Source organism: Labrus bergylta, chromosome 23 (assembly GCF_963930695.1).
Source record: "Labrus bergylta chromosome 23, fLabBer1.1, whole genome shotgun sequence".
NCBI lineage: Eukaryota > Metazoa > Chordata > Actinopteri > Labriformes > Labridae > Labrus > Labrus bergylta.
In genome coordinates, this window is record NC_089217.1 from 11,505,803 (window position 1) to 11,627,698 (window position 121,896).

The 121,896-nt window shown below is 39.6% G+C and overlaps 5 protein-coding genes and 1 long non-coding RNA gene across 7 annotated transcripts; 3 read left to right on the forward strand and 3 right to left on the reverse strand.

Moving 5' to 3' along the window:
• Window positions 1–53,326: 53,326 nt before the first annotated feature.
• pus7l (pseudouridine synthase 7 like) lies at window positions 53,327–58,568 on the reverse strand. The gene is made up of 10 exons (XM_020644051.3): window positions 58,370–58,568; window positions 57,368–58,193; window positions 57,086–57,245; window positions 56,751–56,970; window positions 56,218–56,316; window positions 55,578–55,662; window positions 55,228–55,393; window positions 54,906–55,032; window positions 54,038–54,091; window positions 53,327–53,952 (listed from the first exon to the last, which is right to left on the reverse strand). Exons 1-10 carry the CDS (start codon window positions 58,421–58,423, stop codon window positions 53,584–53,586), a joined length of 2,160 nt encoding a protein of 719 aa, XP_020499707.2. The 5' UTR covers window positions 58,424–58,568; the 3' UTR covers window positions 53,327–53,583.
• A 4,044-nt stretch (window positions 58,569–62,612) lies between these two features.
• On the forward strand, window positions 62,613–69,572 carry LOC109991689 (tetraspanin-8). 2 transcript variants are annotated; one of them, XM_020644034.3, is made up of 9 exons: window positions 62,614–62,763; window positions 64,801–64,866; window positions 65,302–65,418; window positions 65,517–65,591; window positions 65,884–65,979; window positions 66,101–66,193; window positions 66,763–66,831; window positions 67,744–67,827; window positions 69,064–69,572. In XM_020644034.3, the coding sequence occupies exons 1-9, from the start codon at window positions 62,704–62,706 to the stop codon at window positions 69,196–69,198; spliced, it is 795 nt and encodes a 264-aa protein (XP_020499690.2). In that variant the 5' UTR covers window positions 62,614–62,703; the 3' UTR covers window positions 69,199–69,572. The 2 variants fall into 2 exon arrangements, with proteins under 2 accessions (XP_029135216.2, XP_020499690.2); XM_029279383.2 differs by lacking the exon at window positions 66,763–66,831 and having other exon boundaries at window positions 62,613–62,763.
• A 1,985-nt stretch (window positions 69,573–71,557) lies between these two features.
• Window positions 71,558–74,854, forward strand: LOC109991698 (uncharacterized). The gene is made up of 3 exons (XR_010665178.1): window positions 71,558–71,726; window positions 74,530–74,646; window positions 74,775–74,854. It is a non-coding gene; the product is annotated as an uncharacterized lncRNA (long non-coding RNA).
• Window positions 74,855–79,499: 4,645 nt separating this feature from the next.
• On the reverse strand, window positions 79,500–86,554 carry LOC109991701 (tetraspanin-8). The gene is made up of 9 exons (XM_020644049.3): window positions 86,291–86,554; window positions 85,293–85,358; window positions 84,672–84,785; window positions 84,482–84,556; window positions 84,243–84,341; window positions 82,908–82,994; window positions 82,044–82,103; window positions 81,777–81,860; window positions 79,500–81,051 (listed from the first exon to the last, which is right to left on the reverse strand). The coding sequence occupies exons 1-9, from the start codon at window positions 86,369–86,371 to the stop codon at window positions 80,947–80,949; spliced, it is 771 nt and encodes a 256-aa protein (XP_020499705.1). The 5' UTR covers window positions 86,372–86,554; the 3' UTR covers window positions 79,500–80,946.
• A 1,214-nt stretch (window positions 86,555–87,768) lies between these two features.
• Window positions 87,769–94,316, forward strand: LOC109991709 (ras-related protein Rab-19). Its single transcript, XM_020644058.3, has 4 exons — window positions 87,769–88,743; window positions 91,858–92,041; window positions 93,283–93,386; window positions 93,468–94,316. Exons 1-4 carry the CDS (start codon window positions 88,549–88,551, stop codon window positions 93,654–93,656), a joined length of 672 nt encoding a protein of 223 aa, XP_020499714.1. The 5' UTR covers window positions 87,769–88,548; the 3' UTR covers window positions 93,657–94,316.
• Window positions 94,317–94,719: 403 nt separating this feature from the next.
• Window positions 94,720–120,497, reverse strand: lrrc17 (leucine rich repeat containing 17). The gene is made up of 5 exons (XM_020644057.3): window positions 120,088–120,497; window positions 109,027–109,410; window positions 107,418–107,916; window positions 100,283–100,438; window positions 94,720–95,665 (listed from the first exon to the last, which is right to left on the reverse strand). The coding sequence occupies exons 2-5, from the start codon at window positions 109,300–109,302 to the stop codon at window positions 95,223–95,225; spliced, it is 1,374 nt and encodes a 457-aa protein (XP_020499713.1). The 5' UTR covers window positions 109,303–109,410; window positions 120,088–120,497; the 3' UTR covers window positions 94,720–95,222.
• Between the last annotated feature and the right edge of the window lie 1,399 nt (window positions 120,498–121,896).

Consider the following 121,896-nt stretch of genomic DNA (forward strand, 5'->3'; position numbering starts at 1 on the left):
GGGGTGTAAATATTAGGCCTTGAACGGGCTACAGATTCATCTTCTGGGTACCATGAATGTCTGTCTTTAATGGAAATACATCCCAAAAGAATTGTCCAGTTGACAAATAAAACCAACGTCATTGCTTTCCATAGAGCCATGATGCTTGAAAGGTTACCATGACTTTCATGAGGTAGTCCTAAACTAGACAGCAGCTGCACTGAAAGGTAGCTTGAGGTACCAATACAGGAAAAGACTCTAACTAGACTTACATCAAACGCTGATTATATAAACCTCCTGGGGTCAAACAGGCACGATATTGGACATTTTAATTTAATGCCCTTTGTTTTTAAGCCCACTTGCACTTATCAAATTTGTCCCACAATCCCAATCAATTTAAATAAAATCACAGTTGATGGTAGCAAATGTGCAAACACATGCAAGGGCTCATGGCCAAAAAGTTTGAACTTGGCTGTTTCATAGATAATCAGACCAGACACCATCCGCAACACAATTTATTGCTTCACATCAGTGCACAGTAGCACAATGTTCTCTCTCTTAGGGTACATGGAAAGCCTGGTAAATTCATCAACCTGCTATGTGTATGTGTGTGTGAGTCTGTATGTGTGTGTGTGTGTGTGTGAGTGTGAACAAGCAGCAATGCTGTCACAATGAATCGGCTTAAGCTTTAGTAAGTAAAAGTTTTAAAGTTTAAGTACGAAACAAGGTATATAGATTGAACCTGGATGTTTTTGTCTTCTCCTATGTATTTCACTTTGTTTTGTTCTTTTTACATACTTTAGCTACTACGGAAGTAGTTTTGTATCTTCGTGTATTTTTTATTTTTTTCAGTGTCTCATTTTATCATACCCTGTCGTATGGTATCTTTGACACACTCCGTCAAGTGACTTAAGGTCACGTTTTATTTTCTGATTAAATGCCAATTTCATTTCCTGTTTAATTTTGAAATACTCAACCTTGTCGTTGTCTTCAAGATCTTTCTTTTGTCCTGTGTTTTCCACCGTGAGTCATCACATCCTGATTGTACTCACCTGCGTCTCATTATAAGTAAATGGATTTGATCCTGTATAGCAACTTTCTAGTCATTCTGACTATTCAAGGTGCATTTGACACCACAGGTCACACCTGCCCCTTCACACCCTGATGGCAGAGGCTGCTATGTAAAGTGTCCATCACTGTTAATCACACATTCAGAAGCCGCTGACGAAGCACACAGAGCAACTTGAGGTTAAGTGTCTTGCCCCGGGACTCGTGGCTACAGGAGCTGGGGATCGATCTTATAATCTCTTGTCATATTGCATCACATAGACATGACACGTACAAGGTTTTCTCTTTGACTTGGAATGGACAATGATGTCTAACCTTGAACATTTGCTAGAATGAATGACAGTTGAAGAAAAAAAGAAAGTGAGAAAGGAAAAAGAACATTCTGTGTTAGAGGTAAACTAGTGTGGATGAAACTCATTGAAGAAAAAGAGAAACATTGATGGGGAAAAAGAAGCTAAAGCCCAATTAAAGGTACACATACACAGATGCACAGACACGCTTACTCACCTTGCACAAACAATCCTCCCAGATTCCTAATGAAAGCCTTCATTATGCGTATACGGCCACTACTTACAGCGTCTCGCAGACTAATGATACCTGTTTCCACCACTCTAAACTCTGACACCAAAGACTTCCACCGTAAATCACTCGCTACTCATTGCACTAATTAATAAAGCCATGCCAGACTTTGAGACTCTGGGTGGAATTCAATAATGTTCTCAGAAAAACCTTCAAAGTCAAACTCGATTTATTAAAACGAGAAGCAGCCACTGAGCTTGTTTTTGCCAACTCAGCAGCGGGGGAGGGGCACCTTTGTGGGTATTTTGAATGTGTTTTTGCTTGTAAGTGTGTGTGTGTGTGTGTGTGTGTGTGTGTGTGTGTGCATATGTTTGTGGCCTTGGGGTGCCGAGTCTCAACTCCTCGCAGTGGGAATGCACCCTTGTTACTGCTGGGGTCAAAGCATTGTGACCCCCAAAGCTAGGAAGGGCTCAAAGGTCGCCAGTCCCCAGGGGAACCAGTGGAGACACCCTTGGACCCTACAGGATTCACAGTCTCGCCTCCGCATGAACTTGACAGCCTAAACTTTCAAAGGATAACATCCAAGAAAAAAAAAGAAACGTGATTAATTTAAACAGATTTATAAGTGAAATCTCCATCTTGTAGAAGTTTGTCCGCTAAACAATCAGCTCTGAGACCCCTCAGACAGACTTGTGACCTCTTTGCCCCTCGTCGGGCTCATTTAACCCGCTATTAGCCCGAGGACACAACAGAGGGGGACCTCAGTTCACCACAACCAAAACAAAGACCTTCACAAGGTCGCGTGTGTTACATTAAACTGTTCTGAAGTGTTTTGGAGCTGAGAGGAACTTGGAAAAAAATATACTGAGGCAGCAGTTTTTGTCTCCGTTTCTCAAAATTTAAAGGTTTCTTTGCAAAACTTTTGACATCCACTCTGGCAAACTGGGTGCTCTATAGCTTACCTAAGTGTTCCTTAATAGATTATCATATTTTAATAGTGCGGTGGCCGTATGATATTTAATGTTGGTCTTCCAGTCAGTAACACTTTGGTTCAGACTGGAATATCTTGTACCCATTGCCTTTATTTTGAATGACCTCCAAGTGCCAAAAATACAGAAACACAAAACAAGGCTAGTTAAAAAGCATCACGTGCAAATTAAGTTTGGAAGTGTCCCATAGCGAAAGTCAATCAAATTAAGCAGAATTTAAAGTGTTTAGTCAGAGATTAAATTGGTCGTCTGTTGGTTTGATGGATGTGCATTTCCTGCCAAGCACTTCCATCTAACACAAAACCATACATCATGTGTGATTATGTCCCTCTTTGTGCTGTCCAGCTACTCTCACACCTCCACCAGTTCAAACCGATTGCGACCAAGAAGTGTCCCAATCACAAGTCTGCAGCTTTTAAAGTCACATTCTGTGCCGACCAACAGTCTGGTAATCGCATCACAGACTTCTAATGTTGTTAGTGGGCTCCCTCAAGGCAACCTGAAACACAATTCCTGTTTCATGCACGGCTAATCTTGTGATTTGGAATAAAAAAAAAAAAAAGCCATGGTTTTGATCAGTAATTCACTTCTGCTGCAGTCTGCACTTGAACTGAGACCACCATGGAGATATTTTTAAAGTTGATCCTTGCAGCAGCAGCCATCTATGTGGAATAAAGACACTTATTCATTGACTTACTGGCCCGATTACTGTTGACTTAGGCAGAGGGGGGAGAAAACACGAAAACATATGCTGATTTAGAAGGCTCCAGAACCTCCATCCCTGCCTCAGTGAATTTAAATGTGAGTTCTGAGTCAGCTCTGTAGCTCTATGTAACACAATTTGTGACCACTATCCATTTCAACTACATCAGTAAAAGCACTAATGCATAAAACGTGCAATCAGGCAAAGTAAAAGCCCACACAAAGAACGGATTCTGTCTCTAACACAAGATAATCCTTTCTTTTTTGACCTCTCTGCTCTATGGTATGATCTTTAAGAGTGTGTAAACCTCTCTCCTGTCCTGCACAGTTTGTTCCTCACACCCTCTGATCCTTTGTGTACTGCAGATCATCTCTTAATGCCAAACCGTGTCCAAAAAGCCAATGCTGGTTATTCACGCCCGATTGATTCACAATGAAATCCAACGTTTCATTGCCAAGCACAGAGTCCATATAGCAGGACAGCTTCTCTCACCAGGCCCAGAGAGGGGGGGGGTTGTAATAGAAGGGAGGTAATGTAAAATACAGAATGTATCCTCTGCACTGTCTTTTAACTCCATTGTACCTTACCCTGTTCTGTCAGCTGGACAAAGATAAACACGATGTTAAGTCTTGATGAGTCAGTGAGCTATGGAAGTTAAAAGCTGTATAATGCTCTAATATGCCTTTTAACTTGAGTGCTCTGTCAATCTGTAAAAACACATGATATCCATGAGGCCACTTCTTAGTTTTATACAGATTGGTCATATTGCAGCGTGACATAAATAGATTTTTGCACAGCACTTCTTTCTGTTCAACTTGGCCAAACCTGAATCAAAAAAATTCCCAAACGTTGTGTTTTTTTCCTGCCACTAGTTCAGCTTCGGTCACTCTGCGCTCTGCATGCTGCAGAGTCATGTCATATCAGTTTGTTCAAACAGACAAAATCAGCCTCTCACCCATAGCTTCGATCAGGTTGCTATCCATCCTTAACTAAATGCACTACCTACACTAGTAGCATCATCATCATTTGTATATTTCCAGATCTTCACCAGTCATAAGTGGAATCAAGACGAAGTTTCAATCCATCTCTGTCTTGCTTGTCTTAGTATGTCAGTTTAACATCTCGGCGAGGGCGACATTTTTGTGGAACATATGTAGCTATGACATTAGTCTTTAAGCATATTAACAAGAAGGCTATGTAGTCATCAACTCTAGGTTTTTTTTTTTTTATAAATGTTTGGGCTTTTATGACTTTATTTGGATAGGACAATGGAAAGAGGAAGAAATCTTGGAGATAGAGTGGGGAATCACATGCTGAACAGGAGCTGCAATGATAATTAGGAGAGATTAGAAGAATGTAAAGCCTAAACAAAGTTATGAAAAATTGAATCTGGCAATTCTCAGCACTACAAACTTTGATCAAGAAGGTCCTCACAACAATAACTGCAGCTGAAGGGGGGGGGGGGTGAATCTTGCTAGCTTGATTAACCTCGTTTGCTTGAGTAACCATGAGTGTGTGCACGCAGAAGCACGCCGTACATGCATGAGTTTTCTCTTTGTTCACTGCCTACTTACAGTAGACTTTCCTCCATGCGCGTACATGTGTGTTTTATGTGTGTGTGCGTAACAACCTGCGGTTACAGAAGCGTTCATTAAAGACGGACAAGTGCCTTGGCCCCCCTGCTGCTCATAGCTTCATGTAAATATAAGAAGCAGGCACTAACAGGGCTGTTTTACCCTCACAGTCTTGAAAGCTCTTCAGAAGTTAGCTGCCATGCATGAAGTTAACCGCACATCCATCACATAAAACAATGTCACATTTATTTATAAAGCTTCTTTTTTTTTAAATAAACGGGTTAATTACAAGGTCTGCAGACTAACAGACGAGATCACTCCACAGCCTGCAGGCTGACATCGACCACATTAAAACAACCATTGTGAGTGATGTGGCTAAGGTTTAGCATGTTTGTGAGAAAGAAGTAAGAGTTTTATACGGTAGATTCATCATTACAAAGAGGTTCTGTACGTTAACAAAGGATGCTCCAAATTCAGCAGAGCCACAGAGCCACAGGATTAGCCAGCATGTTGTTTTGTAGGCTGATCTGTGCATTCAGGATGAATTGTGCCATGCGTTCATTATGTAGATTTAATGTAGGCTGTATTGAGTGATTAACCAGAGGTCAAGAAGACACAATGACTGAAGTGTTTATCATGGTCTAATCCTTGTTGTTTACAGTTTTTCCCACAAGCGATATAGGTCAGAGTGCAGCCTCTTAACTGTGTCTGTATTGGTATAGCCTACTACCATGTACAATATTCACAACTTTTAAGGCCTACTTTAAACAATGGCTTTGGGAAAACTAACAATGTGATACATTTTTACAATAGGTTGTCTTTTGTTTTTGTTTGTTTCCTGTTGGAAGTCGAATTGATTTACTCCATGCTATACCGAAACAACCTTTATTTGGTCGGTGATACATTTGGCTGATGTAAGACACCAGGATGACATTTTTATGGTGACTGACAAGGGCATCTGACCTGCAATGGTGAAAACAACCTTGGTTTGGAGAAAAAATGCAACAAATTTATAAATGATATTAAGTCAAAATCAAATGCAAAAGTCCATAACAACGACTGAAGGAAGGAAAGTGTCGGGAAAAAAAAAGAAAAAATTGCAATTACATCAACCGCACTTCAAATACATAAACAAAGCTAAATCAAAAAGATGGATATTAAGAAGGTAAATGCTACAACTCCCGTCATTGTCGGAATTTCCCGCAACTGCTCTGCCTGAAACCCCCCTCAGGTCTCTGGAGAGAGACACTAACATATGCAGGAGAGAGACAGGGAAGTGAATTTATTCTCAGACCGCGTAACAATAAGCACAACTGAAGGGAACATGCCCCACTGTCTACTCTTCAAAAACAAAACTTTATTAAATATTCAAAACCTAACACAGCTTCGAGAAATGGTGTATGATCTACAGCTAGCTCTGCTAAGATAGCTTCACAGCTAGCAGTACTGTAAGGCAGTACCTTTTTTTGCCATCAGGAATCCCAGGGTAAATCTCTTGGCTAGTTACTAGTTACATTACTCCCTGTCATAATCATCAAACTGCGATTTTACCCACGAGTGCTGCCTGCCCCAGGCTTGACAACTTCAATCTCCTGGCGGTCCGAGTCCCATGCCCACCTTTGGCATAGTGAGCTTACAGTACTGTTGCCGTTCAGTTACCCTTGTTGTCCACTGTATGGTTTTTAATCAGAAAATACTATTTACACATGGACAGGAAAAAATCAGCAAAGACATAAGATTGACTGCTTAGTCAACAGGAGGCGGCCAAAATGGACACAAACCAAAATTTCCTCACAGGGGCTTTAAGGAGAAACTGAATGATCCCAAATCAAGGATTTAGAGAATATCAACTCCTGGCCATGTTTACTCTTATCCTAGATTCTGAAGTGGGTTCAACCTTGTCATTAAGAAAAGGCTGAAGTACAGTGGAATTATCAGGCAGCAAGTTCTCATTTTCCCCCCTCACCTTTACCTTGACGTTTGTATTCCTAAACCTTGTGGCAACTAGCTGTCTTATAAAAAGATCTTGTAACAGTCACATGCATTTTATAAGACTCTGACGAACAGCCACTTCTTGCCAATAAAAGCACCAGATCACACAAACCTAATAACAACTAAATCAGTTCCCTACCTATTTATAATGTGTTTGTATTAGTTGGCTTCCTACTTGCATGTGAAGCCCTTACATGTCAAATGTAAGTGTTTTAATGTGCAGAATGTGCTGTGGAGGAGTTTCACATGGGCCACAGTGTGTGTCAACATCAAATGAATCCATCCAGTCACATGTTTGTCAAGATCAAATAAGTCCATAGTATCACCATGAGAGCGCTGAGGCCAATCAATCAGCTCAGTAATGTGAACTGAGGATGGCAACAGGACAACACACTGTCCCTCTCTAGCAACACGTCCAGTTGTTGCCCTGCAGAAATGAAGAAATTATCACTGGGATTATAGGACAAACCAAGCTGTGTGTGTTGTGCTTTACACTCTTTACATCACTGTCATCATTTCCTCCACCACGCCCAGGTATTAAAGTCTTGCTGTTCCCAGTTAACTACATCTCAAATTGGCAAGATGTCAATATCCCGCCATGGTGTTTGCATTGCCAGCTCTGTGACTATTTCTGGAGTCACGCTGGGTGTGTTGACATGTATTTCCTGTACTGACTGACTGTCCGGACAGCAAGGCGACTCATCAGGAGATTTATTGTATAAATGATTATCATTGGAGACATTTTCAATCAACCTTGAATGTTCTTTGTCAAATGTTTATCTATTAGAAGATTCTGACCTCTCTTTGTTTTTGGAAGCACCTGCCAAATCTTACACTTCTAAAATTAAACATAAGGGGAAGATCTTTGTTTGACAGAACAAATAGAAAGCCCAGGCATGTAATTTGGTTTATTTCTTAATTATCAGAACACACAATAGTAGACGTCATATGTGCACAGTAAAGTTCAGGGCCTTGCTGACTGCTGTGCAAAAACAAAACTTAATAACTTGGGATAAAAAAAATCAACACAACAACTTTCTCTTTTCATTGAAACTAGATCAGATTGTACGGAAAAATGGTTTTGTGGGCAACTAGTTGTTAGCTTGTTAGCATAGTTAGCCATGCAGTTAGCAGTATTAAAAGCTAATTCTCCCACGCTTGGTCATTTTGGGAGAGCTTGTGCTAACTCTTACAACCAGAGGAGCTGCACACTGCTGGGACCAGATTTATTTATTTTCTTTAATCCATTTACATCTAGTGCCCCCTACAGGCCTAAGTGAGTACTTGCATTGAGTTGATTATATGCATCTTTTGCGTATTAGCAGCGCTTTGCCTGGTAACGCTGTACTTTGGCCGCAAATTTCTGTCGTCTTTTAAAAAAAAAAATTGTTTGTACTGTTTCTGCTGCATGTTTCTGTTCATGAAAATCGAATGGAGAGTAGCAGAAGGTTTGCCATGACAGCCCTCAAAGTTTCCCTCTAACCTTTTAATTACCTCAGTGGCAGTTCAATGCCAAATTCTACAATAAATTCTAACGGCGTGCTCTGCCCAGCCAAACTCATTGAGCTGGAAACCTTGTTGTTCACTTTCAGCCGTGGCCTTTCTGGCCAACTCCGCAGAGATTTACACATTATGCAGAACGACATGTCCCATCGATCATCAGCCAGACAGACAGACAAACTGACAGACAGACAGACAGGCAGCTGTGTCTGAACTCTGAGTGACTTCTCATTCATCCTCCAGCTAAAGCCCATCACTCTCAGCTTGTAACTGTCAAACTGCAGTTTTACTCAACATATTAGATGTTGAAATGTGTGTGCACCTGTGGCAATGAGAGTTTATTTTAACAGACTTTAACCTGTGGCACATTTAAAGCCTTTGAACTCCCGACTGTTTTATAGCTTTTAGCAGAAAAATTCTAAAAATACCTGTATGGTTGGTGCTCAAATTGCCACTGCTGTTATTAAGATGAATACATATGTACATTTCACAAGACGTTTTAAGCCATAGAGGATGTTTATGCTTTCACTTTTGAAATACAAGTGATGTAACTGCAAATGGCATGGATTGACAAGGCCTAAGGCAGACTTCAATATTTTCATAATGAAATGAACAATTCAAAAGTGCTTCCTCTTATTAACTTTGACCTTTTTTTATGAATAGACATCCTGCATTAGCTTAATGCATGACTTGTCTGACCACTGTGGCCTTTATACAAATCAGTTGTGACGGGCTTCACTGACTACTCATCTTATTACCATGTTCTGTTTGGTTACTCTCCAAGAAAGTGGACTCCAGGCAAAAATAACCAAATCTCACTTACTGGAAATGACATGCGCTACCTGAAGCATGGCAAAATAAAAGCTCCTAATTAGGTTTACCCTCAGACAGAAATATTGAATCACAGTTTAATTGACGCAAATAAAACGATGACCACTCCTCAGGTTCCACGTTGTCATGGAGAACAATTTATTATGCCTTGAAAAATGAGGATCCTGATGTTATTGACACAGCGCAGGAGCATGACGAAGTAGGAATTGGCCCGCGTTGGGTAAGAGATTTGAGAGCAATTAAAAGTTCAATGCAAAACCACATTTAACACGAGCCCAGCCCACACTCATGCACGTGCAGGAGCCTTATGTACACACAGAAAATAAACACAGAGATACAGAGAACCAGATGACAGTGAAGAAACTGCACAAAGGTAACTTTGTCTCGAGATATGTTGTAATGTCTCTCCACCAGGATTCATTCAGTAGCAGTAGTGCAACTTTCATGTTAGGCTCCTATCATCATGCAAAAAACTTACAGCAGCCTTCAGACAATCATTTACCCCAACACTAGTTCAAATATTCCTCCAATTTTAGGATTAGCAGCACCTTTTAAGCTTGATGACAAATTACCCCTTTTTGTTGTAGACTAAACATGCAGACTTGATTTGAAATCATGTGACGTGTGCAAAAATTTTCCACAGCAAAGACTTTCTAACAGATGTCCAGTACGAAATCAGTAAAGGAATCAGACATACTGCTTCAGTCAACAGCAGGCTGAAAATCTAGACAAATGGAAAGTTCCTCACAGGTAAATAAAAGTAATTAAAAGCTTTAAAGCAGTTCCTGATTTGGCTCTTGTTCGGGAGAAGGGCAAAAAAAAACTGGAAAAAGTTAATTATTTTGGAGAACTGTAATTTCTTGATGACTAAAAAACGGACAAAATACATACAGTGGGTATGACTTCCACAAGGGAGGGGAAATTTCCTGTCCTTAATACCCGTTTCCTTGTAACATGCAAAGAGCAGATTCCCTACGAGTCCCTGGAGCTTTGCTGTCAGACACAACTGAAGCAGCACTGGGTTTAAAGCGCCCCCCTCCTCCTCCACAGCAGGCCTGTGTCTGCTGGGCCCCACGAAATATTTCCAACTCATAATGAGAAATCCAATATGGAGGGGAAAAATGTCAAAACTGCTTTTATAATATGACACATGTTTTTACATTGTCATTGGACGATACCAAACTGAGTCTAAGGCATGAAGTCTATATGTTTTAATGAGCTCGACAGCCACGAAGAAAGGACTCTATGAATGAATATAGTTCTCTCTGTCCTATATACTGCTTCTCATTATTACATATAACACACACAAAAATACACAGACTGTGAGCAAAGAAGCGTCCCTGCCCCTCCTTCCACTTACATCAAGCCTTACAGTTTACAATTACTTGTGATGCCAAACATCCCGTACTGTACAATTCCCATCCCCCCACCCATGATAGTTTTCATGTGAGTGATGCTGGGTCAAACTGATGGACCAAGATTCTATAACCCCTATATTTAAAGTTTTTAAGACTTTTAAGGCTTAGAAGATGCTAAAATGTCTTGAATTGAGTGGTGAATGAGGTCACTTCATCTGGATATGTTTTAAAAAAGGTCTAACTTCTTGTTAGACAACCCCCCCCCCCTTCCCATCCCTACATCATTATCTGCCCCCGTCCCTCATAACGTACAGACTGAGCCTTAGCCTTAATTTGACCCCGTTCCCATTCCCATCCTAACCCAACCCCCACCCAGCCTGTATATGTCCAGATGATGTGGGGCTGCTTGGGGAACAATTGTCAATTTTAGACGCCTAGTCTGCGCCGTCTCTTTGTTTGCATCCTGCTAATTATGTAACACGTGATAGATCCTATCTCGGTGTCACAACAAATAATGTCCCAAAGGCTGATGTCAGAGTTTAGACAAGTCTCATGATATATATATATTGAATACATTGTAATATATAATAACCAAAGTTTGATTGAATGTCATGCTCTATGGATTTATATTGATTTAGTAGACCTTTTAGTAACATCAACATTAAATAAGCTCTAATTACTTTAAAGGACCTGAAAAGCTGGACGGCCACATTTTTATCCTTAAGAGATGCAATACCTGGAAATATTTGGTTAATCTACTTAACTTTGTATTGTAGTGACTTACTTGTTTCTGTTTTTATTCAATTGGATGTAATATAACTGATTCTACCCATCCCACTGTCAATGACTTAGAGATACTCCCTCAGAAGATTGTTGCCCTTCACTTGTACACACAGAATGGGCAGCACAATGTCTATTTCAGGCCATTGTTGAAAATTGTTTTAAATACCCATAGTTCGTCGATCACTTTGTGTGATCAATTTGACAAACAAGTAATGTGTGTTGCTGCTACAAGCTTGGTGGACCTTGGTTTTAAAAAGGCAGTTTCATGCAGGGTTTCCATGTCATGCTGTCAAACAAGTTACTGGTTTCTCTTACCAGTCAGCAGTCTGCAGGGTTTTGACTCATTCAGAAGCACGGCTGAGATGATGCCAAAAATGTCCCTAGTTCGACGTTCTATCAACAGATTTTGCCTATGGAAAACAAACAAACGGGGCAGTCAAGAGTGTTTAATCCAATTGAGGCCTTCTATGCAGTGGAAATGAGGCATTAGATTCATCAGATAGAGGCAAACACAACTCCAAATGAATCCCAATCCTTTCTCTTAATATCTCAAACCCAAGCCTTAAAAACATTGACTCTCACAACAATAAATGTGGCCACACTTTCACTTTACAGATAAAATGTAATAATTCAGTCTCAGTGAACAGTATGGATAACTGTGGTGCCATGTGTTTCCATCTTTATATGATATGGTGACCACCAGACAGTCCCTAGCATATTTGTTTTACACAGACGTTTATCTCTCCAGTCTCTCAGTGGACCCGAGATATACGAGGAGAGAGGTTGAGTTGGAGAGTTTTTGGTGACAGGGCTCTCCATCTGTGTCCTCTCTTCCCGACCCCCTGGAGTCCCACAAAAGTAAAAAGAAGGGCCCCAGTTGGAAGCAGCAGCTCTTGCTTGAAGCCATACTGCACACATGACACAAGCATGCACACACTATGTTTTTGCCATTGTCAGACATGCACTCCTCTTGAGGCAAGTATATAAAACATTTCATTGCAGGCTTTTCAACGCTGGGGATAAACCTTGAGTGTTTCAGCGCAGCACAGACATATTTTTTGGACAGCTGGAGGATGTATAAAAGGACAAGACAAAGAGAGCAAGGTAGCAGAGAGAAGAGAGTGACACACGGTTTTATGAAAGGGTGAAGAAAAGCTACATGTATGCTTCTCCATGTCAGGTGTTATTAGAGTCCAGGAAAGACACGCAGGACAGATTATAGTTTGAATTGAGCCCATCTGCTCTGGCTAGTGCTCTTACTTTGCCGAAAAGCATTCAATGACATGTGTGGATCATTTGTAGCATAATCCCCAGATGATCCACTTTACAAATTTGGAATGTGCTGTTTAACAGATCGCAGGACAGCTTTTATGTTTTAGGAATGGTAATCAATGACAGGCGATGCATGTCAGTCCAACAATGTTGGTTTGGACTGAAATATATCAACAACTATTCCAAAAATCTCCATGACATTTGTAACAGACATAATGGTACAAAGAGGATCGATCCTAATGGACTCTGGTGGTCTCCTGAACTAGAACAGGATCATCAGGTTTAAACTGCGTCATGTTAATAACAAAATCAGGTTGGCTCAAAAAGATAAACAAAGGGGACGCATCCAGATGGGGACCAAACACAGTCCCAAAGACCAGGGTGGTCAGTTTGAAAACAAAGATTACAGTACAGGTGTGGTTTTTTCATGCCAGATTTGGCTACTGGGACTTTTGGCCAACCCTGGCAAGCCCGAATTGAGCCCTCGACTCGTGCCTGATGCCCATCATGTCTTTATCCTCACAGCACAGTCAGAGTTGGTTGAAGCTGCACTGAATCTCCATATGTTACTGTCCCTGTTTACATCCCTAGCCTTAAGCATTCCTGGCAATGTCCCAATATCTTGGCTAGTTATCTTTGAAGTCTGAGGAACCCCAAAATCTTGTGATAAAAGACAGATAACACTGAGGCCGCACACACACTAGACCCAGTTGCCCCTTAATGTGCTAAGCATGATTGTCCCTTCACAGTCCCCCCCCTGGCTTGCACTCATACTGGTCCAGAACCAACTAAACTGAGCACCCTTACCTATTGTACATACATCACTTCATAATAATAGACAGTGGCTTACTTTTCCAAAGACCTCTGAGTTCTTGCTGTTTTTTTCCAGCTGACTCAGAATGTTCAAGCCTGCCCAAATTTCAAGAAAATGTCAAGTCAAACAGTTGCATCAAATAGGCTATGTGTCATGTCCACGTTGCGCACCCATGCTTGTGCTGGTGCATAAGCAACCGTACCGTGCTGAAGCCCACCTCTTCCAACCATAGGGCCAAGGAACTGTACAGTGCTAGATGATGGTACGGAGCACTCACACTAGTCAAACGAACTGGACTTTGGGGGTCATGAGTGCTTGGGCACAGTATGGATTGCCTAGTTTGAGTGCCCTCTAACGCACTCCCAGAGGTCAAGAACCCCAGAGTGAGCTACCAGTCATGCTACCTGCACAGCTTACTGAGCCTACTTATTAACAGCAGCTATACATTAAGCAGCAGTGCTTACCTTTTATGTCCTACAGAAACTGTTAGCATGCTAAAATAAGATGGCACTTAACTCAAACATGCTAGCATTGCAAGCAATGTTTGCAGGCTGTTGTTAATATTAAGCCTTTGGCATCACAGAATTACTGTCCCATCTATTTGTGTTTGTATAGTTAGCATTAGCATGTTACACACTTTTTTGCTGTGTAGTAGCTACAAGGAAATAAGTTACTTGTACATGTATATCAATACTAATCAGTGAAACAGCGGCCTAATTACCAACAATAGCTCCTGAATGACCAGTGAACATTTTCAGAAGCATGTGAATGTGTTTGAATTAGCATTAGCTGGTCTATATACGTATGAATGGGGTTTTTTTTTCTCTGCATGTAGTGTGCACTGTAAGTGTTTGGATACAGAGAGAGGTTGTTCTCAGGCCCCTGTCCCTCCCCATTCCTCTACAAGTCCACATGTGTTTTATTAGCAGGCAGGCCCACTGGACTGTAAATTCCAACTGTGGGCCAGCCTGAGGATATGCACAGCCTGAAGATTGAGGAAAAAAGGGCACAGAAAATAAAAATAAAAACAGGCAAGAAAGGATTAATCTCTCCCTTTTCCTCTTGCCAGGGTAGTCATCTCCTTTGTGTTACCTCCTTTTTTGGACACTCTCTGCTCTAGACCACATTCATTTCTCCTTTCTGTAACCAACTCTTCCCTCATTAACTTTATTTAATTTCCGCCTCTGTTTGCATGCAATTCTTCCCAGCAATTTATCTTTCTGTGTCTTACCCTGTCATGTTTTTTTTTTCTCATATTGTCTCTTGTTCCATCTCATCCTCTTTCCTTCTCCCCCATCTGCTCTCACTCTCCTCATCCCTGTTTCTGTTTGTGTTAAATGACGTTCTTGTTCTGTGAGTCCAAAACCACAGCATTCCCACAACAGCAAACACTTAAAGACAAGAACTGTGGCTTAAACAATGGTTTCCGTTTGCCCCAGGACAAAATAACTCACTCTCCTCTACCCCTACCACTACACACAGACACACACACAAACACTCTCTGTTTCTCTACTCCCCCCCTACACACACACACACACACACACACACACACACACACACACACACACACACACACACACACACACACACACACATACACAACAATAGCATACACACTCATAAGACACATTTCCACGGCCCTGCACCTATTGTTAAATTTGATGTTAGCTTGCTAATTTTCCAGTCTCTTTCCTCTTCATCAACGTGACAATCACAATTAAAGCATGACAGGGCAGGTCGTGACCTGAACCCCTCTGATGGCCCCTGAACCCTGACACTCTCCTCAGGGGGCAACACCGTGCTCTCACTCCAACTGTACCAGTGGAGTGAGTGGGAGATAAGTGTGAGTGAATGGATAAATGGTGGAACCAAAAATAATTAGAAAAAACAATTGAGTACCTCTGGGATAAATCACAAAGGATGCTGTTTAATTACTTAGCATACAGTCTGGAGATATGTGGAAAAGGGGACTTAGTTTACACAAAATCAACCTGTGAAGAGAGAACTGTATTTTGATAGCGTTTTCAAAAAAGTTTGGCGTTCAGACAGCCATGTTTTGGTAACAACTGTCGTGCACAGGGATCCCAAAAACAGCTTAATATGCCATAGTACACAATGCCAGGCAGTTAGCAGTGTGACTTTATAATGAAACAACACGCATGCGCACATATTCCTCCCTCTGCAGAGCGGTGAGAATTAAACATACAACAATGGCTAACTGGCTGAGCCTATCTGGTGTACAGGTGGATTCAGTATTTGCCGCATGTAATGAAAGTGTCTCTGTTAATCGATGTGATGTTGTAGTAACGCTTCCAGTCAATAGCCATGACTGTACATCTGCATAAAAGTTTGCACTCTGGAACCCGTTTTTAAAACTTTGCCTTTTTAGACACCCAAAATCCGAACTTTTCTTTTTTCCAGCTGAAATCATTGTCAACAGGGCCTAAGTGTTTCTTTCTCTATTCCATTCTTTAAACTTGAAAACAAAAACATTAAAGCTGCAAAAAAAAATATTTTTGGTAACTTTGTGCCGGGTGATCACGCATTGACATATTATTGAATCGTGATTATGTTAGCAAACCATTTCTTATGTGTGAGTCATGCACAGACAACATATGTATGTATTTGGTGGACCAACTTACACTCCTTTCTGCTTTGTTTCGTTAGTTACCAACTCTATAAAAACAATTGTCTGCAGCTAAAGCCTATTCTATAGTCACCAGATATTTGTACGCCTGGTTTTTAAGTGTGCAGTTGGTTTGCAGACGCTTTACTGTGAGATTTTAGACTATGTCTGTGGGCCATGTTACTGAAATAATGAGCTGAAAGACACTAAAACATATCACTGAGCTAGTTAAACCATTGTCAAAGAACACAGCCATTTGACACTAAATATTACAAAGTGCAGCTTTAATAATATCATCTAACATCAAACATCTGTGATGTGACATTATATCTGAAAGAGCAGGAATCTTTATAAAAAATATTCAATAGATCAATTATCATGTGTTTCAATGGCTGTATGTCTTTGCCGCTTGAAATGCTATATTTCTTTCCAAGACACCCGATATTTGGCCACTGTCAACCTTGAAATCTGCTTCCACATGGATATTACAATCAGTAATTTGAGTCCGTGCCACTTAAGGCAAATTTCAAAACCACTGACATTCACTAAAATCCAGAGTAATTCTTGAGTCCCATTCTGGCAGATTTGCAGAATATTTTTCTGCAAAACACCATAAAAAAATCCTCATAGGGCTTCACTGTGTTGACTGAAATAGCTTTTTGCAAATATTTCAGATACACCTGCCAGAATTTGCACTAAACTATTTAAACATAAAATAATGGTTTGGAATGTAAAATACCTGGTGGATAAACTCAAGATTAAAATGAAAAACAACAGTTAAAGTGGAGCAGTCCTTCTCTTGTCAGTCTACCTCCAAAAATGCTTCTTTATCCAGGGACTTAGTGGGCATTGCGCTTATTTTTCCACTGTACAATTAAAAGTAGCAAGCTAAATCCTGTCACCTAATTCAACAAAATCCCTTTATACAGATCTTGGATATAGGGGAGTTGATAGGGGGGGAAAAGGAAGAGTTAGGAGCTAGAGGCATCTCTTGGAGAGTTTACGAGTGGTGACGCCATTGTGCTGTGCAGTTTAATTACATCTCTACCAGCAGGTCTGGTTCCCATTATGTCTGCTAACAGCCAGCTCTCCTCTGCGCTGCTCTCCACCCCGCTTCCTTGTCCTCAGTTGGCATCTCTTTCAACACAAAAATACTTGTCCCAATGAGTATTTCACTCCAGCATTCAGTTTAAAAATCATCTGTCCATTGCACTAATTAAAACATTTACTAGTTCAGTCGTAGAGCTGCACATCTGTCAGTCAAACGAAGTCGTTTCCAAGATATTTTCTGTGCTACATGGTGTACTGATGTAAAAATGTCAATCATATTGGGACTCCAGCACTAGAACAGTCATGCTGGCTTATCATGTTTGGTTTTCCATATCACAAACTTGGCGCTTGAAAAGGTGTTGCATATTTGAGGCTAAATGTTTGACAGATCATCGGCAGTCACCCATAAGATGTTATGATGGACATTGTGGTCTCCAACATATGTGCATGTGAACAGCTCCCTCACAGCTTCAAAGATAGGATGTGGAAACACTGTCGGACCTTTAAGCTGAAAACAAACAGCATTGAAGAGTGAAATAAACCCAAAGGGATTTAACAAAAGCCTTTAGTATGGAGAGGATGTGGTCAGAACATCCTTCCTCTGAAACAAATTAGTATTGTCCCATACAATACCTGAATGACACATGTATTGCTGTTTGCTGTGCCCACTCTAGAGAAAGATGTTTTTGTTTTTCAGAGTTTGGTTGTTTGAGACAATGAACATCTGTCGAACTTTTTATTCATTGGACTCATTTTGTCCAAGAAGTCTTTTTACTCAGTCTATTGGTAGTTTATTAGAACTTGTACTTTAATGAAACTTAAGGTTGCAGTCGCAGAGGCGGATTTTTTTTATTTTTGTTAAATATCCTGATCAAGTTTTGTTCAGACATCGACAGTCCCAAGATGATATATCGTATTGGCTTTGTTAAAAGCCAGACTTACAAGGTTGACGTTTTATTGTTTTTGTAGATTATGCTACCAACCAAACGTTAGAGTGCAAATAAGTTTGGTCCAGACATTCATGGCTCCAAGATGATATATCAGATAGATTATTGTTATGCACCATGAAGTTGGGCTAAAAGTTTTGACAACCCAGGAATAAAATACTATGGAATTTATTGAAGGTTCATTGTCACCCGAGGATAAAACATCATGACATCATTGATATTGTGACTTTTTATTTAGCACTTCTAGCACATCATATTATTCACTAGTGTCACAAACAATCTAGTCACTCTCAGAATAAATTGTAAAAGCTTAACAATAAGTGAAATAACTTCAACATCAGGTCACATTTATTAAGTGGCCTTATACTTTTGCTTTGGTTTGGCTGTTGTAACATTGAACATGTATATTAATCTATTAACCAAGTTATTGTAGCGTTTCAGTTAATTGTGCTAAAAAAAAGTGCAAGACAGCTAAGATTTTCAAAGCTTGGAAACTACTGCAAGTTGTCAAGTATTTGAATGAAACTGGAAGCACTGGAAACTTGAAAAATGGCCCGTTGTCCTGTTCAGATTTTGATTTGACAAATGACCAAAAACACAATCAAGAAAAAACGTTGAAGTTGATCTTTTAGTTTTTTAGTGACGTATCCTTTACCAACCAATGGATAGATTACAATGGATTTTGTATAGATACTGAGGGTGTCAAAATGATTTATCTTAATGAAATTTGGAGATGCCCTGACTTTTCTTTAAATTGCACCAAATGCTTGACAATAATTTAACCTTCACTGTCTTGGTTAAAATGTTGTGACAACCATTGAATAAAAACGGCTATGAAATCTGGTTCAGATATACATGGTCCCCAGAGGATGAATCCCAATGACTTTGTTGAACGTCTTACTATTTATTAAGCACTGCTAGCAGTTGAGAGAACAAATCGTAAAAGCTTAAGTGAAGATCTTTACCTGAAACAGAAGGCCAATCATCATCAGGTCAAACTTTTGTCCAAATCGTTGACCTAATACCAGCACCAGTGCTCTATGTGTTGAGTACTGTTTTGCCACTGTTACAATGCTAATACACTCCTTGGTGCTGAAGGCCGCCACTTAAAGCAATTAGTTGTAAAAATGTGGTCACCAACTTGTATGTGACAGTAGCCAAATGCTACCAGCTAGCAGGCACATTACACTGGGTGACTGCCAAATCACATACAGATATGCACATTTGTGTTGTCATTGGGAGCAACACCTTATCTTTTTTCATGCTTCACTGCACATCAGATTCAAATTAAATTCATTAAGCAATTTGTTCCTGTAGTGGGAATTGTGTTGGTGCTAAGATGTCAGTATGCAAGAGATGTATCTCCAAACGTCCCAAAATAATTTTCCTTTTGCTTGTATGTCAAATCACTTTGCAAGCCTGTGTTTTAAAAGGTGCTATATAAGTATTTATTGTTATTATTATCATTATTACTAAAATACTTCTCATTAATCTGTTTCTCATTACATAGCCTCATCTTGAGGGAAGCAAACAATAAAATGGTGCAATTGAATAACATTTCCTCAGGTTAACACAAAGGTTAACAAACTGGAAGGAAGCCACAAGTGAATACACAGCAGTGAAAATAATGAATCCTTTACAGCTAAATTTTACAGAGTAGGAAGGGATGTTTGGCAATGAATAGCGCTTGCAAGTATCATCCCCTGCTGCCCCTTTAAGAGGTAACACCCCTTTGTCTAATTACCTGCATGGCTATAGGGGGAAGAGGATGTGGTCTGCTTAGCAAGGATTTACTCATGTTTTCCCCCCAACATGGTTTGCAGTCTCCAGCTGTGGACACAAGTTCATGTTCTTCTATATGTACACACACACAGAGACACACAAAATTAGTCTGATCAGAAAATGTCTACCAAAAACACAGACCTCAGAGTTACATGTTGAGGTGAGATGATTAAAGAGATAGAAACCAATGATTTACATGTGGAAGAGGGGAAAGGTCAATTAAGTGTTATTACAGGTAACAAAAACAAAACTACATTATTTACCATATTCACATGGCGGCCATTTTCTGTGTCAGGATGGGAAGCTCAAGCGCTTGAATAATGCTGTACTGCTATATTCAAAGTTGATATCATACTAGACAGGATATTTGACAATAGTTGTCAAATAGCTGTTAGCTTTTTTTAGACAACCGTAAAGAGTAGCTAACAGTAATTTCTTCACTAACGCCACCTTAGCTAAAAGCAATTACTTGCTAATATTACTGTATTTCAGGAATGTATGCGTTTTATAATTTTAACACTACTATATACCAAACACTACTAAATAATAATATTTGCTTTCAGTCACTTCCTAGGTAATACAAGTGGTAGACAGGAAGTTATAAGGCGCTGAATGCTAATGTTGTCTGACTTTAGCTTAAAAGGCTTTCAAATACATTGTTTTAACTGGAAAAATGCCCAGATTTACCTTTCATATCTAACTTTCAATTGTTTCATCAGTCTCTTATCAACCAAGAAGCCATTATATGATTTAGATTAATCAGATAGGCTGCTATAAATAATAATACTCCTATCCTTTGGTTGATAACAGGAGAATGGATGCTCTGAATATACAGTAGTCAATTATTCAACCCTGAATGAGTGATTATCAGTGTGAGCGGGTGAGCAGCCATTAGTTGTTGTACCTTTGCATTACAGAATGTCACGGTGGGGTCAGCCAATATTGTGTCTGCTGACGCAAAGGTTTAAATTATGCAGGACTACTCCTACATGCTACACTTAATACGCTTGGATTTACACTGGGAACGCTTGGATTTACACTGGGAACACTTGGATTTACACTGTAAATCAGAGTGTCACAGGGCATTTCCTGGCTCCTTTTCAGCTAAACAGCAAGACAAATGATTGGGGTAAAAGTGGAGAAAAGGTCAGGAGAAAGGCAACAGAATCTGAAGTGTAGGACGTGAAAAATGGGATGTTAAAATGAGCAGTGCTGTGTGGGAAAGAGGGTGGGGGGGGAGGAAGACAAAGTAATGAGCAGTGCTTAGCCTTAGCTCTCTTTGTAGCTGGTCCAGGCTGTCTCCTTATCTGGGAGCGGGCCGCATTCCAGACAAATGCAGCACCATGTCTCCTCACTCTGTCTCTGGGATGCAACTAATATAGCCATTATCTCTGTGATTTGGTGATAGATGTCCAGCGACACTCGTTCTTGTTAATTACTGACTCGCCAATCTTAGCCAGGTATGGAGTCTTGTCGAAGTGGTGGATCTGAAGAAAGTAAGTCCTGCTACAAATGTACATGTCAACAGAAACCAAACTCCCCTAATGTGAATTATAAGTTGCGATTTGTATGCGTCATTGAATATGTTGCCAAAATTGTCTAAAAAGGTCAGACGTGCCAAATGTAATATATTTTGAAACATCCGAGAAGTGGAGCTAAGTGAGAAATATTACCTCGGTGTAGGATTGCAATTACATTCAAGAGCTCATCAGTCATTCCCAAGAGGTGAAATGTAGCCGTGGGCAGGAGGACCAGCATGACCCAGCAGTCATCTGAATAATGTGCCGAGTGAGAAATGTCTGGTCTGGTTTGTTAACACTCAGTCAGACAGGGGGAGTCAAAAAGATATCAGTGGGACAACAATGTTGATTAATATCAAGAGAAACCGGGAGAACCAAAGAGTGAGAGACAGAGGGATAATGGCCTGGAATGGGCTGGAAGTCTGCAGGTAGGACTGATACCATCTCTGGCAGGCATTTTCCTCACCACAGTGGACAGTAAATCAATCACCACTGACTCAGAAATGCCTGAGGATGTTGCCCTACATGAATGTTCAACCTTTCGCATCACTCTGTGTATAAAACAGCCTACAAAATATGAACAGGTTGAGGAACCCGTCTTGCACTCCCTTGCATACTTTGTGTTATGGTGACTAGTTTGAGTGTAAAACTGACAAGGTCAGAATCTAGACACAATTTGCTAAAACTGCATTAATCTAATTTAAGATAAAAATAACTTGGCCTACGACATTCAGCAGCTGGTTGTCTTTGACATACAGATCTTGTGTTTATTTGATTTCTTGCTAAGAGTATAATTAAATTGATACCTCTCAGATGTGTGCTATGTTTAGCCTAGTCTAGCATAAAGCATGAAACCAGGAGAACAGCTAACAGGCACCTTCCAAATTCTGTATGCCTACCAGTTAGTTCTGTAGTTATTTAATGAATATCTTATACTGTATGCTTCAGCATTCAACAGAAATCTGCTGTATGGAATAGGCTAATTGGCAAACAAAAGTCAGTAGTTATATCCAGGGGCTAAATGCTTGTTTACTCTTGCTAGCTTGATACCATACTTTGTGGAGATGTGTGGAAGTAGTTTCAATCTTTTTTTAACTATTGAAAAGAAACTCACAAAGCAGATTTATCTATTCACCTATTCAATGAATAGTCTTCACTAGAATATTTGATAATGCTAGCAATGTTCTGCAAGGAAATCAAGAAGGCGTTTAGCCTGTTTTAATATTACAGGAACATAAAAAGTCTGTTTTAGGTTATTCACTGTAACTGCGTTACACATAGGCTGACTGAAACTGAGTATTTAATTAATACTGGTCTTACATAATAGAATTCAAGCCTAAAAACACTGAAATTAACACATTAAAATGAAAAATAAATGAAATGTAAAACAAAAACAAGATCCAACTTAATAGGAAACCAAGACTTTTGAAAATGAGATTGGCTGTGGATGGGTGATATCATCTGATGTTCCAATCTTTTTCTTCAACTCATAATCTTGTTAATCATTGACACATTAGCTGAGATTCCCCAGTCATTTATCAAAAGGAAGTGTTTGGTCTTCTGCTGACTTGATGATGGTGTTGCCATGAGTGTTAGGTTGGCCTTGGGTCCAGCAGGCGCCCCCTTTTCAGTATTCAAGAGATGCCAGTGGGAAGTGTAGTCTCTATTGTTGTTGTATGGCTACTTCAAATCTATAAGGAGAGCAGGATATATCCTACTGACATCGTTTTAGAATTTAGAGTGAAAAGATCAACCAAGGTGGCTGACTTTTCTTTGAGAAACGAGGTCAAGTTATAGCACTGTATAGAGAATTCCCATAGTAGTCTCAGGGGTTGATCTCACCACAGGATCCTGGCTCCACACCAGTTTCTATTGTAACACATAAGTGAATAAGAACACAGTTGGGTGACCAACATGTATGTGTTTTCTCAAGACTCATGACTCGCAGGAAAGAGATGTGAAAATGCTTTTTTGCCTCGGCGCAGACCTCTTGCTGCTTTTGTGAGTAAGTGTGGAAAGCCTCATTGCCAAACACTTAGGAGAGCAGTATTTCTTCCTGTCAGTGGGCAGTGAGCGCTTAAGTTCTGCCCAGAAGCTGTTTTGTAAAATTATTATTTTTAAAAAAGAGGAAGAGAATAACATGGGAGAGAGTGGATAAAGAAGAGAGCATGTAAAGAGGTAAAGTGGAAAATTAAAGCAGCCTACACAGGGAACTCTTTATTGCTTTGATTTAAGAGAGGGTTGCTGTCCAATGGGAGGAGGATGTGGTTTTTATAAGACAGGGCTGTAAAAGTGAGCTGGATATGGGAGAGTACTTTAAATCAATAAAGAGATATATGTGACAGAGAAGGAAGGATGAGGATGACACTCGTGGATGATGATGGTAGAGCTGGAAATAATAAGATCAGACCTACAATTGCTTGTATAGAGGTTAAACTACAAAACTGACATGTATCGTTTAGCTACAAAAGAGGTTTTTTTTTATTTAAACTGGTTTTATTTTCTAAAACAACTTTTTCAAGTAAGACCATGGTGCACAAGGGAACTTAGAGTGAAGAAATGAGGCAGTAAAATGAACAGTAAACATTGCATGCTCATACAGGGTGATAGTAGTACAACATAAAAACACCATCTGATTCATGTAACATGGCTGTAGGCACGTAGCAGGACCGGGTAAGACATAGAATGTCAGCTGCACCTTCCCTGTGTGTTGTTTTATAGCTTCACCATTCATCCTCCCATTCACACAACTATGCACCACCATTTGTCTCTGTTATGGTGGAGGATGTCATAAATCTGACCACTGTGTGTATGTGTGAGTGCGAGTGCTTATGTGTGTTTGCATCTCTGGTTTAAGTTACTCAACAGGCATCATATGACTAAAAGTGCTTCTTTGGGTGTTTTGAGACGTTTTTTTTTCTGTTTTTCTCCTGCGACTATCAGACAGAATGACATTCATTTGTCCATTCTAAGACAGCCGAGCGAGTAATTGTTTACAGATGCGGCAATGAATATCCTGCAGGCTTTAATGAGCAAATGAGGATTTGGGAAAAGAACGGAGGAGTTTGGTTGAAACTTGGAGAAAGAAAGAGCCACAGAAAAGTTTGATTGGTGGCATTAAATAGTGAGCTAATGGTGCTTAATTAAATAATCTTGTGAAAATGGGAGAAAAGGTCTGGCTCTTAAATCCTTGGCTGGCAAACAAGCTGTAGATTGGATCATTAAATGCAGCTATGAACATTGTTTTTGTATTAAAAATAGATCACATATGTTTGATTGTTTATGGGATTGGGCATATACCCACAGAGACTTGTCATTGGAGAGCAGTGCTGCAGGATGTGGTTTACAGCAACAAGCAGCTCTATAAACTCCACTGTATAGCAGCCTGACAACAAGCAGAGAGACATGCTGACCAACTATCTGATGAACAAAGTGGAACACTTAACTGCTTAATAAGCACATATTTCCATCTGGACATGGTGGAGACCAAGCAGCTCAACCTCCGGTGTTGAAACCAATGCTTAAGTGCAAGAAACTGCAGTTTGTCCACAAGGAATCTCCATTAGGTCCCATTATAAGATGCAGATTTTTACAGCAGAAGTAAACATGTTTACAGCCTGATTGAAAACATTTTTTTGGTCTAAAATCCTTTATTGGTTAAACCTGTGGAGGGTGTGAATTTTTTTCATGATGTTGAGTGTAGGAGTTTTGCATACATTTGCATTGGGGCGGGATTGAGTTGACTGACAGGTGGGCACACTGTGGCCGTTTGCCAGAAGGTTTAAGACCCACCTCAGCTCCACCTCTTTGCCTGTTTCTAGATTGATCAAATGTAAAGATGAGACAGCATTTCCAAAATGGTGACCATCTTCTTTGGGCTTCTACAGAAACACGTCTACAGAAACCAATCACATATGTCCTGGCTTTTGTATGGTCGATGTTTGAGACCAAAAAAAGTCAGTCTTTGCATAAATAAATACATTTTTGTTGGATATTATATTCTGTTCCCCATTATCCCTACCTCTAAATGTGTCCATGTAACACACCTTAAATAAATGGGCTTTTCAAAGCCGTATTCAGGATCAATTAATCTGAAATTGCTGGCCCTGCATTTAGAAAAGAAAAGATGCTCACAGAGTGATTAGTTTATCATCTGATATAGAAAATGAAGAAGAATGTCAGCAATTGTTTGGTGTATCTAGTTCAGAGTGGGTGTAATCTCCATCTGTATCTGTTATATTTCCTCCCACCTCCTTGGATCTCTTTTCAATTCTGGCCTATTAACACTCATGTTGCAATTACTTTTCATTTGCTTTGGCTGGGACCATGCTGCTCACTTTCAAGTTTCAAGTTAGAGAGTAGGTTGATCTCTTTCTTTCTCTTCTGTCTTTCTCCTGTTGCTTCTCGCTCTCTCCTCTCTCTCTCTCCCCTGGTCTGCGTGATCGTCTGGTATGGCAGGAATGTCACACATCACACACGCAGTCGCAGCAGCCGTCACGGCGACCACACACTCTGGAGGTTTTACGGTCAGTTGACAAGTGGATTATCGGACCTTGAGGTGCAGGGACACCAGGCACATACCCGCACACACACACTTTAGAAACTATCTTTCCTGAATATAAAATAGTAGAGACATGGAAAATTTTGAAGGTTTTTCACAGCAGATTCCCAGGGTCACCAATCCCTCCTCAAGGCACTTCAGATGATGACTATCTCACTCTGAGTGTGCGTGTTGGCTCACTGTTACACCCCAGACACACAACCCCTTTGGCAGGTCAGCAGACAGGGGTCACAGGTCAGTCTGTGTACCTAATGAGAGACAAAGACTGATGGCGTTTCAAGACCAGATGGAGTTTGACAACAAACAAATACGTCTTCAGCAGAAATGTTCCCCTAGATCGATTTTTGAACAACGATGTTATGTTTTCAACATTTTTGGCAGAATAATCCTGAAATGTTTGACTGAAACATGCACATGAAGGGTATTTCAGATGTTCTCTCCTTGGTTGGAGTGGGACCAAGGCCTCCCAGTTTGAGCTGATCACCATCCAGTCATGGACTTGTGTTGATCTTGGATTCATCCAGAGGAAATGTCATAATGCTTTTTTAGGATTTCAGCTCCCATCAGATGGGGTACATATAGCCTCATGCAGTGGGGTTAATGTAATTTCAAGAAGCACTTCAATAATATAGGAGTGGACAGAAGGATCATAGAACGACGATGGAAGGATAGTAACAGATACAAGAGAATAAAAAAGACTAATGTCTATGGAGAAAGCTAAATGAAAGAAAGTAGAAAGAGAAGAGAGGGAAAAAGACAAAAGGACATGGGGAAAGAATTAAAGGACAGGAAATGAATTTAGAGGGACGGCAACAAACTACAGAGAATGACAAAGTGCGGCTGAAGCCACAATGACATTTAGATGAGGCAGTGTCAAATGGTTCGCTCTTTCAATACTGCCTTTATGGCTTTGTCTGATATTGCATTACATATTCCCTAATTGCTCATCTCTTTTTCCACGGCAGACGAATTACTTGATGTTTTTCACATCAGACAAATTCCTGTAAGCCATGGGGCATCATCTGTGATGCATCATTTCCATTGTTGCCTAATGGACTCAAACTCAGAGGATGTAGTTGGAAGGAGACGGCATTTGCATTTTATTCTCCTTAGCGATGGCAATCAAGTCGATAGTAAGATAGAATGCAACAAAAATGTTTGGATATTCATTGTCCCCTGAGAAGGGATCCTAATGATTTTGGCCACCCCCTGCTATGAATTAGGCAACACACTCTGGTCTATACCAAATGATAAATGGACTTGAGCTTGTGTCGTACTTTTTTAGTCTTCTGACTACTCAAAGAGCATTTTACACTACATTGTATTCCACACACTGAGGGCAGAGGCTGCGATGTAAAGTTTCCATCAGTATTAGCTAATCCATTCACACCACATTCACACTCTGATGATGAAGCAATTTGGAGTTCAGTGTCTTGCCCAAAGACACTTCTACATATGAGTGCAGAAGCTACAGTAGGGATCAAGCCCCAAAATACTTAATCCACATAGGCAAAATGATTCCAAACTTTCATGGCCCCATAGAGGATTATTAAAGTCAGGATTCATCCTTAAATTTGATCCATCACCACTTAAGGTGTGGTTTTATTCCAAGAGAAATACTCCAACAACCAATGGATGGATTGCCCTAAAATCTGTTAACCATTTGGGTAAATTGTGGAATTTAATCAATGCTTGTTTGTTGCTGGGGAAAAAAATCTAAACTTTAATTGTGTCAAAAAGTGGTTATAAATAAATTACATTACAAAAGACAAGACATGTCTTGATGATACCAGATAAAAGACTTGTTTTTTTTTTCTTTTCTTTTTTCAGGTGTGTTTATATTTGATGAATGTCAGCCTGTTACACTTGTGATTTTGTGTTCCTGCTCTGTTCCTCGATTTCTCTCTGTAGGCCTATGTGATGGAGATCTTGTAGATTTGGGGCATTTGGAAGAGATAGAATAGTATTTCATTGTTGTGTGTGTGTCTGTGTGTGTGTGTCGTCTTCAGAAAACAAAAGATAGAATTCGGGAAAAAAACAAAATCACTAAATCCCCACCATGTGACCAAGGTACAGGGGCGGCTGTGGCTCAGTGAGTAGAGTTGGCCGTCTCTCAAAACTGGAAGGTTGGGGGTTTGATCCCCAGCTCCTTCAGTAACATGTCCGCAGTGTGTCCTTGGGCAAGACACTTAACCCCAAATTGCTCTTGCTGCTTCTTCTGATTGACACTTTACATAGCAGCCCCTGCCATCAGTGTGTGAATGGCCCAAGTCCATTTACCATTTTACAATAATTCCTTTAGTTATGGCAAACGCTGAGAGAGTTATGATCTCCTTTAACAACACCTGTCATTTTTTGTGTCAGCCCATGACGGAGAAAATCAGTGCCTCTTTTTATGGTAGATGAATTCATTGAAAATAAATAGTTTTTATTCACCTGGCTCAAAGGGGGAAAATAAAACTGCAGGCAGAGATATGCCCGCAAAGAAATATTCACACACTCTGTCCTTCTTTCAGGGGGAGGATCTTTCAGTCTGAGTGTCATCGTGAAATGATTGATGAAGGAGGAAGAGAAAGTCACATTTAGGGTCTTGTCATTCTTTGCTTACAGGAATGAAAGAAGAAGAGAAAAGGAAAGAGAAAATAAGACAAGGAGTTGGTAAGATAGTGAAAGGTGTGTGTGGGGCGAGGTGGGGAGGAGGGGGGGGGGGGAGGGGCTGAAATAGCCTTGGGGCATTCCTCTGACATCTTTCAAGGCAGCAACATATGATTCACGGCCTCGCCAAGACTGACTCCCACTTAAAAGAAAAACCCCCAACAGCTGCCCAGGAAAGACACTGACAGACAGACGAGCCAAAACCGGTCTCCCCCCTCCATCTGAAGTTTCTTCAAGCCGGGTCGAAGAAAAAAAATAATGAGTGGCAGCGGTTTATAACTACACTGACAGAGAGAGAGGTCAGACAAATAAGGAGCGTCATGCCGAGGCTTACAGTTAAAAAGATGACTGATGAGAAAACAGAAAGACACACGGAGAGGGTGAAGAGGTGACACACTTCACTCTTAATCATTCTCATGGCATCACACATGCTAAAGATATAGTTAATACTGTCTTTAAGGTCAGCGTTTTTTTTTCAGAATCTTATGCTATATCATGTTTTGAATGAATCGAATGGTAGGTTTTCATTTAGAAAACTGGACAGTATTTCCCACCACCACTAGGGGCAGCAAATATGTAGTTTTCCAAATGTTACTGGAAGCTATGAAGGTGCGATGAGGTTTTTTTTTTTTTTTTTAAAACAAAGTATTTATTACATACACATTAAATGCATGTCTTCTTCAAAATATATGTTAAAGAGAATGTTTTTAGCATTTAATTGATGCACATTTATCATCAGTGTCTGTTAGCTCAAGGTTGCATTTATGTCTGCTAAGTGTTTAGGTCAGAGACATTTTTTACTGACATGGATGTGTCGTCACCTCAATTTGTGCTCATCATTTCTCTTTTTTCTGTCTAGAGTAGACACATCTTGATGGGGGCTTGATGCTCTTGTATAGTTTGACTTACAGTGGGAGCAAGTATTGAGTTAGCTTCAACTCTTAGATTACTGACCTTTCAGCCAGCCTGAGAAGTGAGAGCATATCAGAAAAAGGAATCAGTTTTTTCCCCATGACAACAGCGGAATAGGAAATTATCTCTATGCAGAGTACGTCTACTTCAGAACTGATAGAAATGGCAGAAAAGTTCCACTAAGACAGTAAAGATGATGCAGAGCAAACAAAAGGAGGAAAGTGAAACAGAAGAGGGAGAACAGAAGAAAGAGTTAAGCCGAGAAAAGCCACAGTCAACACAAGCATGTTGAAATGATCAGATAGACCCTCTCAGCAGACATCTTATCAATCAGGGACAGGAGACCGCAGCGTGTGTGTGTGTGTGTGTGTGTGTGTGTTTTAAAGAGAGAGGGAGCATGTTATGTGATCTGCAGAGAGATGTTTGTCTTCAGGCTGAGTACAAAGAAATGCTAACAAATGTTGTGGCAGAGGTCCGACTCGATTGTACAAGGACTGAAGCTTTACAAACACACACACACACACACACACACACACACACACACACACACACACACACACACACACACACACACACACACACACACACACACACACACACACACACACACACACACACACGTGTATAGGGTACATGCACATGGGATATTGCCCTCCGTAGGTCTGCAAATTTGATAGAGATCTTGCAGATTTCGGGCACTTAGTCTTGGCAGCTGAACAGACAGAATGATTGCATCTGTGTCTGTGTGTCCACATGTGTGTGTCGTCTTCAGCAACAGGAAGATAGGATGAGGAAAAAAAAAAAAAAAGAAGATAGATGCTCCCGATGATCTCACAGCTGGAAACATGCATGAAGTCAAGGACAGGCCCTCTCTGTGAAAAACAACCCTGCTCCTTTTCGTCCTCCCAAAAAACTCCTTTACCTTCCTCCACTATACGTGTCATCAACACTCACGTTTCTGAAAGAACATCCGTCTTTTTAGGGGAACACAGACAAATGTGTCTTCCTTCTTTCTGGGTATGTGCTCCCTACCACTTTTGGATTCTATTACTCTGACTCAGCAAATAAAAAAAAAAGAGAGATTTATTCCTGGGTTTCAGGTTTTAATTGGAAACCCATGACTTTAATTGATAACAGTTTGGGAGCATTTAACACTGAGTTCATTCTTCAAGGAGGGGAATATTTTCAGAGTGAATGTCTGAAATTTCTATTCAGCCTGAATACCAAGTTTCAAATGAAGCTTTACGGTAAACTGGTTCCATTAATGCATTTGTAATGAAAGACCATCCTTCTCTTTGGTGGTCTCCTATGACACATCTTTCATAGAAGACAAATAAGACGATTTTTAAGCTTAAGGGAATGATAACCTGTGTCTAAACCTGCAGTTTTTGTGTATTTTCTCTATAGGCAAACACATAATGCTAGTAAGGTAAGTCCCACAGTATACAAAGAAAGCCCTTAAACGTATGGTGTTGTCATACTTGCACAAAAACAAACCAAACACAAAGTTTTAAGAGTGAGCTGCATGTGTGAACGCAAAGAGTCACATTTTTTTGCTCCGTTTTTTTCCCAATCTTTTTTCCTGCCAGCTCCCTAGTAAATTTCCCACGTGAATTCGAGGGACCTGATGTGAGAATGAAGCAGGAAATATTTAGGAAAATGTATTGGAGGGAACAGGTAGTGAGTGATGATGTTTACACGTTTATACTGCTACCACCACATCCATACTGTAGACTGTGTTCACCAATGCAAGCTCAGTGCATGTGATGTACCTGCTATATTATGTGTTTTTTTTTGTTTTGGTTAATATTCTGTTTTTTTTTATTCCGGATTTCTATTACATACATATACAATGATAACTTGTGTGTGAATCAGAAATATGTTTGTTAACCTTATTTTTTCTAACTTAAAGCACTTCAACCCAATCTTTATGAACAAAGGATTCAACATTTCTAGATTGCTCTCATGTCAATACAAATTTAATGGGCATGTTAAATTAGCATAATCCCAGATATTGGATTTTCCTTAGTGTCTAATCATCAAATCAAATACAAAACAAATCTAATTTTCTATTAGCCCCAATCACCTTGAGAATATTCGTTCCAGCGTCAGACATGTCAAGCTAATTAAATCATTTTTCCCCTCTCTCAGCATATTTTATCAGCGTGTCCGACCACGTCTTACCCTTCTGCTGATTGATTTTTGCTGCATGGCCTGTAATGATGGCATCCATACTAAGTAGATGGACTTAATTTAGTCCCAGATGGTCTCTGATATGTGGCCTATTATGGAGCGGAATAACACTGTAAGAGCTTCCATCTCTCTGTCACATGTTTCACCTTAAATCCAGAATGAAGTGATTCCAACAACAAGCAGACAGATGTAAAATAACTACAGTGATGAAACAAAACAGTGCTGTGTTTGTGCTGAGTTACAAATGTGCGGAGAATCCTTGTCGTCTCCAGCCAGGATGTCACAGTTTATAGAGGCCAGAGCTGTTGACAAAATGCAGGACTTTGATTCAACCATCTGCAGATCAGACTGTCTGTATTTTCCAGCGCTCACGTGGATCCTGCAATTCTCTGCACAGCTAAATGCACCCTCATGTTCCCCCAAAACCCTCTCTTGTGTCACCCGTTCCCCCTATATTTTTCGAAAATTGCAGCCATATGTCTGAGGGGACCCCAGGTTCAAAAGCACACCTTGAGAAACAACACTATTATCTGCAGTGTATACAGAGAGGGAGAGGGAGAGAGAGTAATCGTTCAGGGAGAGGTTGGAAGAAGAGATTAAAAAAAAAGAGAGATGGACGAGGTTAAGAGGGGTGATCTGTGTGTTTTTGTGCATGCTTGTGTGTGTGCTTTTGCCCCCCTGCAGTCGTCGAGGAAGATTGATTGCCTTCCAAGTATAATCTGTCCCAGATACTTCTCCCCTCCTCCTCCTTCTCCTCTTATTCTCCCCTCTTTTCCGTCTCCCCTTTCTCAGCCGTCTCCCCTGCCTGCCCTTTGCTCTCCCAGTTGCTGTAACCTCCCCATCCTGTCTGAGCACCCTGAAACCTTCTGCCCCTCATTTATTAAGCACTTTACTAACCTCCTCTTCTGATAATTATTTGGACACACGTTTACAGAAGAAGAGAGAGGGATCCGTCACTTCATGTTAAGCTTCAGCTGAAGCAATGATTTTTGTAACAGCTCCACCCGTCTGTCTTTAACTTTCTTTGTCTCCTTTGCTGTCTGAGTAGCTAAGTATTAAACTCTTCCCATGCTGAAGTCTCTTTAATAACCCCTTGATTTGCTTCCCTCCATGCCCAGCCCAAACCTTCTTCTCAAGAATTTATATGACCTGCTGCGTAACCAACCTCTTCCATCTGGCTCTAAGATACAAAATGAATAAAACATCTGACAGACAGACAGAGAGGCACCTTTTTTTTTTACTCCTCCTCTTCTTGTCCTATTTGTCCTTTTCACCCTGCCACCAATAAAGAAATAAAGATGACAAGAGGACACCTTTGGGTGACTCTCAAAGTCTTTTAGTGCATTTTCCCATCTGGAATTCAATTGCCATCAAGTCTCGGGCATGCGACCAATGTCTGAGGCTACGCTATTGCGCTAAATGCTAACACTTGATTTCGGTTTGCAGTAAGAGAAGTATTGTCCAATGAGGTTTTAGCATGCTTTGTTGTATGCAGGAAAATAAATTGTCTATTTGGATTAAAGGAAGTAGATTGAATTGGCAAAAAAATGCTATAATGGAATCCATTAGCTGTAGTCAAATAAAGATATTAGCATTTTTATCAACTCGATTTTTGTTTTAGGGCAATACACAATATTACTAATGTTCACAATTTAAGTCTATCATGTTAACATGCTAAAGTTAGCATCACACATTAACTTCACAGAGGAAAGAGTCCACATACAGTCAAAAACAAGCTAACAACGCTGCGGCTAAAGTTAGCCCCATTGATTTAAAAACACTGGACAAACACCAGCACCAGACATGAGTGCTCTCTTTAGCCTTGTTCACACAAAACTAACCTATTTTAGTTATTACAAACGACTTCATCGGCTCACCTGACCTTTTTCCTTTCTACACTTTTGCACCTTTTAGCTCACAGCAGCTTATCCCGCTTCAACTCATTCTGTAGCTTTATTTATTTTTTGTGTGTTTCTGTCAACCTCCTGAGGCATAGTTTGATATAAAGAAACAATAAATTAGACAACAGGAACTGGTCAAACCAGCTCTCGTTCAGTCTTAATTGATCTTAAAACTGCACTCCAAACCGAAAACCTCAATCACAGCGAAGGGCCTCAGCACTTACAGCACAGCTAATTGTGAAAATGATGCCCTGCTTCCCTTGAACTCCCCCTGAACCTGCACACAGCATTCAAATGATGCCCCTTGCATTTTTGTTTGACCCCTGCATGGAGAAAACCACCCCAGTTTTCCTCAGCAAATTGCAGGGTAGAGGCAGAGTTAGCCGGGAACCCACATGGCTGTCGACTGCCAAAGGCGTCTGAGTATAGAGAGAAAACACATTGTTGCCATGAGCATGTGACTCTGCTGTTTAACAACTGGTTGATCTGTTGTGACATGCTCTTCCTTTCTCCGGTTGATCTGTGACAGGGTTGTTGCAGAGCAAGGCTTCTTTCAGATGAGCTCAGCAAACCACAAAGTGTTGTCAATTAGATCTGTTAAAGCTCCCGTGAGAAGTTCTAAACTGGTTATACAACAAACTGAAACCAAGAACAGTACCTGTTTACGAGGTACAAACGCAAACAAGACCATAAACGTTAAGATTGACTAGTTCTTCTTATTTTTTTATTTATTTTTGGGCTTTTTATGCCTTTATTGAGAGACAGGACACTGGATGGAGTCAGAAATAAGGGAGAGAGAGAGAGTGGGGAAACATGCAGGAAAGGTCGGATTTGAACCCGGTCTGCAGCCTCTGTACATGGGGGGTTCTGACTAACTGCTATTCCACCAGCGCCCCGGATTAACTACTTCCAGAAAATTATTTTTAATGCCTAAAAATTGCTTTTATGGGGAAGGTTTCAGATTAAGTCCACTACAGAAACAACCTTTTTTTCAATCTTCAAAGGCAAAGAATCTTGTTGAGTGATGCACTTAAGTCTGAAAATAAATCAGGGAGGGATTTGGGGTTTAAAAAAATACGACTGAAAAATGTACACAACATAATCAGCAGAGAGAAAAAGGCTACCGCTTTGTCCAAAGGGTCACTCAAAGAAAAGATTCCTCACTTTATAGGGAAATTATTAGTTATTATCAAAATTAGTTATTTGATTAGTTGTTATTTTTTTACAGCAAGAAAATGTTTCACTGTACTTACTGTCCTTTTTTAACCATTTTTTTTAGCAGGACTGGATTTTTTTTTTTAGGTTGACACACCAGCAGGAGTTTAGTATGTGTTGGTGATAAACAATATGACTTTCCCTGCAGTAATGTCAATGTACACATTTTCAATTGTAACGAAGATGTCAGACCTTTACTTGATATCTAAAAAATGCAGATAATAAGTTGAGCCTCATCTCGTGTGTCAACATATATATCATCCCCAAGTGTAGGTGTCACCCTTGTCAGAAGGGGGATATCTTGTGTTGGGATTAAGCTGCATTTTGTCTAAAGCAGACACGCTCAGAAGCCTTGAGCCAGGAGTCGGATCTCAAGATAAAGCTTTGTTTTGGCCTCAGTCTGGAAATCCTGCAGTCAGGATACACTGTAAAAATATCATATTGTATTACTCTTCCAACTGATTTTTATTAAGTCAATTTCTATTGCTGATGAGAAAACAATCTGGGTGGAGTCATGGAGATATGACCAATCAAAATCTGAATTAGTATTTTAAAGATTGTTGGGGGTGGGGGGGAGACAGGAAGTTGAACCAGCAACCAGTACGATAAGGATTATAGCCTTTGTACATTACTATATGTGCCAGCACCAGCTGAGCTAAACCAGCACTCTGAGAGTGCATTTCAACATTTCAACACATAGTCTTTCTGAATTAAATCTGCTATAGTTAATATTTTATGAATAGATAAAATGATGAAATGCATACATAAACCTGCCACTTGTACTGACAAACTTGTAGAATTATCACAGAACTTTTCAGTTCTACACAAGAGATGCTAACTGTGCTATGAGATGCTAACAGCCCTCATGTTGTGCTTATAGCTTTGCAGTTTCTAAATCACTTCCGCTGCTGTCAAAGGCAATTATTTTTATCACCAAAAAAAGTTTAAGTAATTATTTTGCTACATGCTTGCGCCACACTGCGGGTAGTTTGAGTTAGCGACTAGCTGATAATATCGTGGAGCCTTTAGCTGCTAAAAAGCTTGAAAGGTACCTCATTAGGTGGTGGAGACCAAATCAGAGCCAAAATTAGATTGAAAAGCGGACTGATATTGGTCAGGGGGCAAATAAAAAAAGAATGCTCATTTTACAATGGGTCTGTTTAAATAACAATTAGCAATAATTGATAACACAATATATGGATTTTGTTAACAGCTTGTTTAATGGCCCTGAATTGGCCTAGAAGTCAACACAGCAGGTTTCGTTGATACTGCTTTGGTTTTTATCAAATCCTATGAGAACTCCCAACAGTTAAAAAAAATATATAGTATATACATGTGTTTTTTGCAGTGTAAGGAGGGTTCCAGGCATTAAGCCTTACCCATCCCAATTCTGTAAAACATGACTTGGCAGGAAATTCTCCTATTACTCAACAATAACATCCATTAGTGACGGAACTATTAACCTGATCCAGTTTGTATTGGCTCACATGGCCAAAAAAAAAAAAAGTGGAAAGGAAAAAAAAAGGAAAAGGCATTAAGGCACTATCACACGCTAATTTAGACGCCATTCTCTAACTCCTGTCTTATGGGGTTTAGTCTGGGATATTACTCAGCTCCTTTATGGAGATTTAATCCAGGGTGAAGGTGATGGCCTGTGACACTAATAACCTGCCACCCAGTGACACGGACCACCTCTTTAAAAAACAAAAAATTGTTACAGTTATTTGACAGTTTGAGATCACTTTATATGTTTTCCAGTGCAATGATATATATTTTTTTTAATTGGTTCTTCCCAATGGAGAGGAGGCCATTGAAAACCAAAGACCACCATCCAACTGCTTCAAGGGTGGAAGTTTTCAATCAGGGAAGTGGTCCCTTTGGATTAAAAATGGTCTGATGACCAAAAATATGGAAATTGTTTTCCATAGCCTTAAATCTCCTTATTATAAAGCAGAATGATTCATACAAGATAGTTTCGCAAGACAGATTTAAAGCCTAAGGTACATATATAATACAATCACAGTGTTACAGTATCAGTAACATGGAAATCCTATAAAACCAAAGGCCTTTGTGGCATTTTGACAACGGTTTCCCCCTTTTTTTTTAACGTGAATCTTTCCTTTTGTTACCAGCAGATCTGTCCTTAATCAGTACTGTGCTCTGAAGGGCTGTTCAACAATACTTTTTCATGATGAAACCGTACTCTCCGATGTAAAACCTCAAGCCAGAAACAATAAACATCACAAACACATGTTTGTTTACTCACCAGCCAGCGCTCAACATGTGGATGTGGTGTTGTAAACCGGTGATACTGAGCTGCAGAGAGCCCGATGCTTGTGGGAAATGGATTAGTTGCAGATTTAGTGCAAGTCCTCGTTCTCTTTTTCCTTGAGAGTAAAAACCTTTAAAACCTTAAAGGCATGTGTGAAGTCATTCTTTCCAACTGTAAAACGGTCATTTGTCTGTAGGGTCACGTGACAGTGCTTTCACGCTCCTTTCTCACCCTTTAACTTTTTCGACCTGTGGAATATGAGTACCATGAGTGTGTTGTTAAAGCACATGTAGGATATCCACACAAAAAGGTCACAGTGAGAGCGTAAAGATCACACCCCTTTCAGCAGTATGATTGGACGTGTTGTCAGTCATGGAAGGTTCATTGTCTGGGTTAACTAAGGTTTGATATAACTATCTATCCCAGAGGAAAATCTATAACCAAATTGCTCAAAATGACAGTCAAAGAAAGTTGCATTAATTACAAGAGAAATATCATTGATGAAGTGTTTAAGAATGCAAAGAAAGTATGCCCTATACGGCATTAATTCAAGTAAGTAAAGGGTAGAAAAAGCAGCAACAGCAAATAACAGTGTTAATGAGTGGTAATAAAGAAACCTAAATTGCATGTTTTTAAGATTCCATGGAGGGGATGAGAAGTGTTTTCCAAGATACTGAGCATCCTCCTCTCAGACACTTTCACTTGAATCTCTAGTTCCAGAACCAGCTTTCTCAAAGAGCCTGTTGAGCCTGTAAGCATCATTTTCCTTCAACATGATGCCCCAGCACACTTGTCCAGTGGACTCAACTTTATTCATGTTGCACATTTGAACCCAACTTAGGTAGAGCAAAGTGCTTTGCAGAGGAAAAAATATAAAACATAAAAAGAACGTGTCGCACATTACAAAATTATAGAAGAAAGACATTATAAAATGATCATTCAAAATGTACAGGCAAGATGGTAGGTGATGCTGGCCACCACTGAGTGATAGAGCAACTGCAGATGTTGAAAGATTCCTGAGAAAATACAGGCAGCTCTGACCTTGTTCCCAGGAATGTCAAGGACTGCTTACACCGTCTAAATGTCTGAGGATTCTTTTCTTGAAAGGAATAGTTCCACCTTTTAGGGCATAAGTGGTTTTCTTTTATTACCAATAGTTAGTAAAGTTTTGTTTGTAGTCCTTATTTGAAGCTAAGATTACAGCCCTCTAATAGCTTCACATGTAATGGGAGAGTTGGTGATGGCCTTGTCCAAATCTTGTAAGAAAGCTGTTTTTTATGCACTCCCTGATTTACACTTTTGTCTACATTATTGTCCTGACATCCCATTTGTATTACATAAATCTTTTTTACGTTTTTCTAGAAACCCTTCAGCCTTATTCTCCCAAGAATCTGATAATCATCTTAATCCGGCCGACAGCCTGAGTTTATCTTACCTCCACGTATGAGTGCATACTTTTCATCTCTTGCACTTTTTCCTTGCTGTGCACGCCTACAGAGTGAACATGCATAAGGTCATCTCAATGTGGATCACAAGAGTATGTTTCTTTAGTGGGCCAGTTCTGGCAGAGGCGACGAGGCACGTGTGTGAGGGCAGATTACTCCCACCCGTACAAACCTCCCACGCTTGACTGGGAGTGTGGGAATGTGTCATTTGATATCATACCTCAAGCAGGACCTGTGAGGACAGTGAAGGCAATGCAGCGTGGGGCAAGATGGGGCGTGTCCTTCTCTGATCAACACAGATTTGAAGCTAACAAAGTGATATTTTACAGTGCATTTCTGCTTTATCATACAAAGTAGTTCCTAACTTTAGAGCAGAGATAGGTCTTGTTTTTTTGCAAGCCTCACTAAAGCTGCCCAGCAGACTTAGGAACTTGGACTATGTGTCAATTAATAGACACACTTTCAATAGAAGTAGCAGCTGCTCAGGTAGTGCAACCTGCCTTTTCAGCTGCAATGGAAACACCCTCATGGCTGTCCCAGACCTCAACCTGAACGAACAGCACTGGGATCATTCCAATTACTGTCACACACTTCATACTGAATCAAGGCCAAAGTAAACTGAAGCAGTTTTGGCAGTTTGTAATGACCCAGCACTCTATTAAGACACATATGTAGGTGTTTCTTTAATTTAGGGATTTCCTTTAGTCGAAATCAGCAGGCCTCATTATTCGTTTTTTCCAATATGTAGGTGTAGTGTGCTTCATGCACAGTCTTATTATATAGTGTGTTTGTCATTAGAGAGGGTCTATCAAAGTGTTAGTGACAATAACCTAACTTTGCATGTGTAACCTTAAAAAATGACGTACTGGCATGAAACATGTAGATTAAAATCAAAAATGCACCAAATTGATGAAGTTGAAATGAAAAACTTTTAGGAAACAAGTGCATACACATCTAGAAGGTCCAAAACTCCTTTAACACTAAAGTGAAGATACCTTCATGGCAACCAGGAGAATCTTTGGTTTCATTTTTATTTTGGCTCTGTTTTGATCTGCACCAACTTTAGAGAGAAATAGCTTGCTTTTTAGCTGTTCCACAATGTTGTCACTCAAAAAGCAACACTTTGTCAGCCTGGTGTTTAGTACTGAGAAGCACTCACTGCTAAAAATTGCTTAAAAACACACACACACACACACACACACACACACACACACACACACACACACACACACACACACACACACACACACACACACACAAATGGCTATTTTTCAAAGCAAGAGGAAACCCTTATGAGAATTTTGGGAGTAATCGACAGTGGCAGTAATACAAAAACTATGGGCAAAAAAACCCACATCATAAATATGTGTAGGTCATCATGATTTACAAACCTATAAAATTGCACAATATTTAATCCATGAAAATCAATAAAATTTTAAATTAACAGAATAAGCTGTGCAGCTTTAAGTATTAGCTGTGTTGCCAGGCAAAGCAGATGGATAACGTATAAAGTAAAACCACAGGAGAGTTTACTTTCAAATCTAATTTTTCCTGACTGTATTGCCGGATCACTTGATACACGATATCCACATGAAAAGGACTACATCTGTTTGAGTTTGGTCATTTGACATCTGAGCCCCTTTGTGGACTCGTGATGAAGTCAAACATTTTGTCTTGGATGTCTTTGTGGAGTCATAATTTCCACTTTGTTAGTCCCATAACACAGCCGTGTGACAACACCTCAAACCCAGCCTGCCTGACCATCACATGCTCTCCAAACCACAGAGGTCTGGCTTTCTTAAAAAAGCCGTTCAAAGTCTATTAAGTCACTTGCTGAGCAGAGGGGTGAAGCAAAAATAGAAAAGACAAAAACAGAGCGAATGAAAACAATGAAAATCTCGTGCTAGGAAAAGTGTGAGTAACTAGAGTTGAAAATAGGAATTGAAGGGAAAAGTTAACTTCACAGTTTTGACAAAAACTATGTTTATGAAGGGAATCGAAGAGGATGTTTGGTGAAACCACCTTTTTTCTTGATTTTTTTTTTGGTTCCTAAGAGGCCATCAGCACCACTAATCCCAATTCAGCTCTTAGCTGGGGAGCAGAATTAAAGAGTCCAGTTACGTAATTGCCCATAAGCGCACTGTTTGCTTTTTCCAACCCTTATCAGCATTATCGTTTAGATAATGTTTCTTTAGCCATTGAGTCTAAATATACCCAAGTAGGGTAATTTCCCTCCCTCTCTTCCTCTGCCTTTGCTCCCAGAGGAGCAACAAGAAAGGTTGATGCAATAGCCCAAGTGTGAAGTTAAAAAAATGTGTCATAAAGTTTGTCCCCTCACGGATGTTCAAATGCATTCATGTCACAATCTTGTCTGTCCTGCAAATCCTGAATATTTTTACCGCAAATCTGACCCCAATCTGCTCTGACAGATGATGCGTTAAAGAAAACTTACATGAAGGAGATGATTCCTGAAGGAAATCAAATAGGTCTTCATCCACCCAGCCCTTATTTCAATAAATCACTCAGACTTCACAACATATCTGAGCTGCAGTCCTGAGTCATTCCTGAAAGCCTGGCCAGGCTCACAAAATATGAGTAGCTTTTTCCACTGCCATGCAAATGGCATTTATAGTCCTACAATTGATCTGTGCTTTGGGAAAAGGCTGAATTTCACACCCTGGTCCATTGTAAGTATTTTGTAAACCTAAATAAACATTCATATATTAAATGCATGGCATGTGTAAAATATAGAAAATTACATTTTGGAGGATGTACAATGATCTGCAATAATAGCCAGATTCATTTCTTAGATTATTCGTTATAGCTTCATGCTACATATATTTTTTCACAAAGCATGGGCATAGACTCAGCAGTCCTTACAGTCAAAAGCCAGTAACAGCAGGTTTAACACTTTCACTGATACAATGTTACGCTGATGACTTGCTGATGTTTTTGTTGTCATACTTCTCACTGTGACCATCTTGGTTTTTAGGTGTTAGCATTCTAATGAGCAACATGTAGAAATGTTGCCAGACAAGGTGTCATTAAAACGAAATAAAATGAATCTGACCTGATGAAAACACTATGATATTTGAGAGGGTCATCAAGTTAAAAAATAATTAATCCTGAAGGAAAGCAGCTGTACCAAATATCATAGCAATCCATCCAAATACTTATTTAGACAATTCACTAATCACATAAGTCAACCTCGAGAGTGGCTCTTGTACAAGAGAACCCCGAGTCATAATGGATCATCTTTTGGATACTATGTGTGTGAAAGAAATTGAAATGTGTTGCAATATAAAAAAATTAGTTTGACCTAATTGTGATGCTGCATGTTTAGGGATCAGCACAGGCACCAGGATGGTTAATTCTCGAGGGATTTCATACGAAATATCATGGTGTTCCAGCAGAAGTTTTCTAGAGATTCTGTCTGGACCATTTTGTTGAACCTATCAAACGTAGACATACAGTATCTAGCAAACATCTGAAAAACACATTCCTTAAGACATACAGTATCTGGCTTTTTTATACAGCAATCAAGAAACTAAATGATATTGGAGAAAGACAGCCAACAAGACATCTGGTGAATCCAGCAGTTGGCGATGAAGGACTTTTGGCCAAGACTTTTGTTTCTATTTTCGAAGACATTGTTTATAGTTCGACCAAAAATTTGAGAAGCAAAAATGGAAATGGTTTTGAGAAACAATATCTTAATGGGTATTATTAGCTGCTCTATTAAGAGAGAGGGGGCCTGAAATACTTGTCTGTGTATTCAACTCCCCACATGGACAGTTTATCTGTGTACAACCAAGGCCTGCAAAAACAGTACTACTACTGGAAAATAAAAAGAATTTAGATACAAAAATCAGGTGCTCTCCGGATGCTGGTTAGCAAAACCCACCAGCTCACCTACTTTGCCAGACCGATAGTCATCCTTAAGTTAACTATTTAACGAGCAAAAGCTTTTCTTATGAACAGCTATCATGATTATCTACCAGGCTAAATAAGTGAACCTTCTTTAGGTCTCAAACATCCAGTCTACAGAGGACACAACGTCCTCTTCTCGCCCTCAAATGAGACTTCTTTTGACAGGTTGACTTTGTTGATAAATCCATTTGGGATAAATTGGCTGTGACGGATGTTCTCATGTCTCTATCTGAATGTGTTGAACTCCCATAGGAGATCAGTGAGACATGCAGGCTTTGTGCTGCTCCAAAGAACCATGTCAGAGAAAAACAAAAGAGGCCATGGCGGTCCATTGAGCCTCTGTATTTACTCAAATCATAGCAACAAGCTTGATAAGAGAGTTCAGCAATGGAGGGAAAGGGTGTTTTAGATCAGTCATGGTATGATTGTGAATTAGAGTGGTTATGTGTTATCATTTTGAACATCTACAAAAAGCAATGTTCATATCTGTCCCTCCCTGTGTGGCCTAAGCCGCGTAACATCCCATCTGTTATACTCAGTTGTTTCTACTCAACAGAATTCCACCAATTCAATGGTTTCATGTTCACTTATGATGAAAGATTCTTCTCTTCCTCTATTTTTCTTCTCCTTATTGAACCAAATCCATTTCCTCTGCTGAACAACAGATTTTTAAAAGAACCACACAGACAGATGCATGTCAGGTTTTTCCAGATGCCCCCAAACAATGGCTCTATTCTTGGCAAATTCCCCTCATACTAAATTGAATTAGACAATGAGCTGTTGCAAACTCTGTACTTTGTGTTCTTGCTTCTCAACCCGTTAGGTTTTTTTTTGTTGTCCTCTCTCTCTCTCTCTCTCTCTCTCTCTCTCTCTCTCTCTCTCTCTCTCTCTCTCTCTGTCTCTCTCTCATTGAGTGTTTGTAAGCATAAGGGCTTACAAACACCCATCCCTTTGGTCAATTCATGTGCTTCTTTAAAATTCAGATATGAGACTGAATATACTTGCTGCAAAACAGCACCAAAAAAGAACAAACACTGCAACCATAAATATTTTTGCTCTAATCTGACACCACTCAAGTGAACTCACATGGGGTAAGTTGGCAAATTCAGCACAGCTACCTCTTTATCCACTTGAACTATTTTTTCCATGTGCTTTAGTACGCCCCATACACCAATCAACAGGCTGTGACTTTCAAAATAGGAGGAATTAAGGTAGAGTTTGTGATTTTATCCAGTGTCTACTATCTGTATAACTGTTAAAATGGTATTTACACACTGACAACAATCAGTAAGTCACCTTATGTGAGTGAAAACTCCAACCTATCACTACCGTGAGGTTTGGTTTGAAAGTACCAATCAAATGCCTCCATGAGGTACAGTGCACGTCTACCAGAGGATGGAAAATAAAGCTCATCTCAAATGACCACTGCCACCGTTACTTGTAACCACTCAACCCTGAGGATTACCAACCTTGCCTTTAGCATATAAAGCGACGCAAAAATGTAAACAGGGTAAGAAAGGAAGTCAGAAGTAGATTAGGCTGAGGTGAGAGAGTTTTGATAAAGCAACTGGACAAACCACAATAAACATCGATAACGCTGTTCAGCGAAGGTGACTACCAGGGGGAAGTTAAAGCGTCTTCAAAATGGTTGCTGACTTTCTGTTGCCATGTTTGTTTTTTAAAATTCAATATGATAATACATTGTGTCATTCAGTGGAATGAAACCTGAGGTAATGCAGTTGAATAAGGTTATAAGCAATGTGTTGACGTCCTTTCTCTGCTCTGTTAAATATATATATCCCTATGTAACATCCTTCTTTCATGCCTTAGTGAAGTTATCAGCCTTCTGGCCATATCTTCATATTTAGCATAAAGGCACATGGTTTCAATCTCCTAACTAAGAATGCTGATAAGTGTTTCTGTATTTCTTTAAGCATTTGTGGCAGTGTAGATATGGAGCATTAGATTTTTTTTAAAAATATGCAAGAAGAAAAGAGAAAAATAACAGAGAATAAAACTTGAGTAAAAAGAAAGGGAGTGGACAAACACAGGAGAGATGTATGGTCCATAGGCCTGACGCCTGACTGTTTGTGTATACAAAGAGGGAGAATAATGATATTAAGTGTGTGCCATATCCAATTTTATCCTGCTATAATTTCTCTGTTTGCCTACATATGTGATAAATGGGGCTTTTACTTTCCACCACATATTATCTAATGGTCTTAACATGGCTGGTTGTGAGATATTGTGCAGATAATATGGTGTCTGGAGATATCAGCTGGCAGTGTATATACAGTGCAATATGTGCCATGCTTAGATAAACAAGAGGAAGATGGGGGGAAACGGGGCAGTGGGCTTTGTCAAGAGGAGGGTGAAGGACTGGGAAAGTGAAAAAATTAGGGAGAGCGGGTGGGTGGATGTTGCGGAGTGGAATATTTAGGAGCATCAGGAAATAACGATGGTCCCTCAGCGCTCTTCAATAACCTCAACCAGGACAGGAAGCTGCTCCATCAATCACCATGAGGACAGCTCGCTCTCTCTCTCTCTCCTCCTCGGGCACCAAACCCGACGGACGCACCAGTGCAGCTGCTCCAAAGCGGCCTGCCTCCCATTTACATTCCTATCAGTCTATGAACACATACACACAGACATAGTTTGCAAATACACAAACACACACACAGCTGGGATTTAGCCAACAAAGTAATTATAGGACGTTTAAAACCAGCAGGACCACTGACTGATGGAAAAGAGAAAGGTTGATGGAGAGGAAGGGATACAGGCCACTTCCCTTCCGGGCGGTTCACTTAACGCCTGCATGTTTTAGTGTAGGTGTTACTTGAAGGTAAAGAATAGTTTGATATTAGCTTTTTTCTTTCCTTTGGCTGCAAATTCATGGCTGCAAACCAAAAACTCTTATTAGCTAAAATAATGAAGTAGCCATGTCAAGCACTTCTGCATCGGCAATCAAGTCTTTATGCTAAGTTAAGCTAACTCTGATCAAAGATGTGCATAAAAAAATGGTGTGTCCAAGCACAACATAATTTAAGGTAAAGTCATGTGTTGTAAACGATGTCAATAAAAACCATGTTGGCGGGGGGATTATATTTACATTTGCTGTGGTAGTGAACTTTGAGGAGAAAAGTGTCACTGTGAGCAAAAGAACAGAAAAAAAGGTGTCCCAGGGCTTTATTAATCAACTTAAAACCCCTTTCTGATGAGAGGTAAATGACAATGGATTGGAAAAAAAGGACAGAGCAGAATTGGTGAATCGGATGCTAAGCTCCTGCACCAACACGGAACTCTCCTCTGGTGTTTATGTTAGCTATAGCTAACAGCTAACATAGATACAGATATGGTAAGGCACAAATTCATACACACTACATACAATAAGCAAAACCAGACGCACACAAAAAAATCTATCTACAGGCTACTTAAAGTTCATTGGACCAGGTGCAGTGACTTCCTGAATCCATGGGATTGCTAGGCAACCAGAGAACACATCAGGAAGTGACTGGTCTTGGCTAAGGACTAATAGGACGTAAGTCATAAAAGCCACAGCTAGTTTACAGATTAAATTAACTTTAGACAGATAACTGCAAGGTTTTTCCCGCTGTTTCAATCAATTAAGCTAAATTAGCGAATCACTTCCTGACTCTAAATGTAGAGGAATTAAAGTTGTGTCGACCCTGTTAACCGGCCGTTTGCTTTAGCCAGACCTTTCCTTTAACTCAACATTGAAACAATTACTTGCAAGAAGTCTTCAATATGATTCATTTAGTGTTTATAGCATCTTTAAAAGTGAAAACTTACAATTTGTTTGTCAGTTAGAAATGATTGCAGCATTGATGTGCATGCTTGGATTCACAGTGGTTATATTGTTGCTCTTGTTGTGACATGGTCTCTCTCTCTCTCTCTCTCTCTCTCTCTCTCTCTCTCTGCCTGTCTGTCTCTCTCTTTCTTGCAGAGAAGCTATTAAAAATAATGAGCTTTCCTCCACTTCCCTGTGCTTTGCAGCCAGTTGACAGATTCCTCCACTCTGGCACAGAGTGCTCACTGTACCCTGTCAGAGGTTTAACAGTTTGATTTTCTTCACTTTTACAGTGTGAGAAAAATGTCCCAGCTATAGCGAGAAACCAATTACAGGCTCATGTGCAGGCAGTTTACCACGAGTCCCCCCAGTGTTGTGCCTGAGCGTGTTCAAAGTCTGCTTGTTCGTTGGGTCACAAACAGGGCAGGAAATTAAGCTTTCCCACTGACTGGACAAAATAGTTTGGATCCAAAAGTCGACCGCCATGTCCATTCTGAGTGTTTTATATCATAATTACAGATACAACATTTTAGGATATATTATTTGGCTCAAACACAGGACTTGAACTTTTCATGTTTTGGTTTCTTATCCTCGATCATGAAATTTCCAGGGAAGGTTATCTGAGATCACAGCCTGTTTTTCACACAGTTAGACACACTCTCTCCTCGGGGCGTTCAAGTGCAACTGCTGTTTTCTGACGCTGGCATCAGTACCGCTTTAAACATCTGCTTCTTTTTTAAAACGTTAAACATTAATTCAGAAACTCCAGATTGATCCCTCAATTTGACTGAATGGATATCACCATCAGTACATCTCATTCAACTGTAAATGCTTCCTATTTGCTCTATAGATAACACTGCTTTACATTATGTAGAAAGCACTACAGCATAACTTTATCTGCTAATCAATCTCATTTGACACAGCATTGTTTGTTTTATTTTTCCACTAGTCAATAGCTCAGCTGCAGTTATTAGGTCAGGGGATCTGACACATGCAGGCCTCTCACAATGTGGGACATGGACTCGGGCGCACTAAGTGGGTGACAGAGCAGCCTCTGGGCAGCTCAGAGGTCTGCTGGTTTTTGTTTTGGAATGATGTGGTCCCTGAAAGGTCAGAGGTAAAGTCCTGTACATGGCTCATGTGTTCAGCCATAATTCAAGATTTAGATTCAAAGTCTTTTTTCAAGAATGCATAATATGTTGCCAAGGGAGCGTGCACAAGTCTACTGTATGGAATGCAGCAACAGTGTATTTACATATTTTCTTGTTTCAAACTTTTTTCACATTTTAAGCATCAATTATTGTAATCACAGTACCAGAATTCATTCAAGAAGCTATTTGAAAATAAAAGCTTGTGTAAAAATCTGCAATGTAGGAGTAGGTGCTCTGAAGATAATAACGACTAAACAGAAGATATTTGCATTCACCAAACAGTGGGATTAGTTCTCCATGCTTCCCTTCAACCTGTCCTCACCATGCTCAGCCACCTTTTTCTGTGTACACACACTGTCACGTCTGGGCTACACTTGGCCGTGGATCCTGCAGAAACAGGGCTGACAGGGGCCCACAAAAAAACACTTCTTTTTTTTTTTGGCTTTTCCTTGCACAGGCACAGACATGCTCACAAACACACGTGCATGTTCGTTTTTCAAGAAATTCCCACATGAACGGTCTCATATCAGCATCTGCTGTAGGAAAATCACAGTGAAACCGCCTGCCAATCAACTGTCTGGAGGACAGAGAGGTCAAAGGTCGCTGGGATGTTTATATGTCTAATCATGAACGAGGAGCTGTGTGTCGTTTGAAGTGTTTTCATTACCATGAGCTCTGAAGAGGCTGATCAAACCTGAACATATCGATGTACACAGCAGCAAATGACGGTTATAAGTGAATCAGTCTCTCTGCTTTTTTCCATTTCCTTTATTTCTTTCCTCAGTCTATTCCCTCGTTAGCTCCTTCCAATTACATGTGCAGCTAGCTGTTGTTATCTGCACTTATATTACTCTGCAGAGGGACGTAACTAGTACAAATACTTCATTTCTACTTTGATCAATTACATTTTAATACAAATATATGTATTCATCTTCAAAACAGGCTTGTTACTTTACCTTTAATGCTCTTGACGTGAATTATGGATTTTATTTTTTGATTTGCTTCATTGTGCAACATCAAAACCTAAATTGATGGGGAAATAAAAGATAATTACTTGGCGTATTCATCAGTGCCAATTTAACACAACATTGTTAAAATGCATGAAACAGGGGCACCGGTAGCGTAGTGGTTAGTGCTTGACGTAAATGTGAGGAGAACTCATGTGAATGTGTGATGTCTGTTATTTACAAGAAGAAGTTGCCACAGTGATGAATGCAAACAGCCTCTCAGATTCACAGTATTAACATATTTACTATACAGCTGATTTGCACATTGGAGCAAATAAATAAAAACTATATTTTTCATTATTTGATTTAAATTTAAAGTAATGTAAGTTGAATGGTGTCAAAAATATGACATGAGGTTCTATTAAACTTACCCACACACACAGAATGATGTCCTCAGGGTGTCTTTACTGAAGTTAAAGTAGGAACGACAAGCTTTAAAATGTACAGTTTTAAATTGAACAAATCATAATTTTTTACAGTCTTTTTTTTGCACAAGTGTATTTTCTTCTACATAAATCAATAACGTAATGCCCTCTCACAGCTTGGTTTCCGTTGTCTTTATAGCATTCAATATGAGAAGTAAATATACAGAGATCAAGTTTTCAGAGCAACTCTCAAATTGACACTTAAACAATGTTTTTCACCTTCAAATAGCTTCATCTTGCAAATAGGGGGAGCCATGGGTGGCATGGGTCATGATTTGCCACCCCAGATCCTAAGCTGTGATTGGCTATGTGCCCTGTCACATGCAGGACTTATGTTAAAACCAACTATGAGGGTTTTTTTGTTTTTTTTTTGCAGAAGGCTGCTAGAAGTTTTCATATCAATGGAGCAAATTTTTTTTGTTTGTTCTTTAAATTATAAATAAACTAGATATGATTGGTGAAGTTAGAAAGGGTTAATACGTCACACTTCAGGCCACCCCTGCAAAAGTCACTGCCTAAGTTGGGCCACCCCAGGCAAAAAAGTCTGGACACGCCCCTGGTTGTGGGCACTATTTGGTCAACTTCAACCCACTGTGCTTGCAAATGTAGGAATCTACTGGTATTTCTGTTGTGTTTGTGGTAAAGTCCATGACACCCGATTTTTTTTAACAGAGCCCTCCTTACTTTAAAAGTAGTGAAAGAACAAAAAAAAAGAAGTAACATTCTTATGTGAAACACCCAAACTTTAGCAGAATATTTCCCTCTGTAGCTCATATTGAGAAGCTGATTGAAAAAATGTGTTTTCAGGACCTTAAAGGGCTGGGGGAATAAAACAATGGCACTTGGCCAGAGAAAGCTATATGCTCCCTTGTTCCATTGTTAATGTCTTTCATAACCTCTGGCTTCTTCCTCTTCCTCCATCTCTCTTTATTAGGAGAAGCACTACATTACTCTGCGTCCATGGTAAATGTCTTTCATAAACCCTGACTTTCCTCTCGAGCCTTTGCTCTGCTTTTTTTCCCCGGCTATGAGATGTGTAGTAACGTTGTCATCTTTGCTGCTGAAGTGGGTCAACATTTATCTACAGACGGATGAAATTGGATTCAGCCCGAGGATGGGGAGGTCACTCATCTACTCCTGCATGCGTAGAAGAATCATGTAACATATAACCCTGTTCTTTTATGTCTATAATGTTGAATTAGAGCAATTATACTGGCCAATGCTCTTGTGTACTGAAATAGTATATTAAATCTGTCTTACATTAATTCCTTTGCTTTTCATAAGCCAGAAATGGCAAATAAACAGGTTTTTTTTTTTTTTTTTTTGCAAAAAGAGGAAAGTATACGATCACTTTGCAGGTTGCGGTTTGTGTTTCCGTTCAAATGTTTTGCAGGATTTGGGGCGCTGGTGCGGCAGTGGTCCTCCAAGCGGGCGGCTCAGGTTCGAATTCCACCTGCGGCTCCTTTCTCGCACGTCGTTCCCTTCTCTCTCGCCATGATTTCCAACTCTATCCACTGTCCTATCTCTCCATCAAAAGGCACAAAAAGCCCAAAAATAAATCTGGAAAATAGATTTTAAAACACCTCGATGAAAGTGTAAACATATGCTAAATGTTTCATTACTTTAGATTAAGGGAGGATTTTTTTTTACAGGAGTGTATTCAACAGCATTGGTTTAGCTAGGTTTACCCACAATGCAATGCACACAGGTAACGTGTACAGCTGGAGGAATTTTAAACTACTTATGGGTGTGTAAAATTTGTACAGGGTTGTGAGACTGTATTTGGCTCAATATCTCAGATGCAACATTGGCTTTACTTTGTAAATCTAGATTTCGACCACCATAGAAGTAGATGGGACATTTTTAGGTTTAAATTAATGCAGATTTGTTAAGTCAAGTGATCAAAGAACAAGGTTTGGGATTATTTATTTTTTTACATGGGAACTGTCTAACAATGAAAACAATGACGGACCTTTAATAACTTGATGTTTTATGGAAATGTGGTTATGGTAAGAAAGTGGTCAATTAGCTTAGCATAATGACTGGAAATGGGCGGACAAAGCTAGCCTCAAGCCTGATTTATACTCCTGAGTCAAACCTACGTCATAGCTAAGCCACAGTGTCCTACGCTGCTGTGAGCACAACATACATGTGCGTTGGTGTGCCTGCGTAGCTCTGCAAAACTCCTCCGATTAAGCCTTTTGAAAAGGTCTGCCATACATGTAATGATGTAAATGCAGGAAATATGATGCTAGCTATAGCGGAAAATCACAGTCTGTGTCATTTCAACACGTTGTCACATTTTTGAAAAGGTACAAATCAGGCTTATGTAGGCGTCTGTGTAGGTACAAGCTACATAGAAGTGACGCACTCGATCTTGATTTTGTATGGACATCTACAGAGAAGGTTATGTAATGACACTATAGAGGATTCACCCTGCACACGACTCCTGTTCTGAGTGTGAAAAAAAAAAAAGAAGAAGAATTCATCTGCCAGGATTAAGTTTGACACCTGAGGCAAGAAGCATTAAAACTGTCAACACACAGTATAGGATTAAATCTACAGATGCTACTGCGAGGATTTCAATTATGCACTCTTCCCAACGATGGATAGTGTGTCATTTTGTAACCAAACTCTTAGAGCAGTGAAGAAACTCATTACTGCTAATGTGTGTCTTTGGCAGAGAGTTTAGCTCACAGGCAGGTAGTTTATCACGCAGCGCCGTGACAGGCTGCGTGTTAGAACCAAACTCCAACCAAAACACGCACATAGACAGTCCATATTTCATATTTCTTATAAGTAACAGGTATTAGAAATATCCCAGAGGTATATCTGCTCTAAATTATTTATGAGGGGGGTTTAATGTGCTGCTGTATTTGATTATTATCATCCAAATGTATCATTCACTTACAGACAATGGTAGCTCAATTTGAATACAGATTGGGAATCGATCATGACATTTCTCCGCTTCATTGTGTTTATATATAAGATATCTGCTGCTACTGCTGATGGAGGACATTTTTTCACGTGTGGATTGCATGAACTGGCACGCTGGATTAAGATTTAGATTAAGATAGTGATAAAGTAATTTGCCTTTCGGTCATGTGGAACAGGTGTTGTTTTCTATGAGACATGGAACTCAATGTCATGCTATAGGCCGAGGCTAATCATGTAAAATAGCAAAGATATTGAACATTCACAACTATGCAAGATTTTTTTTTTATCCAAACTTTCTGTATTGGTTTTTGCACAGAAATGTACAGTGTTACAACAATCATCAAAGTTAGTGCAAAAAGTTCTGTGGTCCAGATCCCTATCCAAACCCACCCCATCCCTTATAACCATAGTTCACAACCTACCCCAGTGTCTCCCATCTGCACACACACACGCACACACATACATATTCATAAAGAAATACACAAAAAATATATATATTAAAGAAGACTAAATAGTCAACTACGCAAGTTTAAGCAGAAGACATTCAAATGACCAACAGCAACATACAACAGGATCATTATCATTTTATTGTATTTATTCAGGCCAACAAACCCCTTAATTCTAATGATTCTGTAGATGATAGATTGACAGTCATACTGATGACTGACAGTGGTTTTAATGACATGCATGTTTAAAAAAAGAGTCCAGGCATCCTATTGACCTTGATGTACAGGTATTGATGACGTCCAATATTTTGAACCCTATAGTCTGTGTTTCTATGTCTTCTATATGTGTAATGTTTTTAGTTTGCTGCAAAACAAACTTCCCCCTCAATCAAGTTTAAGCTCCAGAAGTTCAAAGTATTGAAGTGGAGGCTCTGAAATCCTTGCAATGTAGGCAATCATTGTATGTTGTCTCCATCTAGTGGGCAGTACAATACTTACATGTGAAACTCTTGTTTAAATTATGATGCAGCATGGCCGCTTTCACGTCAAAACAGACTTACCACACCGCATAAATGGCTTACCACACCAAACAAAGGGCTCCGCCACGCCACAAGGATCCTCCACCACGAGGGGAAACGGATGGAGAGAGAAGAGACTCAGGTATGGCTACACCTGTATATAATGGTGCGCATGGCACCTCCCCGTAATTAGAGTGCCGGTAAAACTGGCACAGTTCCATACAGCGGTGTGGAGGGAGAGAACCCCTCACTGCACTGGGACACTACAGTTTGCACGCATAGATCATAGAGAGATTGAAATGTCTGCATAAATAATTTCTGTCTGTTCGGCCCAATTATGATTCAATAAAAAAATTCATCCTGTAGTGTTTGGAGAACATTTCTCTGATTTCTCCTCAGCTTGAGAAGCTCTCTTAAGGGCTAAGAAGCTTTGTGAATAACTTCCATTTTTACAAGGATCTAGTTCACTCTTACTTTAAGGATGATAACGTCATGATTCTACGATTTTTCTTAGAAATTTGTCACTAGGAGCAACTCTTACTATCTAGGAGGCTTTGTGAAGAAGGCTCCTGTTTTTCAAAATAATGTAAAAAGGATTGGAAGTAGAGGACACTGATCTCTATTAACTTCATTGAAAGAAAAATGATGTTGGGTGAAATCCTTTTAATTCAGGGCACAAAACACAAATGTTGTTCACGCGGTGTTACACTTAGATTTGTTCACATTCATTAATTGCTCATTATTCTTTTTTTAGTTCCTTTGCTCATTATTTTAACAACAAACCAAAAAAAAAAAAAAAAACAGACTGATAATATGTCACAATATTGGATTACAAAAAAGGTATTTACCACTAAGAATAATAGTTTGTAGAAATACAGCAGTAACAATGTCCCTCGACCTCTAGGGGTCACACTTCATGATCTCTCGGAGGCAGATAGTCGCGTAGCAGGACGAGTCAAGGTCAAAGTTTAAGGTCAGAGTGAGCGAGTCCTCCTTCCCTTCTACCGGTGTACCATTGCGCTGCCCGTCATTTCTCCTGCTACCTCCTGAAACTTCTCCTCCTTCCTCACAGCCTGGTCGATTCAGCTTGTAGCGGAGGTTTCGCGGGCAGGCCAGCAGGGGGCGGTAGCATCCAGGCAGATTCAGCTTGAGGCTACCGACTCTGAAGCGACAGTCGCCCAGTCCGTCGCTGGCCAGTCTCTCCTGGAACCAGGACCCCATGGAGTTTTCTGGATACTTGACAGTGTTTCCTGGCATCGGAAGCAACACCTTACAGAAAAAGAAACTAGTGTGAGAAAAGCAAAAGACAGCCACATTTTATTACCGTGTCTCAAAAGACTTTTGGACTGCATACCTGTCCCAGTGTGTAAACTCCCTCCTGCTCCTCTTGATCTGTCACCACATGGATCTGGAAAAACAAAAATGACAGGATGTTAGAGAAATAAGCCCAATATATAAATAATAAGAAGTTGGAGTTACAATTAAGGAATTAAGGAATATTTTATTAATCAAATGTCAAACAACAGCACCAATGGCATGAACCATCCCCCTAATCATAACACTCCAAGAGGTAACACAGCCCTGACAACACAATACACACACTTATATAAACAAAACAAATACATCGACTTCATCTTAGCACATCACTTCCAAACAGTTTAAATATGATCCAGAACAGAAACCAACACATCACATAATAGAGTCTAAGATCTGTTGTCCTCCTTTCCCCCACCACTGCATTCAGCACCCAATATTCACAGTTTGTATAAAGAGTTTAAACTGACTGAGAGTTAAGGAAAGTAAATGGTGAATGGAATTTGAGGTTTTCTAGTCTTCAGGACTACTCAAAGCGCTTTTACACCGCAGGTCACACCTACCCATTCTCACACTGATGGCAGAGGTTTCTATGTTAAGTGTCCATCAGAAGGAACTAATCCCATTCATAGGAAGCAGCGGGAGCAATTCAGGGTTACGTGTCTTGCCCAAGGACGCACCTACTCTACCAACTGAGCCACAGCCGTGTTATGATATTTAGTCAAACCCAAAATGAATCCACCATGAGCAAGCACTCTGAAACATTTGGCACCACTGGCGGAAACCTTGAGCAGAAACCGACGTATTGGTGAAAACCATTGGCAGTGACTGTGTTGACGGAGAAAGAGGAAAGAGACGATCGAGACAAACAGAGCAAACACAACAACAACAACTTTGGCCTCTCTTACCTGAGGGGAGCTGGTTTCTCCTGTGTCCTCCAGCTTCTTTTGTCCTTGCTGGAACCACACCAGGTCTCCTCTCCTGACGCTGTGGCCCAGAGTGGTTAGCCTGTGTGCCACCGCCTCGTTCCACACTCTTGACAAACACAAACACAAAAGATGAGCACAGCAATCTCTGTTATTTAAAGTAAAGCATTCAACAAGGAACCATTTCCAAATGAAGCATCTTGAAATCAAGTCAGAAGTACACTACGTTTTGGTTCAAATTTGGTGAGTTTGTTGACTATTGCATAGCCATTATCATAAAGCATCAGTGTGCATTAGTGCTGACCTGCTGCAGTAGGCGTGTGGGTAGAAGACTCTGGTGCTGTGGGGCAGGCTGAGCCAAGCCTGGGCACAACCATCTGGACCTGTACCGTAGCGGTTCAGGGCACGGAGCATCAGTCGCTCCCTGGCCTTTGATAAGGGCATCAATGCCAAACACTCCTTAGCGTTACCTGATACAGAGAAGCGCAAAGAAAAGAGAGGGGTACACAGATTCAGAGTAAAGGAAATGATTTCATTTGAGCAATTGCTGGCAGAACTGGACACCTTTAACTCACAGGTCCTGGTAATCAGCTTTCATCTTATATCATCGTCGATCATTTCGAGGGGAAATAAGAAACAGTCAGTCGCTCTCACCTGTTTGCAGGAAGTGTCTCTTTGCCTGGTTCTGAGGATCATCCCCGCCTTCCTCAGGAGTGAAGAACAGACGAACAGCCCCGACCTAACCCCCACACACACACACACATTACATACATTCAACATTATCCAACGACACCATACGAGAGCCTGACCGATAAATCAGCCAGCCGATAATGTCGGCCGATATTAGCAAATCTGTGACTATCGGTATCAGCTACATTTATCGCAGACATGCGCTGATATTACGAGCTTTATTCACCAGTCAAACAGCATTTCATTTTAGTATCATTGTATTTCAATAGCAGTTCTCGTTCACCAGCAGAGGGCGCTATAAGGATTACAACAAGCATTATCACCCTGCATAGTATCGAGCGCATATAAACGTACATGTGCAGTTACTTTACAATCTTGTCTTCATTATTTATCTTTTTCCACAAGTGTTGGATAACTATATTTTAAGGATCAACACAATACATGTGTATCTCTATATCTCTCTCTACAGATCCAAGATAGATCTAAGAAAGGTATCGGACAACTCTGATTTTTTTCTCTCCCTAAAATCGACAACGGATCCAGAAATTCACACCGTGTGAACGTCATGGTCATCATGTACATAATGGCTGTCTACTAGACTTACCATGTCCTCTTTGAGTAAAGCCAGCCCTACACAGTCAGACTGAACACTCTGCACGGCCCCAAACCTCTGTGGACCATAGTAGTTGACAAAACCTCTGGCCTGCAAAGAACAAAAGAGAACATGAGTGACTTGTTTCATCACTAACACACTTCAGGTACTACTGAGCAGCAGTGACAAAGAAACAGCAAGCATCCCCAATTTAAAGATCCAACTGATGAGTTGTTAATGTTCTTTACTGGTACAGAAAATCAACCACACGCTACTGACACCCCACAGTGGGCTTAAAGGCTGAATACTAAGTGGACTTTTCACTTGTGAAAGACAGAAATGAAGAGAAAAAAGGATAGCATTTTTGTTAACATGTGAAATACTTATTGTGCTGGTGCAAAAAACCTTCAGCTGTGATGTTGGAAAAGACAAAACTGTTTTATATTTCAAGCTCTCGAGTACAGGCATGCATGCGACGATGAAAGTAAACAAGAGTTCAATGTTTCAAGTCTCAAAGGGTCAAAGGGTCAAAAGAATTTAAATACCTTCACGTTCTCCACTGCTTCTTTTATCAGGGCTGCCAGGCGAGTGTGTGTGTTTGCACCAGGGGAGTGCGTGTCGCTGGCCCCGTGTGCTCTCAGGTCTCGGACCACCAGGTCAAAGTGGTTCCCCTGCAGCCGCCCGAGCCTGAGAGGCTCGCCGACCGAGATGATCTGGGACAGACGCATGCCTCTCTTCTCAAACTCTGCTGCCTTCTCTTTTAACCTAGTGATGGGTCAGTGAAATAAATATGCATGTTAGGTCGTCTCCGGATTTTGGAATGGGGGGGGGGTCGGGGGGGGGAAGGTTCCCAAATCAATCAGAAAGAAAACAGAAGTACCGTTGAGGCGAGACCTTTTTGACCACCATGGACTGGTACGTGATGGCTCTCTTGTCTTTGATCCCGGCGTAGGTGAAATCTGACGGCAGGACCCCAAGAGCTGCAGCCATGTAGCTTATAGCCTCCAGAGTTTCCAGGTTCTCCTTACACAGAGTGAAAGCTGGAGGAGACACACACAAAGACATCAGAGCAATTCAATTTTCTTCAACTGCAGCATCTTGTGTGCTTCGATTTATTTGTATTCATTCAGAAACTAATGAATACAAATAAACTACTTCATACCAGTATACACCTCCTCTTCCTTTCGGTCCTCAGTTGTCCTCTTCTTCGGCCTCCCTTGCTCTCTCAGCCTGACGGTGATCGCTGTGGTCCCCTGGTCGTTAAAGCTTTTCGCCTCCACCAGCTTCCCGAACCTCCTGCTCAGGAAGTGGTGCACCGTCGTCCTGTGCTCCTTATTGTCGTCAGGCCCAAACGTATAAGACGAGCCCCTCACTTTGGCGTCGATGAACCTGAAGAAGTCCTCCGCTTCGTCTTCAGTGACGAGCTGGGAGAGCTCCCTGTAGTCCGGGTCTTCCCTCACCCTGATCTCCGGCTGGATGGTGACGGTCATGAGGAAAGGGAAGCGGTGTCTGACAGCCCGGTGGACATTAGCTCTGTGGTGTTTGTCGGAGAAGTATCCCAGAGAAAGCTCTTGCTTGGTTGTGTTTTCATCTTTGAGAGTCAACACAAACTGCTCCAGCTCCTCACTGACCGCCTGACCTAAAATCACACTTAGATCAAAGCTGCATGGACTGGGAATGGTGACATCTGCACCATAATCAGCATCGTCGTCATCGTCCTGTGAGACTGAGTGTTTGTTTTCCCAGCGCTTTGCACTGGTGTCATTGTATTTGTGAGAGGAGGCACAGGCTGGCGGCTGTGTTTCTGTGTTAACACACTGTCCACTGATGTCAATCTCTGTCACCACAAAGTCTTTGATTAAGTTTTTGATGCTTCCCAGGAACCCTTCGTGGGTCGATATGAAGCATGCAGGGACGTTTGCAGCACCACTGTCCTGCTTCATGGTCACTTCATCCAAACACTGCAGAGTTTTCACTAAATGCTGTTTCTGAAAAGGACGTGAAAACAAATGTTTCAGGCAGTCAGAATTGAAGCACAACTTAAAGTAAATTCGAAAGGTTTGAAAAGATGAAATGCGTCTTATTTCTGCTTATTACCGGGTTATGCAGCTGAATAAGCGGTGTGTGTTTGAACAGTAATTTTGTATTAAACAATAAATCCTACCTCGTCTTCGCGCGGTACCTGTCGTAACAAAGAAAGTAACTCGCTTTGAAGCATTCGAGTGGGATTGAGAATTTAAATTTGAAGGAATGACAATAACGTGTGTCTTTATCTCCACTCATTTACTCTCTATGCCCGCATGCGGCACGCAAACGAGAAGCTGTTGATGTAAACACAACAACGCTGAAACAATTCACTCCACTTCCGCATCATGTGACCGTCATGTGACTTTTCTTAAAGGGGCCGTTACTATTTCGAAAACCTCTTTTCGACCAGAGGCTGTATACAGCAGGGATGGGCAACTTTGGTAGCAGCAAGGGGCCACATTCATTTAATTCTCGCTTGCCAGAGGGCCAAATTAAACGATTACAGTCAATTATGTCTCAAATTAACTCAACATACGCCAGTGATCAAATATTATGATGGACATATTTCTGGTTTTCATGATTTCATGGCAGATTTCGTCATGTTTTCTTCATGTTTCCATTTAATTGATGTGTAAAAAATTAACCTGAGGGCCACGTTGAGGGTTGATGGGAGCCACATGTATACAGTATACATTAAGCATTATTTATATTAGATAGCCTCAATAGGAAACAGGGTTATGTCCTTCATTTGTAGAACGGTCTACTTCACCAACACTACAAAAAGGGAAAGCCTGGAAATACAAAATATGAAAATGACGTTGAAAATCCTAATATTGTGTAAATACATGGTTTATCACACTGCTTATCTTGCCTTATTGCACAGCTTTATTGGAAGATAATAATATAAATTGTTTCTTTTCCACAATGATAATAATTTGCATATAATAAGACAAGTTTAATAGCTATAGGTCCATTAAAATGCTGCTGAGCTTTAAATCATTTCTAAGGGAGCCTAAAAACAAGAAATGTGAAGATGTCAAATTTTGTGACAATTGCAACAGATCATTTTGTCAAAAATGGTATGATTGTCCATACACTGAAATATCTTGGCTCTGTGTTGTTTTGTTATAGTTTTCATTTACCCTCTTGATCTGCAGTATTAATTAAATATGCTCTATTTAGAATCACTATTTTAATTATGTCGATAGTGAATGGGTTTTAAGTGAAGACATTAACAATGACTTATATCAGCAACTACTAAGCAAAATCCTCTTCCTGATCTATAACTGGTTATATAAGCATTGCCGTTAAGACAATTACTACAACGAGAGCGTTTCCTGAGAAGTAGGCCAACCCCGTGGATGTGTGGTTTACTGGCAGCACATGTTTTTAACTTTAGCCCTGTGGCTGAGTCTTATGTCATAAATCACTTCCCTGGAGAGTGCTTTTGTTTCTCTGCACACACTGTCATCTTGAGAATGATACAAGTCTAACTTTCACTATGACACAATATTCAGAAGCAGGCTGGCTGATATTTGCTCTGTATCTTGTCAACCTGCACAGTTAGTTATGTGCGTAACAGCCTTGGCCTCAGCTTTCCCTGTGTTTTCTTGGGCCAAGTTTTCAGTGCAATCCTAACACAGACGGTTATCTTGTCAGCATCTAATCACAATTATTAAGTTATAGCTTTAAACTGTGCACATTTCCTGACATTTTTAATGTCAAGACTTTTCTTTCAAATCAGTTAAAGGAAGTCAATATAACCATTGACCTTTTATGTGAATAACCTTTTTTCTCCTTATCTTGAACCTCATCTTTTGACCTTTGATGATATAACATTTTTCTTTACAGTAATTGAGATTTGAGTGATCATGAACTCCTTCAAGAAAAGATGACCATATGAGGAATGTCGATTAAATTTGTCCAAGATAAACACATCCCAAATAACCAGAGGATTGGGCTACAGTATGTCGTTCTTAATGCTTCTTAAGAAAAAAAGCGCATCATCCGCTTTTTGTTCTGAATGATTCCTGACAGACAGCAAGACCAGAGGCGGTGGTCACTTTTCTATTGAAATCCTTGTATCATTTCTAGGTCGTTTAGTAAAATATTTTTCATAACTTCCTGCACACTTAACAAAACAAAATGTTACAGAGTGTGATGTTCTTTGTTTGAGGTCCTGAAATGCCCCGTGACAGTGATTCCAAAGAATTCAATATGGAAGATGATGAATCCTTTAGTTGACACAGCTGGAGCATCAGTATTGCTAACATGCCCCAGAGGTAAAAGAGAATTCATAAACACTGGGAGTTAGGGAGAACACTAAAAATGTCTGCTTGTGTATCTCAGAAATAAAATGCGTTAAAAAAATTCTGAGGCTCTAATATTACAGCATGTAATTTGACTCGGATACACATAGCTCGTCGTAATAGGTTGAGAGAATCTTCTGAGGGTAAAATAAAAAGATCTGTGTTACAGGGTAAAGAATGGAGATTTAGCAGCTTTAGCCTAGTTTATCTTAGCTTACCTTTGCATATGGATCATGCCTTTTTTATACAGCATTGTGTGTTGGAGAATAGTTGAGAAATGGCTACTGAAAAAAAGGCAAAAGTTGTTGTTTAAGAAAGGAGTTAAACACCAGCTCATGTTTTTTTTTTTTTTTTTTTCAGGTTTTATTGCCAGGACTTTTGTGAGTGTTATTATGAAATACAAGGTTTCTGTCAGTGCTGGATGTTTCATTTCAGTTCTCCCTGGACATGACATTCAACTATAATCCTCTATTCATCAAAATGTTGCAAACATATCTCTGGATTTTGAATGTGGTTGTGCAACACTTATTCCAGAGAACAGACATGGTCCGAGCAGTTTCAGTAAATCAATGAATTTTTGGCCACTTCCCTACTTTCCGCCCACAAACATCCTCTGGCCCACAGCCTGCCTTTGTGCATTCATTCTTCGATCACCATATCTCCCTGTAGAGTTTAAGCCACAATCTTCTGACAATAATTCACTATCACACATGAAAAGTAAATGTATGTATCTGTGAATCATTTACTAATCTTTCCTGATTAGAACAGAGGTGGATGGATAGATATTAGATAGATTTTGAATGTGTGGGTGGAACCCTGAGGAGAGGCAATGTGATCCAGAGTGAGACAAGTTCCATCGTTCTTCCAGCGGCAGACAATAACGGCTTTATTGGGGTCTACACAGCAAGTTGAGTCTACACAGCTCTTCCTGTTAAAAGAAGTTTTCTTTCAAAGCCGTTGTCCAATCAGTCTCTTCCTCTCTCTGTTTGTTTGCATTTTTAAGACTTCTCTCATCTGTAAGCCTTCTCCTCATCTCCTCTTTCTTTACTAATTTTCCTCACATATAAAATAAAGTCAGCAGCATAAACTCTGCTCAATACAGAACGATGCATCATGTCCTTTTGTGTCCTTATTGTCCATAAAGACGTTTATAGTTTTGAATGTAGAGTACGTCTGCCCAACATCATGGGAAAAATGTGCATATACATTTTTCAATATGCTACGATGTATAAACAGGTAAACAATTCATAATAGCAATAAGTCCAAAAATTCCTCCCGCTGCTTTGGCGGCGGTGTATCTGTGTATGAATAGAATTAGTTACATCTGATGGTCACTTTTCATAGCAGCCATGCCCAGTCACTCTATAGGAGTGACCTGTGGTGTAAAAGCGCTTTGAGTAGTCAGAAGACTAGAAAAGCACTATACAAGCTCAAGTTCATTTACCATTTATATGCTTGCTCATCACCTTTAACACAATACTCATGTTTGGAGCAACTTGAAACAAATTCAAATAAAACCAAAAGCATCATCACTAAATTAGCACCAATTCATCTGGGTATAGGGTATCTGGGCTTTAGTGCTCAATTCAGATTTTTTTTTTTTGTTGTTTGGAATTGGCTGTTCACTTTGCTTTTTTTTTTTTTTAAATGTGGCCTGTATCAGACTCCTGTGGGAATCCACATATGTATCCAAAATTGAAATTTGAAAAGATCTGATTCCATGTTTCTTGTGCTGTTCACATTGTCGTTAAAAACGAAATAAAAAAAACATAACATTAAGGTCACTTTTACCTTCAGTGTGAATGCAGCCTTTATACTCAGGACTCCATCCAAGAGTTAAAATGTCAAAGTGAAGAAGCAAAGAAAGTCATCACTCATGTGTTCATTGTGAATCATCCCTAGAGTAAAGTTGTCGATACGTTGCATTTATTAATATGTAGCTACAATGTGAGTACATAAACACACACACACACACACACACACACACACACACACACACACACACACACACACACACACACACACACACACACACACACACCCAGTTCCACTGCCCACAAATGGGAGGTCTCATCTGTTTCTTTCTTCATGTTCATGCATGTTATTGTATAACATGTATAAAAACTTGTGAACCACCGAGCGCCACTCATAGTGAATCGCGATGGGGCGAGTGAACGTGTGGCTGAAGAGGAGTTACGTTATCACGTCAAGTCTGATCGCGGTGAGTGGTCTTCTTTGAGATGTCTTTTCGGATAGGCTGTTTAATTCCACAGATCAAGTCGCGCTCAGTGAACGTAAATCAAGGAAAGTCGTATCTTGCTTTCTTTGTTGGGTTTGGCTCTGCAGCTGCACCATGTTGAAATAAGGAAGGTTACTTATTTCAGAAAGTTCAAACGTGTGGGGAAAAACCTCTGGATGAAATGATACAGGGAAAATAAAAAAAGATGTCTACAGGAAATCATAAGCAACATGATAGAAGTAGGCCTATTTTTAAATTCAATTAAATACAACTTTTTGGTCCCTGGGGGGCAATTCAAAGGCACACAGAGCAGTAAATTATCTACAGTGCAGGTAGACAACAAAATTCAACTAAAAGTATAAAGTGTCAATTTAAATACAAAAGTTCAAATACAAAAGAACAAAAGTTCAAATAGCCTACAAAAAATAAAAAGAGTAGCGATAGAAGTGGTGATCAGACAAACAGATGTGAACAGAACTATATGCAGTAAACGGGAAAAAAATATATATATACAGAGTTATGTGCAAGCAGGCAAGTAGTCTACTAAATGATGAAGTGATAGTGGTGCATTGCGAATAAAGAGGAACAGAACTAAATAAATACAGAGCTGTATGAAAAGATAAATACTGAATGAATAAAGTGATAATAGTGCAATGGTGGATTAAGATACAACAGGAATAGAGTGTAGCCAGAGCTGTGTGAAAACTGAAATAAAACAGAATAAAGTGATGTAGTGCATGAAGACCAAATAAAGCAGAAGTGTCCAGTCCCTTTGTCTTCCAGTTGCTATGCAGATTGTTCTGTTACATAGCAATGGCCCTTTTTATCAGCTTAACAACTAGAAAGAGGTTAAAGGTAAAAGGAGGTAGATAACTAAATGGCTAATAAAACAAGTCATTTGCTAATAGTTCATCATGTAGTGACCACAAGTAGACTATAGCTATTTTATTTAATAATAATGAATGTCGCACTTCTAGTTTTAAGAATCCTGAGCAACTCTGGAACAAATTCAAAGCTGTTCAAACCAGGCCTTTATCAGTGAAAATGCTATAAATCAAAATAAGAATTGGCAATGTAGTATTAACCTTAAACTCCTCTTTATTGCTCAAGCATGTAATCAGTATATCTGTTCCGTCTGTCCCACCTTATCTTCTGACGCTTATCTGCCTGCTGGCTTTGTAAACAATAACTGACCTTGATTCAGTTCAGAGGTGCAGAATGTCATCGATGAATTAAGTGGTGCCGGACTTCATGGAATAGAAATCAGCTTTATCGCGCTAGCTGTTCACATTCATCTGCTTCCACTTGTTGTTTTTTTATTAGATCTTTCTGTGAGTTATCACCTGCTGTCTGGAAAAGTCCTCACATCCCCTCCACTTCATAAAGGAGGGGATCTGCTTGTTTGAGTAACCATAGGCCCAGACCTAATATCTGTTCTAATGGCAAACATTCACTTATAAACACATTATGATACACTTACAAAGTGCTTTACAATAAAAACAAAAACAAATCATATAAAGCAAGGAAGGCAGAACAAAAAAAACTGGTAAAATCAACGAAACTTGTAAAATCGAAGGGTCAGTTCGAGTGAAATTTAGGAAACGCTCTCTGGAAAAAAAGTTTTTTTCTACTGATCAGATTTTTTTTCAGGCAGCTTGAGTCAGCGCTTCGATGCTTTTACTCTGAATATTATGTCACTCCTGGTTTTTAGCGTTGACTCAGTAACACATTAAAGACCTCTGCCCGAGGATCTCAGGCTTTGTATCAGTGTAAACAATATTCCAATACTTTTTGATCACTATCAGCTGTTGGACAAACTCCATGCTGTCAGCTTTTCTGCTAAGTATTGTGGTTCAACTCTAAACACCACAACAGAAAACACAAAATGTGTAGTGATACACAGTTTAGTCACAATGAATTGATTGATTGTAGAATATTTGTGGGATATCAGTAATGAAAATAAGTGGCAGTTTGAGCTCTGAAACTTTTGAATGATAATAATAATTGCTGTTGTTGCAGATCATCAGCACCCTGCTGTTAGGCTTGGCTGTGTTTAGCCATGGAGCCCTCCACAAGGATGAAGAGGTAACACATGCACCTACATCAAACCTCAGTCTCACACTGTGACTGTTTATAATCAGCTTCTGTTACATGACATACAACTACAGGAATCTTATCTGAAGGATTTGAATTTTCTAGTCTTAATTATTGGGTCGACTCAAGAAAGTAAGTTACAAGCGTGTGATGCCTGATTTTCATACTGCGGCAATGAAATGAATGGAAACAAACGTAAAGTGCTGTTTACCAATATCTATGGTTTTTGTACTTGTGGAGTTGAATTAGCTTTATTTCAATTGCATGCATGTTATGCTGACTTTTTAAACCAATGACATCAATTAAAAAGGTGCATGACGTACCAGGCACATTTTTTGCACAGTGCACGCATGTCAGCTCAGAGGATTGGACTCTTCCCTTTTTGTCAATCCCTCTGACCTGCTTCTGTGTTTGTTTTCTCCGCAGCTAGAAAAATTGCTAGCAGGCCTACATGGCATGTACGCTGTTTCCCTCATTCCTCTGCTCTTGAGTATCATCGGTTTGTATGGCGTCTGCAAACAGAAGAAGTGGGCGCTCATTGTGGTGGGTCAAGAATTAGAGAAGTTATTATTTAAGTGGCACTGCCCTTAATAAAAGTATAACTCTGAATATGATCGCTCATGCTGACTTGTGTGTTTCAGTTTGCAGTGGGATTTATCGTGGGCATCCTGTTCCTGATTTTTTGCGGTATTGTAGCACTGGTCGAGCTCCCTGAGGTATTTCAAAGTTAACTTGCCACTGCAGTATCGTTAGTAACATAACTGAAACATCCTCTCTCAAAGCAGTTGTTCTAGTTCTGGTAGATTTCCTGTCAGGATAACGTTTGCTGCTTGAATCTTCATGTAATTATCATGTAATTATCAAAATGAAGACCAATGTCACCTACGAAGACCTGCAACAGCGTTTGTTTCTAATGCTTTATGATAAACAACAAAAAAATGCAACCCTTCAAAAAAGAAAAAAACGTGTTCAACTGTGATAGTTGTCTATGTCCTTTTGTTCCTGCAGATGGCTGAAGATGTAACAACACAACTCCAGAGTTATGTGCCATTGTCTGATGCAAATGATCGTATTTCTGACCATATTAACGCATTACAGACGCAAGTAGGTAACCCTGTTTGTGCACTCCTGTTGACTTCATGGTTATTCACTTTATGTAGGATGAATTAGGATTACAGTTTCACTCCATGTCTACTAATTATCCATCAAACTTCTTTCTTCTCAGTATCAGTGTTGTGGACTAGGTCAGGGCTACCTTGACTGGGGCAAACACATTCCAAATTCCTGCCTGTGCACTGAAGAGTCCACTAGTCCATGTGTGAGTACTCTATTACCAAACTTTGCTTGACCCATAGACATACAGCATTCATTGGTAAAACATATTTTCAATAGCATATGTATAAATGCTAACACAAAGTAACTAAGCTTGTACATCCTCCTGGGGATCTAAAGAGGAATCTGTTACAGATGTTAGGCTAAGACTTTCTGGGAATGGAATGGGTTTTAACTTCCAGATACAATCTTACAACACCTGAATGTCCCATTAAATCGAAACACATTTGGTATTAAGAATTCAAATTCTGAATAATTACATCATAATTTCCAATGCTTGACCACAACAGCCGGCTGAAATTTTTAAAGTAACAGAAATGTTCAAATCTTAATAATCTGTGAAGATTTTCCTCCAGTGCATGATGAATGAACAAAATCTTTAATGCCCCTAGGGGAATTTGCCTTGCGCCAAGAGCATAAAAAAAACACATTTTAAAAAAAATCTTGGATTTTATTACTCCTGTAGCCTCAGCCTGACCTTAATGATGTTCTCCTCTGTTTGTTCACTCGTACCTATTGTCATTCATCTTGTTGATTCATGCTGGTGTTTTCTAGGAGTTAGTACCTTGGAGTGGCAGTCTAACGCCGAGAGGCACTGTCAAGCCCATAAGGATTTATAAAGAGGTAATGGAAAATAAACGATTGAAAATGTCGATTTCTATGGTTTTGATTGATCATATCATTAATGACATTCTGAGAACTGAATCTCAACTGCAATGCAAGAATACGCTTGTCTACATCTATGCATAGATACAGTATCTGAATTCAAGTCACAGTACTACATTTCAAATGCTTTATTTCAGGGGAATAAAATAGATAAAAACCCATAAAAAAGGCCCTTTGTTGAAAATAGATGAACGTTATACTTTAAGTGAATGCAATCAAAAAACCTCAAGATTCAAGACTTGGATTTGAGAAGTGTCTCTTTGGGATGATTCTGACATCAAATGGTTCACAAATGACGACTACTAAAAAATTCTTTAGAAAAGAAAAGTGATTTCCCCCTCTGATGCAGGACAATATACTTTAACTCCTCATCACTTGCTTACATGCTGTTACCAGTTCAACCACATGAGATTATTTTCTATTATTGATTTGAAATTTTAAGTGTGGAGTAACTCCTCCCTGAATCTTACTGAATCTGCCTGAACTCTTTTTTTTGTTAATCGACAAATATATTTACATGGATGATCTATCTCAACAGCTGAACGGGTAGAAAACTGATCGTGTGTTGGGATAGGGATAAGGACCCCATGAGGATACTATAAAAAAAACTTGATGGACTAGTGCAAGTGAACGACTTTGTACTAAAAGTGTTAACAGGCTGTTATGAGAAACTGCTGACAACCAGTCATCCCTGTGGAGACACTGGTACAGCTGTATAATATTGGTGGTGATTTGTCTGTTTGTCTTTTGACCTTGTTTGTTTTTATCTGTTTTCTAATGGACTCCTGAGTCTGCCAATAATGATGATGATGATGTAAATGTAGATGTTGTAAAAAACATTACACTGATTAATCCACTCTCCTGTTTCAGTCGTGCCTTCCACATCTGATCGCTCAACATGCAGTTGCAATGAATTATACTTTGGGCGTAATGCTGGGACTCACATTACTTTTGGTATGTACAGTCAGTCTATATGAGTCAATAATTATTGTATCCACCTACCCACCTTTCTACCTAGCTACATACCTCCACTGGCTGGTATTTATCCACCAGTACTTTTCCAGCTCTTTTGCCACTCAGATGTTTTATTTACTTACTATTTACTTTGCTCTTATTTTTCCAGCTAACCTTTATTCATTCATTCAAAACTGAGGTTTAGGGTTTAAGCTCAGACATAGCAACACTTTCACCTTTTACTGTGTTATTACTGTGCGTACAGAGTAAAAGGTTAACCTTCATAAGCAGCAGCAAGGGGTGAGTCAATAGCTTGACATTTTGCACCCTGGGTTTTGCCTCTCAGGTGGTATACAGGCTCCTCAGTCATATTGGTAAAGTTTGTTGGGACTAAATGACACCATAGACTGTATTAAAAATGGACTTAGCTGCTTTGATGTCATGTCACCCATTGGTCTGTCAACTGTCTTTTTCAAAAGCAGCAGCCGTGGTTGTTTTTTGTGGAGCTAAATGTGACCATATTTGGACTAGAAGGTAGCGCCTTTGAGAAGCGAGGGGTGAGCAATATACAAGGTTATACAGTTATACAGATGTACAGTCTCTGAGCAATGGCTAAATGAAAAGCTGGAGAATTTACTAGTTTGTTGTCATTTTTCACTCATAGTAAGATTCTTGGTTGCTATAACCGTCTCCAATTTTTTGGGTTATTTTTTTAATGTAACGTAAATAATCTCTCTTAGCAATACTTCAAGACATAACACATGAATAATGTGGATACAGGCGACATCTGTACATGATTCAAATGAAGGCTGATATGAAATTAAGAAATTTGTGACTGACAGAAGTAAAAACTTAACACTCCCACTTTTTCTTACTCTTTCTGCTGTCCTTATAATTTGAATACGGTCTCTAACTCACACTCAGATTGGCCCTGATGGACTGTGTTGGTCTTGAACTGGCTAGGATTTAAACCAAGCATCCTATCTTACCTTATTTGACGCCAGCTATACGGCAATAGACCTGTTTCACAGCAGACATTTTGACACAAGTCTTAATAAAATAAATGACAGCTCTGCAGCAGCTGTCATTTATTTGATTTTGATCCTCTGTCCCTGCTTTTATCTGGCTGTTCTGCCACCCTCCCTCCAGCTCCCTTCAATAATCTATAAACAACGGATGAAACACCATGAAATGCATTGGAAATAAATAACCATGTCTTCTTTATTGTCTTTGTAGCTATTGTCAGTGGTGCTGTGTATCCTGATCTTGTGCCGGCTTAATCAGAAAGAGAAAACCCCGACAGTGGTCTACAGTCCAGAGGCAAAGTCAGGAAACTACATCGTGCTCTCAGACGCTGCAGACACAACCTGAGTTTGATTTTCAGGCTGCTTTTCATGTCAGCAAATTTTGCCATGATGGTTTTGGGAACCATTGGAAACGATGGGATTGGGGTACAATGTGGCGCATACTCAGATACAGCAAGTTCCCTCAACAAAGTTAAATTAGTGGAACTTTATGTCTATTGGTTGTTTGTTTTTCAAGCATTGAAACCTTGATTTCAGTCATCTCTGACGACACCTGCTTTTATCCACCGCACCAATGAATGTGAACTTTGGGATTTTGTAGCCCTGATTTAGCACCTTTTGTTAAAATATGTATTGTCAAACAGGTAAAGGTATGCACTAATACAGGCAAATATTTACTATTTGAATGTGTAAAAGCTTTAATAAAAATGTATGATTGCCTCCTGTGGTCTTGTACTTCTGTGACTTTTCTTTGGTATTGTTTCCAACTTTTTAATTACATGTTTTTTGAAGAAGTTACTGCAGTGTTTTGGGCCATTTTATTTTTTATAATTTGATGCTAATATGATTTCAGTGGAACATCATATTAGTGTTGCATGGCACTATTATGAGGATGTTCTTGTGTTCTGTTCAGATGCAACTTATTATAGGCTAATTGTTTTACAATTTTTGGGGGTGCCAAAGAAGAAAATCAAAATGCATAAAGCGCTCTCTCTCCTTCTTAAACAGCATTTCTGAAGCTTGACTTCAGGTCACTACCTCATCCCATACATAAAAGGAGAATATAGCCTTTAATATGACTTAATCAGCTGTGTAAGCTCTATGGCAACATCACACATGCAAAGGTAGGCTTTTTATATTTGTGATGTTTGTATTGATTTTGCTAGACATGATAAAGATAAGGAACAAGGATTTTATGCATATTATTAAATACAGGCTTCACCTAAAATAGAAGAGGATTGCCGCATTTTTTCAATAAAAATGTATAATTTCGTTAGTAAATAAAAAAAAAAATGTTTTGCATTTAATGAGTATGTTCATACAATGAAAGTTACGGTGTCATAAAAACATGCAGCCTAATGTCAACAGTCATGCGTGGAACTAGTCTACTTTAACATGAGGAACGTCTTCTTCGCTGTTTTTTCCATTATAAACTTTATTTAAATCCACTTTTAAAACATTAATGAGACATCTATACCATCCTCCAAGTCTCTAGCCCCACCCTTCGAATTTCCAACTTGAATTGTTTGTCGACAGTCTTCAAACTGGAAAAACGTGTTGGGGACTTTCTCCTCCCATTAGTGATGTGAAAAGCAGTTCTTTTCAGTGTACTGAATCAGTAGAATCAGTTCAGTAAAGTGATTCGTTCAAAAGATTCGTTCACTGAATCGTTCAGTACTTCTCTGCAGCTCTGTCTGTGAATCAGAATTTAATAAGCTGAAATACAGCCGAACGTTTAGTTCTGCTCGCGATCGTACTGAGAACAGCCGGTGGTGAATAATAAGCCAATGAGCTGAGAATTTAGTTGGATAAAGCTACAGTTTGCAAGCTGAAAGCTGCTAAAACAATCACATTTATTTTCCTCGACCGTTCTGTTCACCTCCCATCAACACTGACGGGAAGCTACCCTTTCTCCAGATCTGGGCCCTTTCCGAATTGTCACAGTTCAGTATGCAGTACGTACTATTCAGTATGGAGTTTCAGTATACTGAACTTTCGTGGTCATTCAGTATGCATTTTTTGGGTCCACCTCAGTATACTGAACATTTCAGTATGCATACTACCTTCCGGGTTTCATGCAGTATGGATCGGATGCGTGCTTTCAGGAAATTAATTGTGTTTTACCACCCACAATGCTGTGCGAAATTAAACGTAAATTGTCACGTCACGTCCGCCTCCAAGCGGACTAATTGAATTGCGTGGATTAATTGAATCAATTTTTAATCTAGAGTTAAAGTCCCGACTGAAATCACTACTTTAAATTAACAACAGAAAATATAACAAATATCTGCATTATTATAAAACCTTTCCCCCTCTATTTAAATAATGATTTCACTGTTTGAATGTGTCTTTATTGGTTTATTTTATATTCTGTATATTACTGTCTTTCATTTGTACTTTCCTGTATGTACTGTATGTTATTTAGTTATTTAATCTGCCTTTTACTTGATTTACATTGTGATATTGTTTTTTGTTTACCTGACTGTATATGCGCATTACTCTTCTTTAATAAAGATAAACAAAAAAAACAAAAAAAAAACGGTGGATGCAGCCGGTTCAGGAAACGTAAATGACGTCACTTCCATACTGAATGAATCAGAAGAAGTTGGCACAAATATCTGCTTGGTAGGTACTAACAGTATGCAGCACGGATAGTATGTACTGCATACTACCTACTGCATACTGAAAGATTCAGTATGTACTTGACAATTCGGATACGGCCCTGGTTTCTCTCTGTCTCTTTCTCTTTGTGGCATGTGGATGTAATAGAAGGGAAAGGTTTCAAAATTATTGCATCCATTTCTCTCGACTTTCTCTGAAACGACATGGGGAGAGTAAACGTGTTGTTGAAGCGGAGTTACATTATCGTGACAGGTTTGATCCCGGTGTTTTACTTAATTTTACATTTTAAATAAAGACAGAATCGATAATTGATAAAGGCTGCAGAGAGTGACGCATCAGATGGTCAATGAGGGGTCAGCTGAAGTTAGAATCTGCTGGGGGGGGGGGGGGTGAAAATGATACATCATTGGACAATTATAGTCTAATCGCTACATATGTAGCCTTTCTTTAATAGCCTAGATACATTTCATCAGATGGGTGTGATCGCCTTTTATTATGGTCACATTCATGCCAACTCCCATATTGGAAACAAACAGTGATGTTCAGATTCTAAACTCAACCTAGTTCGATTTAAGATATCTTGCTTTATTGATTCATCTGGAATTAATTATTGCTTGAATCCACGTCTAGCTATACTCTGTCTGGTTCCAGATGTCTGCTGGTCCGAACTGATGCCTCTGTAGCACTAATTCTACATTATCAAAGAAGGCATTAACATTGACACGGTTAAAACTGCTTGCTCTGGCAAGACTAGTGGACTCTGGCTTTCTCGATGACAGCATTGGATGCCTCCTCAAAAAGGTTGTGAACCACTCAGCAGTGGCTTGTTGTGGCACTTTTAATTGGCACGCCACAGCCAATTTCCTGACCTCTCTTGGTGACAGCCCTCAGTAGATGTCAGCTGACTTAATGATGAAATGAACCTGTTGGATCTCCCAGTCAGTTGGGAAAATCTGCCTAGGCTGAACATAGCCCACCTCTGATGTTGGCATCGTCATCTGACCCTCAATTTCTACAGATGTCATCTTTTGACAGTCCTGTAATTAATGCTGAACTCTTTGGCAGTACTCCTTATTGACTTATTTTCAAGTTTTACCTGCCTCACTGCCCTTAACATTATGTCAGCTGGTGTACTGCCATTGTCGGTCTTTCGTTTATAATTTCGAACCATTTTAGCAGGCTTCCCTTCTGTCCTTCTTTATGTTCTTCCCTCTGCTTGCATATACATACAAAAAAATCATTTTTTTGTATGTATTTACCATTTTGTGGCCACATCATTTATAACAATTGAATTTCTACTAATAATACTTTGTGAAGCAGTAGCCTATATCAACACACACATTGTTGTTTACATTGTTGCATAGCAAAAAATAACTTTAACAGCTAGAAAAGTTGGCTTCTGCAGTTCTGCAGTTGGAAAATGTTGTAATATATGTATACTGAGATATACAAAATCACTGAGACAACTTGCTCCAGAGTGACACGTGTGCTATTGCTAGCTATGCCGCAAGCTAGCTTTAGCGCAGGACTTTGGTTCAGGTATCAAAATAAACATTTTCTCTCCTCTATTCTGTGTAAAATATACCCAATTGAGCATACTTACTAATCAAATGTTTATGGCGTAAAATGTACAATTAAGTTTTTTGACTTTAATGTTGTAAAAATATCAAAATTGTTCTCACCTCAAATTTCAGTGTAAGTAGCAGAATGACTTCAGAACTGTAAGTTGCACATTCAACGGTTATAATTCTAGACAGCGCCACCTGGTGATAGAGATATAACCAGTGTGACAACATGCCCCGCTCTCCCCTATATTTAGTATAAAATATTAGAAAATAATGGGGGGAAAAAATCCCTTTTGTAGGATTGATAGATGAATTTGTCATGGTTTTGAATTGCTGTTTCTGAAAGGCAACATGTTCATATCTGTAACTGGAATTCTACAATAAAGCTTAAAAAAATCTTCAGAGATGAATCAATTATCAAACAGCCTCATTTCTGATGAGTTATATTTTTTTTCTCTTTTTTCTCTTAAGGTCTTATATCACCAGATAACATGAAAGCCTAAATGAAACAAGCAAAAAAAACATCAGTGTGTACACCTATAATTAAGCCTTCAGTCTTCCTCCTTGTTACGTGCCGCAGTTTTGTTTTTGTGTTTTCTCTCTCTGCTGTGTTGCTCCTCAGCCTCAGAGTGCCTGTGGCTAATTACTAATCAGGGGCAAACTATAAAGAGCAGGAGAGAGGAGGCTGCCAGTTGCCAGTGGGCCGTTTGACTGAGCGTGTCTTTGACTAGAAATTTAGTGTGATCCTTCTGTGGAAGCTTTGTGTTCCGATTAAGGCCTAATTGTTCATATCTTGAGTGTTAGTTTTGAATTGGCTTCTCTTTTGTTTTGTGTTTCTCAGAAGAAGCTTATTTTGTGTTGCACATTTTGATTTAGTTTGTTATTAAATCATTTTAAACTTTGCTTATATTTAGTTCCTATTTCTTTTCCCTGAGTTTTAATTTATTATTACTCCCCTCATCCCTTAGCCATCTTGAGGAACGTAACACTCCTCCTCTTCCTCACTTTGATTTTCACACGGTGCCGTTTATGGGAACCTTATTATGCAACATGTGGTTTGGCTTGTTTGTGTGTCCCTGTAGGTGTATTATAACTGTACGCAAGGCTGCACGTTGCCTCCCTCTCGTATAATGCACACGTACATTGATACACATGCATTTCCAATCGCCTTTTTTGAAGCCGGACAATAAAAATAAAGGATTTAAAGTCAAAATTGGACCACCCATATCAAAAAATGAAGGCTGAAACAGTCATTGCAAGTTTGCATTGAAAAAAAAAACATGACAAATACTGCTCCATCTATGTCAAGCTAAACTCCCCTCCACATACACGATAGTCCAACTCCAATCTGGACGTCAGTATCAGCTGCAGGATTTAAAGATGACATTTCAGCCACTTTGTGCATAGTGCATTCATGCCAGCTAAGATGATTGGACTCTTCACTGTTTACCAATCCATCTGACCTGTTTCTGTGTTTGTTTTCTCCACAGATAGAGAATAGCCTACCCTTCCTATATGGCATGTACACTCATAACCTCATTCCTCTGCTCTTCGGTATCATCGGTGTGTATGGCGTCTGCAAGCAGAAGAAGTGGGCGCTCATTGTGGTGGGTCAAGAAGAGAATAAAACAAAACCTTTAACTGTTCCTCATAATTAATGTTGTAGAACAACTATACAGTACTGTGAATGTGAATGCTCATGCCCATAAGTGTGTGGGTTTCTCTGTGTGTTCAGTCTGCAGTGGGAATGATCCTCTGCAGCCTGCATCTGATTGCTTGTGAAATTGGAGTACTGGCTGTGCAACCTAAGGTATCATGAAGTTCAATTTGAAAGGTGTTCTTCATTTCTCTTTTTAGACCCTGTACTAAACTCATACAGAAACAGACACTGAAAAGTAATACATAACTACCAGACAGGAGCTTAAAGCCTCATTACCGCTCTACCGTTGATATAATTTCAGCTAGCAGGAACATTTCATGCTAACCTTCTTTGTCTGTCAGTTACAGTTGCTATACTGTACATATGATAAGCCAAGGGCAAGGATTCTCACATTTTCAATAACTGTTATAACTTAAGGCATTTTAGATCTGAAATACTGTTCAATTGCCCATTTTTAACTTTCTGTTGTTTTTGGTTTTGATTTGTGAATCAAAAATGTACCTAACAAAATGAACCCTTTCTGTTCCGTGTTAATTAACGAAAGGTATTTAGTTCTGTTTTATTTGCAGATGTCTGAAGATTTAAGGATGAGATACCTGAGTTGGCTGCCCTTGTCTGACGCTACAGAAGATGTTCTAGAAGTTGTCCAGGAAGTAGAGATGGAAGTCTGTAGCCCTGTCTTAGTGTGTGTATGCATTCATTCAGTTGAAAATTATTGTTGTAGAGCACTATGGCTTTCAGAAGCAGTTTTGAGTACCTCAATTCAGATGCAGTAATAGTTTGAATAAATACATATATATAAGTATATATTTTCTTCACCAGTTCCTCTTCATTTATAGTTTCAGTGTTGTGGACTGGATCTGGGATACCTTGACTGGGGCGACAACATCACAGAGTCCTGCCTGTGCGCTGAAGGGTCCATCAATCCATGTGTGAGTGGGGAAAAAAGAATTTTGCGCCAAGCTTTTTTTGTAGTAGGTCCCATTGATATATAGTTTTCATTGGTAAAACTGTTTATCATTGTCATCACCCATTGGTTTTTGAGGAGGTGTTGTGAAGCCCAATGATGGTAGCCCCAATTTTAAAAACAATGACTCCAACAAACCTTTGCTAAGAGGTGGAGTCATATAAATACCTTGGCTGCTAAAACACATCCACATCCTGTTGCTCGTCATCTATAGTTAGCATAATGAAAAACCAAGAAATGGCACAAACAAAGTTAACGGTTAAAGGTCAATAAAAGGATTAAACAAAAGTGAAGTCTAGCCTCCTGGCAAACAGCTACAAAGCCACCAACCGTCAGTCAAATCATGCAATCGATGCATTATGCAATCAGAATTATGCATAATTATTTACCCTAATACAATCAAAACTGGAGATTATTAAAGACAAATCATCATCCCCACTACAGTTTTTACGTATAAAGAAATGAGCCATACAGATAAAAATCGTTTCTTGAACCAGGCTTTAGACATGTTTATTTCTGCTTTAAGATAGACAGCTTCATATGAACTCCAATGGGAATAGTTTGACTTTTGAAGCCAGCCTCAAGTGGACAATTGAGGGACTGCAGTTTTTTTTTTGCATTGCGTAATTTTTCATCACCAGAGGTTGTTACTTGAGAAGAATGCTACTACGCAGTAACTAAGCCAGAAAATACAGGAAACATTTAAATTTCTTATCATTATGGTAGCTTTAAATATTTTTATCTAAGGTTGGGATCAGACTACTGAACTCAGGGATTTATTCCAGATTCAGTTTTCTTGAGAAACTGAACATATCTGGTTTGGACTCTTGAAAGATGTTTTGGCCAGGTTTTTCAGATAAAGTCGGGGGTTCAGCATACAGATAGATAACTTTAATATACAGGATTGAAAATCTTCCTTTCCTTGCCAAACTATATCAAGCTGATGGTGTTGGAAAGAAACAGTAAAGATTCTAGCACCACTTACTGTAGATAGCATACTACATTTGACAAAAAGAATCACAGGTCATTTCTTCCCTAAAGACAGAAGCCTTTAATTTTTGTGCTTTTGTTGTAGTGTGACTTGTTTACATCTCCTTTACTGTGAGATTATGTTTAGTTCATTCAGGAGAGACAAGTAAATGACTCAAAGATGAAAGTTTTTTTTTTACATATGTGACATAGAATGATTGTCAGAGAATCTTTGGCACTCGAACTCTACAGGGTGATTGAAGATGTATTCCCTGATCGACAACAACATCTAACCCCCCTAGAGTCCAGACACTGGTGGTGGAGGTGTTAGCAGATGATGTCGTCTGGGTTGATGTGATGAAGAAGTTGATTGAACTGTGAAGACTGGAGTTGATGAGGAGATGGTTAATGATGTCATCTGAGGCAAACTGCGAAGACTGGGGTTAACCGGACGATGGCTGATGGGATGAAGGAGGTGATGAACTTGCGAAGGCTTGGTGGTGATGGGGAGGTGGAGGGTCGCTCGTAACGATGGCATGAATGAACTAGTGGAAGAGAAAGCCATTTTTAAACAAGACAGCGGTAATGTGATAGGCTAACACTGAGGGAGTGGCGCAGTGCTATTGGATAGATGTGACCAGGTGATGATTACGAGACATAATGAGTGAGCATGCGTGGAGGAGTGATTTGACATGGCATGAGAATAAACAATAAAACAAGCATGCAAAATATAGTCTGAACTTTCGCTAGAGCTACATTTCTCCTGACATGACAGCTGGAGAGGTTTGTGGCTTCCTGTGAAACACACGTCTATCTTCATTATGTTCTGTAGCCTGTGATGCTCAGATTATTCAAATCTTATTTGTGTATGCATGTTTGACATCAAAAAGAAAAGACGTTTATCCTTGTGTGCATGATGAATCCCAATAAAACTGAGCCTGCTGTGGCTTCCTATGAACAACACTGATTTACAGTCTGCTGGTGTCCAGCCCGTCATGATTTTCGAAGAGATAAATTCAAAATGATCATTCTGAAGTATAATAGATGCCATATCAACACTGAGGTGCAATGCAAGAATAAGCTCATCTAAATCTATGCTTATATAATCTGTGAATTTAAAACCTCAGCAATGAATGTCTGTTGCTGAATTTTGTCATAATTTAATTTGTAATTTAGTACAGAGCATATAAGGGGTAACAGACACTCTTGTTGAAAAAGGACAAACTTTATATCCAAAAATCTGAACAAATATCAAGTATGAAACTTGTTTTCCATTCTACAGCATTTTCCTATTTTCCTCTTTTGGATGCTTCTGACATCAAGCAGTTAACTGAAATTGATAGTCAAAGCATTTCCATGAACTATAAACTCTATAGAATAGCGAAGTGATATCACTTATCTGTTATTTCCCTAGCCTACATACAAATCATGAGGAAAGTCCATCCTCTCTGTCTTTTGCCTTCTCTACTATTCAGAAAATGTGATCTCAAACTGGCTGTTTGGAGAGTTTCCCTTTGTGACATCACAAAGGGCAGTAACCCCTCCCCCAGGTGGTTGACACTCCCGCAGCTAGGTGTATGTTCTGCCTTCTCACCATAAACAATAGGGCATGGTGCAAGAAAACCTAAAGCCACCCACAAGCCCTTCCAGAGAGGGGGCGTGGTCTAACACAACTTATTTTCATTTAAAGCTACACACACAGAAACAGCCTGTTGTAGGCAGGGCTTTAATTGGAGGGGTTTGCAGTACAGGATCAGAGTGGAGTTTTAGCAATAAAACATACAGTGTAAAGTGTCCATCTTGAATCTTGTTGAGTCTGCCTGAACATATTTGTGTAGACGCTGTATAAAACATTAAGCTGACTGATCCACTCTCCTGCTTCAGCCATGCATTCCTCATCTGATCGCTCATCAAATGGTTATATTGAATTCTTTATTTGGCGTTATGCTGGGAATCACATTAATCTGGGTATGTACAATCAGTCTACATTTGTCAATAATGATTGTGCCCACCTACCCACCTTTCCACCTAGCTTCATACTTTGAGTAGTACTTCTTCTCTTTTTATTGACCAATTTTTTTCCAGTCTTTCCCCACTCAAATGTATCTAAGCTCCTTTTTTGTCAGACATGTTGGTTTCTTTAGAGCCAGATGTATACAGCATTATTTAGACCAGAGAGTTTAAGAAGATCAAGAGGTTAGCCAAACACAAGGTTATCAAATCTCTACAGTCTCTGAAGCCTAATATGATTTATTTTGTGTGAGTAATATAAAACTTCAACCCCCTACAGTTTTTATGAATAAAAACAAGCTGTAGAGACCAATATGGTGCAAACATGCTTAAATCTGCTGTAAAATTGAGCATTTTAACAAGGGTCCTTGAGACGATTAACTCACTTTTGTAGCCAGCCTCAAGTGGCCTCTTGAGGAACTGCAGAATTTTGTCTTTATTTCCCACCTTTTGTGTTTGATGCTTGTATGAAACTAGAAAATGCATTTTCAGACTGTTTGAATTGAATATTCTCTCTCAGCATAACCTAAAGAAAGAAACCTCTAATCATCAATGCCCATGACTAAATAAATCAGGCAAAGCGACAGCGTACTAATTAAACTAGTTGAAAAGGAGTATAATATGGGACCTTTAACTCAAGTAAAGTACAAGTACCATTATACTTGAGTATTTCCATTTGATCTACACTCTTTATTTTTACTCCACTACACTTTGAGGGGACATTTTTTTAATATGTATATCCCCATTTAATTCAAAACACTGTTAAAGACAGAACCAGTGATTTTAAACTGATTCTAAAACAACATGTAATTAAAGTACTTTTTTTAACTCATGGAAATGATTTCATGACATCATAGGAACAAGAATCACATATTTTATTCCTGCTATTTACAAAATATTATATACCTTCATCCCCATAAATAAAAATAAAAACAGTGTGACAGAAATCAAAACACCAACAACTTTGCAAACACATATTTGAACATATTTTAGGCATTTATGGTTAAAGTGCACAGGTAGACATTGGATCTGCTGTTTCAGATGAAATTCATTCGACAGGATGTTAATCAAAGAGATGTTAGAACCGCAGGCAGCCCATGCAGGAAGTCATGTGAGAAGTGAAGAAGGCTTCTCCAGAGAGATTGGCATCAGTATAGGTGACCTACTTTCCTTAAAGAGCCTCTCAAACCTTCCTGCAGCTGCCTGGCCGACATATCCCATAAAATTAAAAACCACATTTTGGAAGCATGAACTGAGGATTTACTGCATGTCTACTGCACGTGCAACCAAACAGAGTCTTCTCACCTCCCATTGGACATCATTTAACATAATTAACTCATTAACTGTGCTTCAAAAACAGAATAAAACAGAAGGATTAACGTTCAAATGTGCTTAACAAGGCATCAAGACATTCTGGTGTCCCAATGAGAGCCATGGCTCACTCCTCTGTCTGACCTGATTATGTACCCAAGAAAATACATCGCTCAATTATAAAATCAATTATTACATTTCAATCAAACACTTTGTAAACACTGTTTAAGAAAGGTGCTACATACGGGTTATTAGTTGGATTATATATCAAAGATTATTAGTTGCTCTAATGCTGGAAAAATGAACGAGTGAGCTTTAGATTACGACAAGCATCTAAATATATATATATATATATGTGTAAAATAGGTTGGTCCACTTATATTTGTTAGTCTTAGTGGTGTGCATCAAATATAGACTTTTGTGAATCATGGAGACACTGACCATAAAACATTAAAGGAAACATGTAGCTGCAGCCCTGCACAAGAGCAAAAAAAGGTAGATGTAGATGTATGCATATTTCAAAGTTTTATGCCAGCAGATGCATTATATTAGTATCTGTCACTTCAAGGTTCATTGAGGAAAATATCAGCTCGATAAGTCAACACTTACTGCCAATGATAAAATACAGGAAAGGTTCCAGCAAAGAAAACAAACATCTTTCTAAATGCTCTCTTAGGATTATATGCATTTTCGACAAAAGCATGTGAAAATGTAATGAATATTAAATATTACATTTCTTTCAAATTGCATTGCTTTTTACAGCAGTAAGGCAAAACAAGACTTTTTTTTAATTGGATCTATGCATGTAGATTAATTTTCAATATCCGTTACATGCAATAATGTATTATAAAATGATAATATTAACATACGTTGCTATAGCACAAATTAGCCAGGTTATGGTGTACAGCATAATTAGTTTATATGTGCAAATTCAAATAAGGTCTTTTTGCTTATAACTTGGAAGTGTGTATCAAAAACCGTACGAGGTGACTAGAAGGCACCAGGAACATATCTGTTTGATTGGAGGAGAGCCATGAACTCCTGTTTCCGTCTAATCTGGCCCATCAGCTTGATGCTCATGACGAGTAAGACCACCTAAAAGACAAGCACAAGAGTTAGCTCTGATTGGTGTTCATCAAGGCCTACAGCTCGGTTTCACATGATTTTTGCTTACTTAGGATCAAATATCTACTAGTGTCCTCGTGAAAGATGTCAACTTCATTACAAGAAATATGAATTTGTAACAAAGAAGTAGAAGACAACTAGATGAATTATTCAATGTATTTGGTGTCAGCTAAGACACCATAGTCTGAATTTGATCATAAAAAGCTTTATATAGTTGCATTTCCACTTTTAGTTCCAGGAACTACTTTTGTAGAAACTGAACAGTTCCTGCTGCCAAATTAACTTTACCAATGTTCTTTGTGTCCAAATACAATAAATAAAGCAATGTCATTTGTTTTTGACTGCAATTTTCTTTAAATGGTGACTGAAACAAAATGCGTCAAGCCGTCAACCAATGAAAAATGTTCAACACTGCAAGCCCCACCTAAAAGTACCTATACCCTGGGGGAATACTCCCCCTAAAAGCAGACAACTTTGTTAAGTTAAACAGTGATTTGTAGACCTAAATTTAGACATTGGTTCCTGCGATGGAAATGCAGAATCTAACAAAGGTTCCTAGTCTGAGTAGAAAGTTCCTGCAGGGGAAAGTCAAGTCAAGCTACCGATGGAGCTGGTTTTCAAAAGCATAGCTGTGTTAGGTCCAACCTCACAAATAAATATATGGGGGAGCCGGCGGGAGCGGGGGGAGTGCTTACCCAAAATACTGCACTTCCAAATTGTATACCCATCGCCAATGAGAATGCGAGCTTCAGTTCAGAAACATAAATTGGAAGACAAGGCTGTAAAAAAGAAGAGCAGGTTGATTTAATCATGATGGGAAACAGAAGATACACGGAAATAGATAAAGTTAATTCAACAAAGACGGATAAGCCTACACCTATCAAAGTATATTTAAAGTTAACAGAAACATCTTACTTGACCAGTAAACCTGTATTGTTCTTAAAACTCTTCATTTCATGTACCTCTTGATAAACATACTGGTTCTTTGGAGCCCCGAGAGTGGCACTGCCCCGTAGTCGGATCTGGGGAGGAGCAAATCGTCCCATTATGATACGAGTTTAAAACAAAAAACAGTTTTCTAAGTAACAGACATATATCAACATCAATTTAATGAAATCAAAATACAACTTCTAGGGCCCATTTAAATATATGAATATACACTCTGAATGTTGATACATAGCAATATGTTATCCCTTAACCCTTTCTTAAAACACAAAGTTATGTTCTGCATGTCTTAAACAAATGTACCAACACTTACAAGTGTGAAGTGCCTCTTCCCAGATAACTAACAATATTAAGGTTGTGGTTCCACCTAGAGGTGCTGACCTGTTACTGAAGAGACATTCATTTGGCCCTTCACATTGCAGACATTTTATTCCTTTGTTTCAACGGTAATGTGGTGCTTTGAATTTGGTGGGACAAACCAGGACATGTTGATCGGACATTGTTGATTGGGTTCAAACAATAATGTCAGATCTTCTTTTTTCAACTTTTAAAACACTCTTTGGATGATCTTTTCTCACTTTGTTGTTTACTACGCCAGTGTCTATCAACATTATATCATATATTATGATTTTATTTGTAAGATTCTATATATTTTCTATATTCATTTATATGAGCAAAATATATTTTTACCAATTTTGGGTTGGGTATGCTACTGGAGCTTTTATGGAGTTGCTTAAACAATATCTACATAGCCACATAGACACTTCAGAAAAACCCAGTGTGTGGAGCTTTCTCCAATAAAATCAACCCTGATAAATGTGTGGCTTCAGAAATCAGAATGCGTTATCTTCTCTCCTTTTTATATAAAGGGAAATACTTACGCATTTCCCCGGATATTGACAGTTACAAGAGGGAGGGATGGAAGAGCCCCAGTCTTTGTAGCCTTCAATGAGACCACAGCACTCAAACTGGAGGTGACAAAACAGACAGACACAGGCCAAATAAAACATCAAACCAAAACAACACAAACACAACAATATGTACTACAGACACAAATCTGCATCAATGATTGATTAATCCTTAACAGGTTACTACCTCTTCAAGGAAGGATACACCTGCTTTCCAGGCCACATCCCAAGTCTAAATATACTGCAGGTGTTTTCATTCCAATTCAATTGTGCATTTGTTTCTTCTTGTGTTAGGCGTGAATTTAGACTGCAAAAATCCACCAAACTCTTCAGTCCCAAAGTCCCAAAAAGGGCTGCTGAGCTGCTTTATCGGCAAGCTCAGCTAATCACTCTTTGCGAGTAACGAAAAACAGTAAGAACCATCAAAGTATGGAAAGCCAACAGGGACAACCTTGTGTGGCTGTGATACCATTAAGAGTGCGGGTTGTGTTACAGAGGTTTTCAAACTGTGACGTGGCCTCACCCAAGGGGGATGTTCTGAGTCATAACTCAGTCAAATCTGAGACGTGATCCCACTATTTTTAGCTTCAGTTTGACCTACACTTTCTCGGAGAATATCACCAAATACACCACGAGGAATTCATACAGACGTCATAGAAAACTCCAAAACTTGCTTGAGGATTGTGACATTTTTCGGTTTTTGTTCACTTCCTATGAAATTCAGTGATATTTGCCTTTATGTCCATGGGTATATTGTAAACAGGAATGGCTAATGGCTAATTTGGCACGTCTTAATGTTGCTAAAGTGCCAAAATGTAAATAAATGGCTGGAGAGAAAAATCAAGGCTCAAAGTAGAGGCCAAGCTTATCAAGCTTATACTGGCAACATCAGCCTTCCTGTTTTCTTTCCCTAAAGCATTGTGGGAACTGTGACAACACACATATCCCTAAAACAGGAAAAGACTAAAGATTTACCATGAAACAAGAGACAGAGTCCCCTTTTTTTCATATTCTTTTCAAGATATTTTGACATCCTACAGAGCAGAGAGCAGATCTCTACGTAGGGAATAGATGGGTTTTTTTTGTATTGAAAAGGAGTTGAATTAAGAGATCCCTAGAGATGTTGAACAGACTCATTCTCCCTGAATGTTGTAACTGTGCTGATGTTTAATTTCAGAAATAAGCCTAGATAGATGGACAAATGAACACAAAGCATGTGGCAAACAAAAGCATCCTACCCTATCCATACCCTTTTGTTTTCATAAAGACTGTTGTATAACATAATGAAATAAAGAAATAGCTGCTTACTTCTTCTTGAATGCTATACAGCAGCGTCCTGTTGGCTTTGCTGGTTCCACTCAGTGGCATCATGGAGAGCAGCTTTGCCTCCTCACGGGCCACACGTTTCTGTGCAGAGACAGAGAACACAGTGAGCACATTCTTTGTGATATAAACACATACTGTTGTTAAAGCTGATCAGACACACGTTATGTTGTACAACAGGATTACATGACATACTGATAAAGCAAGACATCGGGGTACTATACCTCGTAAACGTCTTGGTAACTGAGTGCTGTTCTAACAATTATTGTTTGGCTTGCTGCTGCCATCCCTGCTGCATACTGCACACATAAAAAAAAAAAACAATTAAGTGAGGGAAACATCATTTACTACAACAAATACTATTCAGTAACACACACAAAATGAAAGCAGGTTTTTTTTTTTTTTTTTTTTTACCAGTATGAGACACCATCTTTTTCCTTTACAGGCTCCAAACACACCGAGCACTGAGAGCAGCAGGCAGCCGATCTCCATGACGTACATGATCACCACAGACGCACTGGACACCAGCTGAGGAGAAAAAAAAAACACTGGCATTAAAGGGGACTGTTCACTGGAAGAAAAAAAAACCCCATCTGAAATAAAGATTCATTTTAAGAACAATTAATCTGACATTTCCACTTCGTCTTAATATGAATGGGATTTTGCTCCCACAGATGCATTCCCGAGATAGCGCGGCTACAAAGGGTCCCACGGGTCAGGGTCAGCCGCAGAGTGGTACCCAACGGCACTTGAAGATAACTCAATGTCTTGCCCAAGGACGCTTTAACTGGCAAATACTTGTCAACATAAGGGCTTGAACTCAGGTCTTTCAGAGAAGTGCTGCTGTGGTGCTTTTAGGAAATATTGATGGCAGCCATGCATTAATAATTCCACAGTTGTTTCTTGTTTACCTCAGCAACTCTTTTTGCTGCTTTAAAAACATCACAAAACAGGGGCTATCGACGCCCCTCAAATAAACAACTAAACCTCTACTACGGAAAGGTGGGTCAGAGGAGCGTGTGTCGTCAGTCTTACTTTGCCCGTTTGGATGAGGTCTCTGTGCCAGGCTACTGTCATGGTCAGCATGAAGAAACACAGCGCCTTTGGAGATAGGAACATGATTAATAAGATACATTTTGCACACAACTGCAAGATCAGAAACAAAGACAAAGTGTTTCAAGGGTATAGAGACAACTAAGGGAGAAGATACCATCACTTAAATTTAAGGTCCTATAAATAATATGATTACAGAGGCATGTGTGGGGTTTTTTTTAAGGCCACTGGGTATTTGAATGCCTGTTTGAAATTGTTGTGATTTTCCTATGTGCTGTTTATGTTGTTTTTATAAATGAGACGTCCTGGTTAAATAAAGAGAATCGTCTCATAAAATAGAAATGGGTCGGGATTTCTACTTAAGATGTTGAAATTGGAGCTTTGCCTGCAGAACTCGTCCTCTTAGAGGAGCACTTTGGTTCATTTAAGGGCTAATGCTATCCCGGATTAGCCTACAACTGGAATAATACCCTTTTTTAGGACAGTGATAAGAGCCAAAACGAAACCTTTTTACTGCACACGGCTCTAGACTCACAGCTAAGAAAGCAAAAAAAAAATAAAAAAAAAAAAATATATATGACTTGATTGAAAAAGCAGATTTTTTTTTAATGAGGAAAGATTTGAAAAAAAAAAAAAAAAAATGATGGTCATCCCTTATAATAATGATATTCAGTGTGTTCACTTTTGTGTTGTTTCTAGAGTCGCTCTCATTGCTTTTCTGTCATGGATCTCTTTGTCTATAACCTAAAAACATTATGATAGAATATATACTGCAGCAGGCACATAGTGCATATTGTGATGGGAGGGGACTCGCTGCAGCATGTTTGCATGAGAGACAGACGTATAACCTACAACACGAGTCTTATTTGGGTTAATAATAGACTGACTGACTGATTATTTAGGTCAAAATAAAGACTTGATAAAAACATGACAAAGCTCTGAGGATGAGTTGAATTCAAAAGCAGAAAATTTCCCCCTACCATATGAACAGCATTTGCGAAAATAAACGGCCTTTTCAGGCTCGTTTTGTCCGCCACCACGACCACCGCGCTCCGCTGCATGCTGCTGCTGCTTCTCTGCCGACCTCCAACACGATCTTTCACATACAGCAAAAATATTAAGACCGTAGAGCTACGATTCGTACAGTGAGGGCATCTATCTGTGCATCTATCTGTCCGCACAGGACGTCACGACTGTGATGTACGGGATGAGGATGCTTCCGTGCCGCGTTCAGTGGCACTCGGAATTGCCGGAATCAAAAAAAAAAAGGTTAGCGCACAGGGATGATGCACGGCAGTGATTCATATAATTCATTCAAGAGTATGGGTTGCATTAATGGTATTGAGAATTAAATGCAGGATTATATTAACTCATATAGACAGATAAAGGCCCTATTTTTTATAAATTCAATTGCGTTTTTTTTTTTCATATTTATGATGGATTATACATTTAATGCATCCCAACAAAAGGCTTTAGATGTCATTTTCGTCTGAGTGGAAAAGCAGTCAAATCTAAATGTGTTGAGTCTGAAATAATTCCCTCAAAAAAAAAACAACAACCTTGTATTCATCATACAGCTCTCAACATAAAGCTGTTGTCAACACATTCTTTCTCATTTCTACAAAGCCGGAGTTCATCTAGGCTACTGAAATCCAGATGCTTATAACTGAGTATCAGTTAGGATGGATATTGTAATTCCGGGTTTTTTTTTAAATGACCTTTCACAGCATCTTATGTTTCATGTTCAAACCAAAATTTAGATTCTCCTGCTGCTTCTGTATTCTCCTGAGAGACGCTATGAGGTTCAAATCAATCAAACCTCATTTAATATTCTGCTTAAAAAATGTAGAGCATCTTGATTATGTCTGCACTATTTGATGTAACTTATATGTCTAAAATATTGCCCTGTCATTGTGCAGCTGTAAAGGTATAACACAGCTTTAATGAAGTTAAATATGCGTTTGTACAGCTATAGGCTACAGTTTGAGATTATATTTACATTAAAATATAGAGTAAGGATAAGAAAATGATTTTTATCGTAGCCACAATAAAGTGGAATTATTATTATTCTAACAAGAAATGGAAGAATGTAACCAATATTACACTATCCTTTTCAAAAAATGTTATCTGAAATTTACTTCTTAAAAGTACACAACAGAATTTTTGTTTGCTTATAAGTAGTGATAGTCGTTTTTAAAATCTGCATCTTCAACTATTTATTTATAGTTCCTTCTTGTATGGCTGTATCACAGATTTGGTATATTTTGTGAGGGCAGCTGTGAAACCAAATTTGAATTAAAGTTCTTTGAGTCTGAACTTGTTGTGATTCAAATGTATAATCTGGCTAAATGACTTCATTTCCCATGATCCCCCAGCAGCAAAGAAGGGGCAGGGCTCTTCTTAAAGAACAGGTAGGGCAAGTTTCTATTGTTCTACAGGTGCTAGAGAGAGAGAGAGAGAGAGAGAGAGGGAGGGGAGAGAGCGAAAGAGAAAGGTGTGAGGCTGGAGGTTTGTAGAAACAGGAAAAGACTGAAGAGAGATAAAGAGAGAGCTGACACACACGTGTGTGAAAGGAGAGAACAGGTGGTTTGGACAGCTATACCTGGACTAAAGACGAGCATCTTCTTAAATTCTCTTTTATCTAAAGGGAAGTAACTTTTTTCCTGCTTGACAGACACCACATGAGGAGTGTAGAAGGAGAAAGAGATGGGATGTGTATTCACGCTGTATTTTGCTATGGGCCATTAAAGTGGGTCAACACCTGAGAAGGAGGTGAAAGGAGCAGCAGAGACTGACTGTTTGGTCCAAGGGGAAGACTGCAAGACGGTATAGAAAGGCTGCAGATGGGGAGACATTTTTTTTAAAAGGATTTTGGATTTGAAAATGTCCCCTCAGGTGCTTTCTAATCTGTGAGTAGCATCATTTTACATCTTCACAAATACATTTTTCACAGCTCCAAACTGGTTTTTCAGGCTGCATGTGGACAAATGTAACTACATTTACTTCACTGTTGGAAATCTTTCCTGAGGGACTTTAAACATTAGGAGAAACAGTAACACACTGTCAGTTTGGGGATCTTTTGGAAATGAAACTTTTCAACTTCTTAGAGTTTTTCTTTTTTATTGGAGCATAAAGATAACCCAGCATCTCAAGGCCTCAACATACCATCTGACCCACAGTATTAGGGGGGAATCATTTCCTCCATTCTCACTCAGCTATAAGGAACAAACTCTCCACCATGCAGAGCCCGGGACCTGAGCATGATGACTCTTTTGATTTCCTGTTTAAGATCATTCTGATCGGAGACTCTAACGTGGGAAAGACCTGCGTGGTCCAGAACTTTAAGTCAGGGATTTTCTACGAGAGGCAGCAGAACACCATCGGAGTGGATTTCAGTGTACGAACCTTGGATATCGAGGGGAAAAAAGTCAAGGTTAGTAGTGCAAGTGGTGGATTTGGATATGAACGTTTGAGCGGATGTAAAAGCGTGGACATTTAGAGATATATGCTTGAGTGTGTGTCAAGGTGGTACTTTAAATATTAAGGAAAGATCATCACATCCCCCATATGCAGAACTTACACTTCAACCAGCAGATTGTGTACCTTTCAAAAGAAATGAAATTCATGTTATACTATTTCAATGGCTTCAGTACAGAACTACATCAAAACAGCTTTACTGATGCTGCTAAGGAGGCAGAAAAATATGTTAAGCACTGAAGTCCAAAATCTTTCCTCATGGGGACATCGTATCGCATAATATTGCATCATATCATATCGTATCGTATTGTATTGTATCACATTGTATCGTATTGCAGCGCATCGCATCGTATCATATTGCATCATATCGTACCGTACAATTCATCCATTCAAAAGAATAGAGTAGAAAATACCTCATTGTCTTCTGTTGCATGCAGAGGTAGAAATGTGTCTTTCAAATGTGTATGTCCTTGTATTTCGGCACAAATGTGCACATGCATTCACAAACTAGCAAATTTAAAACTCACAAAACACAGTTAAAGACAAAACATAGAGTATATGTAATAAAAGCAGAATAAAAACAGACACAGCAGAGCTATTCAAAACAAGGCACCAAGTTGTTAGAATAAATACTGAAGGGGTGTTAAACAATAACAAATTGTAAGTAGGGTGAGGTAGCAGGCTGACTTCTACATGTCCTTAAGGATTTAGATATTTGATGGCAACTGGGTCAAAATGTGTTTCTTTGCACAGACAACTGCATACCCTTTCCTTCTGAAGGCAGAAGTTGGAAGTGGTGATTTAGTTATTGATTGATTTAGTTAATGCACCTTCAGGCTTGGAGTGAGAAAATAGTTAAAGAGGGACTTTAAAACATAAGTTGTGCAAATCATCAGGTCTAAAAAGGTCATAAAAAACATAAAGATAAGTTTCCCAAAAGTCCTGAGAAGGCCTAATGGAGTTATTATTCTATACTTGTGGGAATAACATCTTTCTAAATATGTTATTTCAGGCCATGTTGTCTCGATTTCTTAATTTGCATTATACTTTGCATTAGAAAGGTCTTTGAAAGGGTTATGTTTAACTCAATGAACCAGTGACCCTCATACTGCCACTTTAATGCCAGCTACATGCCCTGATACTTATGGTGGCTTTTTGTGGAGTCAGCTGGCTCTGACAGTGACAAGCTTCACAGCACAGTAACAGACCGTTTAGTCAATTACTTTTGGAAAGTTTTTTAATGAATTTGAAATAGCAACCTTTTTAGGTGACTAGAAAGTGTGAGATGTACTGTAATGGATTTTGGAGTCATATGACACCACAGTGAGAAAGGTTACAGTGTTGGTTAGACTCAATCTAAAAACTAGTCAGACCAGCTTTTCACATGTGGGACCTGTCTGTCAGGATTCTCTGCTGTTTGAGCTTTTGTGCGGACCAAAACAAACCTGGAGTGACTTCTCTGTTTCCGTAATTACTTTAGCTAGAGAAGTTAATGATTCCAGTAGAAAGTCCTTTGTTCCGCATTCGTCAAAAGTCAGTCCATAACTGAAGTACTTCATGTCTGAAATCCTCCATACAACTTATAAATAGTGTCATTTACGGGGTAAGGGTGCCCAGATTGGTCTTTAAAGTCACTTTCTGAATTAATATATCAAATCATAAATGGGTTTTTTTCCTGTAAATCTGTCTGAGCCGGAGGGAGGTGCAGTCTGTTGCGCAACACAAACACATAACCACACCTTCACTAACTGTATTTCTCGTGGACGAGCCAGTTCAGTGACTGCAGGGTAAACATTTATGGTATGTCAGAACGATCAGCTGACGTTTTTTAAGAAGCATTACACATCATAAACTGTACATAGTATACAAATTAAAAGGATCCTAATTTAGTTTAAGAAATGCAGGCAGAATAGTTCAATATCAAAGTAGGCTATTACAATCACACCTTGTAAGGTCAGCATGAGGTTGTAAAAGGTAACACAATAAACTGATGTCCTTGGGAGTCATAAAGATTAAAGGGTTCAAATGAGTCCTACAGCTGTTCTTCTTCTGTGTGCTTCAACCAAAAATTTGCCTGCTAAGCTTGAGGCTACATGTAACTGAGCCGCCCAGTACTGAGGACATCTCGGACTTCTACTGCTGTAACTTTGGTAGCTAAAGCTTAACATTCTGTTTGAACAGGAATGATAACTTGTTTGAATTGCTTATTTGAAAGGTGCACAATGGAGTTTTGATGGTGAAATTTGAAAGTTGGAGAAGTGAAACTATTCTATGCTATATTTCCTGTACTGAATACACAAACTTTACCCAAAGAAAAAATGGTTCCCTGGAACACAGCTTGAAGCTAAAAATCTGCCAGGAGAGTTGCGGTTTCACTGTTACAGGCCCCCCACAACTACTTCTCGCGTAACATTTTATCTTCAAAAAGTGTTACGGGGACCAAATTTTCCTCTGAGGACAGTTTGTGTATAGAGTTATGAACATATACCACATAATCTGAACATTTCTCCAACTTTCACATTTCTCTACCAAAACTCCATAGCGCACCTTTAATAAAACCAATATATTTTACTTCAGCTAGTTACACCTAGAGAACAGTTAAGACCTGTATACTATATAGAGCTAGTAAAAGCTGTATATGTTTTTTATATACTAAATGTGACTTGTATCAAAGCTGTGTTTCATGACGAACATGTTTGCTTTGCTTACTTATCTGGAAAAAAAACACTTAATCTTAATTTTCTTTCTAAATGATATTAAGTCATGAGTGAAGTTGTGAGATTAGATTTTGTAAATACAAAGTCATAAATTGCATGTTTGAAACCATCAACAGAGTCAAATATGTCTAGCTGATTAGTGTGCTTTTGTTAGCATGGCAGCAGTTACCTTGTTACCATGGTGAGTGATGCTCAGGGAATATACTCTGCAGAGGGATATGAAGGAGCCTCAACCAGTACACAAACACAGAAAACAGCCATCAGCACAATCTGTTGTTGTTCATGCGCATGTACACCAAACATCCACTATTTCATTCAAGCTAATGCCTTGTTTTCGTCTTTGTGTGTATCAGATGCAAGTGTGGGACACCGCGGGTCAGGAGAGGTTTCGCACCATCACCCAGAGCTACTACCGCAGTGCCCACGGCGCCATCATCGCCTATGACATCACACGGCGCTCTACCTTCGACTCAGTGAACCACTGGATAAAAGAGGTGGAGACCTACGGAGCGACCAATGTGGTGCTGGTTCTTATAGGTGGGTGTGGGTGTGACTTTACAACTCTATTATCTTGGATTCCATTGTTATAGTACAACATGCATTAACAACATGTCAGGTCATGACCTCAGACTACGACTACTTCATGGAGAGTGCTCTTTGTTTTTTTAAGGCCTTATTTACTTTACTTTATACTTTACTTCAGACCCATAGGTCCATATCGTTATAAAAAAAGCACAGATATATAAATACAGGACATTAACAAAGGGATATCATCACTACATGTGTTTACAATACAAAGAGACATTTACACCAGTGTTTCCAGAAACACGAGGAATACCTTGTGTCTCTAAGTCTGGGCTGGGTCAGTGACATTATAATGACATTTTCTGAGTTATTTAAACAACACATACATTTTTTGAACATAACATTTCTTAGCGGAGCATGAAATGTGGTCACAGGATTAAAACCAAACATCTGAATTGCACTCGTCCATCTTGGTAGCTTCAGAAATATTCTGAACGCATCATTATATGCCACCTGCAGCTTTTTCCTTTTAAGCTTTGCTATAATTGCACCACAAGTGGGCAGTATATAGCAGAGTACAGCAAGCTCTGAACAGCTCAGTTTTAACTTTGTCTGAGCACATTGAAAATTCACGTGCCAGCATATTAGCTTGAGCATACAGTTTGCAACACTGACGCTGAACATCATCATCATCATCATCACTCAAGTCATTCCTGATAATATGTCCCAGATATTTGACTTTATCTATCACACTCAGGGCTTGATCAGAGATAAAGAACGAAGAAAAATTATGCTTTCGATCATCCTTTGCTTTTACAATCATGACAACGGTCTTCTTACTATTATACTTTATGTCACACTGCACTCCATAACTCGAGCAGATTCTTAAAAGTTGCTGTAGGCCAGCACTATAAGGTGACAAGATTACTAAGTCATCAGCATACATCAAATGGTTAACAGTTCTATCTCCCACCATACAACCAGTCTTACAAGCTTTAAGCTGTTCAGAGAGATCGTCCATAGACATATTAAAAAGAAGTGGTGACAGAATTCCACCTTGCCAGACCCCATTGGTCACTGAAAAGTGTGCCGATATACTCCTGCCCCATCGGGCGCATATGGATCGAGAAATGCAATATTCTTACCAAATAAGGGGGGGACCCCTCTGTTTTGTAGTTTCAAATATAGTCAAGTTTTTTCTCCTGTATATGTTAACAACTTCCTTCAAAGCATATATACTCTCATATATCCAGGAAACAAATGTGACCTGGAGGAGGAGCGTCAGGTTCTGTTCCAGGAAGCGTGCGGCATGGCTAATGACAGGGGCATTCTAGCTGCCCTAGAAACATCCGCAAAGGTAATAAGTGTTTTCATTTAAACGCGGAGTCTTTCGGTTTGTTCAAATTGGTATAAAAATTCCCTCTGTTCGTGCGTCTAGGAGAGTCAGAACGTGGAAGAAGCCTTCATGATGATGGCCAAAGAGCTGCTGGCTCGAAACGGCCTCAGCGTCCACCAGGGAGAATTTGGGAGCGTCGACAACCCTCGAGTTCTGCTCAGGTCCAACTCTCGGCCCGTGAACGGCATCGTCAGTGCCTACACACCGCCAGAGAAGAAGGACTGTTGCTGATTCCGAAGGGGGCAATCCAGGGAAGAAGAAAGGAGCCCTGTGCGTTGATGATGGGAGAAGCCTCCAAGATGTGAGATGTGGCTGGAAAGACCTCATCAATCAAGACCACTGTATCCCCAGTGTTTGATATGAGAGACTGAGGAAGTTTTTGGAAAGTATTGACAATTCAGTACTTCAGAGAGATGTACCCGATCTATAAGGGACTGCTACAAGAAGAGGAAAGTCTGTATTTAAAACTAAAGCAACAGTTGAGTTGCTAATTGTGTCAAGATCTTATTTTGTCTTGTAACTTATTAAAATGTTGTCTTCAAGCTTCACTCTGCTGATAAAAGGTTGAAAAAGCTTAAACATTTGAAAAGCTAAGGACTGCAGCAGTGCATAAGACTGAGAATTCAACCCAAGTGACTTCTTGTGGTGTCTCAATGATGAGCTGTGATCCTCTGCTGCTGCCCCCCTTGAAGGAAACCGTCTCGGAGGATCGACTACAAGCCAGAAGACTGTGACATGTTTGTTTCACTTTCTCTTACTTACACTATACTGTTGTCTTACAGTGTCAATAATGTCTGTAACAGTCTGTGAATGTGTTCTCAATTGATTCTTCTTTTTCATTTGACACGATGAAGCAGAGCAAAGTTGGAAATAAAGGAAAACCATCAAGTATCTTAACAAGTTATCATTGTGACCACTAGAGGCCTCTCTGCTGCTACACATCTCTTCCTGCAGGCTGGTTGCTCCTTGCCTTCTTAGACAAAGGAACAATAAACAGCTGGAGCTGCTGCAATGTTTGTCTGACTCTTGAGAGTTAATCAGCCTTGATGTCATTCACCCAGAAGGAAAATCCTGCTCCATTTGACGGGCAATAAATCACCAAGTTTTCTGTTTTCTGTCTTCATGCAACTTGGTGGATTCCCAGTTCAGTGTATCTATCAATGGGCACAACCTTATTCAACTCTGTGTCATTGTATGATTGCTTATAGTCATATATAACTTGAGGTGTTGTAGGTAAGTTCAATAATGTCTGTTTTTCTTTCATCATGTCTGTCCATAATTTAGTAAAACACAATTACAGAAAAAATAAACCCAATTTTATTTCCAGAAAAACAAGCTGACATTGTCATACATTAGTCAAAATAAAAAGACCAAAAACAACTTTAATAATAAAACAATATCAAATTTTCCAGAGCAGGAGAAAAAAAGCACATTTAGTTAAGTGTGTGGTAAAGTCAAAGAGACATCTTTTTAGGGAGTTTTAAGATCTGATACAGACTGGAATTGGGAACAAAAGTTTGTTTCTACCTTACCTTGGCCGAGAGGATAACTTCGGAGAATTATCAGATTGAAAATTAAAAAACCTTTAAGACATGTTCCCAATTTGTTTATTTTTTTGCTGAAGAACTACTAAAAAAGATAACCACAAATGAATTGCATCCCAAATTGTTACATTTACAATCAAATAAAAAAGAAAAATCTATGAATCTACGTTTTTTTAAAATCCATACTTCAGCCCGTCAACAGACCTCAATCTTAATCCAACGCCTCTCAACAGTCCATGGATCTACCTCGTATTTAACTCAGCCTGATGATTTCAATCCCGTTGGTCTTCTTCTCTTTTATCGGCTGAGGCAGACGCCCACCTTGCCCATCACCCGTTTCCCCACCAACCTCCTGAGCTTCATTGTCTGTCCCCCCTTGCCCCCCCTGTCCCGAATCCACACCTCCAGTTTGTCTATCCTTGGGACATTCCCCGTTGTAGGTCTTGACGTAATCCTCGACGCGCCAGCCCCTGAACTCCCGCGGCTCGGTGCAGGTCAGGCCGGTGTAGAAGACGCCTGGGTGGTGCTTGAGCCAATAGATCAGATAGTGGATGTTGTAGTCGCAGATCCAGGGGTTGTTGTCTAGCGTGAGCTTCCGTAGAAAGTAGAGGTCCTCAAGTACACCATACTGGAAGTAATGGAGGCTGTTGTTGGACAGGTCGAGCTCGCGGAGGTACAGCAGGCCTGCGAAAGCAGCTGGGAGGGGCAGAGAAGCAGAACTGAATAAGTTGGTAGCTCGTGCCATCACACCTGAATAATTCCTCTGTGGTTGTTTGTGTTGTTTGTTCAAACTTGAACTGAACATGCAAACAGTTGCTTATTTGCATTACCAGTACACATTGAGCAACATTAGCATGCCTGTCCCTGACAACCAAGTATTTACCAAGGGTTTTAATTTTTATCTATACCATTTACTAAAAGAAATATCTAAATATTGGGCTCTTGAATGCTTCAGTTTCCTCACAAGCTAGCCGCTAACTTTTCGTCTACTATTTCAGCCTATAAGATAGAAAATAGAGAGTTTTCTTAGTGTTTTTCCCCATGGAAACTGTTGCCAGGCTAAACATGTAACATTTAAATGTGGGTGGATCAGTTGACCTGACCTGTCTTCATTTTGATTGAATAAAACATAACTGTTTGAAGCTGAGTCTTATACATCTGGTCTCCTATGTAAGTGACTCAACAGTGGCTTTAGGAGGTAGACATTGTTACAATCTGTGTAATGGGACAGCGGAGACTGCTGTCCACTAGCCTTGAGACTGGCTTTGATCTTTAGAGAGCGGAAGAGAAGGGGGGGGGGGGGGGGGGAGCAGGAGAGAAATGTGTGGTACATAATAGAAGTAGACAAAATGACAATAAAGACATGTGTGAGACAGAGACAGGGAAGAAGACAGATCCTGGGGGCGTTCATTTTTTCTGAGATTATTTTCCAGTTCAGATGTTACTGCTAATGCAATCTCATCATTTAACCCTGAAGATTGCCCTGATAGAGGGGACTCTAGGAAAGGAAGTATGGGGGGTGGGGGGGGGGGGATGTTATATCCCCTCTTCTCATGTCTTACCTCTGGACTCATTAGACTTACTCCCCTTATTGCAACTGTTCATTTACTTCTTCTTCATTTAACCCTCATTAGCTATAAGAAGCCCAGGCTGGTCTATTTTTATTATGATTTCCAAGGCAAAGAATTCAATTTATTGAATGTGTTATTTAGGAAATTTAGTTTTTTGTAGTCCTACAATTAATTAATAAAATGAACACAAAGTTTGATGGTGCTTGGTCAGACGACCTAATTTGCTCTTGACTCTCAGAAGAGACGACACTGGGTAAAATCGTTTATCCCTTTTTTCCACTGACACATCTGTGTCATGTGGAATTCCGGCCATGGAGGGCAGAGAAAGAAAGTCCTGTTTCTACTCAGGCTCTTGTTCAATAGAGAAGCCTATAGGGACTGTGAATGGAAGGTCCTAATTGGTTCAATGAGGTGTCAATCAAAAGGTCAGAACCCGTGAATTAGCACAGAGAAGCAATCTATGGATGTAATGTGTTTCCAATCCCTTGTCAATGCAACAGGACCGTTTTTGTTGGAATATTATGACGAGAAGAGTACAGTACAGCTTCAGACGGTAAGAAAAAGGATTCAGAAAGACAATTTTTTTGTCAGTGGTCTGACAGAAGCGTATATTGTGGTTGCTCTCTTGGTTGGATCTGGAATTGATTTTTGGAATCACAAGAATTGTAACGTTCTAGCAATATATGGCATGAGTGATACACACAGAACAACAGTTGTGTATATGTCGGTGATTATGAGAAAACACATTTGGGGGCCATAAGGTGTGGTAATATATGAAAAAAGTTTCTATTGTTTGTAGATTTTCAATACAGACATATGTGTAATTTTTAGTTTTCTAAGTCATTGCCTCTTAGCAGGTTAATGGACATTTTTGAGAAACTGGGCCCACTTCTGCTTGTAGCACATCCAAAGCAAACACATTTTCACATATACTCTATCAGCCTCAGTGGTATAAAAACTATTTTTTCAGTCTAGTTTTTAGGTCTGGATAAAAACTTCTCGCAATTGTGGCTGGTTGAAATGAAGAAAGTGTGTTAAATTTTAAGTGTATAGATTGACTGATGTGTTGATTGTAATAGATTTTGGGGAGACAACTCCTCCATTCCCAATAAGGAGCCATATTGGGGAACTCAACACTTTGAATGGTTGTGTTTGTGTGTCTGTGTGTTGATGTTGTTGTGTAAATTCCAAATAATTGCTCATTCATTTATTGTCTTCATCATCCCATATATAACTCGTGCCTTCTGGGTGGGTACATTTTTTAAGTCATTTTTTGAAAGCCAAACTGACTCTGGTTAAAGGTGGAACAGATTGATTGCACCTGGCTGGATCAGAGTGACACTGATTACAGAGCTCCTCCTTGATTGGCCAAACGAGCAGGTAAGAGGACACAAGAGGTTAAAGAAAAGAACTAACTGGTCGCTCTGTGTTTGTGTTTTCACACTCCAGGATGATGTAAAGAGAGCTTTCTTTAAAATCATTTTTGGCCAAATTACTGTCTGAATGGAAAATTGCAAAATTAAGATTTTTAGTGTTTCTCCTTTTTGCAGCCAGCCTGAAACATTCTTTTTTTTCTTGATAATCTATATCTTGCACATGTTTTCCATTCTTTCCTCTCACTACAATCCATGTTCTAGTACAGTCAAGGTGGAGGTCTTGCACGCTTAACACTCCATGCTAGGCTAAGCTAACCGGTTGTTAGCTGCAGCTTCATATTTAGTGTACACATTAAGAATGGTAAACTACCATCTTTTTTATTATCTAACGCTTAGCATGAAAGCCAATACATTGTATTTCCCAAAATGTCTAAAATATAGCTTAAATGAAAACTCTTCAGTCAGCTAGTTGTTCTTCTTTCTCATGACTATTGTGTTCCTGTCATTGATTTTCTCACTTTTATTGCACACACATTAAAAATGGTCTGAGTGGAGAAAGAAACACATAACACCCATTCGGTTTCAGCAGAGGTGATAAATTCAGGATTTACCCCCTCCAGGCTTTCCCAGCTCTCGGGAAGATCTTGGCAACAAGTCTCCACAACAAATAAAAAAATAGTCTCTCATCACCATAACTACAGATCTCATCGTTGCATAAGTCCCTCTGTTCAAAGACTGTCTCCTGCAAAGTTCTTGCTTCACAATTGGTAATAAAAAAAGACAATGCAGTCCAGAGTGACATGAAGGGTGTTAAGAATATTGTTGCACGCTTTACCCTTTCCAGAAAGGTGGGGTCCACACATTGTGACAAAAAGAGTGAAGTCATCAGTCTTAGTAAAGTCTAAAGTATTCCAAATTTGCTGTTCTATTTCAGGGAATTTGCGAGGCGGAAATCCTAACAGCCTGGCACAAAAACGGTCTAAAGCCAATAATAAAAGCCTTTTTGTGTTTTTCTTCAGGTTTCCTTTTCATCCACACGGAAAGAGAACATTAAAACAACCTTCAGAAAATGATTCTATACATTACACATCATTACACTATTTACTCCGAATGTGAGGATGATTAGAAGCAGAAACCATGATTGAGACCACATGTCACATGGCTATCACTGATTTTGATTAAAAAAAAAACTCTGAATCCATTCTCCAGTTTCCAAACAGTCTTGGAACACACTGAGGCAAGCTGCAGCAGATTGTTTACATGTGTTGTAGAGTAATAAAGAAAGAATAAAATAACAGGGTGTTTTTTAAGGATTTCCTGCCTGGGCAGGAAGAATTAGCCCAAACATCATTAGCCTGGAGAGTAATGAGTGTGTACTTTTTTTTAATGGCGCTCCACTAACACGGAGGCAGAATTAGTATTCAGAACAGATATTGATCTTTGGAGCACTTAATTGTCTCGTGTCTCGCTGATGAAAGACCTTAAACATTTGATTGATCTTTGTTAGGCCCTGACAGCTGTACATTTGGTTACCTGTGTTGTTAAATGTTTCAAATTTGAACTAAATCTTTATCCTGGCGCACTCACACGAGGCAAAGTTGTCCCGTACCGTTCATAAGTATGATTCTCCCCGCTCCCCGTTCCTCACTGACCTACCCTCACACTGCTCCAGGACTCATTGGGCCTGAGCACGGTTGCCTCTTGTACATAACATTGTAATGCAACACATGTGATTATGAAGCATGCTTAATTTACAAAACAGGGAGACTCAAAAAAAGGTCAAATAAAACAAAATAGAATGGACGCACGGTCGAGTCTGCGTCCGCACATCAGAGAACAACACAGCAACATTAATGACTTTGTGGATTATTTTAAGTCATTTTAGTCAGATGCAGCCATAATCCTCTGGGATTTCTCCATAATGAAGGCTGAAAGACAACGAGAATTACCCTGAGTTTCTTCATGTATAATGCTTGATGGTAATGACAGAGTGGATATGCTCAGAATTGGCAAAACTCTGCAATATCCGGACCTTATATTTTAGATGTTAAGGATGTTTTAAGATTTATTTTGGGGCATTTTGTGCCTTTAATGGAGAGACAGGACAGAGGATAGAGCTGGAAATCAGGGAGAGAGAGAGTAGGGAATGACATGCAGGAAAGGGGTGAACAGGTGGGATTTGAACGCGGGCCGCCCGCTTGGAGGACTACAGCCTCCAGCGCCCCAGGGATGGTTTTTACACTCAGACTGAACTGGTATTGAAACGGAAGCAAAAGTCAGACAATCAGAAAAGCATACATTTTATTGTAATGTGTGGACATGCCAGGTTGTGTGTGTGTTGGAGGTTTCAGAAGCTGTTGTGTTACCTGTGTCTAATCGTTGCAGGTTGTTGCTGCTGAGGTTGAGCAGCTTGAGGTCTTTAGACAGCAGGAACTGTTTGGGCCTGAGATGTTGGATGCTGTTACTGGACAGATCCATCTTGACTATGTCGGACGGCAGGTCGGACGGGATGTTATTCAAATCTGCGAAGAAGGAGACACAAGAAACATAAGTCCTTCACGCTCTAGAAAGAGTTTGTAAAGACTGAAAAACACAACAAATACAGAATCATTCCTGTTTCTTGGTTTACAGGATTTAAACATATGTGACAGTAAAATGAAATCAGGAATACGACCTTCAATTCCTGGAATCATAAAAGTGCAGGAAATCTAATGTGTCTTGCATTTTGATATGTTTTCAAGATGTTGTGTGGGTTAGGAGAAATGTTTAAACTTTTCAAGATGGTGTCTACTGTGATACGATGTATAACAGTAAGTCATGTCAGTGCCAGGGGAGAGCATTTTCACTCTCTTACAAGGTGGGAAATATGAGTGTGTGCGTCTGGGAACACCGTCAAAATGTCTGTTTGATGGTTCTAATGTATTAAACGGGGATTCCTACATATTCCCACTTTGATAAAATGATCCTCTCTGGAGGTTTAAATCCCACGCTGAGGTACGCTTCACAATCACTCCTGCAGAGTCTGGACAGTTCAAGTGGAGATTTGTCACTGTCGACACATTCTGGCCCAGAGCGGGGAAACAACAGAGCTGAAGGCTGAATCTAGATACCTGATTAAAAAAAGTTGTCCTTTTGAGTTTAGCTTCAGTAAGTAAAATGTGTCTCTCGCTCCAACAGATATGGTAAATGGACTTGAGCTTATATAGCACTTTTATGCATATCACACCTAACCATTCACAGACTGATGGCAGTGGGCTATGTAGTACCCATCAGAGGTAACTAATCCCATTCATACAACGAAACAGCGGGAGCAATTCCGGGTTTCTTGCCCAAGGACACATCGGACATGTTGCCCAACTGGAGATCGAACCCTCGACCTTCCGGTTAAGGGACAACGACTCTACCAACTGAGACACAGCCGCCCTTAAATAAGATACGCAACCCCTGTCACTGTCAGTAAAAGAGATATACAAATCGCATTCATCTGAAATCTAATCTGCTTTTGCGGTCATAAATTACTTCTGTTAGAACTGAGTAGGTGGCCTGTGCATCCCGTCCTGGATCGTCTAAATGATCATGTGTGATTGTTTTCAAAGCAGTCTGCAAAACGGCTGCATAGACAAGAAACAAGGGAATGTTTGGCCAGTGATTACAGGCTGCGATATAATCACGCGGTGTTTACTTTCATACAAAATCACCTTTTGTTTTGTAGACGGTGCATATGTGTGGACTCCTGCAGGTATTTATTTACATAGACTTTATAATGTGCTCGTTAGAGTGCTTATGGGGACTTTTATGGAGCAGATGGTGCAGTCATTATGCGCACGGTTTACTGCTACAGATGTTGTAGCTAGCTTTATCATGGCGACATGGTGCTGTAAATCATCACGCACTAAGGGGATATCATTGCATACACACACAGGACAAAGATATACAGCATGCACACAGATGTGTCCAGTGCAGTCAGGATATGTCATTATTATTGTTCAGTGATGCTGCAGAAACACTTTTTTTTTTTTTTAGACTCTGACTGTAAGTTCAAAAGGAGCTCACTCTTCAGTGAGAACCTGAGGTCTGTAGGGATACCCATCATGCCTTTGGTGTACATGTGTCTGCATCTTTGTCCAAGCAGATTTTCGGATTTAAAAAACGCTGGAAAAACTCTTACTCAAGACACAAACTCCCAGGTGCACACGAGAGAGATCAGACTACAGACTACTGAGCCAAAAACAAATCAACAAAAGCTCTGCGTCTGAGACAGATGCAGCTGTGGTCTGTTGGGGTTTTACAGTACGGAGAATCTCTGACACTGCCCTTGCAGCAGTGACAGAAGGCTAAGATGTACTGTAGGGATCTCTCAGGGGATTAAACTGTTATTATCTTGATCTTTATTTTCTAGATTTTGCACCCGTCCCTCTATTTAGCATTGCTCTCTGAAGTGTGCGTTTAGGAAGTCAAACTCTCTATCAGGAGCCTTTAGGGTATCTTGTGATTCTTAATGGAGCACATATTTAAGATAAAGTCAATAGCCCTTTTCCTACTCTAACATCTGTGGCCCTCCTCAGAGCGGGATGGAGGAACATGCAGAGAGAGAGAGAGAGAGAGAGAGAGAGAGAGAACATGTCAGGAAAAGCTAGAGTCATTCATTCAGAACCGGGTTTTTGCTAAATCTGCTGAAGTCATTACTTCATCACTCATGCGAACATCTGTCCCTCTTGAACTTTACTGTCCAAAAAAAAAAAAAAGAAGTACTTTTCTACCACCTGGGAAGAAGAGCCTGGGTTGTGTATAACTTAACCATAAGTTAAACACAGATAATTAATCATTTTGACTTGGAGTCTTTATGACAGAACTTGTTTTTATCTTTGTGCTTAGTTGAAATGTCAATTCAGCAATTTAGTCGTAGGCTAAATCTAGCGCAGGTTCCATTATTTAAACACTTGTAAGCTGTAATGTATGCACAGCAGTATTTACTGCGCTAAGCTACCTCCATGATTTAGAAGGAGTCTGGACTTACATATACTCCTTGAGAGGCTCTGATTTAACACTCAAAATGACACTAAGTGTTAAAAGTCTAATTGTTTTTCCTCTTTTCGTCACCATATATTCTGTAAATTGTCTTCATATAAATATTCTTTTTGCAAATGGGGAACTATATTATTACATGCATTTAAATTGTGCAGCTTTAACTATTCCTATTGGAGCTAATGGTGCAGTATATATAACAGGCTGTTTGGACAGGGGAAAAGGAAGTAGTTAATTTGTCACTGTGCTGACATGATTACTCGAGGGTCAGCTCTGCATACGGCTGCAAATTCTTGTGGTCTGGACCCCCGCCTCAGAGTCTGACAGGGGGACTGATTTCTTGATGTGTTTTTCTTAGCACTAGATGTGCTTTAGGTTGCGGTGTGTCGGTTCAAATGTTAAATAGCTTCTAGACTTTTAACACATGTCATTGAGGTCACTCACGATTTAATTGCTTAACCTCATATATTATAACATCTAGATGTGTAAAGGTAGAAGGAAAATAAGTTAGGGATGTTTTAAATTACGATGAAAATATCCAGAATGCATCTGTGTGCATGTGTTGCCATCTTTTTTCTTTTCTCTGCCATATCACCAAGACAACAGTGTCTTGGGAATTACAAAATAATGACAAAAAACATTCCATCGAATTTTTGAAATCCAAAGCCCTAACCATAACCTTATCATCCAAATCTTGGCAATAAACAACAAGAATGATCTCCATCTCTCTGAAATAAACCAGGAATTGGTTTCAGGAGGGTTTTTTGGTATCCCAATGGACTTTTCTCACAGTGTCTCACAGACCTATTCACCCCAGCATGAAGTCATTATTCTTTGGGAAACCCTGAACTCCAGAAGTGAAACATCAGTTCTATTTCATAACAGCTGTGCAGTTCACAGAGTGTAGACGGGAGGAGACAGCAGCTAAATCCTGCTGTTAGAAGAGAGTGATGTTTGATACTGTCCTCTTGGTCATTCATGCTCTCCACCTCTGCATGCAGCTTACATTACATTATGGAAAAACTTTCTTTTTTTTTTTTTTTTTACTGACAAGCTGCCTGCTGTCTGTGGTCCAGGATACGCACTGTGTGTGGAGATCTGTCTGATTCCCAGTCACACACACAAGTCCATTTTTTGCTGCCGACTCAAAGGGCCCTACATTCTGATGGAGGATTTATGCTACATATGAAACCAATGACTTTATGACCTTGAGCCCAGTCTTAAAGGCAGGCTAATACATTTAATACCCCTCTGTAGGTGGGTTTCCAAGCAACAAGAGGTGTGTACAAAACTAACTCTAATGACTTTTTAAAGTTACAAATACAGAATATATTTAGTGTCTTATAAGCCTACTTATACAATATCTATACACTTTATATGTTAATGCTATGGTTATATTTTATAGGCCCTTTTTAAAATACATTTTAACAGACACAAATATTAAAAATACTTTTCAGACTAACAATACACTTTGACTTGACCTCAAAGTAAAAAAGATTTGCTTGAATGTGTCAAGAGACGTGTATTCTTTGAGTTTGAGATGCCAGGTTTCTCCACCAGGTAAACATGTCTAATTCTAAATAGTGGATATAACTTTTTCTAAATACTACAAATGAGAAGCTTGACTATGAGTTTTCTCGGATGAAGCAATTGTTTGTAGACCATACAAACTGTAGTCTGATGTTTCTTTTATTGTAGTCAGCATTTCTAAATATTAGATGTAAAAGGCTAAAAGATAGCTTCACCGTGACTACGGTATAAATATACAAGCTTTTGATAGTAAATTGTCCAGTGTGAGGTTTAAACATTTTTAAATTGATCGCTATAACCACAGAATAACAAGTCCAAGTTCCATCTTTGAGAAACACAGCCTTAGGAGCTCCCATACTAACGCTAACCACTCAGTATGTCATAGGGAGAGTGATGTGGAGCCTGAAATCTGCTGTGGTTCACCTCAGAGAAACAGTCTTCAGACCAGAGTAAAGAAGACATTTAGAGAGGAGGGGAAAACAGGATGAAAGGGTTAGCTCAAAACAAACTGCGAACCAAGCCAAGCTAAGGTTTGGCTAGTGGTCTTTCCTGACATCATGTGTTTACTTGACAGGTTTGTGGAAACATCATTATTCCAATAAAACTTCGTTAATTTTGTGATTAAAGGCACGGTTTGTCATTTTAGAAAACTAGCATGGTTTTGACAGTAGCATTCCCTCAGTGGTCCGTCTGCACCTGTATTGTATAAGAGCCGTTTTCACACTGGTTTAACTAACATTAAAACTCATTTAAGTCGTTTTTCTAATGGAATTTGTCAAATATAATTGGGCTATATTCTCCATAAAGATAACTGATTTTGTAAAACTGTCCTGTCGAATAAAAGGCCCAAAAGAATCTCTAGAAATGTTACAGAGTGTCACTTCTCTGCCAGCATGTGTAAAAGTTTAGGTTGTTGAACAGAAGAGGGTATCTTGTGATTAGATTCCAATATGATTGACAGTTAATGAAACCAATGCAGCTAATGAAAACACAAGCGCTGGAATGCACTCAAGAGAAAACAACCAATTGAAAAGACTGCAAACCTTAACTGCTCTCAGCTTACAGTTCCACTATATGTGGGTCCTTGTAAACCAAGAGCATAGAAACCATGCATTGAACGTCACGCACAGCAGCTGTAGTGCATTAAGCAACATTCACACATCATGTATCACTTTCATGGTGGGGCATGATGTAGAAGGAGGCAGGATGTGGAGTTATAACCAGGCATTAAAAAAAGAGAAAAACATGTCTATAGATGAAGGGGAGAATCTATCAGTGAGAAAAAGTGGTTCAGATAATGAAATGATTCAAACGTCCTTCTGTAGCAAAAAAAAAAAAAAAAAAAAAAGTTAGGGAAAATGTGCAAAAACGCATCTTTGAGCATTTACACAACACAGACGAAGCATTGTGTGGTTTTGGCTCATTCGGGCTCTATGAAAGATTGCTTTCTGTGAATGGCAAAAGCTTTCCATTTACAGATGCATTCAATTGCTCGTTTAAATCTGGGAGCTCCCCTTGTCTCAAACAAAGACACAAACCATCTTTCAGTTCTGTGTGTTGACAGCAGATGGTATTTGGGCGTCAAAAGGGGGTCGTGTTCATGCTTTGAAGAAGAGAGAGAGACAGAGATAAAGATTGCTGGTGAGACAGGAAACGGACGAAAGGGAGAAGATGAGAGAGCAATGAAGAATAAAGAGCCCACATTAAAGCAACAAAAAGTGATTTGTCTGCGAATTTGAGAAATGTTCTTCGCTGCCTATGGTCTGTCTTTGAAAAGGGACATTGAAACAAAAGTTTTATGGAGCCTGTATGATAGAAGCCTCATAGTGGCATTTTTACACAAAGAGCCATATGTGAAAGCGGGGGAATTGAAAGAAAGTTGGAAAAGCTTTTATACTGATTAAATCCTGCCTGTTTTCATCCTTTCTGCAGTTTTTTGACTTCCCACGCTGACTCAGAGACTAAACTGAAAAAAAAGACTACCAGATTGCAATGCTGGGGGGCTTTTACTGCCTTCTGAATTAGTTTGAGAACAAGAATCTGCAGAAAGTTAAGAAATGCATGATTCAAATTAGAATACAATGCAATAGCTGTGTTTGCAGAAATCGGAGAAGCGCTAAACATCACAACAGACCACACATGAACACAAACACACCACAATCCAGCTCACCAAAAACACCGACCTCAAACAATAAAATGTAAGATATGTCCTAGAAAGTTGTGCTGCAAGCCCAAATTGCTATTTCTGTGAGTCAATGTTTGGGAAAAAGGCGAGAGTTTTAAGAAACTAGGACCAGCCAAGTGTCTTTTCCTCCCCCTGTGAGGTTCAGTCTTAATTAAACAAACATAAATCTGCTTGCTGGGCTTCATTGCAAAGTAAACATTTGAAGTTTTCTCTTGCTAAATTGCATTGTACAAGCAAGGATTTATTTAGACTAAAAAGTGCTGAGCAAGCAGAAAAAAATTATCTTTTATCATCAGCACCTATCCATACTATACTATACAATACGATGCACACATGCAGCTGCCTCCATCGTATCAAAAGCTAAAAATAATAAAACAATCAACAATCCACATGTTAACACAAAATCACTTACCAATGTCTACAGTTAAACAGTTGCTGATAAGAAATAAATACAATGTGTGGACTTTAGGTTTGCGTGTTATGCATTGATTGTTCATCCTGAGGAGGAAATGGATTTGTATTCCAAGTTTCTCTGAAATGATACATTGATGAGACTGGTGGTGTGTACACCAACCAACCAATGTAGAGCTGCTTTAAATGAACTTCACTCTTAAGCATCATGTGTAGAATAGTTGCGTCATGAGATATCCAAACATCAAAACATATTATAAATCCTTTGGAGTTTGTGTAACATTTAATTTCAACATTTTAAAATGACATCATATAAGATATCAAAGTGACACATAACTTGACAGTCCTACCTTTGCTACTACAGTCCAGCCGAGGTTTGGGAAACATGTAGGTGTGGCACATAGATGTCGCCTCTGGCTTCTGTTTGATTGGTGGAGGCCTGGGTCGCCCCCCTCCTCCACCCCCTGGCCTGCTATCCACCTGGTTGTCATTCTTACACAACGACTCCACACTCAACTTCTTCAGCTTCTGGCTCCTCTTCGACAGTGGCTCTGCACACTTGGCATAGTTGCCCAGGTTGCGGTTGCTCGGCACCTGCAGGGTCCTGATCAGGCTGTCCAATGAGCAGTCGCAGCTCCAAGGGTTGTCATAGATACGGAGGTAGGTAAGGTGGGGCAGAGGGAGCAGGAGCTCCTCAGAGGCTGTTTTTAGTCCGTTGTGTTGGAGCAGCAGGGTGGTGAGCTGGGAGAGGCCGCTGAACGCGCCGTCCTCCACCATGGAGATGTCATTCTGTTGGAGGTCCAGGCTCTTCAGCTGGGTGAACTGGGAGAACATGTTGTCCCTCAAAACCTAAAAGGGGGACATGAATGGTTAGTTTCTGTGTAATTGCTGTCAAAAGATATTTCTTGTTGCACTTTTGCTGTCAATAAATGGAGCAAATCCTGCAAGCTATAGTTCAGGTATGCAACTCAAATTGCACTGATTTAAGGCGTTGATTTTCCTTAAAACGCTCACAGGTGTAATCACTTATTAGAAGCAAAAGCCAATGACCACCAAGGGGCAATCTCTTTAATCCAAACAGGTGAGACAGGTTCACGTTATCAAATTCTAAAGTTCCATTACTGTATATGTACAACAGCTTATCATGAACTATTGATCCATTTTGAAGGGGTGTTGACAGCAGAACCAAAATAGTAAAAACGGGAAATGCAAAAAAATTGTGCGGAAAAAAACTAAAATAAGAACCAATGGGATTGCAGTACAGTATCAAGATTTTAGTTGTCAATGCATTTGAAATTGGAAGCACAAAATTTCACATCAGAAATACTCATATGACCTTTTAATATATAATGCAGCTTTAAGTACAAATTGCAGAATAAAGTTTTAGGACTCAGATCGTAGTTTTAATTTGTTTAACATGCAATTATCCAGCCATGCCAAAGATGCACCTTAAACTAAACCCTCCTATGTTCATTCTTTACCTCACCATTCATTCATTCAACAAGTCAGCTCTTTGAAGTGAAATGGGGCAAAAGTAAAGTGTAATTGCACTAATTTCTGACCGTTTTAATCAGTGTTTATATCTCGTTAATCCCCTATTATTTATTACTTCGCTGGCAAGGCTTTTTGTTTTGTTTCTCTCAACACCTGTGACACACACACACACACACACACACACACACATCCTGTGGGCTGCCTCCAACATGTAAAAACCTAAACACACATCGCAGAAAAATGTGTCTGTGATCTGGGTCCAAATAAATGGTGCACAGATGCTCAGGGTATCAACACGCTGGAGGGGTTTACGGTCAAAGTAAGAAGCTTGAGATGTAAATTTGGAGGAAATTGATGCATTTGTTCCACAAAACTGTACTTGACATTTCAAAACATGTTGGTTATTGTTAGACTTTTCTTATAAGTGTCTCTTGTCTCTTTAAATTCACAAGAGTCAGGGTGTACCTGAATCTTATTTCTCGCCAACAGCAGATGTTGAATATCTTTAGGCCAGTCCTGCATCACAGTAGTTAGCTGCCGGTCCTGACAGTCCAGGTACTTCTCTCCAGCCTCTATGTATTCCTTACACTCCTGAGTCTGCCGTCTCATCACTCCAGCCCTGCCTCTGCCCCGTACACGGCCCACGGCGCTCCGCTCCATGACCCCTGACCGTGGGCCTCTCCGGGGCTCGGCTGACCGGAGGAGCAGCAGCATCAGAAGGAGGGTGGTGAGGAGACGCATGATGTTGGAGAGGAAAGGAGAGGAAGGGAGGCCTCTCAGTAATCAGGTCAACCTTGGAAGACGGCTGTCAGAGGTTTGGTGTGACAGCACACAAGAGGCTGGTCACAGCTGTGTTTGGAAAAAGAAAAAAGCAGGGGAAAGAGAGGAAGAGGTTATTTTAATGTTTATTTTTTTAATGTTTTTAATGTTTCACAGGACATTTGCAGGCACTTGCTGAGATCTTATTTAACCATTTACACTTTATAATATAACAGCATACATTTGTGTGTGAGCAAAGCCTGATATAAGATTGATGGCTACCGACTGATATGGGCCTATAAGAAATATATCTGTATCTGCATATAGAGAATATTTCTCCTTACGCTGCCTACAATAGTACAGACAGCTTTTTATATCTACCATGCATGGTCAATAATGCTGCTGTTTGAGAAATGAAGGGCAAGAAATAAATCATCAAAACATAAGCAAGCACTAATTAGCTAGAATTAGCTTGTTTATGTAAAGGGTTGAAAAATGTGTTTCGTTTTAAGCTAAAAAAAACAAAGGTTATTAAAAGGTTAAAAATGGATCACAAGATTCATTGGTTCAAAGCCATTGGGACATTGTAAAAGTTAATTATAGTGAAAATACAGTTCATTGCTAAAAGAACAAGTTAAATGAGTTAAAAAGAGACCCCAATATATTTTTTTATGTTTATGTATCTCAAATAGCTATTTAAAGCCAGATTCCAGTGCACTGAGCGAAGTACAATGTTATTACAATACCAAACCAGGTCGCTAGAGGGCGCATAGCACTTGTGAGGAGCATTATACCCCAAAGAGGCAAAATCTGCAGAATAAATCCTGCAGCCGAGCTGAACACAGCTAAACTTCGTTGCTTCTTTGTATTTACATACAGACAGACCACTGCTGGGTACACTCCTCCCTGGCACCCCTAGGCCAGGTCGGGGGAGCAACATCTACATTTTCTAACATTAGTATCAAGATCACGGTCTGCCGTCACTCGGTCAGTGTTCTGGAGCAGTTCAAAGGCAGTAATATTTTGCTCAAGTTGACACTGTCAGGAAAGGGGGAAGTGGGACAATGGTTCAGACTCCGGGGTGTCTTTAAGTTATCCCAGAAGGATAACCACAAACACCCAATCTATCGCTTTGGGGGGAGAAAACAATGAAATTGTAAAGAGCCAAAACAACCTTCTAAAAATGCACCGAAAATGATTAACTAAACCACTGCTGCAAAGAAGCTGACTCGAATCAGAATCGTCCAGGGGACCCAAAAAACACTGAACAAATAGCAAAGGCTACAAGGGAGGCCATAAAAATGATATGGCAACAAAACTACCCAGCACCCCAAGTTACTCAATGAGAGACTAGTAATTAAAACAAATTCATCAAAAGTTCTTTGTTTGTGTATATGCACACACAGACAACAAGAGAAAACACATGGAGAACCTCTACTACCTCAGCACAGAGCACTGGAGTCCAAGAGTCTATACTCCCCACACCCGGGGCCTATACTACGAAGTGAGTTCAACATACCCAGGGTATCTTTGAGTTACGTTTCACTGTTCTGAATGCCTTACCCTGGGACTTACCCCTAAACCTGTTCATACTTAGTGAGTAATCAGGAAGACAGGACTTTTAACTAACGTGCGTCGGCCAGTGCCTTCCTTTGACTCCCTACAAAACTACCTGTCTTTATTGACAGGTGGGGGGGACGCATTGTGTGTATGACACCCTAACCTAACCCTAACCCAAGCCCAGGATGCCCCAAAAACACCCTTTTAAAATGCCTGTTTTTACAGCAGATATAAGCATGTTCAGCGCCTGGTTGAAAAATAACTGTTGAGCATGTACAGTAGTCACTGTTCGTTAGGAGGCTTAAGACCTGCCTCCACTCTTTCACTCTTTGCCTATAACTAGATTGATGAGGAGTTAGTGGAGATGGCATTTTCAGTATGGCGATGCCATGGTTAAGCTTCAGAATGCCTCCTCAGAAACCAACAGGTGACATCTCTGAGGCTACTCTTGGCCATATACAACAAAGAAGACAATACATTAACTGGACTATCAATAGTCCATACAAAAGAGAATCTAAATCACTTTGTTAAAAAACAAAATCATGTACAGGAATTTGTCATAGTAGCATGTGGACACGTGGACATTAGTGGTTACGCTGCACATGCTGGAAAAATTATTGGGGACGTTTTGCAAGGGTGAGTGGGTAGAGGAAACAGGAAAATGGGCTTGGAGGGGAAAAAAAGGCAGACATTTGTTACGTGTTAACATGTTTAGGGTTAAAATGTGGCCGTGATGAAGAGCTGTTTTCTCTCAGGGAAACCCCATGCATGTTTCGTTCCTTCAACTAAACAGGCCTGGAAGTTAACCGCGCTTCCTCCCTGGCTTTTGACTCTTCCTAATGTGCTTCTTTCTGGATGTCTTTAAGATTCCCACCACTTCCTTTCTGTATCTTGAATCCATTGAAAAATGCAAATTGTCATGACATATGCTTTGCACATCCATCCATTGCAAAAAAAAAAAAAAAAAGTCAGAGCTAACTGGCTGTTGGTGGTAGCTTTAATTAAACCACTCATCAAACTCTTGGCACAACTACTATTATGAAACCGCTATGTGACAGCTGTTTGACTTACACCCTCTTTGTCTTTTTGTCTCCTTTCTTTGAAGCCATAACTTCTTGTCATTTGTGCTGCCAAAGTTCGGAGCTATCATCTGCCACAAATATGAAATCCTTGAAGTCTAGACATAATCTAATTTAAAGATAATGTATATGTTTTCAAGTTTTCTGGTTTAAAAGTGAGTCATGGATCCCTTGTGTGATTAGAGGCAATATGGCAAGACCCAAAGGTCTGCCAAGATATGCATGCACACACACACACACACACACACACACACACACTCACACACACATACACATACTTGCTGACTAAGTCCAACTGTGCCAAACCGCAACCCCCCTCACAGTCTTCCAGTGTCTCCCACAGTGGAACAAGCCCGTCAATGCATATGGGGTCGTTCCATTGTGAATCACAGGCTGAGCATGTTAGCTAGCAACAGACAGAAGCAGCTGAGAATGTATAAAGGAACGATCTTTCCAGTCCATTTGGCGCTTCTCAACTGTCCAACTATCAATTGTAATAAACTAGGCAAACATGGAGGTTAGATTCCCTTAACTCCAGCCATCTCTCGCAACAACACTTTGCGACTAAACAGGAACTGGATGAATCGGACCTTTTCAGCCACCAGCTGTCAGATTCTCTTTCTGTTTATTTTTCGCACAAGCAGACCACTTATCCTCTAGGTTTCTCTGTGTGTTCAGGTGCACGGTTACTGTACATCTACAGCAACAATGTTCTTTTGTCTGTGTTACATTGACCTGATGAAAGACATGCCTCAACACAAGGCGAGACTTGTGCCACTACAAACACCAGGCTAGACTCTAATGATGGGGAAAGCATGGAGAGGGGTCTTGAGTGAGTGGACCCAGACACATCCTCTCTGTATAACAGCTTTCAGGTGAAGTCATTTGGTCTGGTACGGGTTGTTTATATACAGAACTGAGATCCAGCTGTACCAATGGATCTGTGCAGCTAAGTGCACAGCATGGCACTAACATTCCAAGATTTATAGGATCGGCTAAGAGCAAATGCATAGTTCAGTATCATCCAAAAACAAATAGAAGGAAGGGTCCACTAAAATAGTCATCAGAAACCTGAAGAACAGCCACAGAATTCTGTGGCATACATCCAAGTTAACCCAAGGGATGAACATCATGCTTCCAATTGATACAACTACACATTTATTTTATTTTCTGTTTCTATAAACCTTCATAACATGAAAAGTCTCTTTGAATTCTTACGTAACCTCTAGTTTCCAGGTGTAATGGTACGATACCAGCCTACCAAATGTGCGCAAAGCACGTCCTTGCTCATCAAACATTTGCTGAATTTAAAAAAAGGGTTTGAATCCTTCTATTTTTACATCCCTGTCTGCCTGCTTGCGGTCTTCTTCATCCAAACCTTTGTTAGCATATTGGCATTTACATAATATCAAACCCTATGGGGTACGGTTTTAATTGAATCATGCAGTGCAGTTGTATGGAGATAACTTTTCCCTTTTAAGGATCTTCTATTAATTGATCTATTTAAAATCTATGATATCAGTAAGTCATTGTAGTAATTTGAAAATTAAAAAATGCTTTAGCTACATGAATACAACGACATGTAAATATACTAGCCTCAAACATGTCTTATGTTCATGACCTTTTCTCTCTACTTTCATTTTTTTCCGCCTTCTGTTATTAATTAACTGTCCCCAAACCTTTTGGACCCATGTTGGTACCGCTCAGATCTTTTCCACTTCACAGCTGTTCGGAAGAAGGGGCCCTTCTTAGAAAAGTATAGCCATGGTTAGACTGCAGCATCCAAGACACATTCCAGCTGTGACCATAACAAGCCCACTCAGGCAGGGCCCATCCCTGTGGTTCACCTCATGTCCATACCAGCTTGAATTAGCTTCCAGGCTAGTTTTACTCCACACCCTAGCTCCCTCTGGTCAGTCAATACTTATCCAAAGTATTTGACTCCCTCTGCTTGTACACGTCCAGCAGAAAGCCTTCAGCTTTTCTGACAGTTTCTTCTTCACCATTTGGACGGTTTCTTGCTGCCACTTTATCCTGTTGTCTACTGATCAAAACTAAAAGTTAGTCAGTTGGTATGATGTGGTAGCTAAATACGTCTAATTTTGCACGAAGGAAAACCTGCATGTTTAGGGAATCAGAAGCTTTTTAGCACAGGAGGATGTAAATGGTAAATGGGCTTGAGCTTGTATAGTGCTTTTCAAGTCTTCTGACAACTTAAAGTGCTTTTACAATGCATGTCACACTATGTAAAGTGGCCATCAGAAGTAACTTATCCCATTCATATACATTTCAGTTTGGGATGGGTTGGTTAGATTTAGGCATGAGACTGATGATTGCTTCGGGTTAATATCTGGGAAAGTCAATCAATGGCAGAATATGGCCATACAGCAAGCAGCAATTGAGGACATATATTGGAAGGGGGAAAAAGAGGGGCATTTCAAGCTTCTCACTGTGTGAAATTAGTGGAAAAGTGTGTGATTATGTGAAGATGCTCAGTTGCATGACTGTCAAGGTAAATGCGAGAGACTTGGCAGCTCTGGTGTTAGCGTGCTAAAAAAAGCACAGATTACTTTTTATTTTAGATAATAGAACGACAGTATATGAAGGAGATGAACATTGCAAACATTAGGACAGCCTAACATTGGTTACACTTGTCAGCATTGGCATGGTGAGCATGTTAGCGTGCGCAAGTTAGCATTAAGCTTTAAATACAAAGCACTACTTTGTATGCTCTTTATCAATAGTATGATAACTTAGTAACTGAAGAAGATGAAAATGGTCCACATTATGTCAGCTTTAACATAAGACACTCCACTGGAATTGTGAGCATGTTTGCATGCAGATGTTAGCAATTCACTAAAAGCCCTAACTAAAACATCACAGAGCTACTTAAAGTGCTGTGCAGTTACCTACCTTACAAATACTACAAACCCACCTATTCAAATGTCTTAATTACTGTATGTCTGTTCACCATCTAGGCTTTAGCTAACGTCAGGTTTTTTTCAAACACTTGGGTGAGATATGTCTTCTTTGAAGAAATACTACTTTTTCATGTGTCTGAAATCCAAAGGAAACTAAATCCCAGACTGAAAAGTGAGTTACTTCCTTATATTCCAGTCTTCAGCACTTTATGTAGTGCCATATTTGGCTGACAGTTTTATCATTTTTTTCAGTTTACACAAGGTCTTGTATGCTAACCAGAGAGTTGTTAAAAGGCCTCTGGGTTACTCTATTAACTGTAAGTTGTTAGTTGGTTATATTGGGTGCTAATTATTAGATGTTTTTTGTTTGTTGACATTTTGGCTCAGTTTTCAGTCTTTTCACATTTGAAACACATTAGGTAGATTTCACTAGGAGACCACAATCAGACAGGACTACCAGTAAATGCTTCAGATGCATACCATGGTAATAGTGAAAGTATGACGATGTCATCAGTTGTGATAGATATTCAGTTACCAATTGGCACTGGCGGGACTCTTAATGGCTTTTCCATTTGCTCAGCTATTTCATAAACAACGACACACCACTGGGTCATTTGCATTAAATCTTTGGAATGTTTTTTTAACACAATTTTTTTTTTTACAGTCAGTCAATTGGATGAGAAAGGGACAGCAAATCCTGAGCACAAGTGTACTCTCAATCAAAACAAACCACTGGATAAATGTCTGCGGTGTTTGTATCGCTGGTTGGAATTTGTGTGTGTGTGCAGGGAGTGGGGACTTAAAACTTAACTCATCTCCAGCTGAACCGCATGTGTCTCCCTGCTGTGCCAGCTTTAAAATGCCTTTATTTGTAAGTTAAAGCAACTAGTTTCCATTGTCAAACTCTTTTCTGATTGCTGTTATTCATAAGACATCAAAGTCAAGCAATATACTGTATGTTAAAGATTCAGTTTAGGAATGTGCAGTAGCACACATCTATACATAATTCATGGTGGTTTTGCAAAGCCAATTGGAAAGTGTGGTTTATCCAGGTGGTTTGCCAGGACTTCAGTGGTGTCATTTTCGAGGTGAAAGGAAGTTACATTTCACATCCAAAGGAGCAAAAGTCAAAGTGCAAATGTATGGAAAAAGTGCACTTTACTTATATAAAACAGTTCTTTATAACCTACACGCAGGTTCTCTAACTGTAGGAGTGAATTGAAGGAATTAAATCTTACATCCACACACAAATAGACAACATGGGAACCTCAGGGAATTTTGTCTTGGACTCTAGTACAACACATATTCAACTGTCTCCACATCTGAATCCCTCTGTGTTTGTCTTCTAAGCTGCCTACGGGATCTGATGGGTCATTTGGTCTCAGCAGACCAAATGAGGCAAAGGCAGGTTGGCTTCTTAGACCATAACAAGCCACCTACATCAGGAAGAGGGGAGTGAGAAAGGAAACACTGACTGACAATAAGAGAAATACAGATGGAGGTAGCACACATGTCACATGAAAATGACATCCAAACAAGGTTTCAACATGAAAAGAAAGCAGAGGGTGAAAAGTGAAAGACAGGAAAGAAGACCCAGAGACAAGATTAATGTCAAAAGCTGAATGGGGCAGAAAACACAATGATGTGTCAGCTAAAGGGGAATTCTACCGGTAGGATTTTTATTTTAATTTTTGGAGGGGTTTCAGGTTACACTTCTGATCTTATGTCAAGCCAGGAACACACAACTGGGGAAACAGCCAACAGCACTCAAAAACAATACAGTAAACCTTCTTGGATTACCTGTTTGGGTCAAAATACATGACCCCTTTTGGATTTGTCCAGATGCCAGTCATTAAAATAAACTTCCCTTCTAACTGTTATGACTGGTTTTGATATGAATTCTAAACCGCAAATGACCTTCCACTCTTTTTTTCCCAGCACTGCAAGAACATTGCATAATCACGCTAAAACACATGTGCTCCTGGCTTAAAGCTGCAATAATCAATATTTCACGCAGGCTGTGCAAAAGCGGAAGATGTGACTTTAACACAATGAACCGAAAGACAGCAATCAGACTCTTGTTGTCACCTTGGTGTTTAGGGGCAGTTTAGAGGCTTTTAGTAAGTTGTTTTGGTATTTCTGTTTTGGTCGAATCACACTCACATTGTATTCACCAAGTGACCAATGTGTCAGCAAATGAATGCTATTGTCACAGCTAGCTAGCTCTGTAGCTTCTAAAAGTTTGGATTGTTTGCAAACTTTTTGCCACATCAAACCAGGCTAAGAAATAAGTAATTCATTCAAAAGCTGCCAAATCTTATCAAGCTGCACATCTGAGTACTCTGAGAATGTCACAGCTTCTTACTCGAAAAGTCTTGAGGCTGCACATTCCCAAACTGCACTGGCTGTCTCCATGCTCCAATAACACTGGACAAGCCACTGGAGGATGGAAGGAGTTCAGACCTCCAGAAGAAACAGACAGAAACACAGGAGCCACTGTGTTAGAGAGAGAAAGTGAGAACAAGCTGTGGAGGTTCCAAAAAAAAGAAATCTGCCTTTTCTCCTTAGTTACTTACTGAAAAATGTAAAACATTCAGCTACAAACCATCCAGTTCATTACAGTATCGGAGAGTTTGAGGACAAGAACAAGATCCTAGCTCAAAGGTGAAGGCTTTTTACACTGCAAGCAACCTCCCACTAAGCTTACTTTGTTTCCTTTAGGCTTTATTTTCTATAAATGTAAAGCACATGTTTGACTAAAAGTCTCTGGCTTGTTACCATTTTAAAGACCATCCATCAAGCTATAACAAAGAAGTCGAATAGAATGAAAGAATGAGAGTATTAAGAACAGAGAGGGAAAAGGACACAAAAAGTCTAACCTCAAGCCCTGAAGCCTAAAGCAGAGGATGATACAATGACACAGTCAGACATACTGTATACTGTGTATGCAGAGGGAGCAAGCAGAAAAGAGAGAACCCCTCACACATCCCTGAGAGCCTAATTGGAACCAGACACGTTCAGTTCTGCAGGAAAGAGGAGGCGAGAGGGGAAAAAAGTTTGGAGACGGTGACACTTTCAAAAAGGGTCAAACACAAGGAACTCAAAAAACGTATTTCTTATGGAAAGAAGCCAAATTTCAGGCTTTTGTTTTTGTTTCTTGTATGAGAAATTAGCTTCCTGATACTCTCTGGAGTCCACAAAAACCCAGAGAATAGCATCTAAAAAGAAAGAAAAGGTCATCTTCTCATGCACATTCATCTCTGTGACAATTTTGAGATTTCAGCTGACGTTATGCAGGCATCAGTGTGGTCTCCCTCTGTCTCTTGGCTGTGTTTAATCATGCTCTGATAACTGATAACTATGAAACACTCGTCATAAAACACAAAGCAGGGGATCACTTATAAAGCTGAAATATGTCAGGTCCATAAATATGAATTTGGGAAGCAATTTATTTGTCTGGGTTTTTTTTCTCAGCTTTCATTCATTTTTTGTTTCCTATGGCAGATCTTGAATGTTTTGCAAACTGCATCATTAGACCATGGGAGTTAATAAAGTGTCATGAGATGTTTAACAGAGCTCACACATGCTCACCCCCCCCCCCCCCCCAAAAAAAAAAAGAACACACAATGTCTCCCCATTAACAAACTATGCTGATTGCTTTGTACCGGTTCCAGACACATCTGCCTCAACACACATCCAGCACTATATTCTCCTGCTTTTCTTTCTCCAAAGAGTGCCACCTAAACTGCTGCAAGCTGAAACAGCAGAAATTTAAGTAGAAGGGATTCCCGCACTTTGTAATGAAACCAATCTTGCAAGTCAAGCTTTTATTTTCCTCCCTTTTTCCTGACTGTAGGATTCCAGAGTGAAACCACACACTGCTCCACTCTGCGCTGCATGAGTCTGGAATTTTACTGAAACTTACACATGGGGCATGTAACTCCAAACATGTTTGTCAGTACTCACACACACACACACACACACACACACACACACACACACACACACAACACACACTGGTGCTTAATGAACCTTACACATTAAACCTGTATAATAAGCTCTGCACCACTTCTTCTTGCTTTTAAAAAAAATCCCACTCAAAGATTTTTGGCATGTCAGCCGACATTTTTATTGGGCTAATCTACTGAATCAAAGCTAACACCAGAGTCCCTGTATCTTTTTTCCTTTTCATACAAGAATGGCCCATGTATTCAATGAACATTTGTCATTTTGCAGATGACTAACCGTTGTTTCTCACAGTAAAGAGGGTCCAAGTGGGTAAATTCACCCCTCATTCTGATCAAGTGGTGCTTAGCACTTTCTGTTGAACTACACAGGGAACTGAATGCCCCTAAATTATGGTGGATGGGACAACCAGCCAGTTACATAACAATAGCAGGAAGCATCCCCATATTGAATGATTTCTTTGCTGCAGGACTTCCTCCGCTGAGAGGAAATTGAAATCAACTCTAGAGTGCAATAGACCTCAACTCCAAATAAGTGAGTTTGCTTATGAAATTCTTTGGAGCTTGAACAAAATGCAACTTCAATGTCTTGATAAGAATAATAAGAAGAATGCATTCCCCCATGTTTAAACAAATGCTGTGTATCAGAGAAATGTGATGAATTATGTTTAATATGTTTGCTATACAGGCTGTCATCTTTGCAGCTTGGCTTTGTTCATTCATATCTTCATATTTTTTCAATTTCCTCAGCAGTCCAAGAGATCTCAAAATTGTATTCAATTACATAAATAATTGAAACTGAACACATTCATTACTGTTGTTTGTTTTTGCATTTACTTTTTGCTTCTCCTTAAATGAATCATACGAAAGCACTAAGTCAGCTCTCAGCATGATCCACTTGTTTTCATTCTTTGTCTACACTATCAGAGCATGTCTGTCACCATGTCTAGGGAACAATGGGATCAGAAAATGAGGAGGTCAGCTAATCCTTTTATGGATTTATTACATATTCTGTGACCGAATAAAAATTTCATATCAAGATCAGAATAATTTGCTGTCGACTTTTCCTAGCTTTCAGGCAGATTTTATCACCCAGAAAACTGTGATGCCAAAAAAAAACTTGCCAAAAAAAATTCCCTGAGTATTGCACTATAGAGTGTGTATTGTGTTTGCTGCTGCTTTTTGCTCATAGATTTGATACACCTTTGTCACTTTTGTACTGTTTTAAGGATAAAGTCCTACCTGTGCAGGAAAAGAATCTGGCTCTGGCTCGTCCACAAGGACCTGCAGATCACCGGTTGGTCCCACGTCCCCGGCTCCTAATCCTGTCATGAGCGCTGTGTCTAAGCCAAAAAAATCTGCCTGGCTGCCTATAAACTCAGTGCCTGGAGTGAGGGACGAACAACTGGCTGCTCCTTCAGGGTCTCTCTCTCTCTCTCTCTCTCTCTCTCTCTCTCTCTCTCTCTTACTCACTCGCTCTCTCTTTCGCTCTCTCTCTTGCTGATGGTGCTGAGTGATTGACTGCTATTTTATACAAGCTACCTCTCTTTCTGTCTCGCTCACTCGCTCTCTTTTTCACCCACTCAGCTGGATCGACAGCATGTGAAGAGGGAGAGACTGTGAGCAAAGTAATGCTGATTCTCAAAGGAGCCACGAGGCTGAGTCTGGTTTAGCAGTACACACACATACATTCACACATGTAGGAGGGCTGCAACCCTGCACTGGTCCCCTTTATTGAACTGGTGGACTTCCTCCAGGATTTGCTGCTTACTGAGCTGACAAACTGAGAGAGAGAGACAGAGAGAGAAAAGAAAAATCAGACATCTGGATGCCAAAGGACTAAAACTCACCAACCACTGCAAACACTGTTTTGTACTCCCAACAAAAGTGAGCTGCTTTAAATGTAAATGTCAGGTTTGTTCAAAAACAGCCTCAGTCCACTACCAACATCTGCCTTTGATCACAGTTCCAGTGGGGGATCTCTTCTCTCCTGTTTCCCCCATTATTAGGACTTGAGCAATGTTACTAAGCATGTTGCATGCAACACTTGTGGTTTCTTTAGATTTTGTGCAAAACACCATATGTTGTGCATTACTTTACAAAAGGGAAAGAGGTGGTACCAACAAACACAATGTTTAAATCTGCCATGCTTCTTTTCTAAAGTAACCTGGCTAGCACGGCCAAAAGGTAATGCCGTTAGAGGATCAACGTTTAATGACCTAATATGTTGAATTCCCACAAGCCTCAAATATATTTAGTTCTAAAGACCCCTGAAATCAAAGTTTTTGTTTTTTACATTTGTCCTGCAGTGATTGTCACCTGTTTTCCAATATCGGGCACCAGAAGGAAAATTCTTAATCATATGTTAGAGTTTGTCAAAATAGACTCTTCAGACTGATGGGTATATACTTATTTCAAGGAAATGAAACAGTTTCTCAAAATGTTCAGTCCTTTCCTAGGGTGACCATATTTTCAAACCTTCAAATACAGACACTTTAATTTTACCGCACACCCACATGTATGAGCTCATGGTACAATTGGATTTTTCATCAGTGCACCTTTCAACCCCATGGTAAGTGCCTCAGCAGATGAAGAATCATGTATCCCAAGATGAACCAAAACTTGAGTTGAAAAATGTAAATAACACAAGTAAGGACAAAACACAAGAATTGCATTTATGTATTTTGAGGTCGCTGACCTGCAATGGTTACACAAGGTGGTTGAATGACATATAGCCTACAAAAAAAGTGTTGCATGGTTTACTTTTATGGCATTTCCTTTGGTTAAACCAGGACAGGCACTGTTGAAAACTGGGATTATTAGTGGTTTAGGCTATAGGTATTTGTTGGGACTTACACGGGACACAGAACTTGAGAACAGATGGTCACTTTATCCTTACCCAATGACTCACAAGGACCTTAAAGCTATCTAGCTAGCAGTAATGGGTCGCCACTGTATTTTTGTTTTAATGTTGTCACTTTGAGCACTATTAGCTGCTGTGAATGCCAAGAAAAACGACTAAAATTGCTTTTCTAGCTCTTGCTTCGAAAG

What these genes read in the sequence shown, in the direction of transcription:
- pus7l (XM_020644051.3), bottom strand. Translation starts at nt 58,423, where the DNA reads ATGCTTCAAAGCGAGTTACTTTCTTTGTTACGACAGGTACCGCGCGAA. An exon ending in AAGCAGTGGAGAACGTGAAG is followed by an intron (nt 56,317 to 56,750) that starts GTATTTAAATTC and finishes TGTTCTTTGCAG; the next exon opens with GCCAGAGGTTTTGTCAACTA. An exon ending in CCACACGCCTACTGCAGCAG is followed by an intron (nt 55,033 to 55,227) that starts GTCAGCACTAAT and finishes GTGTTTGTCAAG; the next exon opens with AGTGTGGAACGAGGCGGTGG.
- LOC109991689 (XM_020644034.3), top strand. Translation starts at nt 62,704, where the DNA reads ATGGGGCGAGTGAACGTGTGGCTGAAGAGGAGTTACGTTATCACGTCA. An exon ending in CACTGGTCGAGCTCCCTGAG is followed by an intron (nt 65,592 to 65,883) that starts GTATTTCAAAGT and finishes TTGTTCCTGCAG; the next exon opens with ATGGCTGAAGATGTAACAAC. An exon ending in TTAACGCATTACAGACGCAA is followed by an intron (nt 65,980 to 66,100) that starts GTAGGTAACCCT and finishes CTTTCTTCTCAG; the next exon opens with TATCAGTGTTGTGGACTAGG.
- LOC109991701 (XM_020644049.3), bottom strand. Translation starts at nt 86,371, where the DNA reads ATGCAGCGGAGCGCGGTGGTCGTGGTGGCGGACAAAACGAGCCTGAAA. An exon ending in TCGCAAATGCTGTTCATATG is followed by an intron (nt 85,359 to 86,290) that starts GTAGGGGGAAAT and finishes CTATCTCCAAAG; the next exon opens with GCGCTGTGTTTCTTCATGCT. An exon ending in ACCTCATCCAAACGGGCAAA is followed by an intron (nt 84,786 to 85,292) that starts GTAAGACTGACG and finishes TTTTCTCCTCAG; the next exon opens with CTGGTGTCCAGTGCGTCTGT.
- LOC109991709 (XM_020644058.3), top strand. Translation starts at nt 88,549, where the DNA reads ATGCAGAGCCCGGGACCTGAGCATGATGACTCTTTTGATTTCCTGTTT. An exon ending in TCGAGGGGAAAAAAGTCAAG is followed by an intron (nt 88,744 to 91,857) that starts GTTAGTAGTGCA and finishes TGTGTGTATCAG; the next exon opens with ATGCAAGTGTGGGACACCGC. An exon ending in CCCTAGAAACATCCGCAAAG is followed by an intron (nt 93,387 to 93,467) that starts GTAATAAGTGTT and finishes TCGTGCGTCTAG; the next exon opens with GAGAGTCAGAACGTGGAAGA.
- lrrc17 (XM_020644057.3), bottom strand. Translation starts at nt 109,302, where the DNA reads ATGCGTCTCCTCACCACCCTCCTTCTGATGCTGCTGCTCCTCCGGTCA. An exon ending in TGGCGAGAAATAAGATTCAG is followed by an intron (nt 107,917 to 109,026) that starts GTACACCCTGAC and finishes TCCCCCTTTTAG; the next exon opens with GTTTTGAGGGACAACATGTT. An exon ending in CCTGCAACGATTAGACACAG is followed by an intron (nt 95,666 to 100,282) that starts GTAACACAACAG and finishes TGCCCCTCCCAG; the next exon opens with CTGCTTTCGCAGGCCTGCTG.